At 41.1% G+C, this 130,062-nt stretch overlaps 1 protein-coding gene across 1 annotated transcript; it reads right to left on the reverse strand.

Moving 5' to 3' along the window:
* Window positions 1-557: 557 nt before the first annotated feature.
* On the reverse strand, window positions 558-120,541 carry LOC126236054 (esterase E4-like). Its single transcript, XM_049945094.1, has 10 exons — window positions 120,302-120,541; window positions 76,943-77,071; window positions 74,446-74,605; window positions 73,122-73,307; window positions 69,148-69,332; window positions 59,993-60,167; window positions 40,339-40,517; window positions 31,462-31,609; window positions 12,187-12,319; window positions 558-869 (listed from the first exon to the last, which is right to left on the reverse strand). The coding sequence occupies exons 1-10, from the start codon at window positions 120,533-120,535 to the stop codon at window positions 659-661; spliced, it is 1,740 nt and encodes a 579-aa protein (XP_049801051.1). The 5' UTR covers window positions 120,536-120,541; the 3' UTR covers window positions 558-658.
* Window positions 120,542-130,062: the final 9,521 nt, after the last annotated feature.

Consider the following 130,062-nt stretch of genomic DNA (forward strand, 5'->3'; position numbering starts at 1 on the left):
TGTACTCTCATATTTAGTTGCCTGTTCTGTTTAGTACTGTAGATATGACTGCTCTTACTGGTTGTATGAAGCTGTGGCCTCATTTGCTAAGGATAGATTCACCCACACTGTGACTTGCATTGTTAGTTAGCATGTGACCCATATCTGCATACATTGATTCTGTTAAGATGATAAATGCCAGAGTTAATTATTATTCAGTTCACAAGCATGGTATGTAATAATCTACCTGACATGCAATTCAATTTTATAATAGCATATGTATCCGTTAACAGGTCATATATTCACCTTAGATGATTTTGTCAGCCAAAGAATTTTTGTTTTGTCCATCAAAACTACAAATGTATGTCACTTTGGCATTTTCATGATGCTTATACTTACAGATTTTGATTAATTATATGTTTGAAACTCGTTTGTTATGCAAGCAACATTTGAGAGTGTGAAATGAACTATGGAATTAGTTGTACCTTAAATATGTGGCACACTGATGACGATTCATAAGAAAATTTGTTACTCTTTCTGGATATGACCTCTGTCATCTTAAATAACAATAGTTTTTAGTTTTTCTCAAGTTTTATTGAAAATGTTATGATATTTGATGTTTACCAATCTTTGCATACACAAAACATTTCATAGTAATCTGTAATCACATTAGAGATCATTACTGTTTTCTATGATGGCCACGTCTTCGATTTCCCTTATGCCCACTAGCTGCTAGGGGAAACAGCCTGTCCCATAGTGACATACGATCCTGATAATATAGCCCATTCTTCATTGTCAACTGCGATCCTATATCCAGATACACTTGTCTTGAAGGTGTCAAGCTTTGCCACTCCACATTCACTAAATCATTTCTTTCAGATGTTGGATTGCTGAAACATATATATCACATATCATATAATTCATGGAGTAATCTTCAGAGTCAAAATACAATCAGACAAATGAACAAAAGCTATCATGAAATTGGGTTTCAGAACCAGGAGCTTCATAAATTGACAGATGCACAGATGCCACAATGAAGACGCCTGTATTAACATGCAGTCATGCTTATACAAAGTTGCTGGAATCATGACTACAATTAACTGCAGGCATACATATTCAATAACATTTTAATGCCTGCTTCTTGGTACATAAAAGTGGCAAAGGAAAGTTATTAATTGAGAAGGGAGCTTCTATTTACTGTTTAATGATAATGTGGCTAATTATAAAAGTTAGTTTCATATGAGCTGTGATTTCTGCAACTACAATACAAAACACAAATTTAATTATCATGCTGATACTTAATTTTTGTTTTTGGTTAATTTTATTCTTTTTCTCATATGTCAGTGTAACTGTACAAGTGTGTGTGTGTGTGTGTGTGTGTGTGTGTGTGTGTGTGCGCGCACACACTGTCTGTATCTTTGAAAAAGGATTTGTCCTAAAGCTAGCAGAGTTTCCAGTCTTCTTTGTGTGCCTCTCAACAACTCAGTGCCTCCTCTACTACGAGGGTTGTTTTTTAAGTAAGGGCCGTTCGCGCGTATAGTCCCGTAGCTCGCGTGGATGCCGCAACAAGCCACCGCGCCACTTGCCGGCATCCTTCCCGTTCACACTGATGCACGTTGCAGCTCTGTAGCTGACGTGTACGCATCGCTGTGCTACTTTATAATGTTTACGATTATTGAATCGCCCGCCGCGTGTGAGATACGGTCAGTGATACGTTTTTTGACCGCAAGAAGCCTATCAGCTGCAGAAATTCATCGTCAGTTAACAGAAGTTTATGGCTTGAATGCAATGAGTGAAGGTAAAATGTGTCAATGGGTTAGAGAGTTTAAAAATGGCCGTCGAAACGTCCATGTCGAAGAACGGCCCTCTGTGATCACTGATGATTTGGTGGCTGCAGTCGAAACAAACATTCGTGAGGACAGAAGATTCACAATTTCCACTCTTTCTTTGGAATTTCCACAAGTTTCAAGATCGGTTTTGTACAAAATTGTGTCTGAAAACCTAAACTTTAAGAAACTGTGTTCTCAGTGGGTACCCAGGCTCCTCACAGAGGACCACAAAGGGAAGAGATTTGCCACTTCATTGGACTTTTTGATTCGTTACGAGGAAGAAGGGGATGACATGTTGAGTCAAATTGTCACTGGAGATGAAACATGGGTATCCCATATCACTCCCGAAAGCAAGTGACAATCGATGGGATGGAATGGACCGAGCGAGGTGGCGCAGTGGTTAGACACTGGACCCGCATTCGGGAGGATGACAGTTCAATCCCGCATCCGGCCATCCTGATTTAGGTTTTCCGTGATTTCCCTAAATCACTCCAGGCAAATGCCGGAATGGTTCCTCTGAAAGGGCACGGCCGACTTCCTTCCCCATCCTTCCCTAATCCGATGAGACCGATGACCTCGCTGTCTGGTCTCCTTCCCCAAAACAACCCAACCCAACAATCGATGGAATGGCGACACACAACCTCACCGTCAAGGTCAAAGCCAAACAGACGCTGTCAAAGCGCAAGATTATGGCAACTGTGTTCTGTGACCGGTGCGGTGTTTTGCTAGTGGACTTTATGCCATGAGGAATGACAATTAACTCAGATGCCTACTGTGCAACTCTAAAGAAGCTCTGCAGAGCAATTCAAAACAAAAGGCGCGGCATGCTGACAAAAGGAGTTTTGCTCCTGCACGATAACACTAGGCCTCACACCTCTCAAAAGACTCGGGATTTGATTGATTCTTTTGGCTGGAAAGTTTTGGACCACGCACCATACAGCCCCAACCTTGCTCCTAGCGATTTTCACCTTTTCCGGTACCTGAAACACCATCTTGGCGGGCAGTGCTTCAATGACGACGATGAAGTGAAAGCGGCTGTGAACTCTTGGCTGTCGGAGCAGGCGGCCGAATTCTTTGAAGAGGGAATTAAAAACTTAGTTGTACGGTATGACAAGTGCTTAAATAAACAAGGCAACTATGTAGAAAAATAGGTAAAAGTGTGTAGAGTCAGAAAATAAAAGTTTTTTTACAAAAGTATTTGTATCTTTTTTTAAAAATAAAAACGGCCCTTACTTAAAAAACAACTCTCGTATTTGGTGAGCCACTGCAATTAATCATTAAAATTGTCTATAGTAATAGTTTTTGAAAGTTACTTCTTAATTTATATGTTGATTCATTCCACATACCTAAAGACTATCCTCCATTGTGGGATCTAAAAGAAAAATGGTTGAATAAGAGAATGAATGAATGAGTGAGTGAGTGAATGAATGAATGAATGAATGACGATAAAACAAGCATACAACAACTACCACCATCATATGTTAGAGAAAGATCTGGCAGAGAATGTGAGAAAATTCTGATCATATGTAAAATCACTATGTGGGTCTAAGGCTTCCATTCAATCCTTTGTTGACAAGTCTGGTGAGGCAGCTGAAGATAGCAAAACAAAAGCTGAAGTTTTAAATTTCACGTTCAAGAAATTTTTTATGCAGGAGAATTGTACAGACCCATCCATCTTTGACCATTGGCCAGACTCCCGTAGGAACGACACAGTAATAAGCACCCATGGTGCAGAGAAACAGCTGAAAGATTTGTAAGCTAATAACTCACATGGTCCAGATGGAATCCCATTTTGGTTTTACAAAGAGTACTCTACGGCATTGGCCTCTTACCTAGTTTTCATTTATTGCAAATCTCTCATCCAACACAAAGTCCCAAGTGACTGGAAAAAAGGGCAAGTGACTCCTGTTTATAAGAAGGGTAAATGAAAAAACCTGCCAAATTGTAGGCCAATATCCCTAACTTCTGATTACTGCAGAATCTTTGAACATATTCTCAGTTCAGATATAATAACTTTTCTTGAGACTGAGAAGCTTATGCCCATGATTCCGCCTGGTTTTAGAAAGCATCGCTCGTACGAAGCTAAGCTTGCTCTTTTATCACATGATTTACTGTGAACTATGAATGAATGGCAACAGGCAGATTCCATATTTCAAGATTTCTGGAAAGCATTTGACATGGTGCCCCATTGCAGGCTGTTAATGAAGGTACAAGCATATTGAATACTTTCACAGATGCACGAGTGGCTTGAAGACTTCTGACGTAATAGAACACAGTATGTTGTCGTCGATGGTGAGTGTTTATCAGAGACAAGTGTGTCGTCAGGAGTGCCCCAGGGAAGTGTGGTAGGACCGCTGTTGTTCTCTATGTACATAAATGATTTGGCTAACAGGGTGGGCAGCAATCTGCTGTTGTTTTCTGGTGATGCGATGTTGTACAGTAAGATGTCGAAGTTGAGTGACTGTAGGAAGATACAAGACAACTTAGACAAAATTTCCAATTGGTATGCTGAATGGCAGCTAGCCCTGAATGTGGAAGAATGTAAGGTAATGTAGTGAGTATGAAGAACAAACCTGTAATGTTTGGATACAGCATTAGTAGTGTACTGATTGACATGGTCAAGTCGTTTAAATATCTGCACGTACATTGCAAAGCGATATGGAATGGAATGAGAACATGAGGAATGTGGTAGGGAAGGCAAATGGTTGACTTTGGTTTATTGGGAGAATTTTAGGAAAGATTGATTCACCTGTAAATGAGACCTCATATGGGACACTAGTGTTTCCTTTTCTTGAATACTGCTCGAGTGTCTGGGATCTGTACCAGGTTGGATTAAAGGAGGACACTGAAGCAATTCAGAGGCAGTTGGCTAGATTTATTATCTGTAGGTTTGAATAACATGTAAGTGTTATGGAGATGCTTCAGAAACTCAGATGGGAATCCCTGGAGAGATGGTAATTTTCTTTTTGAGAAACACAATTGAGAAAGTTTAGAGAATCAGCACTTGTAGTTTACTGCTGAACAATTCTACTGCTACCAACATATACTGCATGTATGGACCACCGCTAAAGATATGAGAAATTTGAGCTCATATGGAGGCATATAGACAGTCATTTTTGCCTCATTCTATTTGTGAGTGGAACAGGAAAGGAAATAACTAGTGGTGGTACAGGGTACTCTCCGCCATGCACCGTACGGTGGCTCACGGAGTATCTATGTAGACATAGATGATGATGGTCATGGTGGTGGTGATGAAATGGACAAAGAGAACAGGAGTACTTGAATGGTTCCCAGGATTCCAGGAAATGGCTGATGGCAGGACCAGACTTGGATATAAAAACTTTGGATGACTGTGGTGTCACTGGATGGTTGTTATATTCCTAGAATTAGACATATTTGTTTTATATTATTATAATAACATAAGAATAAGTTGCTTATTAAAGATAAAGCTTAAAAGAGATATGGGATGAACTTTCCTGAAACATTTTTCTGTGTATTGTGCAAAGGAGGAGGATGTCTCTCTGAAAGCTTACACGTCTGCTCAGTTTGTATCTCACAAAATTTATACAACACAACATTTCTGTACTCTGCACATTACATTAAAGGGAGAGACTGATGAATATTTAAGAGGATAAGTGAGTGTTGTTGGAGCAGGTCACACAATCAGGTCACACGAGACTCACAGAGGTACTAAAACCTGGTGTTGTTTACATCTAATAAAAATAATTTGGAGGTAAAAACTTCCAGCCGAGAGCCTCATTAAAAGACAATGGTCATAAAAAGCAAAATATCTGTAGTGACACAACTGATAACAGTGAATAAGGAATACAACACACACAAAACTAAAGAAAGTACAATAAAGAACTCAGTATTCTGCATACCAGGTCTCTTTTTCATTATACTTCTGTTCACATGTTCAATCATAATCTGCAAGGCACTGTGAAATGTATATCAAAAGGTACCTCTAATTGTACACAGTGGACAAAATAAAACTATTCCAGAAAATACCTCCAATAAGGCTGATCCAGGATTGACCCTGTCAATAAACATCAAAGAAGATGCTGTAAACGACCACCACTTATCTCAATACAGTGCTTTGTTTGATTTATCAGACATTGAGATTTGCATAGCAGCTCTACTTGACAGATAGCAACTATAGTGTTTTCAGTGTTCTGTTGTAATTCTTTTGGTATGTGAGGACTCAAGGTAAAAATTACATACATGTGCAGTACACATGTATGTGATGATTTTCTTCTGCAGTTCCAATTTTCAAGATACAATATTTGAACTTCCCCAGGAAATTATATGATATCTAATGACAGATTCAAAGTAACTATGATATGTTATTTTTCATGTACTCAATTTACCAGAATTTGCTAGTAATTGCACTGCAAATGCAAAACTACTTAGCTTATTTGGTAGGAAGTGAAACATGTATGTTCCAGCTTATGTTCTTGCCCACATTTAGTCTTAGGAATTTGATCATGTCAACTTCTTCCATAAGTTTATTGTAATGTTGTATTTTAACTTCCAAAAGTTTTGAAATGTACAGTATGGGTTTTTGCAATGTTCATTTTCAACCCATTTAACTGGAACCACTTTTCAAGGGTATACAGTGAGCTTGTGATGGAGCTTGGAATTTTTTCTGCATTGTCATCTTCATTTAAAACAGAATGTGACAGCAACCTGGATTTGTGTACTGAAATCAAGATTTCCAGCATTTTTGTGTCGGACAGTTCTCCTGGTCAGTAATCAGAGTCAGTTACATGTCAGTTTTATTTTGTCCCCCTGTACAAGATATTGGGGTTCCTTTCTTTCCACTCACGTGAGGTGCAAGGAGAGATTGACCGTGTGATACCTCTAGGAGTGCTGTAATTAGTCTAACCTTCTCTTCGTGGTCTGTGTGGGAATGATATGTAGGGGATTTGAATAAATTCTTAGCTCGCTCACTTAATGCTGCTTCTTTATACTTTAAGCAAGTTTTTGTGGGATGGCTGACATCTATTTTCAGGCATATACCAGTTTAAATTTTTCAGAATTTCTGTGGTGTTCTCACGTGAATCAAACAAACCTGTGATGATTTCATGCCATCCTTCACTTTATATGTTCAGATCCATTGTTAGTCCTATTTAGTCCCACACACTTGAGCAAAATTTTAGAACTGTGTAAGCAGTCTTAATCATAAACTGACTGTATTTTCCCAAATAAATTGAAGTATACCACTTATTTTATCTAAAATTGAGACTATGTGGTTATTTCACATACCCAGACATTTTTATATCCAGGTATTTGTATGAAGTGATAGTTTTCATTTGTTACTGACTGATATTACGATAATATCTAATGTTCTTGGATTCTGTAAAGAGCTAATTTATAATTGAACATTTAAAGCAAGTTGCCAATCTTTGCACCATTTTGATATTTTATCAAGATCTGACTGGATATCGTTGTAGCGTTTGTCAGATAGTACTTCATTATAGAGAACTGCATCATCTGTATCAAGTCAAGGCTTCTATTAATATCATCCGCGAGAGCATTAATATATGATTTGAACAGCAAATTTCTTGTCATGCATGATGTTACTTCTACATTTGCTGATGATTCATTCGTTGACTTACTCCTTCATTCATTCACACACAATTTGAACAGCAAGGGCCCAAGACCTTCATTGGGACATGCCTAGTGTTGTTTATACATCTTATGATGACTCATTCATTCATTCATTCACACACACTGTGTTCTGTAAATTACATACCAAAGGGAAAGTGGGAAAAAAAAAAATCTCTCTCTCTCTCTCTCTTTCTCTCGATGGGTAGCTGACAGAGGGAGGCAGCAGGTGTTCAGAATAGGAAGGATAGGAATACAACACATGGCCACCAGCACTAGTGAATTCTTGCAGTGCACAGTGACAATAGTGTGGAGGGATGTATTGGGAGAGGGAGTCAAAACAGAGGAATGGAAGATGGGGAGAAGAGGCTGTGGGTGTAAGATGAGTGAAAATTAAGGTCCTGAGACAGAGTGGAGATGGATGTAAGGCAGGGGACTAGTAAATCTTTTGAAAAGAAAATGCTGAGTGGCCCAGAAAGCTAAGCTCACCAGACAAAAAATTAATCACCACTGTGGGCACGCACAGACTGCCTCTATGTGAGCATAGGGCAGTAGTGATCAGTGAGCCATTTATGTTTCAAGTGGACATTGTACATAAATGTGGATAAATGTACGGACAGAACACGGTGGAAAAAAGGGTCAGTCATGTTTGGCCATGGCCATGTCCATGCCCATGGCCATATGGTGTGTGAAATTTCTGGATTTGTTGGGGTTTTCAGGCTGACTGTTCAACATGTGTACAAATATAGTGGTATAACATATGTAGCCATAAACAAGATATCAGAACTGAGGCCAGAAAAAAAAATTGCTTCCTAACCCAAGGGGAATTGCAGCAGGCAGTGAATGAACATCCATCCCCAACTGTTAGTGAGAGAACATTGTGTTGGGAACTGCACACAATGAAGATTTAAGAGTCGGTCACCTTGCAAGAGGCCATTGCTCCCACAGGCACATAAAGATGACAATAGTAAAGTTCATTCAGCTGGTAGATTATGTGACTGATTTTCTGAACACCCCCCCCCCCCCCACCCACCCTATTACATTTCTATTGGCCTGCAAAATCACCTGAGTTAAACACCATAGAAAATATGTGGGGCATGTTGGAACAGGGGGTAAAATGGCAACATCAGCATTCCCGCAATCTGGCGGAATTGCACCATCAAACCCTCAGCGAGTGGCTTAACATGGGTGTGGCATACCTGGACAGCCTTGTGGACTCTCTTTCTAACTGAATCCAGATGGTTATGAAGTCCAAAGGTTGAATTACTTGGTATTAAATGATGCATGCAATGGTTTTTCCAGAGGTGACTAATTTTTCCAGTGAGCTTATGGAGTGTGTGTGTGTGTGTGTGTGTGTGTGTGTTGCAAACAAAACATTTTTGTAACTTCACACAGACCACTATAGGTGTCCATATATTGGAAAACTCAAAATCTGTTTATGTTAAACATTATAGTTATAGTATATTTACCATATCTGACATCAAAAGAAGATGCAAGTAGAAAATCAGTGCTTTCAGTACAGAAAGATACAGATCGTAGGTGTCCAATTTGTATTGTGATACTTGAATTCTTAGGCCTATAGTTTAATGATATAGACATTCATATATTTTCCTTAACATGTATCCATTCACATGTATGTTGATTTTTATACACTCTAGAAACAAAGACTGCAAGAATGTCACAATGGTACCTAATGCAGCTTAGACGTAGCAACTTGGTATAAAGTTTATTACAGTCAAAACTTAGCATAAATATTTCTGTAGCTGTATCAAATTAAACTGGATAGTTATTTCCAGTAGAAAAACAATGAATCTTTGCTCAATATTGTGTCATAAGAGGAGTATGTTGACTGTCATCCTAGAAGTATGTCTATTGGTAGGAACTTTTCATGCATGACAACACTTGACATACAGGGTATTATGAGACAGTGTTAGATGAAGACTCATCCCATGGCTACCAGAAATGACTATCCAGTTGAATGTGGTATAGCCACAGAAATGTTATGCAAGTTTTCAGTTTAGTAAGCTTCGATGTTGGAAAAATATACTCATTGGTGTAGCTCCATGTGTAACATGGCAAACATGAATATAGCAGTATGGTGCAGCAAGAAATTAAGTGCTTCAGGATGTGCAAGACTTATATGCATGAGAAATATAATACTTTTGCCCTTGCAAAAAACAAAAATGGGTGAAAAGTGTTCTCATGGGCACATAAAGCCTCACTCAATTTTTTTAATTTTTGAGTACATTTCTCACAGAGAAACAGTGGTCTGGCTAAAAGTTCTTTAAAAATGGATTGAAAATGGTCTTGAAAGCAGTAAAACATTTATTTCCAATGCTTACCAGTTTTGGTCAGAATATGAGCCACTTCAGACCAGTGAATGAAGCTGGTGTTATGACTCCATGAAGGCCAGCAGCTGACATTCAAGGAGTCATAATACCAACTTTATTCACTGCCACCACCTACTATCATAGTATAATGGTCTGTTGACGGTCACATTCTTACCGAAATGAGTAACCACTGAAAGTAAATATTTTATTGGAGTCGAGAATGTTTTTGATCCATTTTACTAAATCACTAAGTTTATTGTAGTGCTCATGAAATTTATTCATAAAAACCACAGGAAATTAAAAGCCATGAAGTTTGTTTTCATACCAGTATTTAAGGAGTTTTGAAGTGAAGCATCTTCATAGATGTCATGAGATGTGTTCTAAATGTGCACGCCCATGTCCAAGCTTTATTATTTATGGAATACTTCTGTCTGTCTTTTTTGTACAGTATGGTAACATGGGGAGATTGGTGAAATGTCACACAGGTTTAGACACTGAACTCACATTCTGCCTCCAGGGTTTAAATTCCTTCCCATTGATTTTAACAGGTTTTCTGCATCTTCCCTATGCTTAAGGCAAATTATGGCACAGGTTCTTTGAAAAGTACATGGCCAGTTTCCTTCCTCATCTGCCCATAATTTGAGATTGTGACAACCCTATGATGCCCTTTCCATTGATAGGATGTTAATTCTGAATTTTCTTTCTATCCTTAGAACAGTGAGTGTGACTGGTGTAGTGTCAAGCCTGCTCTGGCAAAACCAGTGTATCCTCAAATACAATAATTTACAGCCGAGGGATATAGGCACATGGTCATAAACTACAGAACGGTCTCTCTTTTTAGACTACATTGTTTGTGAACTAAACTGCTGATGTAATTTATTGGTAGTAGTGGATTTGCTAGTGGAGCAAATGAACAACATCACAGTCAATACCCAGAAATATTGTGTAACACATGATGATCTTCAAAATCAGAATATTAAAAATGAGGAGATTAGAATATTATCTGTAAGAGTCATGTTTCTCAACAAAATTATGAAAAGTACTGATTGCTTCTCACCATTAAGATGATACGTTGAGTTGCAGACAGGTACGGTACAATGAAAAGACTGTTACACATTGCGAGTTCAGCCAAAGCCTTTTTCAGAAAGGAAAGGAAATACACATACATTCACACAAGCTGGCACACCTCGTGCACACTTGACCGCTACCTCCAGCTTGGCCAGACATAGCTTTCATGTGCCTGAGATGTGCTTGCTTGTGTGAATGTGTGTGTATTTCCTTTCCTTTCTGAAGAAGGCTTTGGCCAAAAGTTCAATGTGCAACAGTCTCTTTGTTGTGCCTGTCTGCAACTCAAGGTGTCATCTTAACACTGAATAGCAATGTATCCTTTTCATAATATTATAGAGTCATATTTCCCTTTGATAATGCATAACCCCATGTCACTAGTATTGTTGATAAAGTGTTAGAAAATAGGACTGGGGACCATTAACATCCTGAATGCAGCACTGATTTGTTCAGCCCATGACTTCAATACTTTCAGGCTACTGAACAACTTAAAGATGCAGGATTCTACTCCAGTGCAAACATAATGGATGGAGTTAGTGACTTGTTCAAGAGTCACAGGTATCTCTCTTCTCTGGTGGAATTTACTGCCTATCTTGACAATAAGTTGCATACTTTAATTCTAAATGATTTCTTAAATAAAAGAATGTTGGTCATAAGCTGCATGAAATATTGGGCTACATATTAGGTTGTTTGTGAGTAACTGGTTTTTCTGTCAATGTTTGGTACAATAACATACATATAAATGAAAGACACAAACTGTGAGGTTTCTGGGTTACAACTCCATAATCAGTTTGCATTATTTTGTTTGTGATTTCTAATTTCCTGCTTGTATTTTATTTGATCGTATAATAGCACTGAGTATCTGATGAGCACTGAAGAAATAAAGTGTTGATAAATAATCAAAAAATAACTCTGTGGAAGCTATGTTTTAGTTGTCCAGCTGGATTAGCAACCATCTCTAGGAGAAATGGTTTGGGTGTTTTACATCATGTGGACTTTAGAATGGTTTAAATATAGACAGCAAGTACGTCATTTCCAACAAAACCTCATGTAGGTGACTTGGTAAATTGTTGAAATATTGTGCACAGAATCTGAATTACTGAAGCAGTTGTATGAAGAAAAAATACCTTCTCTCAATCTCATCAGGAAAACCTCAGACATCACAATAAATACATGCACTGACCATGTAAAGTGCTACAGTGATCTATTGATTGTTTACTTGTAACTAAATGCAGCTTGCTCAACAACTGTAAATCAAAACACACGTTAGAATCTTCAGAAATTGGAAAAGTGTCAAAAAATTATACTCAGATTTTAATAATATTTGTAATAACAATAACAATAGTAAGAGTAATATTATCATCATATTTGCTTACCCATTCGTAACAAAATTAGACCACATTTTAGTCATTTTTTTAACTGTTGGATATTCTGGATCAGCATTGGTGAAAGATGGAAACAATACTGATATGTAAAATAAGTAAATCAGATCATCATGATGCACAACACCTGTGAAACAAATGAATTCAATTTTGTGATTTACGGGAAATCAAGATGAATTGTGTACATATAATGTAGAATGAAAAATTCATATGGATATTATATACATTTAAACATTGATGTAATAATCAACAGAAAGAAAAACAGTTTTCAGCCATTAAAATAAAGATTGATAATGGCAAAAATTGTAACTCATAGTTGCAATGCATGAAGACATAGCAAAAGTAAATGTAGATTGTATGTCATCATCATCATTGTCATCATCATCATTATCAGTGGAAGAAAAACTTTTTTTTGTACTTTGGTCCATTGCTGCATAAAATTTTTTCCTGTGTAATGCTGATTTTTATTTGAAATAAACTCTTTGTTGCATATACAGTTAGCTTAATTTCTCGCTATCGTATTATCAACATCACACAAAAGTTATTATATACTTCCATTTGTCTGTTATCATGTGAGTCCTGGTACATCTACATGTACAGGGCGAATCAGTTAACACTTCCACCACAGATATTTTGGACATGGAAGGCACAATCGATATGCAGTTTTCACAGGCAGTAGCACATATTTGCAGCCAATACATAGGTTTGAGCTGTTTGCAAAAGTGAAGTTATTTACAACAGTTAGACATCTTTTAATTGAACAACACATATTGAGAGTAAAATCCTAAAAGTAGCGTAAATGAAAATGTCAATGGTGTTCACTGCAGAAAGCTAGTGCAAGTAATTTATGAGTTATATTGTGAACACTGACTATTGTAAACACTGACAGCTGTTTGTTCCATTATATCACTTAGATGCTAGGTGATGATGTTACGTTTGTTTACATTGTGTTGTGTTTGCATTACAGTTTCACTGTGTTGGTCCTGCCAGTTATAGTGTGATAATGGACACACTAAGATATGCTTGGAAGATGGTATTTCCCAGCACAGAAAAAGAAGACATGCTCATGGATTATGATGAATGTAGCAAGAATGCTTTTTCATTGTATATCACATATGCCTAAGGATATCCCAATAGATGTCAACCATCATAGCATAGCATAGCATAGCCTACAGTCACATCATAGCAACAATTTGTGAACCTCTTCAGACAATTACATAAAAGTGGTAGTGTAATGCCTGAACTAAATAACAGACTAAAAAGTCTGCCTGGAGAGGAGGGTGAAATTTATAATGTTCGAGGTGCTGTAGCAGTAGATCTGCAAACTAGTTCTCGTGCAGTCGCATGACGAAGCAGCATGAGTCAGGGAAGTGTACTATGAATTCTCCATGAACATAGTTACCATCTCTATCACATCTCTCTCCATCAAGTGCTGCATGGAAATGAGTTTGCAAATCTTGTAAACTGTTGTACATGGGTATGAAGACATGATACTCCAGATGTGTCATGTATCTTCTTTACAGATAAAGCAACAATTACTAATCATGGTCAAGTAAATCTCAGAAACATGCACTACTGCTCTGTTGTTGATTCCCATTGGCTTCATCAGGAGGAATGTCTGCCAACATGGAATTTAAATTTATGGTGTTGAATAGTACACCATCACTTCACAGGTTCATTGTTCATAAAGGGAACACTGAATTCACACAAGTATCTAAACCTCTTAACAGACCATCTTCCACAGATGTTAGACGACATTCCCCTTCAGACTAGGAGAAACCTGTGGTATCAACTTGATAGCTGTTTGGCCCATAGTGGATGAATTACAACTGTGTATCTTTAGGGATTATTTACAAATCAATGGATTAGAAGAAAAGGACCTATACCTTGGCTGGCCTTTCCCAAAATCTGACATCACTATAGTTTTTTCTGTGGGGAAGCTGAGCGACATTGTCTACGAGCACATACCAACAACATCACATGATATGAAAACAGCATATTACTGCTGCCAACGCTGCAATTTCCATTGAAATGGTAGAATGTGTGCAGCAGTTGTTGCTTGGCAGATTACAAGCTCATATTGACACTGGTGGTGATCATTCTGAGCACAGGCCTCGAGGGCACATTGGTTCTTTACTTGTCAGACCCCAAAGATGTATTGTTTTTCACCTTTGTTTGTCTTTCATTTGTCCTAGGTAATGTCCCATTTAACTACATGATGCCTCCACAGATGTATTAACATCTGTGTAGGACTGTATATATTGTCATGTAGAAGAAGGTGTAATTAGATGAATGATGAACACTAACGTCAGCACTTGCACATACAAGAGCACAGAGCAAACTGCTTCCAGCCAGAACACATACAGTATATATACAGCTACAGAATATTCCAGTACAATGATTCTTGACATTTGTGGATACTTCTATAATGTACTCGAACCGAGTATAGAAATTAAAATTGTACAGTCCAGGTGAGTTTTGAACTCAAGTCCTTCCATGCAACAGTTTAGTATCACAACCACTGCACCATGGTGCCACTCAGCTTCTTCTGTGACATTGCTCCCTCCTTAAGAGAACAGCGTCTTGGTATTACATCCTCCTAGTCTGGGAACGAGTCATCGGTCATGCATACTCTGATTCCTGATGACTGATTCTCGCTCTGGCAGTGATCTTCTTAGAACTTCTTTTGCCACTACACTCTTTGTCACCTTTCTGCTTGTTGCCTGTTGCTGGAGCTTCAAATTTACCCTGGGTGGCAGGATCCTTATAGGGCTTCATTCAAAGGATGTGGACCGTATCTCTGATCTTTCATCGTCTTGTGTCGGGGTCGAAATCTTCAACTTCATAGGTAACATCAGACAACTGTCTTACAATCTTATAAGGTCCAAAGCAGCGCCTGAGGAGATTCTCAGAGAGACCAACCTTCTGAACAGGAGTGAAGATCCAGACAAGGTCACAAGGCTGGTAGACAACAGGGCGGTGGCTCACGTCATACTTTCGGCGATCATTTTCTTGAGCCTGCAGCGTGCGGAGTTGAGCTAACTGCCGAGCTTCCTCAGCTCTGGTTAACACCTGCCTGATGTAGTCATCATCCACGTCATCAGGAAGGTAATGGAAGCACAGTGTCCATCGGTGTAGTTGCCTCATGCCCATGCAACAGGAAAAATAGCATAAATAGTGTGGTGTCTTGTTTGGCGGTGTTGTAGGCAAAGGTCACAAAAGGTAGCACCTCATCCCAGTTTCTCTGCTCAACATTGATGAACATTGATACTATGTCGGCCAAGGTCTTATTAAGGAGTTCAGTAAGCCTGTTAGTTTGTGGATGGAAGGCTGTTGTCATGTGATGAGTAATGTTGCACCGAAGGTTTATCTCTGTTACAAGATTCAATTGAAAAACTTTCCCTCGACCCGTAATTAACAACCATTGGGCACCATGTTTTAATACAATTCTTTCACAATGAATTTGGCTACCTCGGATGCTTCAGCTGTTTTCATGGCTTCTGTAATGGCATAGTGTGTCAGATAATTAGTGCAAACAATAGTCCATCAGTTGCCACTAGCAGATGGAAATCGTCCGAGGAGGTCAATCCCAACACACTGGAAAGGCGTTTTGGCTGGTGGAAATGGTAGGACTCAGTCAGGTGGTTTCTGGGGAACTGCCTTTCTCTTCTGGCACTCTCGACAGTTCAGCCTCACGTCTGTCATGGAATTTCTGTAGAACATCTAAGTGCACGTGTTTATGTATCACTAGTAGCCACCTCTTTCCAAACGGATCAAAGTTTTTCTTGCAGAGTAATCCATTAACTACCTTAAATTGTCCTTTCACACCCTCTAACCGATTTAAGGCAAGCAGAGAGATCCTGGTGTGCAGTGAGACAGTCACTATCTTCATCAAAGTCTTGATGGTCTAGCACAGGGTTTCTTAAGAGACAGTAGGAATCTTGGTGTTTTCTTCCACTTTTGTACACTATGGTAATGTCATATTGTTGAAGACATAGTGCCCACCTGGCGAGTCATCCTGTTGGATCCTTAAGACCTGTCAACCAACAAAGTGAATGGTGGTCTGTAACAACTGTAAATGGCCTTCCATATAGATACTGTCGAAATTTGCACATGGTCCACATCAAAGCAAGACATTCTCTTTCTGTAATTGAGTAGTTTCGCTTGGCTTTTGTAAGTGTCCTAAAAGCATAGGGTATAACCTTCTCTTTTCCATCTGAAATTTGAACCAGAACAGCACCGATCCCATACCCGCTGGCATCTGTGTGTAGTTCTGTAGGTGCTCTCTCATCATACAGACCAATTACATGGTCAGTCATCAGAGCTTTTCACAGCACATCAAAAGAATCTTGTTGAGCACCACCCGCAGATAAATTTAGCATCAGCTTTTAACAACTCTTGGAGTGTCCTGGCTTTGATACAAAAGTCTTTGATAAAACGGCAGTAATAAGAACATAATCCGAGGAAGCTTGTCACATCTCTAATACTTTCAGGAATAGAAAATTCCATTATAGATCTCACCTTTTCTGGGTCTGGCCGCATGCCTTCATTTGACACAACGTGTCCAAGTATTTTGATTTCTTTTGCTCCATTGAGACACTTTCTTGGATTAAGTTTCAGTCCACCTTGTTGGAGACATTTAAGAACAGCCCTCAGTCTTTTTATGTGTTCATCAAATGTCTCTGAGAACACTGTAATGTCATCTAAATAACAAAGACACATCGTCCACCTCAGGTGACTTAGAAGATTATCCATCATCCGTTCAAAAGTTGCAGGTGCATTACACAAACCAAATGGCATTACCTTAAACTCATACAGGCCCTGCAGTTTTCTCACAATCAGCCTCATCTACTTTGATTTGCCAGTATCCTGAGTACATGTCCATGGTTGAGAAAAACTTAACCCCCTAGTGTATCGTCAATTCATGGAGGGGGTAAATGTCCTTTTTAGTTATCTTATTAAGCTTCCTGTAATCAACACAATAGCACCAACTGTCACCCTTCTTCCTGACGAGGACCACTGGTGATGACCATGGGGTCTGCAAAGGCTGAATGATGTCACTCTTCGTCATTTTCTCTACGCTGACACACGGTATGCTCTTTGGCTTATTGGTTGATGGTCTCCAGTGCTAATCTGGTGCTTCACCATGGATTTGTCTAATTTGCTCTTCACCTGTGGATTGAAGCATTCAGAGAACTCTTGAAGAATGGCATGTAGCTTCTTCTGTTGTTCCTTAGTGAGATCTGGTGACAGTTGAGCTAGAAGATGTTGTCTCATGGTGGTAGTGCTGATTTCACCCACAGACGCAGCATGGGAGGTTTCTATGATGCTCAGCTGTTCTTCAATTAACGGCTCAGCGTTTGCTATGCACATGCGACTTGGAAGGATCTGTGGTTCTCCGTGACAGTTAACTATCCACAATTCGCCGAATACATTCTTAAATGAGATGACAGAGGCTGGAATGACCAAGTTATTCTTCAGTGGTATGCTTCTCTTACATTCCACTACAAGATCCATGGATTGATGCATGGCATAACATGTGACAATTACCTTTCTAGCGCTGACTGCAGGAATGATCACTTCATCCAGCACACATAGTCTCCACACACTCGGATGCACCTTGTCTAGCATAATCTTCAAGCGACCCCAATCTATAATTGCCTGAGAAGCTTTCAAAAAGTCCCATCCGAGAATGACATCATGACTACACTCTTGTAAGACAATGAATTCTAAGGGCTGTGTATATCCATTTATACCCACATGAATGGTACATCTTCCTGTAGGTTCTACATATTTCCCTTTAGCCACCTTCATCAGAGATGTTTTGTTGTCGACGAATATGGTTTTCTGTAACTGGCAACAGTACTTCTCCGAAATGTCTGAATATGATGCTCCAGAGTCCACAAGAGCTTGGACTGGTTGGCCATCCATTAGCATATTGACGTAGTTTCCTATCATTTTTGTAGTGATCAACGGCGAAGGATTTTTCTCTTTGGCAGCCTCATCTACAAGGAAGGTCGCACACTTTAGTTTTCCAGGTTGTGGCAGCTAGGTGATTGGCTGGAGCTTCTAAACAGTGATGGAGACCTTGATCGGCATGTTGGGGAGCATCCTCTCCAGTGGTTAGCCTGCGGCATTGGTGACCAACATAGTCCTACACCCACATCTTCTTGCTCATTTTCGTCGTCTAAGATCAGTCTGCTGTCTTCTGGCATGGGGGTCGATATCCGCTGCCTTTCTTGACAATAGCACACCACATTTCCCAGCCGTCCACAGTGGAAACATACTGGTTGGTTATCCTGGGTCCTCCAGATGTCAGTCTTCCTTGGTGCTCAAACAGGTTCCTCATGCAGCATTGTAGGAATGTAACTCTGCCTGGATCTGAACTTTTTCTCTGTTTTAAAGGGAAATAAAGGATGAGAGATTGGGTTCAATGTCTGTTCCACTTCCTCCCTTGTGACTTCTTGAAGTGTCTTGGTTTTTTGCTTGCCATGCAATCCAAGTGCCTTCTGAACTTCCTCTCTCACCATCCGACGAAGAACACTTGTGAAATCAGTTGCTTCCTCCATCACAGACATTGATATGATGTTTGGAAGCTGTTCAAACTTCTTGCTTGTAATTCTTTTTTGAATCATTGTCTCAATACACTGGCACCATTTTATGAAGTCGTCTGCTGTCGAAACCTCCTTAAGGAGTAGGTCTTGATGCATGTCCTCAGCAACACCCTTCATGAGATGTGCAACCTTATCTTCCTCCTTCATTCTAGGATCCACTATTTTACACAGCTCCAAGACATCTTGAATGTAGGATGCTGTAATATCTCCTCGATGCTGTGACCTGTACTTTAATTTATCTTCAGCCTTGCACTTCTTTTGTTATGTGCTGGTGAAATACTTGCACAGTTCTGCCTGGAATACTTCCCAGCTTGTGAACTTCTCCTCGTTGTTCTCATACCATTGCTTGTCAGTGCCCTCCAAGTAGAAAAATACGTTAGCCAAACACACGGTGTCATCCCATTTGTTAAATTTGGTTATACGCTCAAATACCTTCAGCCACTTGTTTGGATCTTGGCCGTCATCACCAGAGAACCCAGACGGATGTCTCATGTGGTGGCCCACAGTTGCTGTCATTGTAACATCCTCTTCTTCTTCTGTCTGCGATCTGTTGAATATGGCTCAAACTTGGGTTTCTCACCACATAAACGATGGCTCTATCATGGCCTGATGGGAGCCATTGTGTCATCGATAGTGTGTGCTATCACAATTTCCAACACCCAACATCTCCACCAGAATAATGTCACATAGAAGAAGGAGTAATTAGATGAATGATGAACACTAACTTCACTTAATGAAGGTTTATTCAGCACTTGCACATACAAGAGCACGGAGCATACTGCCTTCGGCCAGAACACATACAGTATGTATACAGCTACAGAACATTCCAGTACAATGATTCTTGTCATTTAAGCATACTTCTAGAATGTACTCGAACCAAATATAGAAATTAAAATTGTACAGTCCAGGTGAGTTTTGAACTCAACGTCCCTCCATGCAACTGTTTAGTATCATAACCACTACACCACGGCGCTACTCAGCTTCTTCTGCGACAGTAAGAACCCATGTCTAATTCGCATGTACTACCACATGGAACAAACAACTGTCAGTGTTTACAAAGTTCAAACTGTGATATCTCCTAAACAGCTTGCAGTAGACACCTGCAACAAACACCATTGGCAGTCTAATTTACTCTACATTGATTGTGGTGCTGCCAATAGGCATTGTTCCATTGAAATATTTGTATCTTCTGTAAATAAACACATATTCAAAACTGATTCTACTCTTTCGTGTAGACTGCAAAATTGGGCTCCTGGCTACCATTCCAATCTGTGAAATCCACATATCAATGCACCTTGCATTCCCAAAATATTTATGGTACAAGGTTTAGGTGACATGCTTTATACTCCACAAGCCACTGTACACTGTATGACAAAGGCTGCTTCATACCAATATTAGTGATTCTTGTGTCCTACTTCAGTAGCATATTGAGGGGAAAAATGATTATCTATAAGCTTTTGTACACACACTAATTTCTCTTACCTTACTATCCCTAGGCAAGATATGTGACTGTGGCAGCATAATGGTCACACAGTTTTCTTTGAATATACAGTATCAAAATGTATGTGTTCTGCCGGCGCTTGGTGAGTAGATTTTTTATCTATCCAATTAAATAATTTTTTTTAAACAATTCCAAAGATAGTGCCATCAAATAGGTGGAAAAACTATTGCACTATCAGCTTAATATTCATGCATCCAAGCAGCTGACAAGAATGATATATAAAAGAATGAAAAAGAAATTGAGGATTTATTAGATGACAATCAGCTTGACTACAGGAAAGATAAAGGCACCAGAGAGATGGTCTGGCTTGATGACAGAAGCAAGACTGAAGACAAATCCAGATACACTCATAGGATATGTCAATCTAGAAGTAGTGTTTGACAATGTGAAATGGTGCAAGGTGCTTGAAATTCTGAGAAAAATATGAGTAAGCTCCAGTGAAAGATGGGCGATAACACAAAATGTACAAGAACCAAGAGGGAACAATAAGATTGGTAGATAGATAAAGAAGATGTAAGAATGGGATGCAATATTTAACCCCTACAGTTCGACCTACACAACGAAGAATCAATGACAGAAAAAAAGAGAAGTTCAAGAGTGGGATTAAAATTTAGCGTCACAAGGTATTAATGATAAGAATTTTTGATAACTTTGCCATCCTCAATGAAAGTGAAGAAGAACTGCAGGATCTGTTGAATGGAATGAGCAGTCAACAACACACATGATCACAAGTGGAAGAGGTTAGGGAATTCTGCTACGTAGGCAGCAAAATAATCCTGATGGATAAATCAAGGAGGACATAAAAAACTCGCTAGCACAGGCAAAGAGGGAATTCCTAGCCAAGAGGGATCTACTAGTATCAAACATTGGCCTTAATTTGAGGAAGAAGTTTCTGTAGCTATACGTTTGGAGCACAAAATTCCTCCTCACTATGGATCAATTGGAATGAAAGTAAATCTAATCTAATCTAATCTAAAACAGAAGTCCACGGTAGTGAATCATGGGCAGTGAGTAAACTTGAACAGAAGAGAATTGAAGCATCTGAGATGTGATGCTACAGAAGAATGTAGAAAATCAAGTGGACTGATAAGATAAGGAATGAGGATGCTCTCTGTAGAGTCAGTGAAGAAAGAATGTATGGGAAATACTGAGAAGAAGAAGGAACAGAATGAGAGGACACATGTTAAGACATAAGGGAATGACCCCCATGGTACTAGAGGGAGCTGTAGAGGGCAAAAACTGTAGGGGAAGACAGAGACTGGAATATAGTCAAGAAATAATTTGAAGATGTAGGCTGTGAATGCTACTCTGGAATGAATAGATTGGTGCGGGAGAGGAATTCATGATTGGCCACATCAAACTAGTCAGAAGACTCAAAAATAGACATTTAAAAGGCATTTGTTACATAAGCGGAAATTTTGTTGAAGTTTCCCTGCATTTCCTTTGCTTGTCCAGTGATGATTTTTTCATCAGCAAACAATCTGATAATCACAATAATCAACATAATTGGCTTGAGAGTTTCAGCAACTCTGTAGATATTTAAGGTAATTCTCATTTAGTGTTCCATCTCAGTTGCAGATTTTTTATTAGATTACATGTTTTTACAATTCTGGAACATCTTTGGATTTGAGTAGTTGTGTCAGCAACCCATCTTGTCTAATCAGTTCCGCATGTCAGAGTACTCTGATATGTGGTTCTGAGTTGACAAGATGGGCTGCTGATGCAACTTCTTAGATCCAAAGATGATCTTGAATGATCAAAACATGTAATCAAATTAAAAATGTGCAACTGAGATGGAACAATAAATGAGAATTATCTTAAATAGTCTGAATATGCTGGTAATCCTATTGTTTATGTATACTGAGAATATTAATGTTCCTGTTATGCTTTGTTTTGGAATGCCTGCTGCTACTTTCATTTCTGGTGAGCATTCACTGCCCAAAATGACATAATGAGTTTTATTAGTCAATTACACGTCAAATGGAACATCTGTCTGTGAAAATACTGTGTATGACCACCTCTTGAATAGTACTCAGTGATGCAGTACAGTGTTGAACAATTTTGAAAATGTAGGAAAATGGGATTTACCAATTCACCTATATCTACCATATGCAAGATATGCTGTATGAATAAAGCAAGATGTGATTCACATGAGTGGTATTTCTGGTCCACCCTGTTCCTTCATGATAAGCGTCTTTTCCTCTTGGAATGTCATTATGTATGAGCTTATAATACGTTCTAGGATCCTGCAGTAGATGGATGTTGGTCACTAATTTTATGCATCCAGTATCTCACCCCTTTTTGTAAACAGGAGTGATTGGATACTTTGCATTTATGTGGGATTATTCACTGTGCTAGAAATACCTGACAAAAATGTGCTAGGAAAGGAGCTAGTTCCACAGTATATTCAATGTAAAATCTAATTTAAATTTTCTCAGGGCAAACTGCCTTTTTACATCGTGTATTCTTCATTGTTTTCCAGTACCAGAAATGCTTGTATCAGAACCTCTCATTCGGCTGAACTACCCTAGATGTGGTCTCCCAGCCAGTAACCAAACTAAACATAAGTATGATATTGTGAATTGTGTTTTATTCATCTCATGACATACATTTTGGTTTGCATACAGGAGACATGTCAAAAATTTATAAGACAGTTACAATGATTTTTGCATTAATAAATAATAGCACTACAATAAATAATAACACTATAAGGATATTTCTTGGAATTTGTAACACATTGTATCCAGTTCAAATTTCCAGTTTGTCTTGCAAGAATTCATTCACTGAGTAATAACACTTCAATGTCAGTAATTCATATAGCTATCTTTTAAGTGAACCTAAATTCATCTGCATCAACTTTTTCCCTTTTAATTTATTACAAATTTTCATTCCCATGTATTGAGGTCCCTGAGCATACAGAAGGAGGTGGTGAGTGGGGAGCATAAAATTTTCTTTGTTTCTAGTACCATGTGAATGGACAAAATGGTTTCCCTCAAATAATTCATGTCTGGTGTACAAAAATATAATAATTTCATACATGTATAAGGATGGCAGAGTTAATATTTTAAGTTTTCTAAATAATGGTCAACATGGTTCTTTGTGATTTACAGTGCACATATTTCGAATGATTTTTTTCTGTATTTTTAGTATCCGCACTATGTTTGTTGAGTTACCCCAAAAAACAATACCATTTCTAATAATGGATTCAAAGCAGCTTGTACATGCTACTTTTCATGTGTCCATGTCAGTTGCAGTTGATAATGTTTGCATTACAAATGTGAAGCCACTCAGTTTGTTTGCTAGGTATTCAATGTGTGCCTGCCAGCTCAAATTTTTATCTACATTTAAACCTAACAATTTGATTGAGTCAACTTCTTCTATATCTTGGTTGTTCGGTACAATCTTAAACTGCTCACATTTTGATTGTTTGGTTTTGAGCTGCATGGTATGAGTCTTAGATATGTTTAGATTCAACCCATTTAGCTTAAACCAACTTTATAACGTACTGAGGGTTCTGATCACAGATTTGGGAATTTTTTCCAAATCCTGACCTTCAACTAAGACAGAAATATCATCTGTGAACAGAACTGATGGGGCGCTGATATTAAATGGTAAGTCATTAACATAGAAGCGAAACAGGACTGAGCCTAAGATGGAGCCTTGTGGAACATCCTGAGATATTTTTTTCCATTCAGAAAAATAATATGCGCCATTTGAAAAGATGCTAACTCTTTGCTTTCTGTTTGATAAGTAGGATTTAAGCCATTGTAGGGCTCTATCACTAATGCCATACTTTTCAAGCGTGTAAACAAGCAATGCATTGTTTATAGAGTCAAACGCCTTTGTGAGGTCACAGAAAATCCCTGCACCTTATTTCTCCTGTCTAATGATGTACTTATTTTCCCAGTGAAACTGTTTACTGCATCTATGGTGTTTTCCCCCTGCTGAAAACCAAATTGATTGTTTAGAATAACAGATAATTTGGCAATGGAGGTTGGATTTGTGCAACAGCAAGTTTTTCAAATATTTTAGATAGCACTGGGAGAATCAAGATAGGATGATAATTTCCCATGATCTCCCTTGATACTTATGTATAAGGACATTTTAATGTGGAACTTAATATGTCTGTTTTCTCCCTGATGTCTTCAATTTCAATACTAGATTGATCCACGAGAGACTGGATGCAAGGTTTGAATTTATTCTTTGGTTCAACCAGAACTTCCTACAATTTTCTGATAGCTCTTTCACCAGGATCTGCCTGTGGAAAATATTGTAGCTTTCTTGCATAAACAACATTACGGATGTTCTGTATCATTTATCTTACATTCCCTTTTCCAGCAAGAGTGTAGTAGTGTCTGTTTTGCAATGTTCTTTCAATGATATCAGTAAACTGAGGTGGCTCTTTGCTATCTTTTATTACTTTACTTGGCACATATATATCTAGTCTGTAGTTTATAACATATTTCACTTTCCAGAACGAGTTTTCATTCTGCAGCGAAGTGTGAACTGATATGAAATTTCACAGCACATTAAAACTGTGTGCTGGATTGGGACTCAAACCTGGGATATCTGCCTTTCTCAGGCAAGTGATCTATAAACTGAGCTACCCAAGCATAACTCACAACCTGTCCCTGCTGCCTAAGTTCCTCCAGTACCTCTTGTCCTACATTCCAAACTTCACGCAATCTCTCCTGCTTACTTTGAGGAACTAGCAATCCTTTCTCAGGAGTGGTATTCCTGTAAGGCATGCAGAAGAACTTCAGTGAAGTTTAAAAAGTAGGAGATGACGTACTAGTGGAAGTAAAGTTGTGATGATGAGTCATGAGTCATGCTCGGGTAGCTCACTTGGTAGAGCACTTTCCTGCGAAAGGCAGCTATCCCAGATTCGAGTCCCAGTCGGGTACACAGTTTTAATCTGCCAGTATATTTCATCTTTCACTTTAACCACAATTTTTTTACATTTATCATATCTGAACTATATGTCTTCAATCAGTCTTAAATGGGTCATTAGTCACTGTCAGCCTGTAACGGAACATATTAAAGGCTTTACTTTAATGAAGTATGCGATCCCGTCCAAATTCAACCAGTTTAACGAGTATTTATGATTATAGAAAAATTATTGTGTATGTTAACAATGATTGCATAACATGTCTCCATAAACAGTCAACCCATTAAATTATACTGAATAACTGACCCACACAAAAGTTTATATCACTTGATCACTGATACAGCAAATGTCATCATGTAAAAACACTAAGTTCATCTTAAATAATTAATATGAAGTACGAAAAATAGTGGCCAACTTAGGTATTTTGGATCTCCTTAAATAAAAATCACCCAGTGAAACCTATTTGTTCACTAGGAGCGTTTTCACTCAGTATTCACGTAATCAATCCTATTTTAGACGAAAACCAATGTAATTCTTCATAATTCATGTTACTTACTTATTTATGCAAATTAGAGAAGTCAATTGACAAACTTCTAAAAAACAGCCTTTTTGTAACAAAGAATTATTCTGTCAAGTCAACAAATCTGTCTGTCATTTTAATAACATGTTAAATTATGTCACTCGATGCAAATTAATAAGTTTTCTGCACAAATTATGATAACAGATGTACATGTGACTTATAAACTATATCTCTTTTTAGTAGTTCTTTGACAATGTTATAAATACAAGCAGCGAGAAGGGTCGAAAAACCAGTCGGAGGCAGTGGGGCAGTCGGAATGTCACTTTGGTGAAGTGTGTTTCTGTGTTATTGTTTGGCAAAACAATGCAAAGAACATGTAAAGGAAGTACTACTTTGTGTTGTGTTATGGTCTTTGGTGGACAGTGGAATTAATATGGCCACTAAAGTAATAAATATTTGATATTTACATATGTGTTGGTTTCGCTCGTTCTTTATCATCAAAAGCACATGAAAAACACGGGACCTCATGTGTTTACCCTAGACAACCATATTTAGAGCCAGCATCAGCAACGAGACACAGCAGCGATCCAGCAAGCAGCAGCGATTACTACAATACAATACATTGTAATGGCGCCAACCAAACATCAAGTGCTAACAAGCTCCGTAAATGGGAGTGAAATAGTGCGTTTACAGCAATTAGCAAGATATCAACGACTAGGCGGACCATTTACAAGCCTCACCAAAGACAAACTACGACTAAAGTCACATAAGGGTTGCACTTTTTGTGTACTAGATATATGACCTCTCATTTGTGATTGTAACATGTTATGCCATTCTATGGGAATATGAAACAATTAGATGTTTATTTCTCCATGTGGCCAAGTTGTGGAAATGGTGTCAGAGGTCAGAGGTCGTACATAATCAACACAAAGATAACAGAAGAAGTGAGTAACAGAATAAGAAGTGAAGGTGCATATTAAAGAAAAGAAAATGGCAAGCACTGAGAATAGATGTATTAAGTTGGAGCAAAAAGAAACACATATACAAATAAAAATTTATATCAAAGGAGAATTCATTTGGCCGACTAGTAAATATGAGGATGCGTCCCTCTCACCCTCGTGTCTGAGTGACCTGCCTTTTTCTTTAACTTACTCATACTATTCCTCTCTGAGGAAGGAACTAATAGTCCTGAAAGCTAGAATAACATTATCATTTTTACTTTTGTGTGTCAAGACACAAAGGACTTAAAGAAATTAGCTGTCAGTGGGCACTGATTTATATCAGCGAGGCAAATAGAAAATCTGTGCCAGACCAGGATTCGAATCCTGGTGTGGCAAAAATTTTAAACTTGCCCCTTTGGTGTACACTGACGTGACAGAAGTCAAGGGATAGCAACATGCATATTCACAGGTGGTCGTAGTATTGCATACACAAGTTATAAAAGGGCTGTGCACTGGTAGAGTTGTCATTTGTGTTCAGTTGATTCATGCGAAAAGGTTTCCGACGTGGTTATAGCCACATGACGGGAATCAACAGACTCTGAATGCAGAATGGTAACTGGAGCTAGACACACAGGGCATTCCATTTTGGAAATCATTAGGGAATTCAATATTCTGAGATCCACATGCCAAGAGTGAACCGAGAATACCAAATTTTAAGCATTAGCTCTCACCAGGACAATGCAGTGGTTGATGAACTTCACTTAACGACCGAGAGCAATGGCATTTGTGTAGAGTTCCAGTGCTGACACACAAGCAACACTATGTGAAATACATGCACAATTCAATGTGGGATGTATCCAGTAGGATAGTGTAGTGAAATCTGGCATTAATGGGCCATGGCAGCAGATGACCAACGTGAGGGCATTCGCTAACAGCTCATCGCCTTCAGTGCCTTCCTGGTCTCCTGACCTAATTAGTTGGATCCTAGATGACTGGGAGACCGTGACCTGGTCAGGTGAGTGAGTAATTCAGTTGGTAAGAGCTGATGGTAGTGTTCAAGTGTGGCAGAGACCCCACAAAGCCATGGATCCAAGTTGTCAACAGGCACTGTGCAAGTTGGTGGTGGCTCCATAATTGAGTGGGCTGTGTTTACATGGAATGGACTGGGTCCTCTGATCCAGTTGAACTGATCATTGACTGGAAATGGTTATGTTCAGCTACTTCAAGATCATTTGCAGCCATTCATGGACTTCATGTTTCCAAACAATGATGGAATTTTATGGATGACAGTGTGCCATGTCACTGAGACATAATTGTTTACAATTGGTTTGAAGAACATTCTCGGCAATTTGAGTGAATGGTTTGGCCACGCAGATTGCCTGATATGAATATCACTGAATATTTATGGTACATAATCTAGAGATCAGTTGGTGCACAAAATCCTGCGCCAGCAACACTTTCACAATTATGGATGGATATAGAGGCAGCACGGCTCAATATTTATGCAGGGGACTTACATGACATGTTGAGATGCTGCACTATTCTGGGAAAATAGTGGTCCAACATGGTATTTGGAAGTATCTCATGACTTTTGTCACCTCAGTGTAAATCAATGCCCAATGTCTGTTTTTATGGACATTTCTGAAAGAACAGATGCCACATATACACTTTTATGTACGTCTATTGGCAGTACTGAACATTTCAGGTCCTAACAGTGAGTACTGGCAAGCAATTGTGTCATATTTATTGTATAATAAATAAAAAGCAAAGTACAAAACTTTAACAAATACTAACGGAGGTAGAAAGAAAGAGTAGAGTGTAGTTTAGTATTGTTTGAATCCTGATGAGATACTATATTTGCAAATAAATTTTCATCCCAAAAATTCAGGGAAATTTGTGCTAAGTTGGAGCATACAGACATCCCATGTGGTGTAACATATTATCTTGGATCATGCTACTGAGCATGCTCAGCAGGTGGGTACCGCACATTAACAAGGATTTTTTTTGTTTAGAGAGATTTTGTATTGCTGATGACAAAAATATGTTTCAAGTGGGAGGTGGAGCACCAATTTAAGTGTTCCAGGAGGTGGTTGGTGTCTTTTATATTTGATAGGAGTCTCCAGTTGACAGACCGAAGTTACTGGTCTATTAGAGCTGAGATGCATAATGGGATTGTCAGGATACTTGTCTTGACATATTTTATTTATAAGGCAAAATATAGGGATGATTAGTTAACATTGGGTAAGGTGTTCTGATCTGCATACCAAGGCCGCACGTTTGCACATAATCTCTCTTCCCTTGAACACTTCATCCTGCAGCACTCTCCTGAGAGCCACTTAAAAACTTTTACCATTGTTAAACCAGTCAACTTTATATTTATCCACAATTTTTCACTTACATGAGTCATATCCATCACAAATCAGGGGCCTGACTCAAGAACCAGGATGACAACATTTTCACAAACCACACGGAAAAGGAATTCTTTGACTTTAAAAATCCTAGCCCAATGGTCTGTCATAGGTTCACTCATGATGTTGTTATGGTTTGAACTCATATGTAGGTCCAACATGATATATGTAGGTCCAACTCCAGCACTTCCTTCGACATCTCAACTCCTTTATCCCACTGCAAATTACTTGGCCCTTCTTAAAATCTCAAGTCACCTTTTCAGCCACAGACCTCCATCTTATTGAGACTTACGTCCAAACTTTGGTCTGAATCAGACAAACCAAAAACCAACAATATCTCCACTGTGACAGCTGCCACTCCTTTTCACATTAAATGCTCCTTTTCCTACAGCCTAAGGATTTATGAGAAATTATCTTGACCAGTATTGCATCACTTAGCACCTACATAAAGAAATTCTCCCAACCTTCCCACTTCCACAAGTAAACAACTGATCTTGTCCAAAAACAAATCTTAAGACAAGTGTTGAAATGAAGATCATACCTCCATTATGTCCTCATGACATCATCCAGAGTTGTCTTCTATAGCCCTCTTAACCTTCACAGCATATTTCTTAGAACCATTACCATCATCCATACTCCAAGATTCCTATGCCTTCAACAGTCTCCACTGTGAAACCCATCCTCTGTCACCTACTCCAGTCCCAGCATTGGCTAAATGTACTTCAATAAAAGTAGGGCTTAATTCAAAACACTCCAAGTTATTTACCAGTTGACAAGTGTTCACTGTAATTATTTTAACAAAGAAATGGCCATCAACAACCTGAAAAGAATGCATTAATGGACACATATGAATTGCCTGCCTTGTGGACATCCAATGCCAAAATACTGAGCATGCTCTACAACAGTCAGCACCCAAGTACCTTCTGCACCACACAGGCATCCAGCACTAGCTTCCCTGAACACTGTAGAATGGGCATGCTCTCTCAAAATATGCTCTTATCTCACTCCTTCCCAGACTCAATCAACATTATTTTGACTGCCCCCCTTCATCCTTACTCCATTGGCTTTGTTAGAATTCTCCGTTCTTCTTTCTTTCTTTCTTTCTTCATTTGGGTTATCTAAGGTTACTCCATTGGCTTTGTTAGAATTCTCCGTTCTTCTTTCTTTCTTTCTTCATTTGGGTTATCTAAGGATCATGCACTAATTTCAATGCTTCCTTCTTTGTTGTTCTTTCTTTTTCCTCTAGTATTCTTTCATCTTTTCACTATGTATCCTTTTTCTCTCCTCACACCATTTTGACCCTGTCTTCTCCCTCCTGCCTTGGAATCCTTCCATTTTTAACATCTTCCTCTTGAAAATGTCTCTTTCTGTTGCATCTTTTTCACTTATGTTGTTTCTTTCCAAATCTTTCCTAACTTCTTGAATCCAGGCTGTTGTTGACTTCTTGTCCCAAAGATATTTAAAAATCTGCTTGGTTAACCTGTTGCTCTTAATTTCCATACCTCTGTATTTTTTGTTGGCCCAAATATTATTTTTTATTCATGTATTTATTTTTCTCCCCATAGATCTGTTACCCCCATTTGAGTTATTTTCTTCATTAGTGATTTTCTGTTCTTCTGTCTCCATCTTTACTTCTCATTCATTTTGTCTCATTTTAACTGAAACTGGCATAATTCTTACTGGCACACACTCTTGGTCCTTTTACTCCCTGTGATGCATGTTCCCTATGGATTGCTACTTAATTTCCATACCTCTGTATTTTTTGTTGGCCCAAGTATTATTTTTTATTCATGTATTTATTTTTCTCCCCATAGATCTGTTGCCCCTATTTCAGTTATTTTCTTCATTAGTGATATTCTGTTCTTCTGTCTCCATCTTTACTTCTCATTCATTTTGTCTCATTTTAACTGAAACTGGCATAATTCTTACTGGCACCCACTCTTGGTCCTTTTACTCCCTGTGATGCATGTTCCCTATGGATTGCTACTTTTCTCCTCAGAAACTCATATGTCCTCCTTAACTTGGATTCTTAATGACATACAATCCCCCCTCCTTTCCTTCCATATACCCTCTCTGTTATCCTGAGGAAGAAGTGTGGGATTCTCAAAGCTGGAGATACTATATGTTTACCATAACTTGTGTGTCTGCCACTGTTGGCAGCACTTGGATCTCCTAGAAGTATGTACAAGACAGTGCATTGCCTCCTCATGAACTTAATAAGTTTATAAATGGAATTCTCCAATCCATTCAACTAAAATACAATTCGTACAATTGCAATACAATTTACATGAGAGCCATATTCCCCATTCTATTATATGCAAGGTATATATAAAGTTCAAGAAGTAGAGTTTTATGAAGTAGTGAGTATACTTATCTATTTTTAGTCAATATGATTACCATAAGGTGTTGTTGTTCCTGGAGAGTTCACCCAGCTATACCTTCCTTGATAAGTAAACTGGTAATAGTACACTGGTGAAGTATTCCTTGTAGATATCATCTTCGCAATACGGTCAACTGGAAATATTACTATACCATCAGCATATAACTGAAATAAAGAAATGTCAAAGCATGGGTGTTCATTTGTGCAACAAAAAAAAAGGTGTGCTCACATGCGCGCGCGCACACACACACACACACACACACACACGCACGCACACACACACAATGTTTTGACTAATGAAATTGTCATTATACTGAACAAGACAGATTCACATCTTAATCTTTTACACACACACACACAATGTTTTGACTAATGAAATTGTTATTATACTGAATGAGACAAATTCACATCTTAATCTTTTATGTACAAATTAAACAATGACCTTTTCTTCACTGAGTGATGTTGCTATGTAAATGTAGCAGCTTTCAATCTTGCATAGTTTCATATACATTCACAATATGAACAAAACAATTTATCTATATCAGGTTGAACACACAGAGGATATTGACCGTATACAAAGGAAGTTTTTATGACAGTCACAGGCTCACTTGACTGACAAGACATTGTAACAGAAATGTTGAATGATTGTAATTGGCAGATACTCGGAGAAAGGCACTAAAGGTCTCATGACAACCTGCTTAGAAAACTTCAAGGGTCATTCTGCAGAGCAGAAACCATGAATATATTTTAACCAATTACATGTATCTGCTGTAAAGATCACGAAAAATCAGTCAAATAACAGTTTGCACATATGTGTATTCATTCTTCCCATGGCCCATCTGTGGACAGAATCAGAAGAAAGCTTAACATACAGTTAAATAAAAAATATGCTGTCCCCTACACTTCACAGTGATTAGCACAGGATGCATATGTAGATTTACACCTCAGATTTTTCTGTAAATTAAAAGTCCTGGACTTCCATGTCAGCAGAACGCTAGACCACACAAGCACTTGATTAATGAGATGTTAGCCATTTTCCTCTGTCCTCTGATGACAGATGTGGGATACTGTCTGTGCTGATAAGGAGCTTGATCTGGCATGAATTACATCTCCTGTCAAGATTTGAACCGAAATTCGTGAAAGATCCAAAAAGGGAAAGAGGGAAAGAGCTTGTTAATTTTTGAGAGCCAGTAAGTTAGGTGAGCCATGAACCCCCTTGACAAACAGCTATTAGATTGGAAACAAAATCCAATGTAGGTGCAAAGTGTTTGCAAAGTGTCTCAACTGGCATGTGGAGAAATTTCTGTGAACAGTTGCTGACCACAGTCAGCTCCAGGTTGGGGCTCATGCTGGCACCAACAGCGCCTATTCTTTGGATTCTTTGATTATAGGTTAGTGTTTGGTTGAAGCAGTGAAATCCCTTAGCCTCCCCATGGACTGAAATAACAGCTCATGATTTGTAGCATTATTCCAAGGACTGACCATGGTCCTCTGTTTGGGATCTGAATGAAGGTCATTAATCAGAGGTCCAGGTGCAGATATTTCATCATGTACTTTATGGTGGAGAACTATGAGGCCCCCTTGAAGAGGTTGCATGTGCACTACACATGACAAACAGCTACTCATGCAGCAGAGTACACATAGTATTTACTTGCGGGAGTACTAGCATAGTACACATGGCATGTAGTTATAGGATTACTAGGTTAGATGAGTCTTACTATATGGACCCAATGAGAGAAATGTAATGCTGCTGTTACATTTTGGGCACTACTGTGGAAATAGCAACTCTGCTATGGCTGTGTTTGAATCCACAGGCAGCCAATGAATGCTGTGGCGATGGCATACTGATTTCATCAACAGGACTGTTTATGTACCATGAGGCAGCTTGAGCCACATCTCACCATCCTCGAGGTGTAGCAGAAGTGTAGCACAATTGCAGGCTTGGTCTGGTCTTTCTGCATCATTGAGCCACAGGGTGCTGATTCATATGTGGTTGGAAGCTGTGCATCAGCAAAACGAATGTGTAATTAACCAGTATAAGTACTCACTGATTTTGGCAGAGATATGAGTAATATGGCAGGGCCCACCATGACACAAGGGCTGCACTGGCCACCACCAGGTTGTGGTTCAACAAGCAGTCTACACCAGATGGGACTGCGACCTCTGCCAGATCAGCTCCAAGTGCTAAGCCTGCCACCTATGGATTTGGTGCTGTGTGACATATGAATCACTTCCAGGCTTGTCACAACATCATTACACAGAGTGGTGAGTGAACACACTATTGGCTTTTTGGTTGTCTTCCTGCTTTCATGTGTAGAAAATATGAGATCTAAGTAGGAGAGTCTGTTGAATTTGAGGGTAACTTAGTCGAGGCATTAGAATCAGCTGAAATTTCTCAGTTCCATGGTAATACTAGGGAGCAATATCTGCAACCTGTGAGGTGTAGTCAGAGTAATTTGCTAGGTCATTATGCACTGTGTACTGAGTCAGTGGCAGTAGTTTGTTTTTATTGTTATAGGTATGGTCATGTGTCTACACAATGCATGGAATCAAGATGGCTCATGATGAAACATAGATAGTAACTGATGTACTGTAGTGTATAAGTTATTGTTGATTGTTGTTGTGTTTTACTTAGTGTGTGTTGGAGATTAAGGATCCACAGTGGCCAAGTCTGAAACACAGAGTGTCACTATCCAAGAGGCTATAGCACAATTAAAGGTGAATAAAAAAGACTTGCTTGGGCAGCTTGAAGCTAGAGATGGACAGTAAGAATGAGCCAAACAGCCTAGTCCTACAGTAGATCCAGCCACTGCCAACTTGAACATGCTCTCCTCTGGAAAGTCAACCAAGGGTATAGTATATTTCTTGGATGATCTGCAGTTAACATATAAGATTAGAGGATGGTTGCAAGATCAGGTACTGCAAATAACAAAGTTATGATTGACAGGGGAAGCAAAAATCTGTGTCAGGTGTGCAGTGGGGTTACGAAATGCACAGACTTTTAAGAAATTTTAACAAAGCCTCCTGAAAAGATATAAGAAACAGAACAGTACAAGATTTTTCCTCGAGCAGCTGATTAGTTTAACAAAGAATCCCAGTGAGTTAGGCCTTCTGATGACACAACTTGCCAAACCTGACCTTACATGACTTGTAGTTGAACTTAGAGGGACAGTATTCTAAACAGGGGAAACTTTCACCAGCGAAGCATTGTCGCATGGTTCATCTATCTTAAGAGGTAAACTGCATGAACTGAAAACAACAATAAAGCAATATTTGCATTATATTGTGCTGCAAGGCACCAGGAAGTTGTTTTGGGTGAGTATGGAACCAGAGTGGCATGTTAATATGGTTGGTTCAAATGGCTCTGAGCACTATGGACCTAACATCTGAGGTCATCAGTCCCCTAGAACTTAGAACTACTTAAACCTAACTAACCTAAGGACATCACACACATCCATGCCCGAGGCAGGATTCGAGCCTGCGACCGTAGCGGTCGCGCGGTTCCAGACTCAAGCGCCTAGAACCACTCGGCCACACCGGCCGGCCATGTTAATATGCTGTGTGTGGTAGAACCACTTGCTGAAAGTGGTGATCTGGATACTTAACATTGCTTTATGAGAAGAAGCATTATACGTGTACAAGGGAAAGGTGACAGGAAAGTGGTACTTGTAAATATAATTAATTTTGGAGCCAATGAGGTAAAGCTGACAAAGGGGACTGCTGGTAGCTAATCTGGATATCTTTGATGATGATGGTTTGGGAACAGCAAGTGTGCACCATGATCAGACACAGGCCACCAATAAAACTACATTACATAAGAAAGTAGAACATGTAGAAGGAAGAAATGGGGGGGTTGTTATTAGAATTTTAGGATGTGTTTTTTTCTTGAGGACATTGCCAGCAACATCTGTGACACAACATTGAATTCTTGCAGTAAAATAATCACCAGTATAGTGTAAACTATATCATATACCTCAGTATTTGTAGCCAGCAATTGGCAGATGGAAAAATAGAGGTTGGCGATAATCCATGGCGGGCTGCTGTGGCAGTTGTACTGAGTAAGTCACCAGATAGATCTAAGAAATATAAGCTCCACTGTGACTACATGCATCTTAACAGCAAAACCTGAGACTATTGACAACTTGGGAAAGTGCAAGTATTTCTCTACCATGGATCTAAGGGGTGAGTGCCATCAGGGGGAGAGATTGACTGAGGACCAATTGAAGACAGAATTCTCAGCATTACTGCATGGGGTCATTATCAATACTGAAGGATGCCATGGCCTAAAAAATACACCATCAACATTCTAGCATTTTATGGGTTGGGCATTAAATATTCCTAGTACTAGTATGGAATTACAGTCATTTTTAGGGCTAGCAAATTGTTATATTTCCACGGGTGGTAAGACCACTTACATAGTTGTTGAAAAAAGGTATAAAGTTCAAGTGAGCAAAGGAATGCCAGGACGCATCTGAGGAATTGAAGAGGGCAAGTCCAGTGTTAGTTTTTCCACATTACAAAAAGAGATTGTGCTTTTACGTGCTGCTTCCAGTCAGACATTAGGGTGTGTTTTGAGTCAGGTGGTAAATGGTAAAGAACATCATGTAACTTGTGCTTCTTGGCAGTTGAATAGAACGGAAAGGGACTACTCCACAACATAAAAGGAAATTTTATGTGTGACTACAGGATTAGGTATTTTCAGTGTTATTTATGTGGGAAGAAATTTAGGGTGGTAACTGACTACACAACTCTTAAATGGTCGTTTTTGGTTTGCAAATCATGTTCAACAATATCATCACGACTGTTCTTGCGGCTATTTTCTGCCACTGTTTTCACCAGACCACAAACTGTTTTCACTTAAGAGTTTTTTGTTTTATTGTTTCAGGAACGCTATTTTTTCTTGAAGGTTTCAATATCACTATTTAATAACTTGATAATTTCGTTTTTTGTGTGTACCATGTTGAGAAGATCTTCACGTTCATCTCACACACACAATCACCACAGGTCCAACAAATATCGTCATTTATGAACTTCAGGTTTATGTTTGCACACCTCTCATGTAACCAGAAGTTGTACTTCACACACAGGATGCTCTTCATCACACGTCTGTTACATTTTTTACATGATGAGTTATTATAAAATTGCCTTTCTACTGAGACTGACACAGCTCTGCACTGACCTACTGGTGCCATCTTGCAAGGCGCGTAGCTCTCCAGACCACGATTTACAATCTGCTTAAACTTTGCCCATAATTCCTCTACATCCGACTTACTGGAACTAAGTGATGCCAGTTCACTGCCTAAGTGAGGTGTTTAACTGCTTATCTGCTCTACTTAGCAGAAACACTTTCCTAGCCTTCTTGACTGATTTATTAACTTTTGTAATCACAGATGCTATAATGACATCATGATTGCTAATCCCCATTTCTGTAGTGACATTTGCAATAAGGTCCAACCTATTTATAGTTGCAAGGTCTAAGATATTTCCATTGCATGTGGGCTGCCGAGCTAGCTGCTCAAGACAGTTTTCAGAAAACGTAGTCAAAAGAATTTTGCACAACTGTCTGTCTGTACTCCTCTGCAATGAATCCATAGACATACCAGTCTATACTCGGCAGGTTAAAGTCGCCTCCAACTAGTATTGCATGATCTGGGTATGAACATGCAGTTGACCGTAGACTTTCTTTGAATGACCCTGGAACTAGCCACGAAAAACATTCAACAATTAACTTACACCTATACCTGTTATATGTGATCAGATGGCTTCACTGTACAATATTTTTGTCAACTGCAATCAACACTCCTCCTCCTAGGGCCTCTAACCTGTCTTTCCGATATATGTTCTACGACTTGCTAAATATATCAGAGCTTTCCACTTTGGGTTTCAGCCAGCTCTCGGTCCCAAGAATGATTTGAGCATAAGGGGTAAATTTTGTTGCAAGGTGCCAAGGAACATGCCAGGCAAATGAAACAATGTCGCCAGTGTACATAAAACTGCAATAACCAGCTCATACATCTGTAGTTCATGTTGGATGCCTGAGACCATTTCAAGGTGTGTTGGTGCAAATGTTGCCATCCACCAGCAAGAAAGTGAGGGGCAGTGGGAAGAAAGGTGGATGCAAGAACCTTATGTGATGTGTGAATGATATTTCATATGGATTGAGGTCCAGGAAATAGGAAGGGATATTTAGTGTTGTGTATTGTGTTGTGTACAATTAAGGGGTAAAGGTGAATTGTAATGTTAATTTGGATAATGTTATGTATGTGTCAGGAAGCTTTTATGTGGTTGGGTAGCTGACTTTGACTGGAAAGTATTGCTGTTTTGTGTTTGGTGCTTCTTTCTGCGTTTAGTAAACACAGAAAGAAGCAGGCCTTTCCAGGGAAAGGGGAAGGGGAGGAGGGGAAATGATTGAAACTCCCTGTTCCCAGGTTGCTGCATGCCAGAGACAGAGATGAGGGGAATCCTAATTATTGTCATGCTTCACCCCTTCACCAGGAGTGAAGAAGGGCAGCACTGCATTTAATTAATGAACAATATGGCACCATAATGGCATTAGTTAATGGATGCTAACAGGAAAGACTCACAGGAGCTAAGCAATTGGAACTGCATGTAAGTGGGTTGATAAAAACAGAACAGAATGTGACATTGTAGGGCTAATATTTCTCTTGCAAGCCATTGATATAGGAGAAACCAAGTCAAACATTACACAGCCCAGTTGTACTGGCCATATAAGCTGCTAGAGACGCTCCCCATACAAATTTTGATGTATCTGACCTAATCCTTTCCTTTAACTGGCTAATAGACATGTAAGAGGGACAAATTTCAGCAGAAAGATGCTTTAGCATGTACAGCAGTACCATGAAGAGCATATTTTTAAGAAGGAGACTGTAAATAATATATGTTGTGTTCATATAGAGGAGTCTGTTCTTATATACCAGTCAGGGGTAGAGACCTAGAGGTCAGGTCACCCCAAAGTGTGTGTGTGGGGGGGGGGGGGGGGGGTGAGAGGTGTTTACCGCTGCTGCTAAAATTTGGGCATTACCATGATTTATACATGGTTGGAAACCACGCATTGGCAGAACAAATGTGTCATTAACCAGTATAAATACTCACAGATTTTAGCAGGTATATGAGTAGTCTGGCAGCACCAACCACAATGTGATGGCCACAGCAGTTACTGCCAGATTATGGGTCAACAAATTGCAGTGCTGGACAGGGCTGTTACCTCTGCCACACTAACTCTGAGTGCTAAGTCTACCACCTGTGGACTTTGTGCTGTGCGACAGATGAGGTACCCCCAGGCTCTGTACAGCAGCATCTGAACTTCTGTCTTGGAGGGCAGTTGTTTTTTTCCAGGGCAAGCATTCCAGCATCTGTTACTGTCGCTTGCAGGACAAGCTCTTCTTCCAGGTTCTAGTATCTCTACAAGAATTCCGGTAGATGTACTTGCCTCAGGCACTTCCCATATGCCCCCACACTATGTAAACTAGAGTACACATTGCTGAGCAGACAAAACAAGTGTCAGTAACACTGGGTGCTGACATTGCAGCCAGATATTCTGGTAGCAGCCAGCTTCCACAGCAGTCACTGGAGCCACCATGCTTCACACCCAAGGGGGCATGATCACAGCATCATTGAACTACAAGCTTAATAAAAATGTTTTACCTTCCAGCTGTGTTTTCCTAGCTACCACCGGCCAGTGCCTTTGACCCTCTGCCCCCTCCCAACTGTCCCCTCCCACTCCCCATCCCCACCACACATCAACCTCTGTGTAGTGGCCTCTCACCCCTAGCCTACAGGAAAAAAGAAAGACACTGCGTAATCAACGCCAACCTACAGTGTTTCATTATTTCCAGGTGTTAACAGCTAGCAATGATGCTTACTTTAATGAGTAGCTGGAAGTTAAACTCTTCTGTTTCATAAAGTTAAAACTGAGAAGTAGGTTGTTTTGCCTTATTCACAGTCACTTGACACAGTGCAGTAAAACAGTTAAATTTATAAATTATACAGCACAGCAGTCAGTCTGTAATTTATAAATCCTATCACAGTCACTGAGTGCTCCCATGTTCCTAATGGAAGGTAACCTGATGAAACAGTTAAATGACAAGTGCTATCTCTCATTTTCAAAATTATTTTCCTACCTTCATAATCAGTTAGTTTGCTAATTTGCTTAATGTTCCCTGGATTATTTATACTGTTAGCCGTAATGATGTGGACTGAGTCATTTTACACTCGTACTACACATTCATATGTGAAAATGGGTACATGCTGACCGTTTACATGTGCTTTTGTTATTTTTATTTTTTGTAAGTACAGATGTAGGTTCCTACCCATCATCTTTTACACATTACAAAAATAGAAATTCTTCTATGAAATAGAAGGAAATATCAAGTAGAAACTTTCTCAGTTAGTTTTCAAATTTAACTTTGCTCTCAGTCAGATATTTTATATCACTGCATGAGTGATCAAAAATTTTGGTGGCAGCATTGTGCACATCTTTTTGTACTAAAGACAGCCTTAATGTGAAATAATGAATGTCATTTTTCTATTTTAATTACATACACCACTGTTTCTTTTGAACTGTAATTGGTTATGTACAACAAACTTCACACTGGAATATATATACTGTGAAGCCTACTCAAAATTCCTAACTCTTTAAGCAGGTGTTTACAAGATGGACATGGGTAAGTACCACATATTATTTTTACAGAATATTTTTTGAGCAATGAAGAATTTCTTTCTTAAAGATGGGTTGCTGCAGAACATTATTCCATATGAAATCACTGAATGAAAATATGCAAAATACTTGCTGAAGCTCTTAAAGACACAATGTAATGAGCACCTATACTCTCTTGTGATTGAGATTTCATGCAACATTTTCATTTTTTACTTACTTGGCCGAGTCCAGTCCTAGAATTATTTGTTATTGGTTCAGTGCCGAGGTAGAAACTCCTCAGCTCTCTGCTTATTTGCCGTGATCGTGAAGTATTCTGTTCATACAAGAAAGATATGGGAAAGACTGTCTCATAATTTTCACTCATATCTTCTGCCCATGAAGTGTTACCAAGTATTTCTGAAATACAGAACCAAAATGCTCAACAGATGTCATGCAGATCTGTAGATACATACATTTTGTAGTCTGTGCTGTGTTCAGCAATAAAATATTTAAGAGAAAATAGGATCATTAAACCAGTCTTGAAAGTGCGTAGACACATGAGTCCTGCTTACAGATCTTGAAACTGATGAGGATGACTTGGTTACTGTACATTCTTCATCATACGAAAAGCAATTCATTTATTCTAATGAATGTCATACAGAACTAATCTACATAATAAATTGGTAGTCCCCAGGAACAATCAAGTGTTTTGTATTTGTGGCAACTACAAAAAGAGTCTCAACAGAAAGAACTGAAAGAAAATATGAGAAAGAAGAAAATCCAGCAGTAAAGGCATAATACATCCTGATGATATGTAATGAAAACAGAGAAGAAATATAGGCATATAATGCACACTGTAAATAATGGTACATATATGAAGATTAATAAATTGTGAAATCAAGAAACAGGTGTGCATACGGAATTCCATAAACAGTTCAATGAGGCATAAAATCATAACAGCCAAACTGAAACAAAGTGATGATGTGAGAAGCAACACAACAGATCAATGTAATAATGGGGAAAATATTTGTGGTTTTAATGTAATGGCACAATACTCAAAGATGTGTTGGAATAAACTAGATAATTAACAGTGGAAGACAAGGACTGTATAACAAGAATATGGAAAAGAGTATATTGCTACTCACGGCAGAGAGGAGGTGTTGAGTGACAGACATGCATGATGAAAAAGAGTGCTAAAATGTTTAAGCTTCAGACAAATCACCCAGTCCTGAGTTTCCTTGCTAGGACTGCGCCACTGGAGGGAGCAGCGGAGGCAATTCGTCTTGCAACATGGAAGAGCTCACTGCCCATGGATGTATCACCAAAAGAACAACTAGCTCCTGGCACAGACCTATAATACCCTGTATGGAGGTCCCTCAAGCGCCTAAGAGCGGGTGTCTTCCGATGCAAGACCAACCTGAAGAAATGGGGAAACCTTCCAGCCAGGTGCAGACACCTCTTGTGACTGCAGGGCTGAAGAAGATCCAAGCCACCTACTTGTATGCCCACTCCTGGACAACCCGTGCACAGTACATAATGTTTACGAATGAAATGACAAAGCTATCACAGCTGTTATTTTTTGGAAATGCTGACCGGACATGGAAATGAATGAATGAGTAGGTCCTGAGGTGCGACTGCAACTCAGTCTGATGTGAGCAGCCATTTTCTAGGATGGGTAGTGGGAGTAAGGAGGAGGCATGGGGTGGGGAGGCTTAGGGGTGAGGGAAGATGCCAGTGCTGCCTTTGATGGAGGCAGAGAAATGGTGGGGACAGGATAGACTTCCTAGGTGCCATGTCAGGTGACCGTGCCAGGGGTAGGGGGGGGGGGGGGGGAGAAGAAAGAATAAAAGTACAGAAGGGGAAAGTACTTGTAGGTGCATTGGCAGGATGAAAGGTGTATGTAGTGCTGGAGTAGGAACAGTGAAGAGGATATGCAGGTGAAGGACCAGAAACTGGTGAAGGTTTAGGCCAGGGGGGTTATGAGAACAAAAGATGTGCTTAGGAGAGCTCCCATCCGTGCGTTTCAGAAAAGCTGGTATTGGCCAGAAGAACCCAGATGGAATAAGCTGTAAAGCACTCATTAAATTGAAGCATATCATGTTGGGCATCATGTTCACCAACTGAGTGATCCAGCTTTCTCTTGGCCGTAGTTTGGAGGTGGCCATTCGTGTGGACGGACAGCTTGTTTACTGTCGTGCTCTCATAGAAAGTGTCACAGTGGTTGCATCTGTGTTGGTAGTTCATGTGGCTGCTTTCACAAGTAGCCCTGCCTTTGATGGGGTAGGAGGGGCCTGTAACAGGACTGGGGAAGGCGGTAGTGGGAGGATGTATGGGACATGTCTTGTGCCCAAGTCTATTGCAGAGATATGAGCCATGCGTTCAGTGGGTGTTAGAATACCTATGTGGTACAGGTGGGGAGAAGAGTGGGGAGGCTATCCCTTATTTCAGGCATGATGAGAGGTAGGCATATCACTGGCAGAGAATGTGATTCACTTGCTCCAGTTCTGGGTAGCACTGAATCACAAGAGGAGGGCTCCTTTGTGGCTGGACAGACAGCATGTTGGTGGTGGAAGCTGACTGGACAGGCAAGACATGGGAGATCTGTTTCTGTAAGAGGATGGGTGTTGGGGAGTAGAAGGGGGTTAATTTTGGCCTGTGAAGGCCTCAGTGAGAGGCTTGACATATTTGGAGATTGACTGCTAGTCCTGGGTGTTATGAATATGGATGGTTAGAATATATGGAAGAGACTTCTTGGTATGGAATGGGTTGCAACTGTCAAAGTGAAGTTTTTGTTGTTGGTTGGTAGGTTTGAGATGAACAGAGGCACTAAACCTGACCATCCAGAATGCCCAAATGTGGTCAGTTACTGTGTCCCCCCACTTAGGGAATCTGTGATCACATGATCCAACACCTTCATCCTATACGCCATAAGCTACCATCCCATATAAAAGACACCAACCCTCTCCTCTACCAGCTCCCCAGAGCTCCTGTTCCTTTACCACATGGCACCCTCCTTATCACTGTTGATGCCATGTTCCTCTACACTTGCCGTTATTGTACACTATCTTTCCTAATGCCTGGATACTCCAAACCTACAACCTCATTCCTGGATGCTATGACCAACTATGTCCTCACCCGAATTATGTCTCCTTTGAAGGCATCACCTACAATCAGGGTCATGGCACAGCAATGGGCACCAACATGGCACCAACTTATGCCAGCCTATTCATGGGCCATATAGAGGAATCCTTCCTCGCCACCCAGCATTCCAAACCATCAGCTGGTTCTGATTCATTGATGACATCTTGATATGGACCGAGGGTGAGGACGCACTATCCAAATTGCTCCAGAACCTCAATACCTTCTCCTCCACTCATTTCATCTGGTCCTCCTTAACCCAAGAAGCTAACTTCCTCAGTATTGACACCCACCTCAAGGATGGCCACATTTGTAGCTCTGTGCACATCTAATGTACCAACCACCCTTCACATTGACAGCTGTGACCCATTCCACACCAAGATGTCCCTTCCATACAGCCTATTCATTCATGCTTGGCCCACTTATAATGATGAGCAGTCCCCCTCCAAATATTTCAAGGGTCTCACTGAAGCTGAAATTACTTCCTCTCTCCTCTCCCAAACCCCAAACCTTGTACATAAACAGATCTCCCATGTCTTGCCTCTCCAGTGAGCTTCCACCACAAACATGCCACCTGTCTGACTGTAAAGGAGCCCTGCCCTCATGACTCAGTACTACCCATGACTGGAGTAAGTCAATCACATTCTCTGTTAGGGTTTTGAATACCTCTCATTGTGCCCTGAAATGAGGAATATCCTACCGACTACCCTCCCCACCCCTTCCACAATTGTATTTGTTGGCCCACTGAACCTACACAGTACCCTTGTCCATCCTCAATTCACTCCAGCTCGCAATCCTTTTCCTCAATGTTCCTATCCCTGCCACAGGCTTAGATGCAAGACCTGCCCCATACATCCTACCACTACCACCTATTCCAGTCCTGTCACAAAAATCTTGTATCCTATCAAAGGTAGGACTAGGTGTAAAAGCAGCACATGATCTACCAACTATGCTGCAACCACTGTGCTGGTTTCATTGTGCATATGACAACTAGCAAGCTGTCTGTCCACATGAATAGCTACGTGGCCAAGAGACAGCTGAACCATCCATTTGCCAAACATGCTGCACAACACAACGTGCTTCACTTCATGGACTGCTTTACAGCCTGTGCCATCTGCAAAATATGTCAACATATTGACTTGTCTCTCCCCAACATTTGTAATGATTCTAAGTACAAATTTGGCTGAAATAAGTTACTTTGGGAGTTGCAAAATGCGGGCCACTGTGGCTGAGCGGTTCTAGGTGCTTCAGTTCGGAACCTCACTGCTGCTACGGTCGCAGGTTCAAATCCTGCCTCGGGCATGGATATGTGTGATGTCCTTAGGTTAGTTAGGCTTATGTAGTTCTAAGTCTAGGGGACTGATGACCTCAGATGTTAAGTCCCATGGTGCTTAGAGCCATTTTTTGAGTTGAAAAATATGCTTTTTTCCAGTTTAAATTCTAATCAATAGGCACACTGAAAATTTTTGAAGTTTCCACCCTATTTATTATTTCAACACATTGTGTTACCCTTATCATTGGCGTAGTATCTCTAGATGTGCAGAAAACTGAGTGTGTTATCTTTCAAACAAAGCAAAATCTAAGACGGAATGCAACAATATTATGAAAAGGATAGTTGCTATTCACCATATAGCGGAGATGCTGAATCTCCGATAGGCACAACAAAAAGAGTGTCAGAAAGTGAACTTTCGGCCAACAAGGCCTTTGTTGAAAACAGACAACACACACACACACACACACACACACACACACACACACACACAATTCAAATGCACATGACCATAGTCTCTAGCAGCTGAAGTCTGACTGCGAGCAGTAGTGTATGATGGGAGAGGCAACCAGATGGGGGTAAGGAGAAAAGGAGAAGGCTGGGATGGGGAGGGGGACGGATAACAGGGTAGGGGTGGGGGGCGGTAAAATGCTGCTAGTGGGAGCATGCAGGGATGAGGGGGAGAGTGGGTAGGGCAGCTGGGTGCAGTTGGGAGGTTAGACAGAGGGCAGGGGATAGGGTGGGGGTAGCAGAAAAGGAGAGAAATAAAAAGACTGGACGCGTTGGTGGAATAGAGGGCTGTGCAGTGCTGGAATGGCAACAGGGAAGGGGTTAAATGTGTAAGGACAATGACTAATGAAAGTTGAGGCCAGGAGGGTTATGGGAATGTAGAATATATTGGAGGGAAAGTTCCCATCTGTGCAGTTCAGAAAAGCTGGTGTTGGATGAAGGATTCAGATGGCACAGGCCACGAAGCAGTCATTGAAATGAAGGATGTCATGTTTGGCAGAATGCTCAGCAACAGGGTGGTCCACTTGTTTCTGGCCACAGTTTGTCAGTGGCCATTCATGAGGACAGACAGCTTGTTGGTTGTCATTCCTAGTAGAATACAGTGCAGTGGTTGCAGCTTAGCTTGTAGATCACATGACTGAATTCACAAGTAGCCCTCCCTTTTGATGGGGTAGGTGGTTGCCATGACCAACTATGTCTTCACTCACAATTACTTCTCTTTTGAAGGTATTAGCTACAAACAAATTCAGGGCATGGCTATGGGCACCTGCATGGCACCATCCTATGCCAACCTATTCATGGGCTGTCTAGAGGAATCCTTCCTAAACACCCAGACTCCCAAACCCCTCACCTGGTTCAGGTTCATTGATGACATCTTCGTGATCTGGATTGTGGGTGAGGACACCTTGTCCACATTCCTCCAGAACCTCAATACCTTCTTGCCCATTCACTTCACCTGGTCCTACTCAACCCAAAAAATCCCTTCCTCAATGTTGACCTCTACCTCAAAGATGGCTACATCACAACATCTGTCCATATTAAACCTACCACCCACCAGCAACAACTCCACTTTGACAGCTGCCACCCATTCCATACCAAGAAGTCCCTTCCATACAGCATAACCACCTGTGGCCATTGCATCTATTGTGATGAGTGGTCCCTCTTGAAATATAACGAGGGTCTCACTGAGGCCTCCAAACCTTGTACAAAAACAGGTCTCCCATGCCTTATCTTTCCAGTCACCCACCACCTCCCATAATTCCACAATCTGGTCACAGAGGAGCTTTCCCCTCATGACTTAGTACCACCCCGCACTACAGCAACTGAATTACACTCTGCACCAGAGTTTTGACTGCCTCTCATGGTGCCCTGAAATGAAAAATGCCCTACCCACTATCCTTCCCATCCCTCCCACAGTGGTATTCTGCTGCCCACTGGACCTACATTATATCCTCGTCCATCCCTACACAACCCCTGACCCCAACCCCTTGAGTCATGGCTCATATCCCTTTAATGGACCTAAATGCAAGATCTCCCCATACATCCTCCCACCACCAACTGCTTCAGTCCAATCACAAACATCACCTATCCCATCAAAGGCAGGGCTACATGTATCACAAGTCATTTGATCTACAAGCTAAGCTGCAACCACTATGCTGCATTCTATGTGGGCAATACAAGCAACAAGCTGTCTGCCCGCATGAATAGCCACTGACAAACTGTGGCTAAGAAGCAACTGGACTACCCTGTTGCTGAGCACGCCACACAGTACCACTTTCTTCATTTCAATGACTGCTTCACAGCCTCTGCTTTCTGGATCCTTCCCACTATCATCAGCCCTCCTTGAAGTGCGCAGATGGGAGCGCTCCCTGCAATGTATCCTACATTCCTGCTTTCCTGTAACACTCCTGGCCTCAACCTTCGTTAGTCATTTTCCTTACCCATCTAGCCCCCTACACTGTTGCCATTCCAGTACTACACAGCCCTCTATTCCACTAATGTATGCAGTTTTTATACTTCTCTGCTTTTTTGCTAGACCCCATCTCTCCCCCACTCTCTGTCTAACCTCCTGACTGCACCTAGCTGCCCTACTCTCTCTCCACATCATCACTGCACACCGCCACTAGCAACACTTTACTATCCCCCACACCTACCCTGCCCCTTCCGCTTCCTTACACCCACACCCGGTTGCCTCTCCCATCATGCACTGCTGCTGGCAGTCTGGCTTCAGCTGCCAGAGATTGTGGTCATGTGTGTAAGAGTTGCATGTATGTTTGTGTGTCTGATGTCTATTTTTGACAAAGATCTTGTTTGCCGAAAGCCTACTTTCTGACAGTCTTTTTGTCTGAGGCTCAGTGTTGCCACTTTATGGTGAGTAGCAACTATCCTTTTTGTAATAGAGTGTGACCTTTAGCAGAAAACCAGGCAATGAAACTTTTAAAGAATATTGTTTACCACATCTCCTGTTGCTTTAGGTGTGTTTGGATTGGTTACAGCACTAGTGTCATCCACAAAACAAACAAATTCTTCTTGTTGTGTATTAGCCAGAAGATTGTTTACATATATGAGGAACAATTATGGACGTACAATTTATACTTCGGGAACCCTGTACATGATTTCTCCCCACTCAGAAGAACGTCCCCTGATTACATTGGTTGAATTACTAATTCCAACTGTTTGCATTCCTTCTGTTACATATCACACTATTCAGTTGTTGGCTATATTATCAACTCCATAGAACCTCAGTGAATCTAAGAGAATCTACATCTACCGTATTTACTCGAATCTAAGCCGCAATTTTTTTCCGGTTTTTGTAATTCAAAAAACCGGCTGCGGCTTAGAATCGAGTGCAAAGTAAGCGGAGGTTCTGAAAAATGTCGGTAGGTGCCGTCACAACTAACTTCTGCCATCGAATATATGTGGTGCTACACAGGCTTGCTTTGCAGGCACAAAGATAAATACTGGCGCAAAACCTTTGCGTCAGTAAATAAATTTTAAAAAAAGGTGGAAGACGAGCTTTTTTCTCCGCCCCGAGTTTCGAGCACTGCAGTTTCATACATTATCCAACGAAGTAAATACAAATTCCGTATTGTTCATCTTCGAATGTAGCAGCATTTCAATGTACTACGAAAATCTGTCTGGCAAGACTGTTTGGGGTTTTTGTCAATATGGCCAACTCTACATTCTGAATTTTTTCCTACCTGTGAGAAGAGATGGTTGCTAATAAGAACTTTTATGAATTGTGAATCACATGCAGTATTCTCTTCACCACAAGAATAATACGAATATAAACACTTTGCCATGTATTCTTTTGTGTTTGCTGCTATCTCATTTAAATCCTGTCTGCCTAATAAACTACGAAACTAGAGTGAGACAACGGCAAACGCGGAAGAATATACATATCATGTCATGTTTATTTTCGTATTATTCTTATGCCTAATAGTGATACAGTCAGAAATGAAGCATGGCAATTGACTAGATTTTAAAATCTAAGATGACTAATTTCTGTGCAGAATGTAATGTACTAAAGAGGCGTCTGCAAAGATTTTCAAACGGAGAAAAATTTTCGCTAAACTCTCGTTCAGAACATCTTCTATCATACACAGTCTATTATTTGGTTCTTGTTGATCATTATCAAAGAAAGCAGTATTGTAAGTAACAACAAATAGCAGTCTCTTGCCATTGTTTCGCTAATGAGACAATTCCTCCCTTTTTTTCATTGTAAGCGGCGGTAGCGCGCACAAAAGCAAGCCATGCCGCGAGCGGCGACAGGCCGTAAACACTCATTATCAGAATGCGACAAACAATGCATGACACATAATGCATTTTCAGCTTAGAGTGACGTAAACACCTACAACACAGAGAACGGCACTTATGAGATCAAAGAAAAATAAGCAATCAATTCAAGCCAGACAAAGCACGTGAAAAAGGAAGGGCACCCGTATAAATACCGACGGAGCGCCTGATGCATAGCAATTGCTACCTGGTAAAGCTTAACTGCTAAGCTTAACTGCTAAGCTTACAACTCGAACCAAACTACTGTAGCTGTATCGTCATTTATTCGACCTAAATTGTGTCTCATATTAAAATGAACCAACTTTGTTTCGATTTGGAGGTGCTGCCTAAAACTTTTCTCTCCCCTTGAATTTTGAGTCTCAAATTTCAGGTGCGGCTTAGATTCGGGAAAATTTTTTTTCCTTGATTTCGAGTCTCATTTTTCAGGTGCAGCTTAGATTCGAGTGCGGCTTATATTCGAGTAAATACGGTATATCTACATCTAAACTCTGCAAACCACTATGAAGTGCATGGCAGAGGGTACATCCCATTGTATCAGTTATTAGTGTTCCTTCCCATTCAATTCATGTATGGAGCACGGAAAGAGTGGTTGTTTGAATGCCTCTGTGAAAGATGTAATTATTGTAATATTGTAATGTAATTATTGTAATATAATCCTCATGATCCCTAAGTGAGTGATATGAAGGGGGCTGTAGTATATTCCTACAGTCATCATTTAAAACAAGTTCTTGAAATTGTGTTGTTATTTAATGCTTGTAAAATCTGGTGAATGAATATGCAAATGGTATTCTCAATAGAGCAGCTCTTGCTCTTCTGAAATTCAAACTGTGGTTTATTGATGATTTTATTGTTGCTCAGATGGGATGTTATTCTAGAATACATCATCTTCTCAAATCTTTGTGAAGTCGTGACATTAGTGAAACAGGTTGGTATTTATTGACAATACTCTTGTAACATTTCTTATAGAGGGGATTAACACTGGGATATTTAAATCGCTCTGGAAAAAAATGCCTTGAGTTGTGTTATATATTTAATGTAAGACAGGGATTCTAATATATGGAGATAGTCTCGGTTGTGGAATAGCGCAAAACATCGCGAGTATCCAGGATGACCTTACAGCTGTGGTTCACATTCAACCTGGAGCACCTCTTTCTCTTGTGGTGAAGCCGTGTATGCAAAACAGTGAGTCTTTTTCATCAGATGATTGTGTCTTAATCATGGGAGGTACAAATGATGCAAAAAAAGAATCAAGCCAAGCAAATGATGCTATCAGGCACATGAAAGTGGCACTCAGTAAGTTGATTAACAGTAAAGTAATTATCATTAATATTTCACAGAGACACAATCTAATGGAACAATTTATAGTGAACTTGGAAGTGCACAAGACGAATGATAGGCTTAAAACAGTATGTAATAAATTCCACAATGTGTCCCTGGTAAATGTGAGCAATATAGACAGAGACATGCACACAACTCATGGTATGCACATGAATAAAAGAGGCAAAAAGACTGCCAGCAAATTAATTGTTGTGGAAATTAGACAAAATTCTCCACAAAGTGGTGTAAATGAATGCACCAAATCAGAATCTGCCTGACAAACAGCCACTGCAGGCAAGCATGGGAAACTTGTAAAGCCTGCTGGACAGTTTGGTAGCTCAAAATTATCCTGCATAGTCCAGAAGGAGAAACTCAGACTTAATGTCATACACCAGAATTTCAGTAGTCTTAAAAACAGGCACAATGATCTGCATATTATTACATGTCTTGACAAACCTGATATTTTAGTCATAACTGAACATTGGTACACTGAAGACCTAATTATCATTAGTCAACCACCCTCCATGAAATTTTGTTGTGCCTTTAGTAGGGAAAACAAGTCTGGGTGTGACATAGCAATCTTCACTGCTAAAGCAAGTAATTTCAGTGTTATTGACTTAAGTGCATTCTGCATAGAAGGAATCATAGGATTTGCTACAATAAGTCTAAAATGGGGTAGAGAAAAATAGCAATTATTGGTGTGCATATATATGTCTGCTTGTGTCTGTATATGTGTGGATGGATATGTGTGTGTGTGCGAGTGTATACCTGTCCTTTTTTCCCCCTAAGGTAAGTCTTTCCGCTCCCGGGATTGGAATGACTCCTTACCCTCTCCCTTAAAACCCACATCCTTTCGTCTTTCCCTCGCCTTCCCCTCTTTCCTGATGAGGCAACAGTTTGTTGCGAAAGCTTGAATTTTGTGTGTATGTTTGTGTTTGTTTGTGTGTCTGTCGACCTGCCAGCACTTTCATTTGGTAAGTCACATCATCTTTGTTTTATATATATATATATATATATATATATATATATATATATATATATATATATATATATATATATATATATATATATATATATATATATATATATAGAGGGAAACATTCCACGTGGGAAAAATATATCTTAAAACAAAGATGATGTGACTTACCAAACGAAAGCGCTGGCACGTCGATAGACACACAAACAAACACAAACATACACACAAAGTTCAAGCTTTCGCAACAAACTGTTGCCTCATCAGGAAAGAGGGAAGGAGGGGGAAAGACGAAGGGATGTGGGTTTTAAGGGAGAGGGTAAGGAGTCATTCCAATCCCGGGAGCGGAAAGACTTACCTTAGGGGGAAAAAAGGACGTGTGGATGGATATGTGTGTGTGTGTGCGAGTGTACCTGTCCTTTTTTCCCCCTAAGGTAAGTCTTTCCGCTCCCGGGATTGGAATGACTCCTTACCCTCTCCCTTAAAACCCACATCCTTTCGTCTTTCCCTCTCCTTCCCTCTTTCCTGATGAGGCAACAGTTTGTTGCGAAAGCTTGAATTTTGTGTGTATGTTTGTGTTTGTTTGTGTGTCTATCGACGTGCCAGCGCTTTCGTTTGGTAAGTCACATCATCTTTGTTTATATATATATATATATATATATATATATATATATATCTAAAAAGAAAGATGATGAGACTTACCAAACAAAAGCGCTGGCAGGTCGATAGACACACAAAAAAAAACACAAATATACACACAAAATTCTAGCTTTCGCAACCAACGGTTGCTTCGTCAGGAAAGAGGGAAGGAGAGGGAAAGATGAAAGGATGTGGGTTTTAAGGGAGAGGGTAAGGAGTCATTCCAATCCCGGGAGCGGAAAGACTTACCTTAGGGGGAAAAAAGGACAGGTATACACTCGCACACACACACATATCCATCCACACATACAGACACAAGCAGACATGTTGACACTCTAGCATGTAAGTTGTCTAAGAATATATTCTCCATTAATATGATCAGCAAGTTCTGCAAAGACATTGTAGTCCTAAAGACTGCATACCATGCGCTATTTTTCTCTCACCTGAATTACAGAATAGAAATTTGGGGAGCAATAACCAAAGCAAATGTAAATAAGCTATTGCTACTTCAAAAAAGGGCTATAAGAATCATCTGTGGAGCAAAATATAAGGAATCATGCCATGGTTTGTTTCCAAAATCTGGTGTATGAACCATAGTAAACATATACATTCTAAAAGCCATTTTACTTGTTAAAAGACTGCAGCCCAACATTTGTTCTGATTTGTATCAGTACAATACCAGAAATAAAGACAAATTTTACATTAACAGCCAAGAACAGCACTCTAGGAAAATGGTCCACAATATGCAGGTTTAAAGTTAGCCAATGCACTACCCAGTAAAGGTATGACCCTACCCACAATGAAGCTTAAATTTCAGCTAAAGAAATTCCTATTACAAAATCCACTTTACTCACTGGAAGAATACCATACTTACATGCAGAATAAGAAATGCTTCGAAAAACATGTAAATAGTGTTAAGCCCCATTTTATTTGTAATTTAATCATTTTGTTAAATAATGATGTATTCAGAAGAATATATTATTGTGCTATGTATCAAGAATTGTAAACTGTTTTTATACATATGCAGTGGATCTTTCGATGTTGAGTACAGTATAATTATTATTATATGGGAAAAATATTTATTACTTGATTGGAAACTCCATCAACTCCAGATGAGCTTTTATTTTTGAGAAAATATATAATTTTCTTAATTTCAGCAGGAGAAGGTGGTAATACTTTCATATGATGGAATTTTACGAGGGTTGCTTTTTGAAAATAGTGCTCTGATTTTGCTCTTGAACTGGTGCTGTTATACTTTTTACTGTATTTAAGAAATGAGTATTTGCTACCTGTGACTCATCATTTATAGTGCTTCCATTTAATTCAATAGTGATGTTATCCTGTTCATTGACTGATTGTCCTTCCTCCCATTTCAGTACATTCCATATAGCTTTAAGTCTGTTGTTGGAATTGCTGATTCATCACATAATGTGCATTTTCTTTGATGTTTAATAACATATCTTATTAATTTTGAGTAGTTTTTGTGGTTAGCAACAACTGCTGGGTTTGTACTTGTTCTTGCCAACAAATGCAATACCCTTTTCCTTTCACAAAATATTTTAAACCCTCTAGTGATCCATGGTTTTTTACATCTCTGCTTGATGTCCTTTCTGACTAGTTGATGTTGAAAGCTATTTTCAAATAATTATATGGGTTTCTTGTGGACTAGATTAGATATTATGTGAGCATTTGGTTCATTATAGATGTAATCTCAGATCATCTCTTGTAAATTATTCTTAAAAATGAAAATCTGAATAATGGAAAATCCAGGATGGAATGAGGATAATATTATGAAAAGGATAGATTACTACTCACCATATAGTGCAGATGCTGAACCGAAGATAGGCATAACAAAAATACTGTCAAACAAGTTAGCCTTAATTAAAAATAAAATAAAATAAAAAAAGAATGCTGTGCTGCTCACAGTCTAGCCTCGGCTGCCAGAGACTGTGGTCACATGTGTGTGTGTGTGTGTGTGTGTGTGAATGTTTGTGAATGTTGTCCAATTCTCTACTTTAGAAGAAGGCCTTTTTGGCCAAAAGCTTATCTGTTTGACAGTATTTTGTTGTCCCTATCTATGAATCAGCATCTCCACTATGCGGTGGGTAGTAATCTATACTTTTCATAGTATTGTCAATATTATGTAAAGGATAGAGTGCTACTTACCTTATAGAGAAGATATTGAGTCACAGACAGGCACAACAAAAAGACTGCTAAACATGTGAGCTTTCAGCCAAAAAGCCTTCTTCTAAAGTGGAGAACACATACACATTGCAATTGATTGCAGTCTGGCCTCAGTGGCCAGAGACAGTGGTCATGAGTGTGTGAGTTGTGCTTGTAAGAGTGTGTGCATGTTGTCTACTTTAGAAGAAGCCCTTTTGTCTGAAAGCTCAGACTTTTAGCAGTTTCTTTTTTTTTGTGTGTGTGTGTTCCTGTCTTTGACTTGACATCTTCTCTATATGGTGAGTAGCAGTCTGTCCATTTCAAAATATTCCCATTATTCCATCCTAGATTTTTTATTTTTAAAAATGTTTGTCCTGAAATCTAATTCCACTGAGGGCTACATACTGTAAGGCACTATCTCATTTATCTTAACTGTGCATCATGATCAGCAAGAATATTTGTCGCTGGTTATAAAGTTAAGTTCTTGCTTTGAGCTTCATCAAAGGAAACATTATCAGGTGGAGTCCTACTGTGTTTATCCACCTAGGTTAGAAAGTTAATTATTGAGATCAAATTGTAAGACCCAAATAAGGTTTCCAAACTACTTTTTTTTATCAGAAACCTTTTGAAAATATACTCCCTTTGTCAGAAAGGTTCCAGGATAGTTTTTTTATTTCTTATTTTGCAATACTAAAGAGGAACAAGTGTTATGTTTATGTCACCTAGTATCTGTGTGTCCTTCTAATGACCTTGGCCATGTTTCCACGCAAATTCATTAGGTGACAGGTCTGTGCCTAGCAGCATACTGTTTGTGTTCCTAGCACATTAGTTATGGTGACACAATAGATGCTGATTGTGAGCAAAGAGTAAACATTAAGTTCTGCATTAAGCATCAGAAAACCTCTCTAAACATGGACAATGATTAAGCAAGCATATGCAGGCAAGGCACTTTCAAGAAGTCATGTTTTTGAGTGTCACAAAAGGTTTTGTGAAGCCAAAGATTCAGTGCAAGATGACTATAGAGCTGGTAGCTCACTTACAGTACATACCAATGCAAACAAGGAGCATGTAATGCAGTTATTCCAATAAGACTGTCATGTGACTGTGCTTCTAGTATCAGAAGAACTTAATTTGAATAGTGGTGTTCGTCATAAGAATTGATGTGAAGATTTAGGGAAACAGAAATTTAATGCAAAACTTGGCCCTCATACAAATATATGAACAGAAAGAGGAAAGATGAAGAATTTCTGCTGAACTACTGTTTAGAGCCAGGTGTGAGCTCAAATTTCTGTCAAAGATATTGCTGAGGATGAAAGGTGGTGCTACGAGTATGACCCTCACACAAAGTGTCAAAGTGTTGAATGGCGGAGTCCAGGATCACCAGCCTTGGGAAAAGTCAAATGACAATGTTCAAGAACAAAGACAATGTTGATTGAATTCTTTGATAGTAAAGGGTACACTACGGGTACATTCCTCCAGGTCAAACAGTGAACCAAACTCTTTACACTGAAGTCTTGAAACATTTGTGACAAGCAGTTTGATATCTCTGCCTTGATTTGTGGTATTCTCAGGACTGGTTCTTACTGCATGACAGTGCAAGACCCCATACTGCTTTATCTGTTACTATCAGGCCAGACATTCTGTTATCGCCATCCCACATCCACTATATCCACCCAACCTCTCACCTTGCAATGTTTTCTCGCTTTCATGAGTGAAAAGGTGACTGAAAGGAAAGCTTCATTAAGATATTGCAGACATCTAATGGACTGCAACAAATGAGCTTACAAGCATCACATTTGAAAGTTTCCCTGCTTGCTTCCAAAACCTTCAGAAATGTTGGCAACTGTGTACAGATAGTCAAAGGGACTACTTCCATAGCAGCTAGGATCATTACTTGGTAAGAGTAATGTTCTACTTTTTAAAAAACCTCTCCTGGAAATTTTCTGACAAAGGTAGTATATTGAAATCATGATGGAGTATTAACTGTTAACTGCTGTCCAATAGATAGCACTGTAGGGAATCCATATTCTTCATAAAAGTCCAAAATTTCCCTGGGGGGTACCTATACACAGCTACAATTGAAAGTCAGCTATTTTTCAGTGTTAATTCATAAGCACACATCTCTATGTGCTGATCTCCACAAAATTTACTTGTCTCAGTGTTTTAAAACTTGTGCTCTGTCTTAATATGTGTAATAATTCCTCCTTTTCCCATATTAGTTCTGCATGAATAAGAAGATTAAGTATAAGCTTTTATATTTAATTTTCTAACCCTATGGTCATGTGGTACTCAGATAAGCAGAGGATGTCTATCTTTTCAAAGCTTTCTAAATTTTGCAAACAGACAGGAAGCTCTTCTACCTTGTTACCTAGTCACCTAACATTCTGATCATATAAGCCAGTCTTACTTTTCTGTGCATTCTTAAATGTTTTATGAGGCTCTTCTGTGAATTTAACTTATTTCATAACAAGATGCCTGAATCCTGATTCTAATGGAAACAAGTTACCTCTTTGATGCCAGTGACCACAGAGATCTTCCTGTGTGGGATAGTGGCCCCCCAACCATTTTCTGCAAGAAGATCAGTCATCCAATTTTCCCTCTCTTATTTATGTGTAGGCCGTGTCTAGTATATCCCCACTTCCCAATAGCAAGAGGCACTGCACTAATGTGTGATTTCATTTGTCAGCAGCAGCCAGCTCAACTCTGTGTTTGCATGGCTTGTGATATAGCATGGTGGTTCTTACCCATATGTTACATATACAGCCCCTGTTAATAAATTGTTTTCCTATTTTTTTCCTTTCTCGAATTTTCCGCTATATTTTCAATACTGTTATATAAGTATCTTGTGGCATATGTACTGGTATTCCAGAAATGTAATTAAACTTTCCTGCATTTAAATTTATTGATTAGAAATTCCTTTTTGCTAGGTTGATTCCAGGAGTAACTTTAGTTTGGCTGTATATTATGTTAATTTAAAGTTAGTGTTAATTAAAGTTAACAATATAATCTGATATGTGTGAAACTTTATGAACTAATCAGCATAACAGAACTATGTTGTATCGATCACTTAGGGATCATGAGCATAAGGTTAGGATAATTACTGCATGCACAGAGGCACTCAAACAATCATTCTTCCCATGTTCCTTACGTGAATGGAATGGGAAGAAATCCTAGTAACTGGTACAATGGGACATACCCTCTGCCATGCACTTCATGATGGTTGCAGAGTATAGATGTAGAAGTAGGTGGAGGTGTAGAAGACCATGTAATGACCCACAGCAACAGAAAGCTAAGCATTCTGAATTTACAGTAATCTACTTTACATTATCAGAAACTAATCACTTGAAGAAATAATTAGTGTTCAGTTTCGTAGACACCTTCATTTTCCATCACACATTTCATCATAGCCATTGTTAGATTCTGAACATTGACTGTGTACTTCTGTTATGTTACTTTTCTGTACAGTATGATGAAGAGAACTGATTAATGAAATCAATAATTAAAAATTTCATGTAATTTACCCCAATTTGCAATTTGGTGCTCATACATGTAAACAAGGGATTCCACATTGCATAAGAATGTTAGTGTCAACATATTATTTAAAAATTTCTAACTAGCAACGTTTTATATAAGCCAAAAGCACATTAGTTCTTGTAGTTAATAAAAACAGTATTATCCAGCCTAGCCAATTTGCAAAATGTAATTTAAATTACAAAACAACAGTTTATCCTTATGCCTGCAGTTAAGCAGTTTTCTGATAAGAAAATATTAGGTTTGAATTGTAATTACAGAAACAGTTGACAAATTTGTATATTTAGGACAACTTAAAATCAGAAGCACATGGACAACTAAAGAAATAAACAGTGGGGTAAAAAATGACTCAAGAGTTCATTTGGAAATTGAATGACCTATTCACAAGTAAATTCCAAATGTAACTCAAATGAAAAGTCTACAACCAGTGTGTACTGCCAGTACTAACTTATGGAAGTGAAACAAACTGTTACTCTCTCTCTCTCTCTCTCTCTCTCTCTCTCTCTCTCTCTCTGTGTGTGTGTGTGTATGCATGGAGGTGGGGGGGGGGGGCATGCACACTCAGGAGTGCATATATGTGTGCACCTGTGTGTGTGTGTTCCTTCCATTGCCTGTATTCTGATTTTTGGATATATTTAAAATAAGGGTGAGGCAACCACTCACCTATACTGGATCAATGGGTGAAGCACAGTAGTGCATAACAGAAAGCAGCAGTCACACTAGTTTTCAAGTACTAGCTCTTTTTCCAGCAATAGTACACACATTTGCAGACGTAACCATGCAGGCACACAAACATACACTCCTGTGGCCATGAAAAACAGCTAGTGGTCAAAAGCTAGTGTGAACAGTGTTTTCTATTATGTGTTGTTGTGCTCCACACATCAATCTTCTATCAATGAGTGGTTGACTTTCACTTACTTTATGTTTTGTTCCATCTACAAATTTCCATTGTTGTTATACTTTTCTGATATCTTTCAGATTCATGAGGTTCTTCTTGCTACGAGTGTGAGTCCTTGACCCATCTCCAAAAATAGAAATTTTTGAAATTATGAACAATGAAGTGGTCTAAAACATGTTCAAAGTATCAAAAGAGATGTTATGGGAAACAAGGAGAGACTGCTTGAAAAATACATGTGAAAAGTGGAACTAAACACATCGCACAATACAGGATGGGAAGAAACTGAGACCAGAGACTGTGGGAGCATTGCGGTAAACAATGAGAGGCTCAGTAAGAAAAGAGAAGGACAGTAGGTACAGTGCTTAAAAATTAATTATGAAGTAGCATCATTGTCCTTTTTGATTGTGTTTTTAGATGATTTGATGGATATAGCAATTTTTTGGCACACTGTAGCATGTAGTGGCACTTGTATGATAATGTGCCTACTCAAAGCTCATTATAAGGATTCCAATATTTATATTTTGTCTCCCTACAATATCCTGTTCCTGGAGAAGATTTTGGTTTTATTCACGATCATAAATGATCAAATATTTTACCTGTTCATGAAAATGTGAGCTCTATCTTTAAGTATTTTGTGTTGTTATACAATGGCTCTTCTTATTGTTATGGGTGAGTTTTTTGCTCAGCTGAATGAACATAGTTCATAGCTTCATACTGAATACTATGTATAGGTAATGGAATGTCTAATGAGAGGTCTCCCCATGTGGGAAACACGCTTCCTGTTTTCCCCCATGCTATTGTTCTGGTCTCCCCATGTGGGAAACACGCTTCCTGTTTTCCCCCATGCTATTGTTCTGAATGGAGGCCTTAAGTCTACAGTTGCATCTCCATACTCTGCAGAACCACTGGCAGAGCAACTGGAACAGTAAACTAACACATAATTATCAAAAGAAATATTATGAAAGCACAACCACAAAAGAATTGTACATTATCTATAAAACAAATTAAAACCAGGGAGGAAGAAAGTAATAAATGCAAAAGTTCTTTTATAATTAGGAGGAAAACATACCACAACTTTATTTTAAACATGACTTTCTTTATTTGAGAACTATTTTAAATTGCTTTCTTGTTGCAGTAATGAAACTGTACAGAAATGTTTTAGTTTGAATTCTAAAATAGCAATTCTGTTAGCCCTATGTTTTGCTATCATTGATCAATATTAATATTTCATGTCCGTAAGTTTGAAATAAAAATTGCATCAAAATTGTCCAAACTAAATGTGGCACAACAGCTCAAAAACACAATACAGATTGTAGGCTCATATTCGGATTTCATTTATTAATACTATAGAGGGTACTCCAGTGAATGAAAAGTTAACGTATGTGCATGGAAGAGGCAGTGTAGCCAATGGTGTGGTTTAAGTGTAGTGCTGCTCACTGTATGTTTTGAGCGCATTGGCACAGAGTATTGTAGACATGTAGAAGCAGGATAGTACAGGTACACAATGTATCTGTGTTGTATGTTATCATGGACTTCTTTTAGTACATGCTCATGTTGTTTCGCAGTTCTAAAAAAAATCTTTAACTTATGAACATGCATGAAACACTATTTATAAAATGATTAACTGTACATATGTAATTGAAAGAAGGTCAACATACGCAAAGCTTTCCAGCTGAATTCATCTTTTGTGGTTCCTGTAATTAGTGGAATATGGGTAAAATTTCCTGAAAGGAACTGCTGTGTAGGATCAGCAGTAAGAAATCTCTCTGTTTCATTTCCATAATCCTGTTCAACAACTGCTCCAAACACCAGAATTGGATCCCAACCCCATTCCTAAATAGAAAACATAATAAATAGCCACATTTATACAGAAGAAAAATCACTGCTGAATTAAAATTTAAAACAGTTGAGAAACATTTATTTACTACTAGCCTTTTCCCCGCAGTTTCTCCTGCATGTTTGTTCAGCACATATATACGTCTCCTCCTGCCCCCTCTCTTCCTCCATTCATCTCTCCATGCACCTAATCCTCCTACCTCTATACGTCCATCTCCTCCTCCCCCTCTCTTTGTATATCACCTACATCCCTTTTCTCCAACATGTAGGCCCTACAAAAGAGGTCAATAAACCAGAGCGGTACTACACAACATGCCTGTTGTGCATGGCTACCTATATGGCAGTCACTGAAAAAATACATTTTTGTCTGTATCTGCACTCCTATTGGAGCTAGGAGGTTATAAACTCCACAGTGCTGATACTCATAACTTTTGCTGTTTGTATGCCAATTGGTTGAAGGCAATTGAGGAGTTTTGGAGGAGTCCCTGGACATACTTATATATAAGGGGTGATGAAAAATTTTCCATTTGAAGGCCATACAGTCCAGAACTGGGATGCAAGTCAAGTAAAATTGCCGCGAGCATTGAGGCAATCATCCTATTGACACATCCGACCGAAATAACTGTTTCGTAAAACACCATGTCTTGCTTCACGAAGAAGTCCCTAACAGCATACTGCACATTTCCATTTGACAGGAATCATTGACTCTGAAATCATTTTTTTAAGTGACTAAAGGTGTGATAAACACATTGGGCGATGTGTATCTTGAAGTTTTCCCGGCGTATTGATTGGTCCATCATATTTCGGGCTTGCAGCCGGATCACGTTGACATCTTGGCACGATATTTCGGTTAACAAACATGCAGCCATCTTCAGGTGAGTACGAGACTGAAGATTACTTTGCTTTATCCATCTGAAAGCCGCCGTCTCGATTAATAAGATCTTTTGCCAATCGTATCTCCACGGACTCCTTGATAATGGATTCCCAAAAAGATCTAGTTGTCGCTAAAATTTTTGTTCCACAATAATCCATGGAGTGTCCCATCGAAATACAGTGTTCTGCTATGGCTGATTTGTTAGGCTGTAGTAGACGTGTGTGGCACTCATGCTCCACACATCTTTCCCGTACTGTGCGAGTAGTTTGGCCTATGTAGGATTTGCCACATTTACAAGGGATCTTATAAATACCCGCCTTCCTCAGACCCAGATCGTCCTTCACAGAGCCAAGCAAAGCTGATATTTTTGTAGGTGGTCGGAAGATCACTTTAACACAATGCTTCTTTAAAATCCTTCCTATTTTAGAGGAGAGGTTACCCACATACGGAAGAAACGCCCTGGACCTGAGACCTTATGTGGGCAAGTGTCCACATCACATTCGTAATTCCGCCGATTTTATTAGTCGATTGAAGTCCTTCCAACTCCACAATTCTGACTTATTAGTGAGTTTTGATGTCGTCTCTTTATTTACTAAGGTTCCACTGATGGATTCACTGGTACTCATTAGCAGAAGGTTCAAAGCCGACATAACAGCATTATTTCATCATTGCCTGTCCTCAACTTATTTCTTATTCAATAATGAATATTTTGAACAAGTTGACGGTGTTGCCATGGGCAGTCCTATGTCCCCTCTGGTAGCAAACCTTTTTATGGAGGACTTTGAGGAGAAGGCACTCGAGTCAGCTGAATTTAAACTGAAAGTCTTCTGGCGTTATGTGGATGACACATTTGTAGTTTGGCCCCATGGAGAAGAAAAACTGGCAGGATTCTTAAAACATCTGAATTCCATTCACAAGAATATTCAGTTTACCATGGAGGTCGAAAAAGATAGGTGTCTGCCGTTTCTGGATGTCCTTGTCAATCGTAGAACCGATGGATCTTTGGGGCACTCCGTCTACCAGAAGCCCACACACACAGATCTGTATTTGCAGGCGACAAGCTGCCACCACCCTGCACAAACCATGGGTTTGCTGCGTACTCTGGTGCACAGGGCACATGTGGTATCTGATAAGGACAGCCTTCCTAAAGAATTAGAACATTTGCAATCCGTCTTCAGGGAGAATGGATATTCTACACGCCAAATCCGCGCAGCTGTAACAAAGAAGAAATGTAAAGAGAAACAAGAAGAAGAAGACAAAGAGGTGGTCAGGTCCAGGGCGTTTCTTCCGTATGTGGGTAACCTCTCCTCTAAAATAGGAAGGATTTTAAAGAAGCATTGTGTTAAAGTGATCTTCCGACCACCTACAAAAATATCAGCTTTGCTTGGCTCTGTGAAGGACGATCTGGGTCTGAGGAAGGCGGGTATTTATAAGATCCCTTGTCAATGTGGCAAATCCTACATAGGCCAAACTACTCGCACAGTACGGGAAAGATGCGTGGAGCATGAGCGCCACACACGTCTACTACAGCCTAACAAATCAGCCATAGCAGAACACTGTATTTCGACGGGACACTCCATGGATTATTGTGGAACAAAAATTTTAGCGACAACTAGATCTTTTTGGGAATCCATTATCAAGGAGTCCATGGAGATACAATTGGCAAAAGATCTTATTAATCGAGACGGCGGCTTTCAGATGGATAAAGCATGGGATCCTGTAATTTCTTTAATCGCTTCACAGAGACATGGGTCGGCATCTAGTGCGACGGCTGACGAAAATTGATTTTATACTTTCGACTACCACGTCTCAGCTGCGCGAAGGCGCTTTACGACAGATAGCGCAAATGTAGGTACACCACTACACATGTGCGGCCCGCTTCTGCTGCAGAGCGCGCCAAATTAGATAGGGGGCGTGGTATTAGCCTTCTCCACTGCGCAGGCGCCGCCGCGCCAATTTTTGGTATATATAGAACGACACGCACCGGTAATCTTCAGTCTCGTACTCACCTGAAGATGGCTGCATGTTTGTTAGCTGAAATATCGTGCCAAGATGTCAACGTGATCCGGCTGCAAGCCCGAAATATGATGAACATTGGGAGATATTAGAACTATACAGTGGATGCTCAAGTATCGACCACTTGAGTTAGTGTAACTTCTGCATTACAACCTTTGCATAATTGGGACATATGTTTCCATGATGCAGCTGCACTTTTGTTGCAGTTTTCACAAATATTTTGCCTAAACTGCATGCTGTAATTTCTCCATCATTATGCAGTACTGATGGAGACACTGGGTTCCTTGAAATCAATAATTTAATTGAAAAAATCTACTCCTCAAGCAGCAGCAGAACACACACAAATAAGAAATAATTAGGCAAGCTTTTGGAGCCACTGGCTCTGAAAGCTTGCCTAATTATAACTTTCTTTTGTGTGTGTGTGTTCTGCCGCCACTTGATGAGTAGATTTTGTTATACATCCAATTAAATTATTTTGTCAAATATTGATTGTTTTCTTTGTTATATACACTATGTGATCAAAAGAATCTGGACATCCCCAAAAACATACGTTTTTCATATTATGTGCATTGTGCTGCCACATACTGCCAGGTATTCCATATCAACGACCCCAGTAGTCATCAGACATCATGAGAGAGCAGAGTGGGGTGCTGCGCAGAACTCACGGATTTCAAATGTGGTCAGGTGATTGGTTGTCACTTGTGCCGTACATCTGTATGTGAGATTTCCACAGTCCTAAAAATCCATAGGTCCACTGTTTCTGATGTGATAATGAAGTGGAAACGTGAAGGGACACGTACAGCACATAAGCATACAAGCCGACCTCGTCTGTTGACTGACAGAGACTGCTGACATTTGAAGAGGGTCACAATGTGTAATAGGTAGACACCTATCCAGACCATCACACAGGAATTCCAAACTTCATCAGGATCAACTGCAAGTACTATGAAAGTTAGGCAGGAAGTGAGAAAACTTGGATTTCATGGTCGAGCAGCTGCTCATAAGCCACACATCATATCGGTAAATGCCAAACAATGCCTTGCTTGGTGTAAGAAGCATAAACAATGGATGATTGAACAGTGGGAAAACATCGTGTGGAGTGACAAATCATGGTACACAATGTGGCAATCTGATGGCAGGGTGTGGGTATGGCAAATGCCTGGTGAACATCATCTGCCAGTGTGTGTAATGCCAACAGTAAAATTCGGAGGTGGTGGTGCTATGGTGTGGTCATTTCTTATCATGGTGGGGGTTTGCACCCCTTTTTTTTGCATGGCGCTATCACAGAACAGGCCTACATTGATATTTTAAGCACCTTCTTGCTTCCCACTGTTGAAGAGCAATTCGGGGATGGCAACTGCATCTTTCTAAACAATTGAGCAACTGTTCATAATGCATGGCCTGTGGCGGAGTGGTTACATGACAATAACATCCCTGTAATGGCACAGATTCATGACCTGAATCCTACAGAACACCCCTGAGATGTTTTGGAATGCCGACTTTGTGCCAGGCCCCGCCAACCAACTTTGATACCTCTCCTCAGTGCAGCACTCCATGAAGAATGGGCAGTCATTCCCCAAAAACCTTCCAGCACCTGATTGAAAGTATGCCTGCAAGAGCGGAAGCTGTCATCAAGGCTAAGGGTGCACCAGCTCCACACTGAATTCCAGCATTACCGATGGAGGGCGCCATGATCTTGTAAGTCATTTTCAGCCAGGTGTCTCGATACTTTTGATCACATAGTGTATATCGCAACCTCATCTTCCTCCCTCCATTCTCCCGTGTGTCATTCTCTTCCTTCCCTCTCCACCTGCCCTCCCCCCAATCCCACCCCCCAGACTCTCAGTCATCCTCTTCCTCTGTGCCAGTCTCTAAGTCATCCTCATCACCCATGTATATCTATCCACCTCCTCCCCGTCCTCTCGCTCTCTCTCTCTCTCTCTCTCTCTCTCTGTCCCTCTGTCCCTCTCTTCCCACCCCTCCATCTCTTTTCATCTCCTCCTGCCCCTCCCCCTATCCAGTCACTATTTCCCTATCTGTCCATCTCCTCCCACCATCCATATCCATGTCCTCCTGCCTCCATTTCCCTATTGGTCCATCTCTTCCTTGTCCCCTCTCCCTATGTCCATCTCCCCTTTCCCCTCTCTCTCCTTATCCATCTCCTCCTGGCCCCATCTTCCAATCCACCTCCTTCTCCCCACCTCTCTCTGTGTATCCTCTTCTGACTCCTGCATCCCCTTCTACCCATTTGTCCATCCCCTCCTCTATCTTAATCTTCAATCAGTCATGTTTATCTGCACGTGTAACTCCTGCAAATCAGGTTGATGAAGGCTGTCATGTAAGGCAACCTTTAAATGTAAGGAGCTTGAAAAACGTTTACCTGATGTAGGGAGTGCTGCAGCGCAGGTCAATAAAACAGGTTACAACTATTCCCATACTACCTGTCTTTCATGCTGGGCAACTGACATAGTAGGGGCTGGATACATCATGCCTTCCCCCAATCTAACTGCTCAGTGTTGCTTATTAACATTGCTGAGAGAGGGTGGGGGGAGGGAGGTGGATCATGAGAGAGGAGGGAAGATGAGGTATACAGAGGGAGGTGTGAGGGGTGGAGGGTAGAGAGTGAGAGAGGAGGACATGGGCAGAGAGAGAGAGAGAAGGGGGGGAGGGTAAGATGGGCAAAGAATGCAGAGGTGAATGAGATAGGACAGGAGGTGGGGGCGGCCATTATATAGGGGGTCGGAATAGCATTTATAGCCCATGACCTGGAGGTTGCCCAGCAAAGCAGGCTGATACAATTTGCACACAACATACCTGTGTTTTTGCCCATATCTGTGTTTCTATTACAGCCAGGATGTTGTAAACCTCAAAATTCTGTTAAATGTTTGATGGTTATTTGTCAAATTTGGTTGAAACCAATCCATGTGTTTAGGAAGAGATTGTGGTCATACACACAAAAGGTGTGTGAGAAAAGAAATGAGACTGGTTTTTTATCTACCAGAGTTTTTATTTTTTCAAATGAAAATGTTGTCCCCTTAAACCGTTCCCTATACATCAGCAGAGTCATTGTTCCCAGCCTTGGCAGCAGTGCAGAAAGGCTTCAGCTCATAGGACCTGTAACATGTCAGTCATGTGCTTTTGGGTGTTCTCCAGAATCCCAAAAATGACACCCTTTTAATACATTTTTCAGTTTCAGAAAAAGAAAACAGTGACAAAGACTCAGATCAGGTGAATAGGGGAGCTATGGAACAACAGGAATGCCTTTTCAGGTCAAAGCTTGTGTGATAGAAGTGGCCATGTGGCATAGGGCATTGTCAAAGCATTAATTTGTCTGCAATGTCCAGTCTCACTCAATTCACCCTTCTCCAGAGCCTTTCAAGGACATTTTTGTAAAACACGTGGTTGACAGTTTCTTTTGGATGAACAAATCTCTTATGTATGATATCCCTACTGTCGAAAAAACCAATATTCATTTTGATCTTGGATTTTTTTGATTGAGGAGACGTCCCAGTGTGCCAATCCTCATTTTGGTGCTGTGGCTCAGGATCATACTCAACATACTCATCATACTCAACAATCCAGGATTAATCACCTGTGATCACATGACTGAACCATTTGTCATCATTCGCAATCCTCTTAAAAATATCATCACACATATTTCTTTGATTGCCCTTCTGCACAGTTGTGAGGTTTTTTGGCACAATTTTGGCACAATCCTTTTGCATGTGCAGAACTTCAGTGAAAATTTGATGTATGGTGAAAGTGTTTAAGTTTAACAGGTCACCCATCATCCTTATTGTTAAATGTCAGTCTGATCTCACAAGAGCATGCACATGTTTGACATATTCATCGGTTTTTGAAATTGGAGGTCTCCCTGAGCAAGGTTCATTTTGTATGTGTTGCTGGTCTTCCAAACATGATTTGCACCAGTGAAAAACGTGTGTTATTGATAAGGAATGTTCCCCGTAGGCCTGTTTCAACTTTTCAAGGGTCACACTTGCATGTTCCCCCAGCTTTAACACAAAACTTGAGTGCATAACGTTGCCCCAAGTTTCACAGTTCCATTCTTGTAACACACAACAAAAACACAACTTCACTGACAGTACTCTGAAAAATCACATAATGGCTGTGTGGAGCTGAAACTTGGACTGACTATCTAGAAGAGATGAGGACACCAGTCTAAATGAGTAGAACAACACAGCATTGCCAGATCGCTTGCAGTATCGTCAGTCTCATTACTTTTCTCTCATACCTTGTGAATGCTGCTTTATATCTTATAGACAGACAGATGTGATAGAAATAAATGTGTAATAATACTGAATAATTTTGAGACTAATATAGTGCCAAATGACATGAAAGAGACATCTACTTCCCTGTTGCTTACACTAGAATGACATAAAAACCAGAAAAAATGTACAATGATACTTACACTTTTGGACATTTAAAACATTTCTTTTAATAGGTGTAAGAGGAGACAGGAGACAGGAAAGATAATGAAAATGTATAGACAATGTCACTTTAATACCAGATCAATACCAAGAAGAGAAGTTGATGCTAACAATGATAACAATGATCTGTATTCCAGAAACTAGATGGAAGAAATATATTAGTATGTTGTATGGTAACTCAAAATGTGAAGGAAAATAAATAAATATATGTAATAAATTTCCATTTGAACTATCGCGTGATCTCTAGACTGTTATGGTCAGTGTGGTGCTCACAACTGAGTGGTTATTAGTGCCCATGTATGACTAAGTAAAAAGGCGCAGCAAGAAAACCAAGTTATACAAATATCAGTAAATCAGAATACTAATATATTTATAAACTAATTAGAGGAACAGTGATGGGAATTGGAATGGCTCACTCCTATCTTTGCATATATAGGAAACACATGTATACTGTGTTTTAAGAGTCTGCGTACTTTCTGTCTTATTTCAAATACAACATTGACTTTTTGGACTCATGATGGGCTTGAACTTCCCTTATTGATTCATGGGGCTACACAACAACTTCTTCATCAGAATTTATGTACTTTGGAGATATCACTAACATTTCATCTCTACGGTAGACATTTCAACACTATTACTCATATTATTTTCACCAACAAACAATATCTTTATTTTATCAGCTGTCATTCATTCTGCATGAGTCATGTCCTCCTGCACAAACTTAAACTTCAGAGGAGATAACTTAATGTGACGAAAATATTAGTTTCCGAAAATCACCTGATACAGTAACAGATTCCTCAAGACATTTTGGTGCAGCCCAACATCAGAAGTAGTACACAAAAATTTGACAAATATGTCGTTATTTTCAACACTGTCTTAGACTGGCATAATTAATTAGCTTGTATTTCAACAATATGATTTCTTTAAACCTACATCTAAAGTGAAATCAACATTGCCCATATCCTCCTCAAACCTTCCCCAATAGCCCATACTCCTTTGCTGATTCTCCAGTCTATGAAACAAAATTGAAAGGCCTTGGAACATTTGAAAACATACTTCACTGCCATATAACTGACTACCATACAGTTAATCCTATTACAGTATGGCTCATTTCACATTCCTGATGCCACGTACTATCACTGCACAATTAAAGGAAATGTAAGCTGAGGTAGTGCATTGTCTGAATTGTAAATTACACACAGCATTTTATATTGGGTTGGTCACCGCCTAATGTTTATCAAGAAAGACAGCCCACAAAAATTGTTTTATGTAGGTACTGCCCCACATCCAGTTGGTGAACACACTCTTGGAATATCAAGCCAGGTATCTATTTACTTGCAGCACCTCTCGGGCTGTTTAGACATCATGCCCGAGCATCAGTGCTCTTGATTTCTGGAGATGGCAACTGTCTAAAACCCCTCTCCCTCCACCACACACACACAGCGTCGACATTTCCCTCTGAATTGATATTTACTGAGAAGACTGTGTTCTTTTTATATCTACACAGTAATGGCTAGTCAGATAGAAAAAAATACAATTAATTGGCTGATTAATGGTAATTTTAAAAAATAAATTAAATTAATTTATAATATTCCATTTTATGTTCTCTGGCATTAATTAGGCAATATGCTACACTTACCACAAATCCTCCTAGAGTATCAGCAATTTCTTGAGCATCTTTGCCTTTCAAACAGTTAACTATTTCCTGTGAAGTTCCATCAGGGCAGTTTAGTAATCTTGCTTGCTTTTGTGCCTGTTGCAATGGATCTTTAATTACTATGGACTGAACAGCACCACTCATTGCAATTCCTCGGTGGAACAAACCTGTAAAGAATCAAAATGCTGTAAAAGTATGTATCATACTTTAAATAAATAAACTGAAGGTATTATGTCTTACAGTATATCATGCAAGAAAACTAATTGTCATAGTACTGCAAAATGAAAAAGAACATAACATATAATTAACATGGTTTCAGCCCAAAATATATTACATAGATGGTGATTTCTTATGAAGTTACCACATCTCCCAAATATGCCATGCAACAAATATCAATAATTTATCAACAATTTATTCCTGCTACAGTTTTTTTGAAAAGCATTCACACGAGAAGAGAATATTACCTTGCAGTGCACACTTTTACTTTAAACTGTATTCACAGAACTGCCATTATTTCCAGGCAGCAAAATTATTCATTTGAATTAAGTCTGCTTCTACATAGAGACCCAGTAATTTTATAGCTAATTCAGTGAAGTAACTATATAATTTCCTTGTAAAATGAAATCTTGTAAGCACAACATCCACCAGATATATTTCAATTAGATGGAGATTGTCCTAGCAGTTACTGACTTTCATGTTCTACCTTGATGTGTACCATAACTTATTTTAGAAACATAAAGGATTATGGCAGTGATGTATTTTGTCTTAGTATGTTATGAATTTATTGATACTTACATGTGACATCTTTGGCATGCATTTTTACCTTTGATGTAACCTCGTTAATTCAGTTCTTTGCTAATTTCTGTACGGAACAGCCTCATATGGTTTTGTGTGTGAACAAATGAGGTTTCTGGACATTTTAAGGCTATGTGCTGTAATTTAAGTGGGTTACTTGTCTTGCCCATGTAATTGGTGACACCAGTTATGAACTTCATTGATGCCCTGCAACTGATATCCTCAGAAAATGGTTAAATATGTGCCAAAACAATGGGTGATGACAACATGCTGTTCCTCACCATCACAGACAAAATCAACAACCTTTACGATGACATCCGGGTATGTGAACTTGCTTTCCCTTTGATTCAGAATATGAACCTATGCAGTGCAATGAATATGATGCTAATTCTGCAATGACTCTATCCAAACAGGCTGCAGTTAACATTCCCACCAAACATTAAACCAAACTTTAAAAAATCTATCAGTCCTGGTAAATTCTTCCATGGCACAATCACATTTAATGCTTAACTCTATAACAGTGCCATGAACACAAGCGACACAACCAGTTACACGCCATGGTGCAGTGAATTTTCACATCAAACCCAAGGCTGTGATTATATCAGACTAAAGACCTTTAATGGAACAAGTTATTGAAATTTGGAGCAATGAACTATCCATCTGCCAGCTCCAGCAGTCCACATGTAATGCAACTGCAATTGCAGGCTCTGCTGTTCATCCCCAGCCAACCACAAACTTGGTTCACACATATGGAAAACATATTCCATTGACAACAAGTGACCAATGACCATGAACAATTTATTTTGGTAATTGGTAGTTTCAACCACGAAATCACAGCATTAGTTTTGGACATTATTGTGCACTGGCCATTGAATCAAGCTTACAACAGAAAAAGGTGACTTGATTTCTCACTATACAACATCTTCTGACCTCCGGATCAGACAGGTGACATACCAAGAAAAGTGTGGTGGCAAAACACCTTGAAGATCTGGTAAGATCTGTGTAATTTAGCTGGCAGTACCACTGGATCCAATGATTTGTTGCTACACATTTGGCAGCAACAACTACCAGCACAAGTGTGAACAGCATTGTTAGAACTTGGCAATAACTCGCCTGGAAAACTGCCACAGGTTGACAATAGGGTCTATGTACTGCTCAAGTTGCCTGCTCCAACAGCCATGGCAGCATCATTGGACCAGCTGGCTGAATGCAGCTGATGCCTAATGAGGCTCCCCCCACTCCCACTGACAGAGAAGTTACCAACACTACAATCCCTGCTGAAACCAGCAGATTACCAGCAACTGAGACATCTTCTTGGTATGATAAATTTCTACCATCATCACCTCCTGGCATCAGTGGCTGTACAGACACCTCTCACAGGTGTGTTTACAGGCCTTGCACCACAAGATGGTGACCCGTTAAAGGGTGTCCCAAAATGGGCAAGCTGTTCCACTTGAGTCATCCAGTGCTGCTCGCTCATCCAGTGTCTCAGCTCACCTATCTATATCAACAACATGAGTCAGTCAGAAATCAGTGTAGTGTTCCAGCAACAGGTGGGCCAACACTGGCAACCACTATAAAAAGTTGCAGCCTGCCCAAGAAAAGTGGAATGCATGTGATAGAGAACTGTTGACAATTTATGTGACTGTCAGATACTTCCATCCTGCAAGTGAAGCTCATCCAGTGACTACTTTAACAAACCACTCTTTCAGGAGTGCTAGTTCTGCTAGGTTCGCAGGAGAGCTTCTGTAAAGTTTGGAAGGTAGGAGACGAGATACTGGCAGAAGTGAAGCTGTGAGTACCGGGCGTGAGTTGTGCTTCGGTAGCTCAGATGGTAGAGCACTTGCCCGCGAAAGGCAAAGGTCCCGAGTTGGAGTCTCGGTCGGGCACACAGTTTTAATCTGCCAGGAAGTTTCATATCAGCGCACACTCCGCTGCAGAGTGAAAATCTCATTCTGCAGAAGACAATTACTTCCACATTTGACTACATTAGTGACAAGATCCCATCCAGAAAGTTCTAGCGCACTGAGTTCATAAACTAGTTCAACACAGACGTTCGCCACATACAAGGTACTGAAAATTTTGTGGCTGACTACTGGTCTCATATCTGTTCTGTGGCACAGACTATAGACAACACAGAGTTTCATACGAAACAGGCTATGGACCCACTGTTATGACAGCTGTTGAATACTACATCTATCAGACTACATCTCACTCAGATTCCTGTCCCCAGTTTAAAGTTTAAGCTGTGGTCTGTTGGGCTGTTTCAGCTGCCACTTCCATGTCACAGCCAGCCAGGGTCAGCAGTTTGATTCCATCATGTTCAAGCACCTAGCCAAACAGTGCAGTTTCCAATGGCACCACATAACTAGGTATGACCCACTACTAATGGTATGGTTGTGCAGCAGCTCAGAACTTTAAAGGCATCACTAGTGTGTCACCAAAAGAAGTGGACTGAAGCACTTTGCATAGTTCTGTTAGGGTTCTGAAATGCATTCAAACCTGACATTGACATACATGTGGCTGAAATGGTATACAGTGAGCCTCTGTGCATTCCAGCAGACTACTTAGTGGCAGCACTGCTACCTGCAATGGGAGAACTGCCACCGGCAACCATCACGTATTTGTGCTCAAAGATTTGCACAAACATGCACGTGTAATGTTGCATATGGACTCAATACACTGTACACTGTACACACTGTACACTGGTCCTTTCCCAGTGTTGTAAATCATGAAATTATCAAATATGTGCATATGATCTCACTTTGTTGTAAGCTTGTAAATTCAGCTCCTTGCTAACTTCCATACCAAATGGTCTTGGTCTTAGTGTATGAATAAAAGTTATTTACGTACATTTAAGGGCTGTATACCATTATTTACGTGGCTTTGTTATGTGATAGAATTTATAGAATATCATGTGTGAATGAACAGATGAATGAATAAGATTTTAAAAAAAATTATAGATAGACATTTAAAAATGCCTCAAGGCCACAGTTAGCAACCTAGAAGTATATTTATCTGCATGGGATGATCAGTATTTTTCTGTTACTTTATTATGCAAGCAATTTCTAGCGATGAAAGGCTAAATGATAATATTACTACTAAGACAATATTTCAAACAGTATTCTCACCAAAATAATGTTTAAAACTGGTTGAAGTACCTTTAGACATTGGAGAAAGCATGTGCAAGTAGACACTAACTCCACCAGCACTGTACCCTGAAATTGTGACGCTGTTTGGATCTCCACCAAAGGAAGCAATGTTTTGCTGCACCCATCGAAGAGCCTGTACCTGATCCTTGAATCCATTGTTTCCAGGAAGAACAGAGTCTCCAGTACTCAAGAAACCTGAAAGTACATCATGATTTTACTGCCATTGTGGTAAGTAGGGTATGAAGAAAATAATTAAAACAGTCTATAATGTTGCATTAAATGTTTCAAAATTTTCACAGATAATGGGAATTATCAATAAAATTGTTGAAGTTGTTGACTGAATTGTGACATGATAATATAGTTGCTGTTGCAAAAATGAAATCTTGCTGACATCTTCAGTTGAAGTTATATATGTACATGTTCTTCTTAATTTTAGTTTTAAATACATAAGGGAGGACCAGGGAAAGCACTCCAGCATATCCTACATTTTCACAATCCCCATGACCTAAACCTCCACTAATCATTTTTCCCCGTGCCTCACCTTACCTATTCCCCTTTATCTTCCATTGTTGTCCACACCATTCCTTACCCTTCTTCCAGATTGTGTACTGCCTTCTCCCATTGTGTCCTCCCCTCCTCCCCCTGCCCCAGTCCACCCCATGCCATGTGGACCCTATCCCTCCCTCCCCTCCCCCCTTCTGTCTGTCTGTCTGTGTGTCTGTCTGTCTCTCTCTCTCTCTCTCTCTCTCTCTCTCTCTCCCCTCTCTCTCTATCTATCTCTTTCCCTCCCTCCCTCTCTCCCTACCTCCTCCCTTCCTTCCTCCCTCTCTCTCTCCCTCTCTTTTTCCCCTCTCCAACTTTTTTTATATCACTTATATGCTCTACCCCCTCAGTACGTCTTTCATCTTGTGCAGCTGCTGAGTCATCTGTGTTTCATACTCCTGCCTTCCATTGCCCTGCTATCCCTTCCTTGTCTTGTGCATCCTTCCCTACCACATCCCACATTCATCAGCCCAGGTAACTGCTTTCAGTAATCAATAATCAGTGTCTCTACAGCTGCAGTAGTATGTGTTTGTTTGTCTGTGTGAATGATGTGTGTACTTTCTACTATAAAACGAGCCACGGCTTGAAAACCAGTGAATACTGTTTTCCGTAATGTGACCCTATGTGTCACTCATCAGTCTGCTATAGGCAAGTGGTTCTTTTCACTTATTTTATGTATATGCAATTTATGTTACAAAGGTATTATTACTACAATACTTGCTGTACTTGGGTCTAAATGTGGAAAAAAATGAGATGAAATCTAAAATGACCACATGTTAAATGTACATACCTAGAGCACCAAGCCTGTAGTTGACAGTGACTAGAATAATATCCTCATCCATGAGGTACTGAGGGCCAAACAGGTCACTGCTCCCTCTCATGCTGTAGAAAGCTCCAGGGTGGAAGAAGATCAGCACAGGTCTCCCAGTATTTTTTCTGCCTTCAGGCAGCTGAAATGGTTTAGAAGAGAATTTATTAATGGTGTTTCTTAGTCAGTGGCAGAATTTGCACTCAAACAATAACTTCCATAAATCCCATCATGACGTGGACTCTGCCGGCCGGTGTCGCTGAGCGGTTCTAGGTGCTTCAGTCTGGAGCCGCATGACCGCTACGGTCGCAGGTTCGAATCCTGCCTCGGGCACGGATGTGTGTGATGTCCTTAGGTTAGTTAGGTTTAAGTAGTTCTAAGTTCTAGGGACTGATGACCTCAGATGTTAAGTCCCATAGTGCTCAGAGCCATTTGAACCATTTAATGTGGACTCTTCTGAGGTGTGGAATGAGTCAAGACTGAACTGTGTGTTTGTGGTAAATTAAAACTCATATCTGCCTGGGAATCAAATTAAAACACTGACAGTTATTAAGTTGATCATCAATATCTCAGAATTCTTGTATGTTCTAATCCTTCAGTAGCCCCGATGGGTCATACTCTGATGAGCCAAAATATAGTATTATAACTATCTGCTTAAACCCACATGGCATGGATTTGACAATTCCAGTGTAGGTTTCTGGAGGTATATAGCACCAGATGTCTATTCACAGCTCACACAAGACCAAAAAAATTATGGACTGATGGTTTGTGGGTGTGAAGTTGGCACCAAATAACTCTGTAATGTGTTCCATTGGGTCCACATCAGGTGAATTTGGTGGCCAGGGCATCAACATGAGTTCACTATCACGCTCCTCACACTCCTGTAGTTTGATTCTTGCATTATGATATGGACAGTTATCCCGCTTGAAGATGCCATTGCTGTCAGGAAGACATCAAGCATGGAGGTATGCAGATGGTTCACAAAATATTTGTGTAGTCCTCAGCTGTCATGGTACCTTCAATTACTACCACAGGTCCACGGAGGCCCAGTTAAACACCCCCTCCCCTCCTCCATAGCATATTACTATTCCCACTGCCCTGTGTCCACCGCACAGTGTATATTTTGATGTTTTGAGCAACCTTTTATCTGGATGACAGCACATCTGTATGTGACCATGACCTGGTGTGACTATAAACATGGATCATCTGACCAGGTGCACATTTCCATTGGTCCACAGTCCAGTCTTGATGATTCCATGCAAATTGTAATTGATTATGTCACTGGGTCAAAATGCAAAGAGGTAGGGGTTGTCTACGGCAGTTTGACAATGTGCACTAAACAGAGTGTATTGAAACATTGTTGTCAGAACTGTCACAGATTGCCTTGTATACAAGGCAGACAATCTTCCATCCTCCACATTCCGTGATGATGAAATGTGGACAGTCAACTTATTGTCGCCTAGTCGTGGTTTCGTCACCCTCAGCCACTTTCTATAGATGCTCGTGACAGTAGTACATGGACAGCTGACTAACTACAATGTTTCCAAGATGGCCATTCCCAAGTACTGGGCTGTAACACTCTGCCCTGTGTCAGAGTCACTTAAGCCAACAGATTTCTCCATTTCTGGTCCATAGCATCTCTAGAATGGTTCCCCACTTGTCTCTGCTCTGCTCAAATATTGTCCTTGCCATGTCATGTGCCCACAACACCACCAGGCAAAATCAGTCTTATGATGGGCATGGGTCCTACATCTTGGGGTGGAAGATGTAAGTTGGGATGCCTATCTTAAGGTGCATGAAATATTTACTACGCCAGTTTTATTCTGCACATCTTGTATAAAAACATGCTATGATATCTTATGATACATAATAATGTATATACATTTAGATTTTTCTGACACATATGGCATGATGCTTACTATTCTATTTTAAGATTACTTAATTAAACTCTTTGGAAGTCAGGGGTGAAATGTTTTATTATGCTATTGATTGTATGCTTTTAAAGCCAAATATGTTATTTTTAGCAAAAATATGCTTTATGTGTGAATATTATTAGTACTAAAACTGTTGTTTGTATATGTAAGTATCAAGTTAATGACTCTCTTTTGTACATATGGAAATTGTAAGAGTTATGTGAATCTATTCTGGTATGATTTTACTACTCGAACTACAGCATGTGCTGATGACTGAGAGGTTACAGTTTAGACACTCATCCTGACAACTCAGTACATACTATTGTGATAATTAAATACTTCCTTCATAACTGGGTATTGTATGCATTGTATAATTGATGATATGTTGCGACACACATTTCTGCTAAACTATTGCAGAAGTTATATAAGAAAGAGAAAATTTAACGTATGCTATATTTAATGCAAAATACATCAGATAGTTACAGAAGTTACTGAAAGTTTGTATGACTGTTTCCTGCAACCACAATGAAACAGTTTGGAGTTAATTAGAAGTTTTTTTTACTTACTTTGGTTGTATACACATTGAGAAACAGGCAGTCCTCTGAGGTACCATTTGCACTCTCTGCATTTGGGCACCATGCTCCATCTTCTGTAGCATTTATAATATCATTCCAAGGCTGTGGAGGTGATGGAGGCTGTAAAATCAAAGCTCTGCTTTCATAATGGGTCTTATATCAAGCCAAGTAATTAAGAAGTAAAGATAACAACCAAATAAAAAGTAAATGTATTGAATCATTGTTAGGAACATAAAGAAGATTCAAACAAATCCTTCTTCAGAGTGAGATTGCATGCACATGCACATGCACAAATACATGTGTGCATGCCCCCCCCCCCCCCCCCCCCCCCCACACACACACAGTTTTTCCTTACAGAAGTATTTGCCATGGATGCTATGTAGTGCTGTAGTGTAATTAGCTTGAGTGCTAGAGCTTAATCCTTGTGCATTCTTTTTAGGAGACCACCTGAAATACCTAATTTCTGAAGAAGAAATTTCTGATGTTATTAACATGTAGTGGAGAATACAAGATGGAAAAACTTTAAAATAATGAGCCAAAATTGCTGAACAACATTCATCTTCAGGGGGTACAATATCAGTACTATAGATAGGCACACACAAAAAACATGACATTATCCTAGCTTTCAGAACTATTAGTCCCTTCCTCAAGGAGGAGAAAGGAATGGATTGGGGATGATTAGAAAGGAAGGGCAGGACAAGAGGGTGCCACCTGTTTTGGGATTGAGGGGAGACAAAATCTTATGGGTGGGAATTAGCTGGACACCACATCATGAATCCTCGCCTGTTGTAGAACCAGACATATGTTTCAAATATTTAGGAAGCCATCCAGATTTATTTAAGGTAGAATGACCATGTAAGTCTTGCTGTGAGCAAGACATGTACAAGGTGAGTCAGGAAGAAAGGTACATGCTTTGAGAGGTGACACTAGTGGTGATTCTGAACAAAAAACTCCTACTAAACTTATGCCTTTTTCTTAACCGTTTCTAGGTAAACCAATGAAAACAACTAGGAATGGGAAACGTGTAGCACCATCCTTACTAATCATGTCAGTAAGCAGTTCACTTGTGCATAGTGCATAGTGCACTTGTTTACTTCAAGTCTCAGTCCGACAGTGCTTGTCATCATGCACGGTACTACAGTGTTGTTACGTGAACAATGAATAAAGTTTTGTGTAGTGAAAATGACACGGATCTTCACACATGCAGTGTATGCTGACATGGTGTTTGACTATGGTTTGTCCAATGGGAATTCCAGAGCTGCTGTGTGAAAATACCAACAATGATTTCTGAATTGCTGGGTGCTAGATAGCAGAGTGTTTAGCAGGGCGTTTCATGAATTGTGTGAGCATGATACGCTTTTCAACATAAATGTTGTCTCTGAACGTTCCAAGCAACAAACTCTTAATGAAGTTGAAAACATTCTTCAAGTAGTGGAATGCAACACTACTACTAGCTCTAGAAGAATTGCTGCCCAACTTGATATTCCACAAACATGATTGGTACAGTACATGAGCAAGGTCTGTAGCCCTTTCATCGGCAGAATGTACAGCATCTGCATGAAGGAGATGCTGCTGCTCGGCAAGAATTTTGTCAATGGATCATTGCCAATGAGCGATTATTTCCATGTTTCTGCTCACTGATGAGTCAACATTTACCCACAATGGATCAACAACATGCGATCAACAACATGCACAATTCTCATGTATGGGCAAATGAAAGTGTGCACACTACTGTGGCAACGAATTTTCAGTGACGTTTCTCAGTCAACATGTGGTGCAGTATTACCGATGACCAACTCATTGGTCCAGTTGTTTTAGATAATCATCTTACTGGGACACGGTATCTTGAGTTTCTTCAAAACATGTTACCAGAATATGTGGAGGATATCCATTTGGCAATAGAGCTCGTCTGTACTTTCAGCATGATGGAGCTCGTACACATTCCATATGGCCAGTGACACAGTATCTCAACACAACATATCCTTGTCATTGGATTGGTCACCAAGGTCACTCAATCTTACCACAATGGATTACTGTTTGTGGGGGTGGCTGAAGAGTGATGTCTACAAGCACAGAGTGGACACGAGAGAGGAACTCTTCACTCATATTTTACATGCTTGTGCACAGATAAAGCAATGCAAAAGTGAGCTTGGATCAGTGACACAACACCTGTCTACAAGAGCAGCAACACGCATTGAAGTTGATGGTGGTCTGTTTGAACATCTTCTGTGAGGAAATGTACACAATTAAACAAACCATAACATAACAGTATCTTAATTTACAATCACCTACACCTTTCCCATTCTTAGCTGTTTTCATTGGTTTACATGGAGACAGTTAAGAAAAGGGCATTTGTTTATTAGAAGTTTTTTGTTCAGGATCATCAGTACTATCACCCATAAAAGCATGTACTTTTCCTCCTGTCTCACCGTATACATGAAAGTTATTAAAAGAATGCCAGGGACATTAAATTGGTCATGTACCAAATATTCATTTGAGGAATTTTTAAATTATTTTGACCATTGTGGCTCCTTTAAGTAGTTGCTTTAAGAGAAAAGTATGAAAAAATTCTAAGAAGAACTATTCAATTCACTGTGGATTTGTTCAGTATGAATAAAAACAAGTAGGAATTATCAATAATTTGCAATGACTGATGTTAGAGGAAAGACACTGCATATGACATGAAAGATTAGTCTTAAAATTCTGGAAGATTATATTTCAGATAAGACAAGTAACATACATTCATGAAAAATGGGTTTAGTGACATCTACCTAGGTTATAGCAGTGACACATAATTTCATGAACCATCTAAATCCACAACTAGATGCAGACTGGTCAGACCTGGGTCAAGCATATGGCATCTCAGAGGAGCTCAGTAACAGAGGGGTTAAGTGATCTGGATGTCCAAACAAATATCCTTCTATGTGTTTAGTGTCTTTTACACTATTCTGATTCAATCTGGAAGCGATGGTGTGGTACAGGTGAACAGACTATTACACGGAAGTGGACAGTACATGCCTGTATAATTTTATGGTGAAAGACAATGACAGACATCCTAGAACCTTATTTTATATCATATAAATATTACCCACTGAGAATACCTCCATCAGCTCCCTGAACTATACCTCTTGAGCAAGTACATATCACCAAATGTGGAACTTGCAACAAGCCATCAGTATGGACCATGATTCATGAGTGTGCATGAGCTTTTTACACCCTTTGCACATCTATTAGTAGTGTTATTATATGCATACTAAACTCAATGTCATGTGATGTGTAGTATATAGAGGTACATGCATGGGATAGTGGTTTCAGCATACATTGGTGAGGTTGTAGTTCTGGATAGCATGGCTGCTCACTGTTGGTGAGATTTAACATTGAATTAGTAAGTGATCTTGTGAGCTGCAATTTGTATGTACAATGCTATGAAACATGGTCATAGGCAGTGACCCCTAGATCTGCCATAATACTGTAGCTGTAGTGTTCCACACACTGAACACCCATGACCTGGCTATGATGAAATGCAATCATGCTACGAACTTTGCCAGTCCTGCACTGAATGGTCACTTCAAAAGTCAGTATCATGTCTGATGGCATCCAAGTCATATGGAGCAGCTAACTATTCCATTCACTGTGGCAGCACCCTTTCTCTAACATAGTGTTTTCCTCTAATACAGTCACTTTTGAGAGTACAACACTTATTAAAATGCATAACCATGAGTGAGGTGTTTTACATCCTGGCACAGGGGCAAAGGTGTAACCTGTGTGGTGCAATCAGATCACTGAAAGTGGGCTCATCTCCAAGCTCCCTTTAACAGAGTGAGAAGGAGAAAGTCTTTCATGATGCTTAGAACAGGTGATTTTGGAATGGCTGAGCAGCTCCCGGTCCCTGAGTTCTATCTTATGCTGTCAGAAATGAGCACTGTGCTTGTAACTTGTTCTGACACTACATAGTCAAATACTTTAACCACAATGGGAGACAAGTAAAAGTCAGTAATTGTATCTTCCTGTATTCTGACACACATAAAATATTGAATATTGCTCACTGTGACTATACATAATCATTCACAATAGGAGACATGTGCAAGACAGTGGTTGTTCCCCTTTATAGACTAATGCACAGAAAATACTTACTATCAATCATTGCTACTACCAGAGACAAATTCTACAGAGCTTGTTCTTCTTTAACAGGCAGAAAAATTAAGATAAGAATTATTGCTGGATAATTACTGGAAACTCTGTTTGTCCTCCTTTAAACATTTACAGACTTCTCACAGTTCTTACTGCAGCAGCATCAAAGTGTCATTGTATAAGTAAAGGAGCTGTACCACTGCTGTCATACTTGGTATTGAAGCCAGATCTACACCAATATTGAGGTCACACCCTCCCCCTTTTTGGGTGGTGTAAAAATAGTGGGAAAAGCTGCAGCAGCCTACACCATTGCCAAATTTATTCAAGATGGTGGGCTGTGACATCACAGTAAAAGTTAATGGTCCAGATGGCAGACTGTGATGTCACTATCAAACATCCCTTCCCTCCAAATCTCTAGACAAGTTGGTTAACTTATAAATAGGGGGAAAGCTACGGTCATTGCATTTCCCCACAACAAGTGTTTAGGACACCACAGTGGCATTTACAGACAGAACAGTAAGAAAAAAAATTAAGTTGAGACCTTATCCTACTGATTACTACACAATTACTGTGTCTAATAATTAAGACTGAGTTTAACTGACCTACCAAACTAGTTACACTGATCCCATGTTTAATAATTACCACTAAATTGTGCTATGAATGTGTATTACTAAATAGTTGGCCCAATAGGTTCCACAATTACACCGATTCTGACAAGAAAGCCAGCTACCTACACATGGCTTGTGACCCCTGTGTACATATCAGTGTCACATATGTTACCCATTTACACTGTGGGGGGAAGATAAACCAATTGACCTTCATAGGAATAAGGTTACACACTTGCCACTGAACAGTCACACTATTGGCAGAACAAATAAACCACAGATCATGCATAAAACTTCACTATTAGCCTCTACCACAGATTTATTTATTTATTTTTGCAATCCACTCTTGCTGTACCATGGGGAAGGAGTGGACAAGGTGCAGTGACGAAGGAAGAGGGAGGAAAGTGCACATGTGCACTGCCACCCTACCCTTCCCCCACCACCAGCACCCCAGCTTCTCAGGGTCCACCAGCGGTTGCAACATGCTGCCTAATTAAGGCTCCTTCCTCACTGAGAGTCCTTTGGAGGCGAGGTGCTCTCTACAGACAGATACCAACAAACATTTTATACATGTGGAAATAATGTCTTGATACCGTACTTAATTTTCTCTTGTAGGCTCCTTGCGTTACACAGAAGTCATGTTTCAATATTGGATAATCACACATATCCATCTTGTCACATTTGTAATTCAGAAAATGTGGACTGCAGCCATGAGATCATTAGAGATAGAGCACATTCTCACCCACTATCTTTCCCACCCCTTCCACAGTGGTATTCTGCCATCCACCAAAGCTTCACAATATACTTGTCCATCCCTACACAACCCATACTCCCAACCCCTTACCTCATTACTCGTACCCCTGTAACAGATCTAGATGTAAGACCTGTACCATACATCCTCCCACCACCTCCTACTCCAGTCCAGTCACAAACATCACCCATCCCTTCAAAGGCAGGTCTACCTGTGACGCCAGTCACATGTGCTGTATTCTATGTGGGCATGACAACCAACAAGCTGTCTGTTCACATGAATGGCCACCGACAAACTGTTGCCTAGAAACAAATGGACCACCCAGTTGCTGAGCACACCGCCCAACACGACATTCTTAATTTCAATGACTGCTTCACAGCCTGCACCATACGGATCCTACCAACCAATGCTAGCTTTACTAAATTGTGCAAGTGGGAACTCTCCCTGCAATATATCCTACGTTCCAGTAACCCTCCTGGCCTCAACCTTCATTAGTCATTGTTCTCACCCATCCAGCCTCCCTGTTCCCATTCCAGCAGCACTATACAGCCCTCACTCCACCATTGCATCCAGTCTTTTTTATTCTTCTTTTCTGCTATCCCCCTCCCAGCCCCACCAGCTCTCCCCTACCCTCCGCCTAATCTCCCGACTGCACGTAGCTGCCCTACCCTTTCCACCTTCCCTGTGTTCAAATGGTTCAAATGACTCTAAGCACTATGGGACTTAACATCTGAGGTCATAAATCCACTAGATGTAGAACTAGTTAAACCTAACTAACCTAAGGACATCACACACATCCGTGCCTGAGGCAGGATTCAAACCTGCGACTGTAGCAGCCGCGTGTCCCTGTGTGCTCCCCAGTGGCACTGAAGTGACTGCCACCCCTACCCTACTATCCCTCCCCCTCTTCACCCCAGCCTACTCCTTACCTCCACCCAGTTTCCACTCCCATCATGCACTGGTGCTGCTGCTTGCGGTGTGGCTACAGTAGCCTGAGACTGCAGTCATGTGTGTGTGAGTTGCGTTGCATTTGTGTGGTGTGTGTGTGTGTGTGTGTGTGTGTGTCTGTCTGTCTGTCATCTATTTTTGACGAAGGTCTTATGGGCTGAAAGCTTTATTTGAGACAGTCTTTTCGTTGTGCCTCTCTGTGACTCAGCATCTCAGATATGGAAATAACTTTGTGATACTTAATTTTCTGAGGCAGACTCCTTGCACACAGAAGTTGGTGTTAGATAATCATCACATTTTGTTAAGAATGGTGTGTTATAGAGTGTAAGACAATTATGATTTTCGTAGAGACTTTCTTAATGAATTCTGATAGGAAGGTATACAAGACAGTATATAGTTCTGCACAAAATACTAGCACACAGAATATCAGACCAGCTGTGTGACTGAGTTGAAGAGTTTCTAGAAAACAGAACACAGCATGCTGTTCTCAATAGAGAGGAATCTTCAGACATAAAATAAAAGTGGTGCATACGACAAGAGTTATAGGACCATTACTTTTCACAATATGCACTGATGGAGAAAAAATTGCAACACAAGGAAGGAGATGTGCACATAAGTGGAAGTTGATGTCTGTTCAAATTTTGTGCCAGTCACATAAGCTTGGCCCTTGTAGTACCACTATGAGGATGTAAATCAGGTTTGTTTTAAATATACTCTGTAACAGATGTGAATGTTAGTTTGAGACTGGGGATGGTAAGTTGACATTAGTCAAGAATGCCTTTAGGGCAACAAAGATGCCATTATCAACACCTAACTGAGTTTGATCTATGTAGTGCACGGTAGAGAAGCTCGATGCTCCTTCTGTGATATTGCAGAAAGATTGGCAGGAATGTAGCCACTGTACATGAATGCTGGCAACTGTGGTCACGAGAATGCGTGGTCACGAGAAGACTGAACTCCAGATGGCCATGTAGCACTACCAAGAGGGAAGACCATCATGTTCAGCATGTGGCTCTGGCACATCGTACTGCATGTGCAGCAGCAAACCATTGCGAACGACCTCAGGTGGGCCACCATCAAAGGGTGGGACAGGCTTGAGCATCAATGTCTAGACCACACTGTGGTCAGGATTTCAAGGAGGATACAAGCATGTAATGAGAGAAAATCAAATACAAACAAGATTTTATTTTCTAAAAAAAATAGTTATTGAAAAATAAAAGGGAAACATAATTTACTTTTCTACACAGTTTCCTCTTTCAGAAATACATTTCTCTCAGCAAGAAGGAAGCATTTTTTTTCCAGCATCATAGAATGAAGCTGGATTCACCAGGAGCCAGTTGCATATAAATTCCTCCACACCCTTTTCATCTTCAAATCGTTGCCCAAACAAATGAAAATCGTGAGATGATAGGTCCAAACTGTAAAGAGGATGATCAAATTGAGTTTAGTTGGGTCTTACATTTGATTTACCCTTGTATCATGCATTAGCTGCTGCGACACATTATTGAATGTTATCCAGCAGCTGATTTTGGCTCATCAGACATTTACTATTGCACAGACTGGCTTTATTGTGCTTATTCACTACTTGCCATTAAAACTGGAACATGAGGAAGGTGGTATATAACAAATGTCAAATTGACATGAAGTGCAAATGATAAGCATTTCAGTGTAACCATACTGGGTAGGTAGGCACATCATCATCTATAAGATGCGATCAAAAAGTTGAAATGCCCTACAGTCCAGAATTGGTATACCAGTCAGACTAAAATGCCATGAGCACTGAGGTAATTTTGCCACTGATGCAACAGGTTGAAGATATGTGTTTGGTCAAACACCATGTTCTCCTGTGTGAAGAAATCCATATCTGCCCATTGAACATCCTCGTCACACAGGAATCTTTGACCCTTCGAGGCCTTTTGTAAGGGACAGGAGGTTTGGTATACACTTAGGGAGAGATCAGAACTATAGAGCAGGTGTTCAAGTGTCTCCCGCTTGAGATGGCATTACTTCTACGTTATGATATTTGCAATATGGGGATGTGCAGTATCATACAGCAGTAGAGCCCCTTGGCACACCATTTCACAACAGTGGTTTTCTGATAGACGTGCTGCCCCATACACAATCTTCATCCTCAGCTGGATGTGTAGCATTGTTTGTTCTTTGACAGCCAGGATAAGAATAACAGTTCACTTGTCTTGACACATTTAGTAATAACGTCACCATAGTTCAAGTTTCTGCATTTACCGCACACACTTTGAAAAAACATAAATGCTATACTAATCACTTGTCTAAATGTCATTGTTTATATACCCAGATTGGAATCAAGCTACATTACATGTCTACTGCAGCAATGCCCTCAAACAGAAACTTCGTGATCGCCCATTATATGGAAAGCTAACACGAGGGTTTCTCAGTCAGAAATCACATTTGAAAGTAATTTTTTTTGCAAGAATATGGAATTATGCATCATACAAGAAGCAGAGGTGTCCACCAGTATATGACTGAATTCTACAGAGGCTGGATTGTGGCCTATCCACACTGCACTCTCTGGTTGCTTGAAATTGCTGTTCACAGTAGTCAGTATCCCGTGACTCTCATGTGAATATGGAATTAATGGCTTCAAGAGGAGCATACCTAACATCATGGAGGATTGCAATCGCACAGTGTGAATAGCTCATGAGAGGATGGACATATTGTTTGCTCAGCTGTGCAGGGTCTGCGCCAAATCCACGCGGATCAGACCAGTCCTTGTTCTGTGAACAGTCTCATGAAGGGAAAGGATTATCCATGTGAAGAGGCTGTGATGAGAATGAACTTTGCCAAACTGCATTTGTCATCCTCTTCCCAGTACCTGACATGATGGTATCGGGTGCCACTGGGTACACAACATGATCGTCTCTGGTTTCTGTTAGCTGGTGATATGGACAGCAGCCATTACGTTTCTGATTAGTTTAAGGCTGTGGTTGTGGCCCATGATGTTATCTTTCATCAACTGCATATTGTGCAGGCTCTCCTACCTTGGTATAGAGAGTATTCTCTGGCTAGGACATTCCACAGGAGTCACACCGGTGAAAAACATCTGGTCCTGGATTACCAAGACACTAGTATGCCACCATTCACCACTTTCTCCACCTGACGATCTCTGGCACAGGGTTGAAGCAAGAAGGAATGATGTGCCAGTATCTGTCATCAGTTTGGCATGATGCCCAACCAGGTGTGACCTATTGCTGCCACCATAGTTGGCAGCTCTGTGTACTAAATTTCGCACCATGCAGACCCAGAAACATCTATAAATATAATCATATTTCAGGAAGATGACGACTCAAATTCCCGTATTTGGGATTTCTGTGGTCATGCAAAATCACACAGGGTAAATGCCAGGATGGCTTCTTTCAAATAGACATGGTTGGTATCCTTGTCCAATCCAAGCTTACTCTGTTTCTAACAATGTCGTTGTCGACAGGACGGTAAACACTTATCTTCTTTTGAAAATTCTCAAGAATTCAAGAAAGGTACAAAAAACGAGAGAAATGCTGGCAACAGCGATTGAGTCATATTGTTGACAACAACGTATAAGAGTAAATAACACGTAGCTACACGTGGGGTAAAATGTTTTATGAGCCTGTAATGGTCCAACTATGTTGACCGTACATGCAGTTACTTATTTCCCCAATTAAAATACATGGGCCAGTCACATTAACATGATCATGGCGCATGTTCGTCGTCAACGCGCAATAACCACTCGCAGATGGCAGGTGGCAGCGCTAGCAGTAGAGGGTATATAAAACGTGTCTGGGGGACGCAGAAAAACAGTGCACTCGTTGTCATAATGCGAAAACAGAGTGATTTACACTATGTGGTCAAAAGTACCCGGACACCTGGCTGAAATGACTTAAATTTCGTGGACCCCTCCATCAATAAGGCTGGAATTCAATACGGTGTCCGCCGAGCTTCCACTCCCGCAGGCATACGTTTATCAGGTGTTGTAAGGTTTCTTGGGGAATGGCAGCCCATTCTTCATGGAGTACTGCACTGAGAAGCGCTATCAATGTCGGTCGGTGAGGCCTGACATGAAGTTGGCGTTCCAAAACATCCCAATGGTGTTCTATAATATTCAGGCCAGTCCATTACAGGGATGTTATTGTCGTGTAATCAATCCGCCACAGGCCGTGCATTATTAACAGGTGCTCGATCATGTTGAAAGGTGCAATCGCCAACCGAAATTGCTCTTCAACAGTGGGAAGTAAGAAGGTGCATAAAAACATCAATGTAGGCCTGTACTGTGACAGTGTCACGCAAAACAACAAGGGGTGCAAGCCCAGTACATGAAAAACACGCCCACACCACAACACCACCGCTTCTGAATTTTACTGTTGGCACTACAAACACTGGCAAATGACGCTCACTGGGCATTCGCCATACCCACACCCTGCCATCGGATCGCCACGTTGTGTACCATGATTCTACACTCCACACAATGTTTTTCCACTGTTCAATCGTCCAATATTTATGCTCCTTACACCAAGCAAGGCATTGTTTGGAATTTACTGACATGATGTGTGGCTTATGAGCAGCTGCCCGACCACGAAATTCAAGTTTTCTCACTAACTGTCATAGTACTTGCTGTGGAACCTGATGCAGTTTGGAATTGCCATGTGATGGTCTGGATAAATGTCTGCCTATTACACATTACGACCCTCTTCAACTGTCGGCAGTCACGGCAGAAATCTCACGTACAGACGTATGACACACACAAGTGACACCCAATCACCTGATCAAGTTCGAAGTCTGCGAGTTCCACGGAGCACCCCATTCTGTTCTCTCACGATGTTTAATGACTAGTGAGGTCGCTGATATGGAGTACCTGGCAGTAGGTGGCAGCACAATGCACCTAATATGAAAAACGTATGTTTTTGGGTATGTCCAGATACTTTTGATTACGTAGTGTATGTGGTGTCCAAACGGACATTATCATTGGCTTTTGGACTAAGGTTGAAAGCATTTCCGAAATGGCTAAGTTTATAAACTGTTCGAATGCGGCTGTGGTTAAACTACCCTATGAATCACAAAATGGCGCTAACTGAAAATGGCACCAACACACAGCTGTGCTGCACCACACACTGTAGATGACGGGGAGGGGGGGGGGGGGAGGGGAGGAGGTGAATGGTGGCTACATAGATGTGTACAGGCGAATAGATATGCTATCGTTAAGCAACTGACCGCCCAAATGAGCCTAGGGCTGCCAACAGTGTCTCCTCAAGGACCATTCAGCGAACGTCCCTGTTGTGAATGGGCCTCTGCAGCAGACGCCTGATTCATGTACCCCCCATGTTGACTAGTGTTATCGGATGACGAAGGCTGGAATTTGCACGCCAATACCGCACTTGGACGTCCACTGAGTGGCAACAGGCGACCTTTTCAGATGAATCACGTTTTATGCTCCATCAGACTGATGCCTGTTGGCACATACAGCGTGAAACATCTCAAAGCAAACATCCTGCAACAATCGTCGAAAAGGTTCAGGCTGTAGTGCATTCCCTGGGTGATATCGTCGTTCTGCAAGTGACAATGGATCAACACAAATACGTATACATCCTTGGGAACAACTTCAATCAATGCATGCAGTTTATTCTGGCACGATGGCATCTACCAGCAGGACAATGCAACATGTCATACAGATCGCAGTGTACAGGTGTGGTTTGAAGAGCGCCAGGATGACTTTACCATATTTCCCTGGCCACCAAACTTCCCAGGTTTAAACCCAACTGATAATCCATGAGACCATCTCAATAGGTCTGTTTGCAACATGGGTCCTCAACCGAGATACTAGCGCAGCTGGCCACGGTACTGGAGCTGGCACGGGTCCACATCTCTGTCAGTATCTTCCAGAACCTCACTGACTCTCTTCCTGCACATCTTGCAGCGGTCCGCACTCAGGCTTTTGACAGGTGGTTATACTAATACGACTGGATAGCGTAACAATGCTAGGTCGATGCCGTAAAGAAATTTGCTGAGTGATGGAAATCGAGCTGCAAGTGGGAGCTGCTCCAGACCATGCAGAACAAAGCCCTCATGCTTGCATTGCACCTACCACGTGAGTTCCCCACGACGGAATTGCTCGAACTCGCCGGAATACCGCCGCTTAAACAGTGCTTCCGGCAATTAGCGGCAAGTTTCTATGCGGCAATGAGGGAAGCCGACAACCAACTCGTCAGTGGACTTGGGAACCAAGTCCACTGGCGACCAACTACACACTGGCTGGACCTGCTGCGCAAATAGCGACTATTCACCAGCAGCAAAAGAAGAAGAAGACCACACTAGTGACACCAAGAAGGAAATTCAGGAAAGAGAAGAAAGAAAACACTTAGGTAGTGCTTAACCTACGAAGAAACAAGGCAAGAAGCCTTAAGAAGTCACAACCGGGTGTTCCCACTGCTGTCTGCGCCCGGTTGGGCTGCTCTCTGGGGTCGCAGTTGTCATCTGTAGTGCCTGGTGCTCTGTATCCTGGCTGTTTCCTCGGTTTCCACTTCTGTCTCTTGCTGGCGCCCCGTAATCAGTCCCTGCCATATCGAGTGTTCCGTCTCTGGTCCGCTCCCGCAAGGCGCGGCTCCAATGGTTCCCTCTGATCGTTGGTGTTCCGACCGACGTCTGCGCCCTACTTCGACGTCCTCTAGGGTCATGGAGACCAAGGAAACTGCCAGGGTACGGAGCACCAGACACTACAGATGACGACCGCGACCCCAGAGAAGGGCCGCGCCGGGCGCGGACGGCAGTGGGAACACCAGCGCCCAGAGAGGACCACGGGAGCCGTGTCTGGCGGGCGCGGACCGTAGACGAAACACCCGATGCGGCGCGGACCGACTAGGAAGCGCCCAGTACTTTACAGGCATAAATACTGGACTCAATCCGCCCAAGGACCTAAAAACCTGCAGTAACGAAATTGTTAACCAATTATAACAATGCACTTGCAGGAAAAATAAATTGTATCAAATAAAAATAACTATGTAAAAACCCCACGGCTGAAAAGGGACGCCAGCATGCCCTCAAACAGCCCGCCTTCCTCCTTCAGAGGAGGGAATGAAAAGTGCCAAAAAAAAAAAAAAAAACCAAGCACCATTCTCGGGTAGTACCTGAAGAAGACCAAGTTACGCCGTCGAAATATCGTGCGAGAACGATCCGGCAGAAGTCCTGTTTTTCTCAAAATGTCAACAGGTTGCCAGGAAAGCCTGAAGAATTACAATATTATTAACTGTTAAATCGTTTCGTGTTGAAGTACAGGCCGTCACACACTGTTTAAACTGGCCAGGGGATGCAGTACCCAGTCAGAGGAGCATGAGTGGTGTGAAGGCAATGAAACAATCACTTGGGTGACGACGTGCTTGTAGAAGCTGTCGGCGATAACAATGTAGACTTGAATTTTATTTGTGGGATGTCTGTTCTTTCGGACATGTCTGAAAGAACAGACACCGTTTTGATCCAGAAGCCATTATCAATTAAGACACAAAGGAATTACAGACATTGGTTGCGAATGGCCATTTGTTTAAATCGTGGGAATATTTGTGATGGACTGGGATGAGAACGAACAGACAAAAATATATATGCACTTTGTGATCAAAAGTCTGTGGATACCTGACTGCAAATAACTTACAAGTTCGTGGTGCCCTCCATCGGTAATGCTGTAATTCAATATGGTGTTGACCCAACCTTAGCCTTGATAATAGCTTCCACTCTCGCAGGCATACGTTCAGTCTGGTGCTGGAAGGTTTCTTGGGGAATGGCAGTCCATTATTCATGGAGTACTGCATTCAGGAGAGGTACTGATGTCTCGCTGGTGAGGCCAGGCATGAAGTTGGTGCTCCAAAACATCCCAAAGGTGTTCTATAGGATTCAGGTGAGGACTCTGTGCAGGCCAGTCCATTACAGAGATTTTACTGTCGTGTAACCTCTCCACCACAGGCCGAGCATTATAAACAGGTAAAAATGGAAATGAGCGTATGGCATCATTCGCCGGGAGGCCCCATTCGGGGATGTTCGCCTTCCAAGTGCAAGTCTTATTTCAGTCGACGCCACTTTGGGCGACTTGCACGCCATTGATGAGGATGAAATGATGATGAACAGGTTAGGTTAGGTTAGTGGTGTTTAACGTCCCGTCGACAACGAGGTCATTAGAGACGGAGCGCAAGCTCAGGTTAGGGAGGGATGGGGAAGGAAATCGGCTGTGCCCTTTCAAAGGAACCATCCCGGCATTTGCCTGAAACGATTTAGGGAAATCACGGAAAACCTAAATCAGGATGGCCGGAGACGGGATTGAACCGTCGTCCTCCCGAATGCGAGTCCAGTGTGCTAACCACTGCGCCACCTCGCTCGGTATGATGAACAGGTTCTCGATCGTGTTGAAAGGTGCAATCGCCATCCTCAAATTGCTCTTGAACAGTGGGAAGTAAAAAGGTGCTTAAAAACATCAATGTAGGCCTGTGCTGTGACGGTGCCACGCAAAGCATCAAAGGGTGCAAGACGCATCCATGAAAAACACGACCACATCATAACACCACCGCCTCCGAATTTTACTGTTGGCACTACAAACACTGGCAGATGACGTTCACCAGGCATTCGCCATACCCACACCCTGCCATCGGATCGCCACATTGTGTACCGTGATGCTTCACTCCACACAGCGGTTTTCCAGTGTTCAATCGTCCAATGTTTGCTCTCCTTACACCAAGCGAGGCGTCGTTTGGCATTTACCAGCGTGATGTGTGGCTTATGAACAGCTGCTCGACCATGAAATCCAAGTTTTCTCACCTCCCGCCTGATTGTCATAGTACTTGCAGTGGTTCCTGACACAGTTTGGAGTTCCTGTGTGATGGTCTGCATAGATGTCTGCATATGACATATTACGACCCTCTTCAACTGTCAGTGGTCTCTGTCAGTCAACAGACGAGGTCGGCCTGTACACATTTGTGTTGTACGTGTCCCTTCACGTTTCCACATCCCTATCACATCAGAAACAATGGACCTAGGGATGTTTAGAAGTGTGGAAATCCTGCGTACAGACATATGACACAAGTGACATCCCATCACCTGATCACGTTTGAAGTCTGTGAGTTCCACAGAGCGCCCCATTCTGCTCTCTCACGATGTCTAATGACTACTGTGATCGTTGATATGGAGTACCTCTCAGTAGGTGGCAGCACAATGCACCTAATATGAAAAACGTATGTTTATGGGGGTGTCCGGATACTTTTGATCACATAGTGTACGTATATAATTAAGATGAGGACAGCCAATGACTTGTTCAGTGGAGATGCACACTAGGCTCGAACTCTTATGGGGCTCGGTGAAATGCCGCGAATAATGAGGATAATGGACAAAGGGACTACATTAGTAGTGTGTGAATTAGACGAGAATTTGCGTCTGATGGGAGGTGTGCTGGGGTAGCCCGTGCAGTTGTGATGACAACTGCGTCCTGACGGCTCAGTGGTCAGTGCATCTGCCTAGTAAGCAGGAGGCCGGGGTTAGAATCCTAGTCCAGCACTAGTTTTCAACTTCCCCCATTGGTTTAAATCAAAGTCCACACACTGCCAGTGTCTGTAATTTCTTTGTGCCTTAATGAATTATAACATAATGCGTACAGCGTTCGCTCACATTCTTTTCAAACTGGTGTTAATCTTCTATTGTGCCAGTTCAGATTAATAGATATAGAACTTGACACTGTTTGAGAAACATGAAAGTTACATTTTAGTGTGAATAATAGTAGCGAAAGAAATGAACAGGTAAGAAACCTTTTCGTGCATTATTAACGTATTAAATACAAAAATCAACACCAGCCCCCTCCACCCCCCCCCCTCCGCGCCCGCCACCCTTCCTTTCTTTTTCAAAGCATGGTGCCTCAGGTATGTCAACGTACTGATAACATGGATACTGATAACATGGTTTCAATCACTCAGTTGTTGATGTTTCCTTCTTCCCATTTATTTCTAATTTAAAAGCACGGTTTCCTTTTGTCAACACTTTATAAGGACCCATATAAGGCGATTTTAGGGGCATTCACTCTATGTTATCATGCATCCAGACGAAGGAGCATGTTTATAAGTCCTTATGCAGGAAAACCCTTCTATCCCTTTGTCTGAAGGGCGGCGCTGCTTAAAACTGTCTCATGTATTTGCTGTCCTCCCATGGTAGCGAGTGGTGAGCGCGACGGAATGTCATACCTAACGGCTCGTGTTCGATTCCCGGCTGGGTCGGAGATTTTCACCGCTCAGGGACTGGGTGTTGTGTTGTCCTTATCATCATCATTTTCATCCCCATCGATACGCAAGTCGCCGAAGTGGCGTCAACTCTAAAGAGTTGCTCCAGGCGAACTGTCTGCCCGACGGGAGGCCCTAGCCACACAGCATTTCCATTTATGTGTTTGCTGAGCTGCCAAAAAAATTCTATTCTCGGCTTCTGCGCAGCTGAGGGAATCTTCGGCGTTATTAGTTCTCCGGGAACTCGCAACCATTCTCCATGCACCAATTCCGACGATGAACTTAGTGCATCTTACTGCTGTGCGTACGCCTAATAATACGAGAGGTAACGCCTCGGTTTATGTTGTCTCGTAACACATTAGCGTTGTCTTTGACGTTGGGACAAACCTTCCCATCATCCCGTTGCTTGCTGAATGGACAACTGGTTGTTCATAGATGGTTGCAGCTGCAGATATTCATTACCTCTCTGTGATTTGAAATTGACGACCTCTGTCTGTCTTGATCGAGTGTGGAATTCCAAAACGTGCGAACGACTCGCCTGCGAATACTTTCGGCACAGTTTCCGCCGAGTTGTGTGCTACCGGTGTTGCTTCCGGCCATCTTGTGAAACGATCCACGATTGTCACTACGTACCGTTGTCCTTTAGATGAGGGTACTGGGCTTACTAAATCCACATGAATGTGCACGAATCTTCTAGTCGGGCCTAGAAACTGTGTAATTAGTGGAAGAACGTGTCGGCTGATTTTGTTACATTGGTATTATAAGCATGCTCGTGCCCAACTCCCCTGTCTTTTTGTACACCTCGCCATACGATTTTGTTCGCCACTAGCTTCGCAGTTGCTCTAATACCTGGGCATTCCAATCCACGCAAATAATGAAAAATGCGCAGTCTAATCTCCGTCGGAATAAATGGTTGGTGTTGACCTCTTGATGTATCACACCTGGGTGGACCAGTGGATGCAAACTCGGAAAATACGCAATCTAAACTCCGTCGGAATAAATGGTCAGTCTTGACCTCTTAATGTATCACACCAAATTCTGTTATTACTTTAAGATTCTAGTATGCATCGCAGCCGCAGAGCCGTGTGGTTACTTACTCGCAGGTCTTGTAGCTCCCTATAATCTTTTTGTTTATCTTCTATTTCTTCTTATGTTGCTTCGTTGTGGTCACCAATAGGGCGTGAATAATAGTAGTGAACGAAAGAAAGAGATAAGGGATCTTTCGTATTTCATTAACGTAACTAAGCACAAAAATCCACAAAGGTAAATCAAAGAATAACAAGGACCAAGTCCCGGCCATAATAGTAGTTCCATGCTGCAACTACCGATCATCATCTGCTGCGTCATCTACTTGTCATTTACACACGTCCGTTGCTACAAATTTTTGCGAGGCACATTGACTGTAAATATGGTTTCAGAATATATTCTGTAACTTTATCTCAATGAAGGGACTTTTACTTTACTGAATGATATGTGTGTTAGTGTGATGAACTAAAACTGAATTTAATACAGTGCTAATTCCTGGTCAAGTAATGCATTTTAACGTTGTAGGGAAGAATAATTATTCTTTGATTGTGATGCTTATTATTTGAAATTGATATTCACCTGAAGCAGCGGACAGCTGGTCCCGGCGGAGGTTCGAGTCCTCCCTCGGGCATGGGTGTGTGTGTTAGTCCTTAGGATAATTTAGGTTAAGTAGTGTGTAAGCTTAGGGACTGATGACCTTAGCAGTTAAGTCCCATAAGATTTCACACATTGAAGCAGCGGAACTTTCGCTATAGCAGAAGTTACGTGAGCTTAGGCAGTCAAATACAAATTTGGGATTCCAATAACACTTTAAATAATTATCCGTTGCGCATAATCGCGGATATTTGTAGTAGGCCCCTTTTTGATGGCCAGCCAGAACAGTAAAATCTACACTGAGGCGTCAAAAGACATGGGAACCGATATGCACGTATACATATGGCGGTAGTATCACTCGCAGAAGGTATAGAAGGACAGTACATTGGCGGAGCTCTTATTTGTACTCACGCGGTTTATGTGAAAAGGCTTCCGACGCGATAACGACCGTGCAACGTGAATTAAAAGACTTAGAGTGCGGAATGGTAGTTGGGGCTGGAAGCATGGGGCATTCCATTTCGGAAATCGTTTGGGAATTCAATATTCCGAGAGCGTGCCGACAATACCAATTTTCAGGCGTTACCTCTCATCAAAGACAATGCAGTGGCTGACGGCGTTCACTTAACGACCGGGAACAGCGGCGTTTTGCACAGAGTTGTCAGTGCTAACAGGCAAGCCACACTGCGTGAGATAACCGCAGAAATCGTTTGGGACATACGACGAACTTATCCGTTAGGACAGTGCGGCGAAATTCGGCTTTAATGGGCTGTGGCAGCAGACGGCCGACGCGAGTGCCTTTGCTAACAGCACGACATCCCCTACAGCGACTCTCCTGGGCTCGTGGCCATATTGGTTGGTCCCCAGACGACTGGAAAACCGTGGCCTGGTCAGATGAGTCCCGATTTCAGTTGGTAAGAGCTGATGGTAGGGTTCGAATGTGGCGCAGACGCACGAAGCCATTACCAAATTTGTCAACAAGGCACTGCGCAAACTGGTGGGGGCTCCACAATAGTGTGGGCAGAGTTCACATGGAATGGACTGAGTCCTCTAATCCAACTTGGCTGAGAATGACTGTAAATGGCTACATTCGGCCACTTGGAGACCATTTGCGTCATTCATGTTCCCAAACAATGATAGAATTTTTATTGATGACAATGAGCCATGTGACCGGGCCACAGTTGTTCGCGATTGGTTTGAAGAACATTCTGGACAATTCAAGTGAATGGTTTGGCCATCCAAATCGCCCGACATGGGTCCCATCGAACATTTATGGGACATAACCGAAACGTCAGTTTGTGCACAGAATCCTGCACTGGCAACACTTCCGCAATTATGGACGGCTGCAGAGGCAGCTTGGCTGCAAGGGACTTTCAACGACTTGTTGAGTCTATGCTAGAGGTTACAGAACTACGCCGGGCAAAAGGAGGTCCGACACGATATTAATAGGTATCCCACGACTTTTGTCACCTTAATGTATATTGTTCGCGAACATTAGCGCTCGGGGACGGGAGGTTTGGACAGTTAACATTTTTATCCATTAATTTAGGACATCAGTTACAAGATAAGATGTTGGGATGTTTCGAGTTTTCAGTTGTGGAAAAGTTACAGCGATATCGGATTCACTGCAGGTACAAAGTTAAGTATATTGTGAGGAGACGCCAGTTACGGACAGCAAGTGAAGAGACGTAATTATTCTTTGGTCGACTGGCAGGGGTAATGCTCGTTTGTTCTTTCGAGTTGTTTTTGAGTTAGTTATCTATTTATCGGTTGCCAAGTAATAATTTGCTGTTGTAATCAGTAAAATAATTACTTATTGCGAGGCATTCTCTGAGTGTGTTTTGTAGACTGCACTATAAGCAATCCTTATAACATTATCTACACAGCCAATAAAAACCCGTCTCTTGGCATACAATAACATTCGATTATAGTCAGCCCTTACATATTTCAGGGGAGCAAATTAATTGAGAATCTCGTGTATACAAAATAAATTACGACAGGTTTAGAAGAGTTATTCCAGTTGCAGATTAATGATACGAAGGAAAAAAGAATGGCCTGTAGTACCCTCTGCCGCTTCATTACAAATTCACTCGTACTGAGCCTCTCTTTGAAAAGCGCTGACACCAAGCATACAAGAAGACGATGCAATCTTATCGTGATCAGACTGATTTCTGGGGAAATTTCCACGTGATAACGTTCGCTATAATCAGTTACTTTCTCCTTGAACAATACGACGATAGGAGTCACATAATAAAGGCTTTCGCGGTCTGTTGTCTTAGCTGCTGGTCAGTCTTCTGAGATGTATGGTCGTGGTCCATGAAACTTTTTTACTCCTGAAGTTTAGTCCAGAGCTGTATTGTACAGTTTCAGAGGTATTGCCTGTTACGCAAGACGCAGAGGAATCAGCTTAACCACAATTCTTGCGGAGCCAGCAGTGCCTCTGAAGATATCCAATGCACCTCTGGACTGAACTTCAGGGAAAAGAGTTTCTTGGAGCACGACCACACATCTCAGAAGATTGACCAGATCATAGAAGTTGCGAAATGAGATTGGGAGCACTCATGAGACTGACAATTTTTTGGATTTTTGAAAAATATTTGCCAATTTTATACTGTAGGTCCCGTCGGTGCTGGATTAGCCAAGTAAGCAAAGTTAGCAAATACTAGGGGCGCCCCGCATTACGGGCTCCTCCCTTCCCGCCTGGGAGGGTAAAGATCTATCTTGTTTGTTATGAATGTTATTCTACCTACAGTCCAATGGAAAGACGGTGGTGTCCAAATCTACAATGAGTCGTAACGATTTTAACTCATTTCTAAAAGTGAGCGTACCTGTCGTAAGTTCACAACACCGCAAAATTTACAGGGGAATTCCCCGATCAATTAGAATATGGTTCTGTTGATTACCAATAAGAAAGTAATTAATCGATACCGTATTCATTATTGTAAGTCTTCTTTTCAGCCCTAAATGCTTCTCCGGTGTATTTACTTTTCTCACAGTATTTTTGATACAAGCTGTCTAGACTAAAGTATACTTTCGTGTTGGTAGACTGGTGTGTAGCAGTTCCAGGGTTCCTGTGTTTCTTATGTGTCGTTGTTTCTTTGCCGGTCGCTATGGACTAATAGGATACAATCAGAGCTGACGTTAAGTGACGCGAGGCCCTGTGCAAAACTTCTCCATGATGGTCTTCCACATCTATCATTTACTACTCCCCCCCTTTCCCTTTCTCTCCTCCGACATAGATGATACACCTTTACCACTTATAAAAGAATTGTGAGTTTCGTCGTTAACTTAATACTGCAAGTATACCGAAAGACGATTACTAAAACAGACCTACTGTTATGATAAGAAAATAATTCATGGGAGAAGGAACCTTACCAGGTACGTAATTAATAAAATGTTAATAATAAAAACTAACTTGACTATGGCAATCCTGCGAACTTAATGAAATTCAAATTCAAATAAGGTTCACAGATATTGTGCAGGATACACTGTCAGATATATTCATCACTTCACTTTGCTCTATATTTACATATAATTAAATGTTTTGTAAGTTATGGACGGTAACGGTTTTCTGCTTTTCAAACTTTACACAAAACATTTTTTCCTCCCTTTTTGGCGAGCAAATTCATCAACGATAGCCACGCGTGGGAACCGTGTTGTCCAGGACGCCTTGCCACGGTTCGCGCGACTAACCCTCCCCCCCACCCCACCCCCGTCGACGGAGGTTCGAGTCCTCCCTCGGGCATGGGCGTGTGTATTGTTCTTAGCGTAAGTTAGTTTAATTTAGATTAAGCAGTGTGTACGCTTAGGGACCGATGACCTCAGTAGCTTGGTCCCACAGGAACTTACCACAAATTTCCAAAAAAAATTTCCATCGACGATATCATCAAAATTCAGTTTTGAAACCACTGTCAACATGGCAAGATAAAACAGGCGTTTTTGTGAGGTGCTTCTCGTGAAATAATTCTTGATCATTTTGAAACGTGAAAAGCTCCTTTCAGCGGAAGCAACGCTCACTGGCATGGTTCACAAAATTTTGTTGCCTTTATAAGCGTTGGGAAATGGGAATCCAATTTCATTTAAGTATTAATATTAGCACTGGAGTTTTCATACCCTTGGGCACCATTTCCTGAACACATTCGTTTGTGTCAAAAGTTCCCGTGCAACAATGCCTTTCGAATATTTATAATTTATGCTTACACTTAGCTCTTTCTCAAGTTTTTTTTTTACGTAACACTTTCAGTTCTTCTTCCTGTAAGTGTCTTAAACTTCCTGGAGAAAAAAAAAAACGAATATTTCGGAATACTTATCCAGTTGCCCAGGCCTTTCTTTCAAACTTTATAATAATGATAATGCAGCGCCTGTGTTATTCTCATTATGATGCAAAGTTCTTTCGGACATGCATGCATTGCGAATAGGGATTACCATCAGCTGTACAACGGAATGACGACAGTGAAAATTTGTGCCAGAGCGGGACTCGAACCCGGATTTCCCACTTATCGCGAGCGGTCGTCTTGCCATTTGGCTGTCCGTGCACAACTCACGGCCAGCTCCAAACTTCCGTATGTCGTCAATCGTGCGTCTGTGACCTGTACTTGTACATCCATTATGTGTACTCCCTTAGGGTCTACAGGTCAGACGTTATACTTGAAAGTCGCTTGCCCGGTACCGGCTCGCGATAAGCGGGAAATCCGGGTTCGCCGATCCGGCACAAATTTTCATTGTCGTCATTCCATTCTACAGCTGATGGTAGTCCCTATTCGCAACTGCCAATTCATTTGATGTGTCTTACAATAATGTGTCAATGACAGGGTAGAAAAAAAAATCAGTTTTGTATTTCTCCTCTGGAAGTTATGCCCTGTTAACCATATCGCCACTTTCATAATGAAATTGATTCGTCTTCTTGCCAATTCTCTTTTCTTGGAATTTTGGCTCAGCCTTTGCTGTTGGACCGTTTGCATGTGCCTAAGGTAGGCCCAGGATGCAGTACAACTCTTTAACAAAAATGTGTGTGAAATCTTATGGCACTTAACTGCTAAGGTCATCAGTCCCTAAGCTTACACACTACTTAACCTAAACTATCCTAAGGACAAACACACACTCACCCATGCCCGAGGGAGGACTCGAACCTCCGCCGGGACCAGCCGCACAGTCCATGATTGCAGCGCCCCAGACCGCTCGGCTAATCCCGCGCGGCACTCTTTAACAACAATAGATGATACTAAGAGGGTGAAATGTTACCGACAGTAAAACAAGAAGCACTGAAGAATAAGGTAAACTTAATTTTTTGTTTATAGAGTCTACCAATTTAAAAAAAGAAACAAGTGGGCTCTATGTGTAACGTATGTAACAATGTAGTTATCAGTTATCGGTGTTTGATCTGATAGTAAAATGTTATCGTTACAGATCATTCACATCCGAATACAGTAGATTTATTTACCACTGAGACAGAAGCGGTGGGACTGACATTTTGAAACCACTCTTACACTGGTGTAAGATGCGGTGTCAGGTTTGACATCGTGCAGCCGCCCATCCTGATGGACCCTCGTTTGTAAAAATGTGACGAAAATAATTTCTCGTGAGATACTAATGACTAAACTATTGAAAATGACATGACTAAACTATTAAAAATGCGGGAGGCCCCTAGCAGTTGCTAACTCTGCTTACTTGGCTAATCCAGCACCGACGGGACCTACAGTTTAAAATTGGCAAATATTTTTCACAAATCCAATAAATTGTCAGCCTCATGAGTGCTCCCAATATCATTTCGCAGCTTCTGTGATTTGGTCAATCTTCTGAAGTGTGTGGTTGGGGTCCATGAAACTTTTTTGTTTAGTCAGTAGGCCTAGGCTCCAGGCTTATTATGGCTAAAGGTCGCGTGTTCAGTACTTACAGAGCGGATTTTTTTAAAAAAATCCTTATCAGAATGATTGTGGTCTTTATTTTAATTCCTTCATTTGGTTTTAAATATAATTCTTTTTTTAAATTTACTTTCTGGTCCTTGAATACCTCATTTCAATCATTGTATTAAGGTTATTATTTTGTCCAAATTTAATGAAGTGAATTTGTATTTAACAAAGGTGAGTGCAATAAGGTAACGTTTATATTTTCTCATCGTGTGAAAAGAATTTATGTTTTAAATGTTTATATGACGATAACCATCCAAGACGATGAGACCCAAGTAAAGTGTTGTTTCATCTTATATCCTAAGCTCTGATGCTTAAAGCAAACCAAGTGCCTCTTCTTAGCATTTGCTGTGGACACCGCACCTGCTTAATCCGGCACTGGGTCCCTTGCAATTCATTTAATAAGTATGTTCTAGGCTGAAGGAAGACGAACCCGTGCGGTTCTAGGCGCTCCAGTCCGGAGCCGCGCTGCTGCTACGGTCGCAGGTTCGAATCCTGCTTCGGGCATGAGTGTGTGTGATGTCCTTAGGTTAGTTAGGTTTAAGTAGTTCTAAGTTCTAGGGGACTGATGACCACAGCAGTTGAGTCCCATAGTGCTCAGAGCCATTTGAACCATTTTTGAAGACGAACCACTCTCAATACAGGAAACGCAATGAGGCGCTAAAACAATCTTCGGTTTAAGGGCAACCTACTGTACATGACTGTCATGAATGCGTGTGGAGCGTCATGTTTGAGCTACTAATGACCCTGAGAACGTGTTGTGAGAGGAGGAAGCACGATACTCATTTGTGGTGCACTGCCTTCTCCCTTCAAATAGCACGAAGGCGGTCGCAGAGGGAAGGAAGGAAGGAAGAAAGATTAGAATTTAACGTCCCGTCGATGACGAGGTCATTAGGGGATGGAGCACAAGCTCGGCCTGGGGAAGGAAACGGTTAAATCCGCTCAGAGGAACTATTCCTTTAGTATCGTCGCCGGGTTCGGACATCTATGTCGAGATGAACGCAACGGCATTGGTTGTCCAAAGTTGTATGGTTTTAGGGCCCAACCGCGAGCGGCGTAGACGTCGCGTGAGTTGACAAGATCCTCTAGCGCAGGGGTCTCCAAACTACGGCCCGTGGGCCGAAAACGGCCCACGAGGGCCGGCAAACAGGCCCGTGTTAGCTGGCCGGACACCCCCGGTATCCGGCCCGCCAAATATTTTACGTGGTATCTATACTGCCAACAATTGAGTTTCGAGGCCTATCGCGACCAATACGCCACGACATTGTCGGAGCTCTATCTTTACAAAGCGGAAGGTCATGAATAAACTTGTGGCTATCCACGATAAACAGACAGACCATTCTCCGTGCGATAGTGAAAAAAAAGAACGGTTAACAGACTAGTTTGGCGAAAACATATTAAGTAAAAATTTTTTTTGCATTTTATTCTACTCACGAGTCTGGTGCAAGTCTTTCAAATGGACGCCACTTCGGCGGCTAGCCTTAGTAATCAATCATTATGGAAGATGCTTCTTAAGCGACATTTCACTTTCTTGTGATTATGTTGTAAAATACACATAGCAAGTAAATCGTATAAAATATTTTTATTTAAAGGCAATTTAAAGAAAATATAATACCTGGTGTACATAGTGATATTGGATATTTTAGTTGTAACTGATGTATAAAAATAACTGTAATTAATTTATATCTTGAAAACTCACAGTGTTAGAGTATTCACGTAAAGAAATTTAACATCTTAGTGATAATTAGTGACTTTTATGTAGCTGTAACTTTCCTTTCATAATTACCTCCAGTTGTGGATCAAGTTAACTGGTACAGATAATCATCAGCGACTTCAAATGCTCATCACTTAATTTTTGATCTGTAAATACTTTTTGCATGTTTCATTTTGGAGAAAGTTTTTTCACACAAATAAGTAGTGCCAAAAGCGGAAAAAAGCCACTGGCAAATTTATGTAAATTTGGAAACTGTGTGGATGGAAGACACTTATAAAATTCCAGCAATGTTGACTTTGAATGTTTTTCTCCAAAAAAGTCCCTACATTGCAAATCAATAATTTCAAACTGAAGTTCAGTGGGTAACGCTTCTATATCGACGTCAAAGGGATTTTGAAATATCTTGATATCATTTGAATTTGCTTCGATATCTGAAATCAATCAAATCTGAAACCAATCAAAATTATGTAATTAAATAAAAATCGTAGTTCGTTTCAGTGCTAGCTATTTCCACAACCTTAAATTTTTGCGATTTCATCTTTCCTTTAGCCTTACATTACGGTGATCTTGGAGTGCTAGGGTGCTCTAATCCCACTAGGTAGATCTTGGCCCTTATGACTTCGTGGAGGAGTCAATGTGGCCCGCGGACTAAAACGTTTGGAGACCCCTGCTTTAGCGTATCGAGGGAAGAGAACAACGCAAGCCGGCCGGTGTGGCCGAGCGGTTCTAGGCGTTACAGTCTGGAACCGCGCGACCGCTACGGTCGCAGTTTCGAATCCTACCTCGGGCATGGATGTGTGTGATGTCCTTAGGTTAGTTAGGTTAAAGTAGTTCTAAGTTGTAGGGGACTGGTGACCTCAGATGTTAAGTCCCATAGTGCTCAGAGCCATTTTTTTGGAACACATATTCTTCGGCCAGTTGAAAAAATGAATTTATGGTATGGCATTGATGAGCGGGTGGTCTCTACCTGAGGAATTTCGGCCGCCGAGTTGCAAGTCTTTCCACTTCGGTCCATATTGGGCGATATGCTTGTCGATGGTAATGAAATAATGATGAAGACACCACAATACCCAGCTGCCGATCAGGGAAAAATTTTCGAACCGGTGGGGTATCGAACGCGAGTGCACCGCATGGTTCAAATGGTTCAAATGGCTCTGAGCACTATGGGACTCAACTGCTGAGGTCATTAGTCCCCTAGAACTTAGAACTAGTTAAACCTAACTAACCTAAGGACATCACACACGTCCATGCCCGAGGCAGGATTCGAACCTGCGACCGTAGCAGTCTCGCGGTTCCAGACTGCAGCGCCAGAACCGCGCGGCCACTTCGGCCGGCTGCACCGCATGGTAGACACACATTCTGACTACTCAGCTAAAGAGGCGAGCTCGGGCAACATCTGTTGCTGTATCCGAAACTTTCCGGTCGATGACATTACTATTCGCATACAGTGACACGACATCCTTGCTCTTGTTTTTTTTCTCTCAAATTGCTATTCAAGTTTTGTTTCTACTCTGTTGACGATTGTTAGCTTAACGTAGGAATTCCTCTCGGTTTGTGCTTCCAGATTTGTGTACGGTTTACCATCGTACACTCAATCCTGTACGGCCGCTAACCGTTTTGGTCTGAAACCGCCTAGTGGCATTTCCCCATTTGAGTAACACCGGTTCCCGTCAGATCACCGAGGCTAGCACTTGGGTGGGTGACCATCCGGTCCGCCGAGCACTGTTGGCAAGCAGGGTGCACTCAGCCCTTGTGAGGCAAATTGAGGAGCTACTTGACTGAGAAGTAGCGGCTCCGGTCTCGTAAACTGACATACGGCCGGGAGAGCGATGTACTGACCACATGCCCCTCCATATCCGCATCCGGGCCTGTTCAGATGGAATTTAGTTAGAAAAAACGTGAGAAAGATGAGCTCTTGTGCAAATAACAGTATCTGACGTACATAAATAATTGTAATGCTTGTTGCGTGTAAATAGATGAACAAAAGATCCTTGTCACTTGCTAACATATTCGACGATGAGTCACTGCAATAAATCACAACCGTCATATATCTACAACTATCTGTTTGGAGCCCTTTGAGATCGAACAACCGCGCAAGTCAGGCCGTGGGAAGGCAGATTCCAGATGGTGTTAGATCGGAAAAACTTCGAGAAGTATGATTCACCGAAAAAGAATGTCTTCCGAAAAATCCTCAGTTCTTGAATATTGTCTGTAGATCTGAGAACCACGCTACATTCACACGCAGCAGCCAAATCCTGTTTTTGTAAACCGTTTCTGATTGGTCATGTAAACATTCAAATATCGTTTCAGGAAATCCGCTGCTAGTTGTCGCATTTCCTCTTCCGCAATTGATGTTTACTCCTGTGTAAATGGTCTTGTTTTTCAAAAGTTGCTAGCTTTGTTAGGTTAAAACTTGCCAAGAATGCCAGTTAATGTGGACGGCATGACTTCTTCTGCAGTTAAGAAGTTATATTAGACTGAGCAATTAGTTGTCCATCACCTATATTTAACTGAAGAGAGACAGCTATCGTTCGAAATTGGCACAGTTTATTTCCAGTGGCATATCGTGTAAAACAACAGACGACTGGAAACCTGATATTTGACCAATTCACAGGCCAAGCTAGGAAAATCGATTCAGGTATTGACATAAAAACATGTTGGCGAAAATCGGTTTTCGACATACGGTTTTCTTCTTTCGGAAATTGCATTGCATATAAACGTAACAAGTCATTAAGACTAAAAGCTAAATATAAAGAGGATGGATAAACGAAATGCACGATCCCTAACTGATTTGTTGTCAACGTGGGAGTATCACAGAGATGCTCTGAAACCAATGATAGCCTACTGGTACGAAATACCCCTCTGCCATGCAGTACACTGTGGACTGTGGAGTATGTGCGTAGACGTAGACAACATAAATCTCATGTAATGAACACTACGCTAAAATTAGAGAAAGTCGACCTAGTACAGATGAGCACAATCCATTTTCCCGCGTAGAACCTGCAGAAGGACTAGCAAGGGGGATGGGGAGGTGAAGGGAACGATACTGGTACGGGACTCTAATAAAAGGTGTGAGAGGGGAGGGGGAGGGGTGACCAGGAGGTGCTCGAGCTGCCACCTTTCCGCCATTGCCGTTGACATAAAACAGTTTTTAATGAATTTAAAAGAGTAAAATAAACCTGTTCCATGCGGACAATGATACCACGGTCCTCTCTCGTGTACACCGAAGGACAACGCGCAGTTGATCTAACAGCTTTATTGGTGAAAGCACTTCACTGTTGAGAGAAGCACAAATTTCCAAATGATGTGTCAAGTAGTCCATTGTAAGAACAGCATAGTCGAAGACAACTCTCTTAAAAACTCTGTAAGTCCATCTTCATGTATAAAATTTCGAATCAAAACACCTACAGCCGTCTAAATTTCCAGACGTTATTTCATTTGAGCTACCAGTTTCAGCGCTACATTACGCCATCTTCAGGGCCTCTGACTGACGTGTTGGAAGAATCTCACCTCCGGTTCAATCAAAATAGGGACCAGGGTTCAGTGACTGATATCCGCAGATTTCTTCTTCACACAGCGATGATCGAAGGATCGCCGAGTTAAGAAGAAATCTACGGATACCAGTCACTGAATGTTGGCCCCTATTTTGACTGTACCGGAGGTGGGATTCTTCCTACACCTCAGTCAGGGGACCTGAAGGTGGCATAATATAGCGCTGAAACTGATTGCTCAAATGAAATTACGCCTGGAAATTTAGACGACTGAAGGTGTTTTGATTCGACACTTCTAAAAACTGACGAAATTATCATTCTAATTTTTGTGAAAGCTGCTAGATACATTGATGCACTAAGTAGTTATCATTTCCCACTATAATCTCCGAAAATTACACACAGTTTTTAATTTATTGTTTAGTTGTAGCTTTTGTTTCACAATATAAAACTAGCATCAAATTTTAATCAATTGCGAAAGTACCGATAGTTTTTACGCACCGTACAACATTTCATACTAAAATTTTATTCAGTTTTATTAACTGAATCACTTGTTTTTTTGTATTTGATCTTGATGGTTCAAATGGCTCTAAGCACTATGGGACTTAACATCTGAGGTCATCAGTCCCCTAGACTTAGAACTAACTAACCTAAGGACATCACACACATCCATGCCCGAGGCAAGATTCGAACCTGCGACCGTAGCAGCAGCGCGGTTCCAGACTTAAGCGTCTAGAACCGCTCGGTCACAGCGGCCGGCTTTATCTTAATAAAAGTGTCGAATAGAAAAGAAAACTGAACTTCCTGCGTAAGTCTCACATTACAAAATATGGCACTAGTTACTTAATTACTAATTATCAAGCAGTAATCATATTACTGCCTTGAAACAGTTACCAGTTTTTCTTAGTGCTTCCCCTCCCCCGCCCCAAACGTAATCATAGTGTCGTCCTTCTTTATATGGCGAAAGATTGGAACTGCATATCGACTTACCAGAAATACCTACAACAAGATCTCCAGGCACACATATCTATGACATTAAAATACAGAAATAAATGAGAATGCCTCTGTGGATCATGTGCACTACTTTTGAACTGGAAAACAAACACTGAAAGTTTTGTGAAAAAGGATCGCAAAATTGTAAGAAAAATTCTAGGTTCGTCACCTGTAAACGAACAATGCAGACTCAGAGGCACAAGGGGATTCAAACAATACTTCAATGTACATAGCGACATTTTAAAATGCAGCTTAAGATTCTGTGGACACATTAAAAGAGTGAACGCAGACAGACAGTCAAAACGGATACGATGAAATGGATTGGCGAGACCAAAGCCGATCTGAAATTAGCCTTTACAACATGGGCTGAAGATAGGAGGGAAGCGCACTTTTAAGACAATGGAAGAAATATGAGGACAAGGGAAGGCAAATGATACCCCTAAGTACGAGGGGCTTTCAGTTAAGTGTTGTAATACATTTTTTCTGAAAGCAGATTAGTTTTATTCAGGATTACAATACACCATATTATACCACACTCTTTTTGATACAAAACCCTATTTTTCAACAATATCTCCTTTCAAAGCGACGGCTTTTCGCCACTTTACTGGCAGGAGCCTGTATGCTCGCATGCTACCACTCCATTGGTCAACGTCGGAGCCATCTTGCTGCATCAACAATCTTGCAACCATCCACGTACTGCTTCCCACGGAGTCTATCCTTAACCGGGCCAAACAGATGCTCTTTCTGACCTTCCGTTAGGCGGCGAAGAATCTAACAGGTGCACGCCATTGAGTACCCAGCTGGTGGACGAGTGTGTCAGCATTACCAACAGAGACGTCCAACTGAGCAGCGAGGTGGATCACCTCGAATGAGAGTGTCGGCACGTTCCAACATTGCAGGAGTGACAGCTGTGTGCGGCCGGCCGGCTCGCGGGAGATCGGACAGGTTTGCGCGATTTTATTGTGATGATGACTGACGCTTCACCCAACGACACACCGTGCTTTTGTTCACTGCTAGGGCTGTACAGCCAGTCTGCAAGCGCTTATGAATATCTGCGATGCTCTGGTTTTCCGCCAAAATAGTCTCAGTGACAGCTCTCTGCTTAGAACGCACTTCCATTTCAGAGGCCATTGTGAAGGCTACGTATAGTACCGACACCTATCGGAACTTCATGAAATAGTAGAGGCTGAAGTGGAAATATTCCACGACGTTCCACAACAAATTCTGCATTTTTAAGCCGAAATTGGCCGAGAAGAAAGATGTGTTGCATTATTGAACGCTCCTTGTTACTCGCAAATAACGATAATGTAGAGCAGGGGTCTCCAAACGTTTTAGTCCGCGGGCCACATTGACTCCTCCACGAAGTCATAAGGGCCAAGATCTACCTAGTGGGATTGGAGCACCCTAGCACTCCATGATCACCGTAATGTAAGGCTAAAGGAAAGATGAAATCGCAAAAATCTAAGGTTGTGGGAATAGCTAGCACTGAAACGAATTACGATTTTTATTTAATTACATAATTTTGATTGGTTTCAGATTTGATTGATTTCAGATATCTAAGCAAATTCAAACGATATCAAGATATTTCAAAATCCCTTTGACGTCGATATAGAAGCGTTACCCACTGAACTTCAGTTTGAAATTATTGATTTGCAATGTAGGGACTTTTTTGGAGAAAAACATTCAAAGTCAACATTGCTGGAATTTTATAAGTGTCTTCCATCCACACAGTTTCCAAATTTACATGAATTTGCCCGTGGCTTTTTTCCGCTTTTGGCACTACTTATTTGTGTGAAAAAACTTTCTCCAAAATGAAACATGCAAAAAGTATTTACAGATCAAAAATTAAGTGATGAGCATTTGAAGTCGCTGATGATTATCTGTACCAGTTAACTTGATCCACAACTGGAGGTAATTATGAAAGGAAAGTTACAGCTACATAAAAGTCACTAATTATCACTAAGAGATTAAATTTCTTTACGTGAATACTCTGACACTGTGAGTTTTCAAGATATAAATTAATTACAGTTATTTTTATACATCAGTTACAACTAAAATATCCAATATCACTATGTACACCAGGTATTATATTTTCTTTAAATTGCCTTTAAATAAAAATATTTTATACGATTTACTTGCTATGTGTATTTTACAACGTAATCACAAGAAAGTGAAACGTCGCTTAAGAAGCATCTTCCATAATGATTGATTACTTAGGCTAGCCGCCGAAGTGGCGTCCATTTGAAAGACTTGCACCAGACTCGTGAGTAGAATAAAATGCAAAAAATTTTTTTCCTTAATATGTTTTCGCCAAACTAGTCTGTTAACCGTTCTTTTTTTTCACTATCGCACGGAGAATGGTCTGTCTGTTTATCGTGGACAGTTTATCCATGATCTACCGCTTTGTAAAGATAGAGCTCCGACAATGTCGCGGCGTATTGGTCGCGATAGGCCTCGAAACTCAATTGTTGGCACTATAGGTACCACGTCAAATATTTTTTCGGCCCACGGACCGTAGTTTGGAGACCCCTGATGTAGAGTATTGTAGAATTTGCAGCGAGAATATTGTGAGGGATTGCTCAGCAGTTTAAATGAAAAGAATGTCCATATACGGGCACATTCTTCTCGCCTTTCGTATCGTCATCCACAACAAAGTTCAAATCCCGAGACAGATTCTTTTTGCAAACACGGTGCATTTCACTACTTGTGACGTGCGCACCTGTGTGCATCACAACCGCTGAAAGGTCGTATGTTATTTCGATGAAGATGTCATCACCACTATTGCAAGTGTAGATTCGTGTTGAAAGCACTGCACATCCCATGCATGTGGTGACAGGAAGAAGGTATGCCACGGGAGAGTCGTTGCCTGTATCAAACACGGCTGAATGTGGTAATCTGGAACTGTCCCTCCTCCTCCACCACATCTACCACACCACCACCATCCTTGCCGTCCAAAGACTGATTATGAAAGTTTCTTATAACAGTAGGGTTCGAACTCATCGCACTATCGTACTTTTTGTCCCCAAGTACGTCTACATTTACATGTATCCTATACAGTATGTGCCACAATCATTGCTCCTTCTCCCTCCCCCCCTCCCTCCCTCCCTCGCTCTCACCCCGCCCTGTTGGGTGGGAACAACACCTGTCTGATTTGAAAATGGGCCTCGGCCCGAAACTACTCATCGAATGAAAAATTAATATTTGCAACTTGGACTGGTTTTTCATTTTATCACTTGTCTGAAAGCCTCCATATAGGCTCTAATTTATCTGACTTTCTCGTCCGTTCATTTTGCGAGACGAACGTGGGAGGAAGTAAAATATTACCCAACTCTTTCTGGAACGTGTGCTCCCCAAATTTCAACAGTAAACCTCTCCGTTCTGAGCTGTTATCGGTTGTCATTATACAATCTTCGAAATTCCCCTGATGATACTAAACATCTGTAGCAACCCACGCACTGTGTAACGGATCTGAAAATTTGGCCATTTCTTTACGTACCCACCAGCATATAAATGCGCAACAAGTTGCAACAGTATATATTCAGGGTCGGTTCGTGGACATTTTTGCACACAAGTGACAGATGATTTGGAACCTCACCCCACCCCCCCCACCCCCACTCACCCCTCCCGACCCTATCCTCTCATACATTCTCATCGTTGTCAGTTTTCGCAGCTAATTGTGATAATGCACTGTAGACCCCTCTCAGCTTGATGCTCCAAGCGGCGGCTTCTGTAGAAACGAGGCAATGTGTTCTGACTTCATAAGAGACAACAGTGGTGATCTCACGACAAACAGAAACTGGTTGCTGCAGCAGCTTTTATTCATCTGGTGCAGCGTACTACCACAAGATGTCAGCCAAATCCGGAGGTGACAAGTATACTTATGGGAAGATTACTTTACTGGAAACCATATTTCCCACTGGGCTTTGAAACGACATCATTTAGTGCTTCGGTTCCCCTACACTCTGTCAAGAAGCATGGGACTTCATTTCCATTTCCATACTTCCCACTGCCCCTGAAATGGTCAAGAGACATTTCACGACAATTACAAGCTATATTTCACAAGAAAAGGAAACCACAGCTGATGCAGCGTACTACCAACTGATGCCAAGAACGTACGGAGATCATACAATGTATGAATGCGTGGTGTCTGTTGTTTCGGACATCTCCGAAAGAACAGACACCATGTGGAATCCGCATCTGTGAAACATACGGGTTGTGTAAATAAAGTTTCAAGACTGGTCTCAGAACACAAAATTTATTGTTTTCATAAATTGGACTAGAATTCTTCAAAATAGGTGCCTTGAGAGTCCGCACACCGCGTCAACGAGATTTCCACTGTGGTAAGCTCCCTGGAACTCCTTTAACCGGAATGCTGTTCAAAACCCTCGTCAAAGCCTTTTGGACCACTGTGACGCTGTCAAACCGCTTCCCTTTCAGGTCTCTCTTCATCTGAGTGAACAAAAAGAAGTGACTGGGGGCGAGGTCGGGGCTATATGGTGGCTGCGGCAGCATTGCCACCTTGAAACGGGTCAAAACTTCAGTGATGGCGAAGCAGGTGTGAACGGTCGCATTATCATGGTGGAGCACCGAGTCATCTCTCTTCTCCTGGCGGACTCGATCGGTCAAACTTGACGCACATTGGCCAGAATTTCGTCAGTTCTTCTCGTTGGAAGGCCTCCAGAACGTTCATCGTCCTTCAAGTCTACCCGGCCACCTTTGAACCTCTTGTGCCACATGAAAACCACGGCGCGTGACATGGCGTATTCTTTGTAGGCCTCCTGAATCATTTCGAACGTTCCCGTCTTGTTCAGTTTTACACAAAATTTTATTGAACATCACTGCTCCAAGAGCCGTTGCATTTTGGACGCCTCGATTTTTCGACGACGTTTCGGAACAGATACTCCGTGCACTCGCGATGTTTTCACTCCAGCATTTCGCCGAATGCCGATCCTTGACTCGCTTAGCCAACACCCCCCACCACCTGGCGCAGGTGGTGAGACCGGTCTGCGCGTGCACCGCTACTCAGGAAAATATGAAGTCTCGAAACTTTATTTACATACCCTGTATTATGAAAACCGAAGGAGGAGGGAGGAGAAAGGAAAGGAAAGTGATTATTAATATCAGCTGCACGAGGACTTTGTGCAGCATCAGCAGAGACGAGAAAAAACGTGTGCCTGACGGATTCAAACCCCGATCTCCTGCTTACTTGAAAGTTGCGTTAAATGCTGCGGCACTCGGACACAGTGTTTATCACAATTGCGCAGACTATCTCTGCACGCCTCTTGGCCGATTGACCTCGCACAACCTACCTTCAGTCCCTGTTCGTGTGCTCCTCGTCCGTTGCTTTGAGATTCCCGCAGGGGGTCGGATGCAATTGTGCATAGATACGGAATGTGGTGGATCCATATACCAAAGAACAGATACGACGCATTCATATCATTGATGCTCATCGATGGGCAATGGATCCACCATATTCACTGTGGATGCACAATTACGTCCGACCTCCTGCGGGAATCTCAAAGTAGCGAGCGCGGCGGACATCCGCTGGGACTGCGGATAGGTGGTGCGAGGTGGGAGTGTGAATAGCCCAAGAGGCGTGCGGAGATAATCGACGCAGTTGCGATAAACACTGTGTTCGGGCGGCGCAGCAGTTAACGCAACTGCCAAGTAAGCAGGAGATTCCGGGTTCAAATCCCGGTCCAGCACACATTTTCACTCTTCGCCTCAGATGCCGCACAAAGTCCTCATGCAGCTGATATCAATAATCCCTTCCCTTTCCTTTCTCCCGCCTCCTCCTCATCCAATTTACGTGAAATCGTACTATGTGTTACCACGAATGCAGTAAAGAAATACAGTTGGCGGTAAATATACTTCCCGCGCCCACGAAAGAGATAAGGCCTGCAACTAGTGTCCACTCTACAGCTACATCTACATCTACATACGAGGACGCCCCCTACCCCTCCCTCCTGGCCCTCGGCAAAGGAAAAAAATACAGTGTTATCAGGTGCTTTTCCTTTAAGAAAATGATTTAAAAGTTGGTATTGTGTAGGTTTTTAACAGGGTCTTAACTGGAACTTTTTTATGGCTACTTACACGTCGTCATACGTCTTCCCAACTATTAAAAATAGTCCGTAGTCCGTACCTTCATGTGTAGCCCCCCCCCCCCCCCCCTTCCTACAAACTATCGTGTGGACGCCCTTGTCTACAAGACTGCAATTCACACTTCTGCCTGGTAGAGAATCATTGAACCACCTTCAGACTATTTCTCTACTGTTCCACTCTCGAACAGCATGCAGGAGAAATGAAGACTTAATCTTTCCGTACGAGATTTGCTTTCCCTTATGAGAATCATTTCTTCCGATGTAGGTTGGCGCCAATACAATATTTTCGCGTACAGACGAGAAAGGTGGTGACTGGAATGTCGTAAAATATCTCGCTTTTGTTTTAATTATTGCCATTCCAACTCGCTTATCATGTCCGTGACACACTGTAACCTACTTCGCGATAATACAAAACGAGCTACTCTTCCTTGGACTTTTTCGATGTTCTCCGTCAAACCTATCTGGTAAGGACTTCATACAGCACAGCACTACTCTAGCAGAGGACGGACAAGCATAGTGTAGGCAGTCTCTTTCGTAGACTTGTTGTATCTTCTAAGTGTTCTGCCAATAAAATGCAGTCTTTGGTCTGCCTTTTCCACAACATTATCTATGTAATCGTTTAATTTAAGTTATTCGTAATTATAATTATAGATATTTAGTTGAACTGACAACTTCTAGATTTTTATGATTTATCGTGTAACAGTAATTTAACGGATTTATTTTAATATTCATGTGGATAATCACAGATGATCACACACTTTTCATTATTTAGAGTCAATTGTCACTTTTCGCACCATACAGATACCTTGTCTCAGTCATTTTGCAATTGGTTTTGATCTTCTTACGACTTTACCAGACAGCAAATGACGACATCATTTGCAAAAAATCTGATAGGACTGCTTATATTGTCTCCTAAATCGTTTGTATACATTAGGAACAGCAGAGGGACTATAACTTTTCCTTGCTGAACGCCAGATATCACTTCTGTTTTACTCGATGACTTTCAGTCGATTACTATGAACTGTGACCCCTTTGACAGGAAATTACGACTCATTCGCACAATTCAGACGATACTTACTTCATTGGCATACAATTTGATTACAAGTCTCTTGTGAGTATCGGCCTTAAAAGCCTCTGGAAAGCTAGAAATATGGAATCAATTTGAGAGCTTCTATCGACAGCACTCGTCACTTCGTGTGAATAAAGAGCTCGCTGTGTTTCACAAGAACAATATTTTCTAAATCCATGACAACTATGTCTCAATAGATCGTTTTCTTCGATGCACTTCATAATGTTCGAACACAGAATATGTTCCACAATCCTACTACAAATCAACGTCAGTGATATGGGTCTGTAAGTCATCGGATTACTGCTGCTTCCTTTCTCGAGTATTGTTGTGGCTTGCGCAACTTTCCAGTTTTAGATACGGATGTTACGCTGAGCGAGCATTTGTATACGATTAGTTAGATGGAGCTTTTGTGTCAGCATACTCCAAAAGAAACCTAATTGATACACAACGTGGACCGTAAGACTTGCTTTCGTTAAGTGCCTTAAGGTGCTTCTCTATACCGAGAATATATGCTTCTAAGTTACTCAACTTGGCAGCTGTTCTTCGAATTCTGGGATATTTACTTCGTCTTTTTTCGTGAAGGAATTTCGGAAAACTGTGTTAAGTAACTACGCTTTAGCTGCACTGTTGTTGGAAATATTACCATTGCTATTGAGCAGTCAAGGTATTGATTGTGTCTTGCCACTGGTGTGCTTTACATATGACCAGAATCTCTTTGGGCTCTCTGCCATATTTCGTTGTGGAAACTATTAAAAGCAGCTCGCAGTCAAGTCTGTGCTAAGTTTCGAGCTTCAGGAAAACGTCTCCAACCTTGGAGATGGTTCAAAAATGGTTCAAATGGCTCTGAGCTCTATGGGACTTAACTTCTGAGGGCATCAGTCCCCAAGAACCTAGAACTACTTCTCGCATTCCGGAGGACGACGGTTCAATCCCGTCTCCGGCCATTCTGATTTAGGTTTTCCGTGATTTCCTTAAATCGCTTCAGGCAAATGCCGGGATGGTTCCCTTGGAAGGGCACGGCCGATTTCCTTCCCCATCCTTCCCTCACCCACCTTGCGCTCCGTCTCTAATGACCTCGTTGTCGACGGGACGTTAAACACTAATCTCCTCCTCCTCCTCCTAGAACTACTTAAACCTAACTAACCTAAAGACATCACACACATCCATGCCCGAGGCAGGATTCGAACCTGCGACCGTAGCGCTCGCGCGTTTCCAGACTGTAGCGCCTAGAACCGCTCGGCCACCCCGGCCGGCCAACCTTGGAGATTTTGCATTCTTTTGGCAGGCGTTTTACGGTGTTTCCGCCACTATGTTGTGACCTGTTTCGTATACCATGTGGGATCAGTACCATTATATTCATTTATTAGGTTTCAATCTCTCAGCTGCGACCAGTACTATTTCTTCGAATTTAAGCCACAACTGATCTACACTTGTAGGATAGTTATAATTAAACGTTTGTTACTTGAGTCAGTACAGACGGAAAACTATTTACTGTATGCGTACCAACGTTATAGGAATGATGTACCCACTTACGTTGCAGGGTTTGCGTTGTTGGTAGTGTTAACCTCGTGACTTGCTGTTAGGCGCCGCTTTTGGTGAGGCGACGATAAAGCCCTGTAATACAGATAGCCTTAGGCACATAGGAGGAACTCAGAATCCAAAGACCAAAGACATGAAGCGTGAACGGCACACGTTACTGTGATTTGCTTCGCCCCACTCTACCAGGGAGATGAGCTTTGGACTCTGCTGTTTTGATGCCCGAAGCTCGTTCGATCACTCGGTTACTCCGTAACACATTTAGAGAACACCGAATCATTGGCCGATCGTCCCAAACTGCCTGGCCACTAAAATGACCAGATCTGAACCAGTGTGGTTTCTGGCTGTGGGGTTGGAGTTTGAAGATGAGCACAACGAGGGAGGTAGCCATCATCCCAAGTGAAATGTTTCGGGCAGCGATAACAGCAATCTCTAGTGCGGTTCCAGACTGTCGTTTACGCAGATGATCGTCAATTGAGCAACGTTTGTAATCTGTAATGTAAACATGGTACACATTTAACAAATGTACCCTCTCATGTGGAAGTTAATATGTGTTTCTTGCAATTGTTTATTCGTTATTTCTTTTCCGTATGTCCTTACAGAAGTTTTCACAAAGTTTCATTGTCCTACGATCACTAGTTTTTCATGGTAGTCCTGTCAAGTAGTGAAAGTTTAATTGCAACCATCCCGTAGTTTGGAAGGAGTGGAGACTGTCTCTTAAGAAGGTGTCAAGCGAATTTTTATCCCCATTTTTTTTTAAATACATATAGTTTGCATTTATTTTGGTGTATTTGGATGTTACAGTGTTCACTCTCGCTGCACCGATCTTGTGGCATCCGTTGTAATATTTGCTCGGAGTTATTTGTTGCTAAGAGGTCGAGTATGTTTTCGCAACCATTTACAATTCGAGTGGGCTCCTGCACTTATTGTTCAAAATGATTTTCGGAGAAAGCATTTAGTGTGATTTCAGACGATGTTTTATGGTTACCACCGACTTTAAACATGTATTTTCTCCTACATATCAAATATAGATTGAAGTTACCACCTATTGTAATGTGTGAGTGGGGCACCTATTTGAGATGAGACTCAAGTGTTTTTGAACTCTGCAGCCACTGAATCATCTTAGCCAGGACGTCGGTAAAGGAGCCAATAATTAATTTATTCCGGTTGTCAAGCATAACCTCCACCCATACTAACTTACAGGAATTTTCTATTTCAACTTCGCTACAAGAAAAAGTACTTCTAACAACGACAAACACTCCACCACCAACTGTATTTAAACTTTACTTTCTGGACACTGTTAAGTCCTTTGCAAAAATTTCTGCTGAGCTTATCTGTGACGACCAAAACCTTTTATAGATGTTGATTATTCGTCTAAAATAACGTCGCTCGTTCCTGGTAACTGACTACCGGACAATCAAGAAAAATCATAGCCTACCTCGTTCTCGTACCATCGGAAATCTATGTGCGTTAGATCTGTTAGATTTATCGTATGAGCGTGACCCAATGTTTGCTAAATATATTTCGCTTTTAATAAATGCTGTTCCGAATCTGTCTTATACTGCGGCAGATTGCAGGCGTTAAAACAAGATAAATCCAGATTTAGGGCTGTAGCAGGAGATTCACTTTTCATTTTATATGACTGTGTAAAAATGTTTAATCTGTTGCTGTTGTGGTCTTCAGTCCTGAGACTGGTTTGATGAAGCTCTCCATGCTACTCTATCCTGTGCAAGCTTCTTCATCTCCCAGTACCTACTGCAACCTACATCCTTCTGAATCTGCTTAGTGTATTCAAATGGCTCTAAGCACTATGGGACTCAACTGCTGTGGTCATTAGTCCCCTAGAACTTAGAACTACTTAAACCTAACTAACCTAAGGACAACACACACATCCATGCCGGAGGCAGGATTCGAACCTGCGACCGTAGCAGTCGCACGGTTCCGGACTGCGCGCCTATAACCGCGAGACCACCGCGGCCGGCCTTAGTGTATTCATCTCTTGGTCTCCCTCTACGACTTTTACCCTCCACGCTGCCCTCCAACACTAAATTGGTGATCCCTTGATGCCTCAGAACATGTCCTACCAACCGATCCCTTCTTCTAATCAAGTTGTGCCACAAACTCCTATTCTCCCCAATTCTATTCAATACCTCCTCATTAGTTATGTGATCTACCCATCTAATCTTCAGCATTCTTCTGTAGCACCACTCTTAAAAAGCTTCTATTCTCTTCTTGTCTAAGCTATTTATCGTCCACGTTTCACTTCCATACATGGCTACACTCCATACAAATACTTACAGAAACGACTTCCTGACATTTAAATCTATACTCGATGTTAACAAATTTCTCTTCTTCAGAAAAGCTTTCCTTGCCATTGCCAGTCTACATTTTATATCCTCTCTACTTCGACCATCATCAGTTATTTTGCTCCCCAAATAGGAAAACTCCTTTACTACTTTAAGTGTCTCATTTCCTAATCTGATTCCCTCAGCATCACCCAACTTAATTCGACTACATTCCATTATCCTCGTTTTGCTTTTGTTGATGTTCATCTTATATTCTCCTTTCAAGACACTGTCCATTCCGTTCAACTGCTCTTCCAAGTCCTTTGCTGTCTCTGACAGAATTACAATGTCATCGGCAAACCTTAAATTTTTTATTTCTTCTCCATGGACTTTAATAACTACTCTGAATTTTTCTTTTGTTTTCTTTACTGCTTGCTAATTATACAGATTGAATAACATCAGGGAGAGGCTACAAGCCTGTCTCACTCCCTTCCCAACTACTGCTTCCCTTTCATGCCCCTCAACTATTATAATTGCCATCTGGTTTCTGTACAAATTGTAAATAGCCTTTCGCTCCCTGTATGTTGCCCCTGCCACCTTCAGAATTTGAAAGAGAGTATTTCCATTTAACATTGTCAAAAGCTTTCTCTAAGTCTACAAATGCTAGAAACGTAGGTTTGCCTTTCCTTAATCTATTTTCTAAGATAAGTCGTAGGGTCAGTATTACCTCACGTGTTCCAATATTTCTGCGGAATCCAAACTGATCTGCCCCGAGGTCGGCTTCTACCAGTTTTTCCATTTGTCTGTAAAGAATTCGCGTTAGTATTTTGGAGCCGTGGCTTATGAAGCTGATAGTTCAGTAATTTTCACATCTGTCAACACCTGCTTTCTTTGGTATTGGAATTATTATATTCTATTCTAACCGAATCGAAATCATTAATTTTTTTTTCGTTGTATAATCTGCACGTTACCGCTCCAATTGTTCTAAGACGTTCAGTACATTCCCAGTGTCAGAAGAATATCTGCGAAATCTGTGAACGCCTCTTGATAGTACGTAGAATTTTTCAGGGCTGTCAATGGCCATTTTTCCCTTGCAATAGAATGCGGTATTTTAATCACAGCAGGTGACAGCATGAAAAAAGAAAAATGTGCAGATGTGTGTGAATGCCTAAGGGACCAAACTGCTGAGGTCATCGGTCCCTAGACTTACATACTACCTAAACTAACTTAAACTAACTGACGCTAAGGACAACACATACCCATGCCTGAGGGAGGATTCGAACCTCCGGCGGGAGAGGCCGCGCAGTTCGTTACTCATAGCATGAAAAGCGGGTAAAGATTTTGCTAGTCGAATTCAATTGTTTCATACAGATGCGAAGCTTCAATGTAACGGCAGGAATTACCAACAACCATAGCTACTCAAATCTTTACGGAATATTTTACAAATTCTATATTCCCAAGCATTGTAATTAAAATATCAGTGTTGAATATTGACTAGATACTCGACCTCGTTAACTAATTTGACAAACATGACAAACAATCTTAGTACCTGCCTTCTTGTGTTCTAAGGCCTAACTTGTTGCGTTTGTGAGATGTGAATCGAAGCACATGAATGTAACAAGTAAATAGCAATTCTCATCATCATAACAAGTGTCGGAGCGGTGATTTTCTTGTTGGAAGTTTAGGTTATATCGAAAATGTCTGCAAACAAAAATTTTCCTTATAAAATGGCGCAATATATGTACATTTTTAATATCAGACGTTTTGTGATAACCCATCTGCCTTTTTTCGTGGAACTGTGACGTTTTTGACAGTTACTGCCCACCTAGTCGGGTTCAGTACCATCTGTTCTAGCGATATTGTACGGTATTGGGCGTAAGTCAGTGAGACATTGGTTTGCTCGTACTAATATCCCTTAGCCAGGGAACCGCGGAGTGCAGGCGTCCCGCCCCGCCTCACCTTGAAGCGCAGTTCGCCGATGGGGGGCAGCGCGTAGCGAACGCCGCGGAAAGCCAGGATGCTCCGTCCGTCCAGTGACGTCATCACGCTGCCCCGCAGCCGACCCAGAGCGGTCTGCACCTGCGGCGCCAGCTGCTCGCCAGCGCCGCAGCCCTTCCTGGCACACCGCGCTGGCGCCAGCAGCGCGACGCACATCGCCAGCAGCAACACCAGTGCTCCGCGTGTGCCCCGCATGATGACTGTCTGGCCGCGCGGAAGCACTGCGTGTGTTTTTATCTGGCAGACACATACCCCCCACTCCAGGCAGCTCGCTAGCCGTTACTAGTTTCCTGAGCTGCCGCGACGCCGCGCTGTTATGAAAGCTGTTCTGCCGAAGCCTATATAGATCTCGTTTCCTGCAAGAAGTTCTTGCGCAGTCTGATGACCTTGGCGACGCAGTTTTCCGCTGTGTTGCCACACTCTAGCATCTTTCTCCTGTACAACTAATATGGGAAAAGGAGGAGCTGTTACACATGTCAACTCAAAACAGAAGTTCAAAAACATTAACACAAGTGGATTTTGTAGCGATAAACACATAAAAATGCTTGTTTATGAATTAATATCGAAAAAAAGTTTACTTACAGATCCACACTGTGAAATTTTGAACTGTCTATGGATTCCTGTCTGTCAGCAAGCAGATAATTGTCTCTAGTGATATCAGCGTAGATTTTCTAAAGGATTCCAAAAGGAGAAATGATTTGGAAACCTTATTTAAATCCTAAAATTTGGTCTCGATAATGAACACTCCAACGCAAGTGGATGGAGACAGCAGAAAATGTTTTATTTGGTGAAGCTCCATGCCAGAAAATAACAGAATACCCAGTAATAAATGGTCACTCTGATCATAAGTGGTGCCTTACAGTGTTGATCGTCCTTGGGGGAAATCACTTAGAATAATTAATGACTCAGGGGTAAATATTTAAAAAAATAATTTACAAGAGGTGGAAAATGGAAATGAAATGAAGTCCCATGCTTCTTTACAGAGCGTAGGGGAACGATGCGGGAGACCCGCACCGCTTTACTAGGCAAGGTCCTAGTGGAGGTGGTTTGCCATTGCCTTCCTCCGACCGTAATGGGGATGAATGATGATGATGAAGACGACACAACAACACCCAGTCATCTCGAGGCAGGAAAACTTCCTGACCCCGCCGGGAATCAAATCCGGGACCCCGTGCTCGGGAAGCGAGAACGCTACCGCGTGACCACGAGCAGCGGACTTACAAGAGGTGACCTGGTCTCAAATTTACAGTGAACCAAATGCTGACATAAAATTTAATCTGTTCCATGACAAATTCATATAAATATTCGGAAATAGCTTTCACATAAGCTAATCAGAAAGGATGTTAAACAGCCATGTGAAAAGTAGTTGAAGTGTCTTCTGAAAGGAAAAGGGAAACGTATCCGTCAGCAAGAACAAGTGAAGACCCTGTGTAGCTGCACACTACAAGAATGACTCAAAATTACCGAGAAAAGTTATTGAAAACTCAAGGAACATGAACATTATGCCAGAAATTACCAATTCCGACAACAAACCTGTATCGAATGTAGTAAAACGAGTGACAGGACAACAAGCCACAGAACGGGATAACATCACAACTGATTTAAAGGCAAGGGCTATAAATGATCAGCCACAGGCAGCATATATGTTTAAAATCATATCCTAAACGAAGAAGAAACTATAGGGGCAAACAGTTTAAGAGAAAGGTCAAAGCAGTATGTTGGAAAAGCTGCTCACTCAAAATTCGATAGTATGGATGTCTTATCCACTTCTCCTTCTGAAATTAAGAACATGACATATTCTCTCAAAAATAAAATATCATCTGGATTATATGATGTTTCCAACAAGGTATTAAATACTTGTTCCCTTATAATAAACGCTGCCATTTCTGAAATACGTAATGCATCACTAACTCAAGGCGTTTTCCCAGATAGACTGATTACAGTGTGCCCCAAAAAGAATGACCCGATTTTAAATAGAATTATTTATTAGGAAGAAGGGCTTAACGCCAACAAATTGCATACTAAATTACTCAGAAAAGACAGAAGTTTATAAAAATCCATCATAAATGTTCAATGTGTCCTCCATTGGCTGCACGGACGACATCTAGCCGATAGCCGAATTCATCCCAAACTGAGCGTAAGGTGTCTTCTGTCACTGAAGCTACAGCAACAGATATTTTGGTTTTTAGTTCATCAGTGTCACGAGGTAAGGGAGGAACGTAAACACATTGTTTAACATATCTCCACAGGAAGAAATCACATGGTGTTAAGTCAGGGGACCTAGGAGGCCAAGAGTTGAAAGCCTGGTCTCGCCGTCCTGTACGCCCTATCCAATGTTGAGGCACGTTGGCATTGAGGAAACTGAGCATGTTGTTGTGCAAGTGTGTTGGTGCTCCATCATGCTGATAGATGAAATTGTCAGAGTCAAGTTGTGGGAACAACCAGTTCCGTAGCATTGCAAGATATGATTGTCCTGTTACGGTTTCTTCCAAAAAAAAGTAGGGTCCATAAACCTTGCTTTGCTAAACAGCACAAAAAACATTCACATTTGGTGAATCACGTTCATGTTCAATTGTTTCATGAGGATTTTCGAGCCCCCATATACGCACATTATGACAGTGAACCTTACCGCTAATATGGAAAGTTGCCTCATTGCTGAATATCAACCATGACATAAAAGTGTCATCTTCCATGTGCTCTAGAATAGCATTCCTAAAGTTCACTCGCTTGACTTTGTCAGTATCTTGAAGAGCTTGTTCCAGTTGTATTCTGTATGGTTTGAGGGCTAAACGACGCTGTAACATACGCCACACTGTCATGTACGGTAATGCAAGTTCTCGGCTAGCCCGAAGCGTAGACTTGCAAGGGCTCTGCTCAGATTTTCGTCGGATTTGTTCCACTGTTTGTTCAGGAACGCATGGCCGGCCAGGATTTTTGCCTTTACAGAGGTACCCTGTTTCTTCAAACTGTTTATACCACTGCCGAATGTTCTTTGCTGATGGTGGTTTAGCACTAAATCGAAAATGAAACGCCTGCTGAACGGCGATTACTGATTGAGTGCGACTAAATTCAATAACACAATACGCCTTCTGTTGCGTGGATGCCATATTGCGCAAGACTGGCTGCACGCTCCAGGCAGTGCTCGTAGCGACATCTAGCGGATTTTTTTCTGGAACTCTAGACCATGCTGATTACATCTAGCGCTGTTTCAGTTACCTACTGACATTTGTCTCAATATTATTACAAGTTAAAATCTGGTCATTCTTTTTGGGACACCTTGTATACCATTGTTATTCTCTTCTACAAAACAGGAGATAGGAGAGATGTCCGTAATTGCTGACCTGTTTCGCAGTCGATGTTTTCTAAATTTTTTGAGAAGGTAATGTGTTGCAGCATAGTATTCCAGCTGGGTAACAATAATATTGTCAGCAAACTACCAGACCGACGTACAAATTTGCAGTCTGGGTGCGCGGGAAAGCCTCTAGAGTTTTTCCTGCTGTTATACGACATTGCAACCAAAACCGTAACTCCAGGTGTACATCTAGTGTGTGTAGCAGGCAAACAGGTTGTTTTCAGCCATTATCTGGCCTCCTTCTAACCAACATACGGCCATCACTGGCACTGAGGAAGAACCAGCTCTTCCAGAAAACTCAACAGATCCCCAACCTGCCCTCCAAAGAGCTCTCGCTTGACAACACTGAAGTCGCAAATGACAGTGATTTGGGCACGCTGCAGGATGTTTCTCTCGGAGCTGTCCTTGAAGTAACCCATTTGTAACAGTTCGCTGTGTCACTGTCATGCCAACTGCTGCTAAAATTGCTGCTGCAGATACGGTATGATGTGCCGAAGTCATATGCTGAACACGATGGTCTTTGCTCTCAGTAGTGCCACGTGGCCATCCGGAGGCTGATCTTCTTGCGACCTTACATTCTCGTGACCACCACTGCCAGCAATATGTACAGCGGCTACAGTTCTGCCAAGTCTTTTTGCAATATCGCAGAAAGAGCATTCAGCTTCTCATAGTCCTATTACACCTCTTTCAACCACAATGAAGTGTTAATAATGGCGTCTTTGTCGACTTAAAGGCATTGGCTCTGAGCACTATGGGACTTAACTGCTGAGGTCGTCATGTAGGGAAGCAGCCTACTCACGCCTTATAAAATTCACATCAGTCTTTCCATTGTGTGCCAGTCAGTCCGCTGTAACTAGCTCTGACATCATAAATGTTGCGCAATACTTTAAAAATCAAGTAAATAACCTGAATCGTTTCTAGCATGACAGGAGTAATACTAAATCAATATGTGTTGAATATCAGTTCAATAACTTTAACCATTTTAGAAATTTGGATGTTTTTCTGTAAAAATCATTGGCGCAACAGAACAGAGCTAGAAACTTAAAAATTTATATTTAGATTCCTTTTGCATAATAATTTAGTAGAAACAGTATTCTGGATCTCACAAATTAAAATTTTAGTTGAAATTCATGATTTTCTGGTTTTTATCTTAAAAATTAAGGAAGCAAGATAGATTAAGTAGGCGAATAAATAAAGCTAGGATGTTTAAATTTAAGTAGAAGGGAGATCCGCTATAATCATAAAGATGTGGGAAGTTTCAACTGAATAACTATAAAAACTATAGCGATAGCGTATCTCCAAAGGGCAAGTTCAGAGCTCGTCTACTGCATGTAGTGTAATTAAATTAATTATCTCGCCCAAAATATTTGACTTAGCCACGTCAGACTTTTATTATGATTACTTACCTGTGTGCTGATTGCACATTTAAATTGAGAGCTTCATCGGCCATCAGCAAAGGAAGCAATGATTTATTTGATAACTTAAAGTGGTGCATTACTAGCCCAGCGGCTAGTCGGGAGAGCAGATTTGATCAGGCGTTCCCTTAGCCATCCGTACCGCGGCTTTATATGTAAGAATGCTGCGTGAGAGGAGGAAGGCCCCAGTTCTCTCCAGACTCTGATTAGCGCACCACCTGTGCCAGGAGTCGTGTCTCGTCGGTATCGTTGATATAAACAGCCTCGGATGCAGTAATAAGTTACTCGGGATACACGTAACCATGAAATCGTTTTCGAGTGAAGTGTTAATTTTGGGATGATGTTAATGATCTATCTTTAGTTTGCGTATGTCGTATTTTCACGTGCCGCCGCAGGACAGACATTCTACCATTATTAGCGTGGCGTTAGATGAACATTATCATCAAATTATGGCGAGCATTCACTTAAACATTTAATTTGAACAGTTATAGTTGCATAAGCGCATTAGACTCTGAACTGCTCTGGTAGTTGGATTGTGTGGATTCTTTTCTGTGACTTTCAGAATATAGTGAACATTTTAGAGAGAATGGTTTTTGATTATGAATCCCAGACAATCTCCCAATTCCTCAGAGCTATAAGCTGTAGCTATAAATGTATTTCTCAGATGAAGTGGGCACTAGGAATTCTAATTACAGGCTTCACGTTTTGCTAATCACTTTCTGGTTGCCAATATTGTAATTAGAGAGCTAGTGTTGAGAACGGCAAACAACAGCATTAAATAAATAATAGGAACATTTAACAATTATTCCACCCGCTGCCCCAAAGTCTGTCCCCTAGAACTTAGAACTATTTATACCTTACTAACCTAAGGACATCACACACACCCATGCCCGAGACAGGATTCGAACCTGTGACCGTAGCAGTCTCGTGGTTTCAGACTGTAGCACCTAGAACCGCTTGGCCACCCCAGTCGGCCTTAAAGGCATTCTTGACTAACATCAACTGACCATGCCAACCTCAAGGGTAGCCGCTCACTACTGTTAACAGTATGCAACTGGCGCGGAGTTTGAATAGATATCATCTGTCAGATGTAGAAACATGCCTACCAACTTTCGTTTATGACGCCAAGTTTCTTCTTGGTGTTGCGATTCCCCCCCCCCTCCTCCCCCCATCAGTGTATGTTTACATTGCAAGCACCTCCACTGGTTTCTTCAATTGTAATCTACATCAGTACTCAGCAAGCCATCTGACGGTGTGTGACGGAGGGTACTTCTGGTGTCGCTAACTGATCCCTCTCCTGTTCAATTCGCAAATAACTCTTGGGAAGAACGATCGTCGTTAACCATCTGTATTAGCTCCAATTTCTCGAAGGTTTTCATTGTGGCCATTTTGCGAGATGTATGTGGGAGAAATATGTTGTCTGACTCTTCCAGGAAAGAATTCTCTCGAAATTTCAATGGTAAACCTGATATTTCGGTTTCGGCAAACGTTGGGGAGAAATGAAAAGAAAGCACGTAATATACAACTGTTTTATTGTTTGATGACTTGCGGGGGTCGTTCAATAAGTAATGCAACACATTTTTTTTTTTTTAAAGCCATTACTATACATAGACAAACGACCTTGTTGGTGCTTCACATTTGATGTTTGTTCTGTGCGCTGGTGAAGTTTCGAACCGTTCTGCCAGATGGCAGAGCCGTAGTGCAGCGTCAAAATGGCGTCTACATACGACTCACGTTACAAGCAGCGTGCTGTTATTGAATTCTTGTGTGCAGGAAAAGAAACCGTGGTGGACATCCATAAACGTTTGTGTCCAGTGTATGGCGATGCTGCAGTTGATAGGAGTACAATTGGACGTTGGATAAAGGAAGTTACAGCCTCAGGAAATGCAGGAACAGAGCTTCGTGATCAGCCACACTCAGGATGTCCTGTCGCGGCCACTGCTCCAGACATACTGAATCATGCGGATGCCATTATTCATGCTGACCAGTGCATCACAACCCGGCAATTGGCTCTACAGTTGTCAGTCAAAATTGGAAATGAGTCTGCAATGATCGAGACTCTCAGATATTCAAAGAGGTGCTCACGATGGATTCCACGAATTCTCACAACGAACTGCAAGATTCAAAAGAGGCAATTTCATCTGAATTTTTGGAATGATTTGAGACCAACGGAGAGGCATTTCTGACACGGATCGTTACGGAAGGCGAAATCTGGGTGCACCACTTGGCGCCGGAAACGAAAATACAGTTCATGGCGTGGCATCACTGAAACAATGCATAGGGACTATACAAGGCCCTGTAACAAATACAATAAATGAATCCTTCACATCAAGGACATTTCCAGAGCAGTTAAAACAGGCGAGAGTTGTACCTTTGCTTGTTGTTGTTGTTGTTGTTGTGGTGGTGGTCTTCAGTCCTGAGACTGGTTTGATGCAGCTCTCCATGTTACTCTATCCTGTGCAAGCTTCTTCATCTCCCAGTACTTACTGCAACCTACATCCTTCTGAATCTGTTTAGTGTATTCATCTCTTGGTCTCCCTCTACGATTTTTACCCTCCACGCTGCCCTCCAATACTAAATTGGTGATTCCTTGATACCTCAGAATATGCCCTACCAACCAATCCCTTCTTCTAGTCAAGTTGTGCCACAAATTTCTCTTCCCTCCAGTTCTATTCAATACCTCCTCATTAGTTATGTGATCTACCCATCTAATCTTCAGCATTCTTCTGTAGCACCACTGTTACAGAGCTTCTATTCTCTTCTTGTCTAAGCTATTTATCATCCATGTTTCACTTCCATACATGGCTACACTCCATACAAATACTTACAGAAACGACTTCCTGACATTTAAATCTATACTCGATGTTAACAAATTTCTCTTCTTCAGAAACGCTTTCCTTGTCATTGCCAGTCTACATTTCATATCCTCTCTACTTCGACCATCATCAGTTATTTTGCTCCCCAAATAGTAAAACTCATTTACTACTTTAAGCGTCTCATTTCCTAATCTAATTCCCTCAGCATCACCCAATTTAATTCAACTACATTCCATTATCCTCATTGGGCTTTTGTTAATGTTCATCTTATATCCTCCTTTCAAGACACTATCCATTCCGTTCAACTACTCTTGCAGGTCCTTTGCTGTCTCTGACAGAATTATAATGTCATCGGCGAACCTCAAAGTTTTTATTTCTTCTCCATGGATTTTAATACCTACTCCGAATTTTTCTTTTGTTTCCTTCACTGCTCGCTCAATATACAGATTGAATAACATCGGGGGGAGGCTACAACCCTGTCTCACTCCCTTCCCAACCACTGCTTCCCTTTCATGCCCCCCAATTCTTATAACTGCCATTTGGTTTCTATACAAATTGTAAATAGCCTTTCGCTCCCTGTATTTTACCCCTGCCACATTCAGAATTTGAAAGAGAGTATTCCAGTCAACATTGTCAAAAGCTTTCTCTAAGTCTACAAATGCTAGAAACGTAGGTTTGCCTTTCCTTAATCTATCTTCTAAGATAAGTCGTAGGGTCAGTATTGCCTCATGTGTTCCAATATTTCTGCGGAATCCAAACTGATCTTCACCGAGGTCGGCTTCTACCAGTTTTTTCATTTGTCTGTAAAGAATTCGTGTTAGTATTTTGCAGCTGTGACTTAGTAAACTGATAGTTCGGTAATTTTCACATCTGTCAACACCTGCTTTCTTTGTGATTGGAATTATTATATTCTTCTTGAAGTCTTAGGGTATTTCGCCTGTTTCATACATCTTGCTCACCAGATGGTAGAGTTTCGTCAGGACTGGCTCTCCCAAGGCCATCAGTAGTTCTAATGGAATGTTGTCTACTCCCGGGACCTTGTTTCGACTCAGGTCTTTCAGTGCTCTGTCAAACTCTTCACGCAGTATCATATTTCCCATTTCATCTTCATCTACATCCTCTTCCATTTCCATAATATTGTGCTCAAATACATCGCCCTTGTTTAGACCCTCTATATACTCCTTCCATCTTTGTGCTTTCCCTTCTTTGCTTTGAACTGGGTTTTCATCAAAGCTCTTGATATTCATGCGAGTGGTTCTCCTTTCTCCAAAGGTCTCTTTAATTTTCCTGTAGGCAGTATCTATGTTACCCCTAGTGAGATAAGCCTCTACATCCTGACGTTTGTCCTCTGGCCATCCCTGCTTAGCCATTTTGCACTTCCTGTCGATCTCATTTTTGAGACGTTTGTATTCCTTTTTGCCTGCTTCATTTACTGCATTTTTATATTTTCTCCTTTCATCAATTAAATTCAATATTTCTTCTGTTACCCAAGGATTTCTACTAACCCTCGTCTTTTTACTTACTTGATCCTCTGCTGCCTTCACTACTTCATCTCTCAAAGCTACCCATTCTTCTTCTACTGTATTTCTTTCCCCCATTCCTGCTATTTGTTCCCTTACGCTCTCCCTGAAACTCTATACAACCTCTGGATCTTCCAGTTTATCCAGGTCCCATCTCCTTAAATTCCCCCCTTTTTGCAGTTGCTTCAGTTTTAATATACAGTTCATAACCAATAGATTGTGGTCAGAGTCCACATTTGCCCCTGGAAATGTCTTGCAATTTAAAACCTGGTTCCTAAATCTCTGTCTTACCATTATATAATCTATCTGAAATCTGTCAGTATCTCCAGGCTTCTTCCATGTATACAACCTTCTTTTATGATTCTTGAACCAAGTGTTAGCTAGGATTAAGTTGTGCTCTGTGGAAAATTCTACCAGGCGGCTTCCTCTTTCATTTCTTAGCCCCAATCCATATTCACCTACTACATTTCCTTCTCTCTCTTTTCCTACTACCGAATTCCAGTCACCCATGACTATTAAATTTTCGTCTCCCTTCACTATCTAAATAATTTCTTTTATTACATCATACATTTCTTCAATTTCTTCGTCATCTGCAGAGCTAGTTGGCATATAAACTTGT

Source organism: Schistocerca nitens, chromosome 2 (assembly GCF_023898315.1).
Source record: "Schistocerca nitens isolate TAMUIC-IGC-003100 chromosome 2, iqSchNite1.1, whole genome shotgun sequence".
NCBI lineage: Eukaryota > Metazoa > Arthropoda > Insecta > Orthoptera > Acrididae > Schistocerca > Schistocerca nitens.

What these genes read in the sequence shown, in the direction of transcription:
- LOC126236054 (XM_049945094.1), bottom strand. Translation starts at nt 120,535, where the DNA reads ATGCGGGGCACACGCGGAGCACTGGTGTTGCTGCTGGCGATGTGCGTC. An exon ending in GCTTTCTCCAATGTCTAAAG is followed by an intron (nt 69,333 to 73,121) that starts GTACTTCAACCA and finishes GATTCTTTACAG; the next exon opens with GTTTGTTCCACCGAGGAATT. An exon ending in CTAGGACTGGACTCGGCCAA is followed by an intron (nt 31,610 to 40,338) that starts GTAAGTAAAAAA and finishes TCTTTATTTCAG; the next exon opens with TTATATGCTGATGGTATAGT.